The sequence below is a fragment of the Alosa pseudoharengus genome, unplaced genomic scaffold, assembly GCF_046254945.1.
Source record: "Alosa pseudoharengus isolate Yale_2024_CS ecotype anadromous, Long Island Sound unplaced genomic scaffold, YU_APseudo_1.1 YU_APseudo_1.1_scf_13, whole genome shotgun sequence".
Lineage (NCBI taxonomy): Eukaryota > Metazoa > Chordata > Actinopteri > Clupeiformes > Clupeidae > Alosa > Alosa pseudoharengus.
The window spans coordinates 11,967,982-12,110,865 of NW_027468598.1; the positions used below are offsets into that span (position 1 = coordinate 11,967,982).

Sequence of the window (142,884 nt, forward strand, 5' to 3'; positions counted from 1 at the left end):
CAATCCATGCGCTCTCTCGAACAGCCTTTTTAAAGGTAACGTACAGTGTCCCAGACGATTACCTTTAAAAACACGTCCCACTCTGTGCCCTTTCACTAGGAAAAAAGGCTGTAGCCAGACTGGCCTATGGCTCCCAAAAGCTGGTCTGACTGACTGTGCACGAAACAAAAGAGGTAGGAGGAAGAGCGCGTGTAGAATCTCCAGCTGCAGGGAAGCCACTGAGAGGGACGTCAGGAGGAGTGAACCAGAAACGGCGGCGCACGCTGCCTGCCTGTGCCAAGTGAATAAATAAATGAAAGCTTAAATTGACACAGTTGAGATTAATGTGCATCTGCCTGCCTTGTGATATTGCCAGGATAACGTGTCTTTCTACCTGAGATAACATTTGGCTCCAGATATTTTCATAAACATAAATGGCTGCACAGTACAAAACATACTACATGTTTTGAAGAAATCAGATGGATAGCCCAGATATCATTTTACTTAATTTTACAAATGTTACCTCAAAGTGGCATCTAATTGTGAAAAACCTACTTATGACATTTAACACACATTCTTGTTTTTGTTCCCTAGTCAGAAGAGTATTCCCTGGAAAAGAGTTGCCTCATATCACAACTGATGTCGGATTGGTATTGCAGTTCAGTGCAGGATGTCTATAAGAATCATTATCACTCAAAATAATAGACTAATGTTACGAACAGAGCCCTACAACTGGAGGACAACAGTGTCTCAATGTGTTCAAAAGTTAACTATTTTTCAGGCCTGCCTGTTTTGAAAAGGGCATTTACTGTCATCCAAGTACTTTTTATGGGTTTCATTGTTAACAGTCGGCGTGAATGTAAACGTGTGTACTAATGACTGTCAGACAGCTGCTCAGAGTTAGCTTGCTGTCTGCAGCCTCAAAGAGTGATGTCACAGGATGTGAGGTTGCCAAGTGAAAAATGATGTTGGGCTTAAGTGCAGAGGAGATGGTGAAAAAATGGTCAATAAGCCCCCAGGGAGAACAGGAGAACATTTTGTTTGTTTGGCTATAGTGGATCTTCTGCTTAGAAGGCTCTCTATCACTCTGAACATGCTGTGCAACATAAACACAGAGGATAGAACAACTATATGCTACCCTGACTGACAACAGGCTTAATTGAAGCAGGCTGAAGTGAAGCACTATGGCTACAGACTACTATCAGAGCTTACGGATTTGGTGGCAGGTTACCCTGAGGGCTCTGTATCTCCTCTGTGGGTTCTGTATCTCCAGTAATGATTAGGTAAGTTTTAAAACAGATCTCCCACCCGGTTTCCAGCCTTGGGGCGGATTACGCATTTATAATGTCATAAAAGTAGCCTAAATGTGGCGCGGGTCCAGGAGGGTGTGTTAGGCGGCCCACGAATGCTGGCAAACGCCGCCACTATTGTTCTGTGAGTATTATTAACACACAGAGAACAGATACTGGAATGCCTCACGTTTCTTCTCCCATCTCTGTTTGCAGCCCTTTTCAAACATAAATCATCATGTCTTCCGAGTGGGTGAGGTGGACAGACATTTACTCGCGTGTTATTGTTTGGGTTGGTGGTTTACGTCATCTGACGTTAGTATCAGGTTGGGACACAGGGTGGCATTCATTGGCAGACAATAAGGTCAGTTAACGCTTGCCCATTGTTTATAGTATGTATCCAAATGTAAACATGAGAGGATCAGGGCTGGGTCCTTGTTCTATTTATGGAATTTTCTGAGTATAATGCATTTTGGTGGCCAGGAGGAAGGAACAAAGTGTGTCACAGAGAAAGAGATGGAGAGAGAGAAATAGAAGAATGACAAGATAAGAAGGGGAGAGATGCAGCAGGAAGAGAGAGTCTGAGGGTTGCTGCTGCTGCTTTTGTTCACCTGCTGCTTGAGGGACAATGTGGCCTTCAAGGCTCTGTCACACAGGATATCCAGAAACACAAACAAAACCTCTGGAGCTCTGTTCTGCGCACGACTATTCTGTACTCAAAAGAGCTCTGTGTTGTATGCAAAACAGTGACAAATGCTAACCCCACCACACCACACACACACGCAAACACATACACACACACACACACACACACACACAAAGACACACACATACACACACACTCTCTCCCACAATCATTCCCTCTCCCTGAGATAGTTGCACACAGACACCGTAAGAAAATTCATCACCAAAAAAGTACATTTTGCATTTGTTATCTGATTGTGTCCTCAGTGTTGGCCATAGCCTCACATTTTGTTTCTTTTCCAAGCAGATAAAGTATAGGTTTTATTTTTTTCTTTAAATAGAAAGCTTCCCTGGAGCAGAGACACACTTACATACTCCCCAGGGTCCTTGACCCAACACGCAGGGCTTGATGTCAGAGAGTCAGTGACTTGGCTCAGTGCATAAACAAAAACAATGAGCCTAATGAGGGGAAAGGTTCCTGGTTACGTTATAACCTTGGGCTCCTGCGCTGGGCTGATCTGGGATGAGTGGCCAAACTGCCCAGTAGGGGTGGAGGGGAGGAGGGAAAAAACAGCTAAAAGGTGCCGCAGGCATTAGCCTCTCCCAATCAGCCTGTCTCATCACTCGCTGCCTCCTATGAGTGCCTCATGATGTGCAGGGCATCTGGCAAGCAGACCAGCAGCCATGCCTGGAATGACAGGGGAGAGGAGAGAGGGGTTGGGAGGGGGGTGGAGGACAGGGGAGAGGAGAGGAGGGGGGGGCGTGGAGGACAGGGAGCACTGAGCTTTCTGGCCCTTGGCCCCTTGTGCAGGTTCAAGCTTCACTTTTACATTATTCATCTGTGAGATGCAGAGCTTGGCTAAATATGGACCTCAGTCTTCCCTGGAGTGCTGACTCCGAGAGAGGAAAAAAAGGCTTAATAAAGACTTCATAGTTGCTGAATTATAGATCGCTCGCTACCTGTATGCATTATGGATAAAACGTCTTCAAGAAATATGGCCGGATGATGATGGTTGAGTAACATCATATAAATTTAATCTGGTACAGCTTTAAACTGATACAAATTGATACAAAGTGCTTCATGCATTTCCTCCAATGAGGGACTGCAGACTTTTCTCAGAGGGAGAAAATCAAATGCGCTATTGTGTGGAAGAGCATATTTAACACAGCGAGCAACGTTTGTAGGTCAATCCCGCTGCAGTTGTGTGTCAGATTCTGTTCACCCTCTGTCACAGAACAGCCCACATTTTGCCTCTCGGCACGCAACAAGAAAAAAAAGCCGCTGTGGCCAGCCGAGGCGTTGTCGCTGGCCTGTTGATGTGTGAAATCCGGCAGCTGGTCCAAGCCCACTGATCTGTGGCTGTGTCTCACCATGAAGCACTGGTCATCTGTATGGACCCTTTCAACAAGGTAAACACAAACAATGCTTGAACGTTCTATTTGGGCCCCAATCTACTTCCTCTGCATTAAGATAACATATGGAATGTTAAAAAGGAAGTCTTGTGGGGCCAACTATGATGCTGATAATGGAACTCTCTTGAAAGGGTCTATAGCCCACAGCCTACGTCACTGTGGCCACACCACCCTGACTTTACAGGCACTTAGTGGGCAACAGTGTTTTATGCAGTGCAGACACAAACACACAGCTAGCTAAATGTAAAACAGGGAACCTCCCCTATCTCTGTCACCCTCCCTTGGGGAAAGCCCAATTACCAAAGAGCAGAGCTTCATCACCACCTCTTAATCTATAAGGCAGATAAATCTATCACATCATGAATGTGCAGTAATTCACACAAGACTCCCTGGCTTGTGTTCCATGTAAAGTATGTGTCGCTAAATTATAAGGCCGTTTGCTCTGCGTTTCCTAGGCTGTCCCCTGTGTGAACCTTGCTGATGGCGCAGGCTTTGTGATGCAGGACGAGTGGAAGAGAATGTCCACTTTGGCAGAATGTTTTTCGAATAGGCCCATATCTCATCCTTGAAGGAGATGGTGTAGCCAACAGATGCTTCGGCGGGGGGGTGGGACAGCTGCTTTTGTCTGTCACTTTGTCAGTCTTTCATTTGTTGCAATTGAGCTGTCTCTGCATGTTTCTATTGAGACCTGCAATATCTCAGTGAATCCTTGGGGTATGTGACGCATGCACAACATACCAACCTCCAGCTATCACACTGCAGCATGTCTGCAGCATTGGTCTGAGGCTTTCTGCAGATGGTCTGTATAGTGCTGACTTGGTACTGTGACTGTGGTGCTGTGCTGACGTGCTACTACAGCTAATGGTGGTATATGAAGCAGTAACCTATGTGGCTACTTCCTTTGTGGTTAACAGCCTGACCTTCTTTCTCTTCCTGCTGTGAGGCAGCACCAGCACTGCTACAGTGCAACAGACTCTGCCAGAGGAAACAACTGCAACCAGAGACCTGGCTATACCTCTGCAGAGTATAGCCTTTTCGTCTGTGGCCTGCTGAGCTATTTCTGTAACTGAGGCAAACGTTGACTTTACACCTTGATATACTCAACGGCCCCAACTGTAGTTGTTAATAATAATAATGATAGTGTTATTTATTTTACCGTCAAATGGAGCTATTTATTAACAAGCATCCAGATAAAGTAACAGCTTTAATCTTTTCTTCACTTGCAGCTCTGAATGCCGATACAGATCCTGCTGAGACTTGCACATCTCTCAGGGTTCAAACAGGTCATGAGTGGAGAGCAATCTTTTTTTACTACACTGGCATTTACCTGAGTGCTTTTTTTTTGCAAATGGTTAGATGGAGAAATGCTTACTGACAGCAGAGAAAGCGAAGCCCCTCACTCAGGCTGTTTCCATTCATGCAGTCTTCTAACTCGGCCACTACTGGCTGCACTCATTAGCTCCACCTGATGCGGCAGCGCCACAAGTGTAAACAATGCAGCAGTTTCCTCACAGCTGCGCTGTAGGCTACGCCAGGCTACTGGCAGGTCTGCAGGGAATCAGCCAGCCAGGGCTATGGGTGGGAGTGACTCCACAGCCTGAGCGGCACCGAACACATGACGACATTAATGTTGGCACAAAGGAATATGAAACACACTAAGTGTGTCCTGCCTCTCCTGTAATCCGTAACATGCCATTTTTAAATTGTGATTTATGAGGTGGTGTGGCAGGTAGCCTAGGCTATCACACGAGAGGATTAGATAGAATTGGGAGATTCAGGATTCTTCTAAGGCAGTGGTCCCCAAACTACGGCCCGCCACCTCATTTTGGGTGGCCCCCCAAAACATGTCCGTGGTATATAGCATCTGGACAGCATGCCAGTACGACATCGTCAAACTATAACCTCCGTAATTTCCCCCATTCATTCTCTATGGCGAGTCTTAGCAGTACACATGTAATACTCTTTGTCCACTGGTGGTTGTTTTGGCGCTGTTTCTCGTTTCAATTTCAATTTCAATTTATTGTGCTTATAGAGCGCCAAAACATAACACATGTATCATGGCGCTTTACAGAATGTAGGCAATCAGAGAAAGAAGGGAAGAAAAGAAGAAAAGAAAAGCAAGAGAGAGGCCCATGGGTAACAGGGGCGAGGAAAAACTCCCTAGAATTGGAGATATATATAGGAAGAAACCTCGAGCAGATCCACGACTCAAGGGCCTGACCCATCTGCCTAGGGTCAGTACATGACAGTAAGGTCTGTATGACAAATGCATATGATAGTCGGGTGTAGAGAATAAGACATGGTGTTAAAAGCACTTGAGCTGAAAGTTACAAGAGGTGGGATGATTACGTATCCGTTATGGTAATTTATTATTCCTGATTTAGTGACAGAAAGTTCAATAGTCCAGCTTTGGAATTGTCCAGGGGAAGGGAGTTGTCGAGGGGCATGTGGTGGGTTGGCAGACGGGCCAGTAATCCGGGCAGAGTTGCCATAGGCTGGTGGTCGGTCGCTAGGCTGTACGGGCCAGGAGTCCAGATAGGGGGCAGTAATAGGGCAATCGAGGATGGGACTTCAGGTGAGATGGGTGAGAGGAGGGCCAACACACGGATGGTTGATGACTGGTGATGATATACCTCACAAGTGAGGTACAGTGAGGGGGGTTTGCCATCGAAAACGGAATGAAATGTAGGCCTACCTACTGTACCTGCAAACAATGTAAGAGGCCTATGCTGACTGCATCAGTGCTCAAAGTTTATCAATTAATTGTTAATAACTAACTAACTTCTATTCAAGTCATATTTCTGGGACTTTCTGAGATAATTATTTCTATTTTGTATTCACTCATTCAAATGTTCATACAAATTCACAAAGTTCTCATCAGGTGAGTGAAAGTGGTAATTTCAGATGTTTTTGCCAGCACTTCATAAAACTCTCATAGTTTGAGAACTTCAAATTATTTGTAGGATATTGCTTGTTCACAACTTGAGCTGTGTATGGAAAGACACAGAGTTCAGAGTTTACACATTTTGAATAAAATACACTTTTGGGACTCCCTGCTAATACGTTTGGTAATGCTATTTTTTTATTAGTATTATTTCATTTGAGCTACATTTTACACTGATATGGCATGATTGCAATATAAACACAGCTAACAATGGTATTAAATTGCAGTAGCCTATGATTAAATGTAATGGAATATTCAACTAAGATAGACTGCTGTTGTCCACAGCACTAAGCTATTTATGGTTACTAATATACTCCGAGTTTCTAGCCCTCTCTTAGAGCCAGGCATAGTGAGCTGGCCCTCGGAAGAAAAAGTTTGGGGACCAAGGTTTCTAAGGTTTCCATGGAAGGGGGCTCGGGTTGGGGTTGGGTTGGGGCACATGAGCCCTGGAGTGCGGGTGGGGTGGGGGGACGGGTCTCAAGGGTGCAGTCTCTCTGACTCCCCTCACTTCCAGCACTGCTGTCTTCTTCAGCAGTACCACAGCGCAAAAAAAAAGACATGGTGCTGTTACTGGTGCCCGTTTCCATGGAGACTGAAGGCATGCTGAAAGACGAACAAGCCAGCAAGAGAGAGAGAGAGAGAGAGAATAAGAATAACTGCACTCGTTCAGTAAGGAAAGGCGCCAGACATTCTTAATGGACTTGGACAGCTCTTTACACGTTTCTGACCCAAATTCAAACTTTACTGTAAAAGTGAGCTAATGAACTCATTATCAGATTTGCCAAATTCCCCTCTGGCCTCTCCGCACTTAATTATTGTTACAACTTTTACCCGTTAATGTGGGTCATTCTGCCATCAGGTCGCATTACTAAACCATCAGTGAGTGGTGTACAGCCATGCATGAAATGAGATGAGCAAAAAAATGGATTTTGAATGATTATGACTGATGTGTTTTTTTGGTTTAAAAATTGGGAAAGTGCACAGAAAGTGGGTCAAACTATCCTCCCTGGCTCTTTTCTAGAAAAAAAAAAGAAAAGGAAGTTTCAGAATATATGGGTAGTGGGTGAGCAGGGGGTAACCTAGACCAAGTGCATTTATGTAGCCTACCAGAATGTGTGTGTGTGTGTGTGTGTGTGTGTGTGTGTGTGTGTGTGTGTGTGTCTGTCTGTCTGTCTGTCTCTGTGTGTGTGCAAGTGCATGTTATTTTATGTACATGAGTGCGAGAGCTCAATTGCTGAAGATGTGTGTCATCTACATGAAAGTATGTTTTCTTATTCAACTATGACACCACATGCACAATGTCCACTCTTGCGTCTTTGTTACGTGTGCCATGGATGTGTGTTTTTATGGCATCTGTGTGTCTCTGTGGCCCTGGAAGGAAGGGGGACGCACCATGGAGGGTAAAGGATGTGTCTGAATGGCACTGGTGCGGACCTCCCCTCGCATCATCTCATTACCCACACCCTCCCTCAGCAGCGGATCGGCCTCACTGCCTAATGGCTGTCAGCTGTTTCCAGGGTCTGCTTTGTTTACAGAGCGATGAAAGAAAGTCTGGTTAGTTTGAAAGCCGAGGCCATAGTGCAGGGATGCGATGCGTTTGCCGGCGTAATTGTTTCTGCTCGGTCGGCTTGTTTCAGAGAGAGACTGAGGCTGAGCGTGACGGCATCAAGAGAGCACGCAGCAGGCTTGTTTATGTGTACATGTGTTCCAACGCAGGAGCTGGCCTGTGGTCATGCCTCGTCCATGGTAAACAAACACGTGACCTAATGACCCATAGCACAGTAGAGGAATTGTCCGAAAGGAATCAACCACTCATGAGTCAGAAGAGCTGGATTGATGGGGCCATCATGGGGGGGTCGGTGGGGGGGGTCTTTGTGTGGAGCAGTGGGTGTAGTTTAGTGGAGGGGGGGGGGTCTAATGTGATGCTTGTGCAGCAAGACTAGGATGCAGTGGTAACCAGGCTGGTGGGAGAGCGAAGGAGAGAATGATGAGGCAGGGCACCTCAGGTTCATGGGAAGAGTTTACCATGGAATGAACAGCTCCATGGCTGCCAATGCCCTGACCCCTACATTCCCAAGCTACGATGGCCTCTGGTTTTCCCAGAAAAGGCCAACAAGATGGAGTGTAACTGTCGCAACTGCCCCGCTGTCGAGTCTAACAAAAGCCCCTCATATGAGAGCAGTACTTTACTGTGGACTGATTGGAGTGCCTCTGCACCATAAGTATTTTAAACTGTCATGCAGTCCAGCTTTCTCCGAGTAATGCTGCGGTCCTTAGCCCACATGGCCATGCATGTCACAGTCAATAACAGGCTCTAATGTAGAAGACTGGGGAAAGAAGCTCTTTAGTGAGGGTTGTATAAGTATAAGTATATATACTCTTTTGATCCCGTGAGGGAAATTTGGTCTCTGCATTTATCCCAATCAGTGAATTAGTGAAACACACTGCACACAGTGTACACACAGTGAGGTGAAGCACACACTAATCCCAGCGCAATGAGCTGCCTGCATCAACAGCGGCGCTCAGTGCCTTGCTCAAGGGCACTTCAGCCATGCCTACTGGTCGGGGTTCAAACCGGCAACCCTCCGGTTACAGGTCCGAAGTGCTAACCAGTAGGCCACGGCTGCCCCGAGGTTGCTGCAAGGACAGAATTCATAAGCTAAGTACAAATTTCAGCTCCAGGCAATACTTTAGTGATGTGTATCCATTTGTACATAGATCAATGTCACAAAGAAATCAACTGTATGATTATTAAAATTCCTGGAAAATGAACACCAGGTATGTACAATGTTTACAATGTAACACACTTTCCCCAAATTCAGAGAGCAAAGTGCAAAGGCACTGCTTGATGTCTGCGCTCTCTGGGCCTAGCCTGCCCCTTCCTTTTGAGGCTGTATTCTAGAGGGCTGTGTTCTAGAGGGCTGTGTTCTAGAGGGCGTGTAGATGTACGTTCCTTTAAAGGCTGTGTTCTAGAGGGCTGTGTTCTAGAGGGCGTGTAGATGTACGCTCCTTCTGTTGGGCTCGTTCAGCATATTTGTGGCCCGTCAGAGTAGCCCAACCCAAGAGGACGTCCCCCCAAGGGTGAACCTTCAATTCGGCATCAAAATGTTAGTCTTGCTTTTGAGTAGTAATCACAGGGATTTTTATGCTTTCTCTCATGGAGCCTCTGAGTCAAATTTATAGTTGGCAGTAATTGAAACTGCTCCAGTTTGCACACTGCCAAATTGTTCGGACCACTTTGCTTTGGCATAAAGGCTGGCAGGTTCCAAGATGAATTTTTACACTACTCTTAAATCTGTCAAAGTAATACCCCTTTCCTGAATGAGCCACCCTGAAATGGACTTAAACTCTCTGGCTATTAAGAAATGATGCCTTGATATACTGGAACACACTGGCATTTAGTCAGATACTTTGTTGTCCTTCTTCTCCCTGCTCATAATAGATAAGGGAGAAAGAATGGCTGACCCACTAAGTTTTCCCAGCCTGGCTTCTCCCTGGGAGTGAATTAAAGCTTGCACTAAGTTTGAATGTGGTTGGGTAAGGATATGGATCCTGTTTACCCAAAACCCATGTGTGTACTTTGCATGTTGACGTCTAACGATTGTGTACTCAGGATGTTGCAAAGCTCCACAAATGTGTGCTCTGCTCTGTGTAGGCTATAGCCATGTAAATCCACTAATCTTTAGACCTGGTGATACAAACCGGAGTGCCTATAAGTAACAAGGGCAAAGTAACAAGGCTGTGTGTGGCTACTAGCCACGTTTGTCAAACAGAAGAGTGGAACATTTAGAACATTGTTAAACATTTACATGACCAGTAGCTGAGGGCATGTTAGTTGCTCCCCATCAATAACCAAAATGTATACTTTAGCCTGTCAATGTCATTTTGATATTTTGGGGATCAAAGGATGATGGTTGGCGGATTTGACCTTTATCTTTTCAGATAACCACAGAAGCTAATGAGGAAGGCATTCCACTGAGCCAGTGGGATATCATACAGAAAATGTAGACTTTTGTTCCAGTCTGAACAGTATCTTCAAAGGCCTTCTTATCTCTGCGTGTTCAAGGCGGCTGTTGACCTTTCACATTACATTATTCAAACAGTGGCTTCACCAAAACCATGTGTATGTTTACAACCAGTTTAATCATCACTGATTGGCCATGTTTGTGTTAAATTGGAAGCAATTCTTAAAATCCTCATGTATAACTAAATGTGTTCCCCATGTCTCATTTGCATAACTACACACAGAGATATAAAGTGCTTTCACCGAAGACTAAATTGAGTGTTGTATTTCAGATCATTTATTTCTGTGGTCCATTATTCAGTTCTCTATATCCATAAGAGATAAAAGCAAGGCTCAAAGACATCAGCAAACACGAGTAACTCTTAAGGTCCATGCAAGGACTCTTTATTCAGATTAGCGCTGGCATCCCGTAAATTTAATGTAGAACCCTATAAACTACAAGCTTCTTGTAACATACCCCGATGATCAATAAATAATAATGTTTGTCTCATATTTTTGTGTCCCCAGCGTAGCACAATGAGACTTGCTGAAATGTGACATTTTCTAAGCAGACTGTGACAGCTCATGAGTTCCATATTCACTATAGGGACAAAAGAATAAGAACGGAGAAAGGGAGTTTGGTGAGTTTGGTGAGGAAGAACTTGACTGGCCCGCATAGAGCACTGACCTCAACCCCATCGAACACCTATGGGATGAACTAACCGAGACTGTGAGCATTTAATTACAAAATTCTCCAAACATCAGTGCCTAACCTCACAAATGCTCTTCTAGATGAATGGGTGAAAAAATCCCACACTCCAAAATCTTGCAGAAAGCCTTCCCAGAAGAGTGGAAGCTGATATAGGGATCCTATGCCTACAGATTTAGAATGAGATGGCATAAAAGTTCCTGTAAGTGTAATGGCCAGGTGTCCAATTACTTTTGTCCATTTAGTGTATTTGTGTCAGAGTTGAAACAGTGTAAAAGCACAGGAGCTTCTGAAATCTATCATCATCCGGGTTGTTTATGTCATCTGTGAGCAAAGGAGTGAATAAAGGAGGATCTATATTGTATTCAGTCCATGTAAATTCTGACTTTTCAACCCTTTCCTCTCTGGTTTCTGACATCAAAGCTGAGATTGCATGCACAATGTTTTTTTTTTTCAGTTTTGACAGCCCTTTTAAAGCTAAATCAACCTTCACAATGAACAAAGGAAGTAACTCAGAGGGTTTGCATGGTTCTGTGTCTGTGTGCAGTGCAGAGCAGAGCCTGGGACCCACACATTGCCTGACAGCCCTTATTGGCTTCTATTCTCATCTGCTCCCTACTGATGCTTGGAGAGATACAACCAATGTTTTGGAAAGAGGATGAATATGTTAGAAGTGGGTGCACTCTATTCATACGAAGTGCAGTTATGGGAACACTAAAATGTATTCAAGATTGCAAAAGCAGTTCTAACAGCATGGATGGATTAAGTGCTGTTTCTCTCTATCTCTCTCTCTATCTGTGTGTGTGTGTGTGTGTGTGTGTGTGTGTGTGTGTGTGTGTGTGTGTGTGTGTGTGTGTGTGTGTGTGTGTGTGTGTGTGTGTGTGTGTGATTTCACTTCGTTTTGAAGAAGCTGGTCAAGAATTTACTATTTGATAGACATGTTTCTCTTTCAAAAATACAACATGTCTACCTGCACAATGGAAAATTGTTTATTAATTTATTTTCTCCAGTTTCCTGGTCCTTGCCATATTATGTAGTCAATATACTATGTGGACAATTTAATATTGAATAAAGTAACATTTAGTGTTACAGGTTACAGTTAATTGAGGTAATTTGCTCAAAGGTGCTTCAAGGTTTTCTTCAGTTACTATTACTGTCATGTTCCTTGTCTCCTTGTCTACATTATACATTACTCTCTTATTTGTCCATATTTATTTATGCTTGGTCTCTAGACCTTATTCTTGCACTGTTACACTGTTGGACTACTGTTGGACTACTTCACCATGACACTCACTCTCTTGAGCAACTTACCATGCACACAGTATTACAGACCCACTCCCGGCCCTGTCACTGCAGTGCCTCATGCTTGATCATCCTTAAGCACACTGTGGATTTTTTTTCATTTAATTTATATAGTATATTTAGTATACAGTTTTTTAGTTTTTCTTATCTTCTACTGTCTGTATTGTACAGTGGAGTTTTGTTATATGTATATACTTATATTTTCTGCTGTAAGTGCATGTTGTGTGTGATGTCTGTATGCTACTGAGACCTTGAATTTCCCCTTGGGGATCTATAAAGTATTTATCTATCTATGTATCTATGTATCTATGTATCTATCTATCTATTTATCTATCTATCTATCTATCTATGCAAGGAACACTAATTACATTCAGAATAGCGGCAGGTTCACACACACCTGCCTCCACAGGAAACAAACGAGCTTACCGAGAGCCTTTCGTGCAACTAGTCCATTCTAGATATTTCACCCGATATGAACTCAATTCAAAATGTTCCTTTCTGACCCAAGGGCCTTAGAAGCTCTCACTCTTGCCGCTTCATTCCCCTAAGTGGTCTTCCTTATGGCTGGCTTTCGGCACATCATGACCACAACTGTGCCAAAGAACTTCACTTTTATACAGAAAGGGCGACACCTCTTGCTCAATCAAATTTAAAAATGGGGAAATTAATTTGGACTGTGACACTGGCGACGCAAATGAAAATGAAAGTAGTTGCATTTCTTGGGAACCTCTGAATAGCGTCTGTATTACATTAATCTAAATATAGGCTACTGATTTAAATATGGTATTAGATTGTTGCACTTAAATGGATAGAATCATTTTGTATCAGGGAGTTATACTGTTCCAGACTCTTCAGACATATACAGTGTCCTGATGTTTTTTGTCTAGATTCTAGAATCAAAACAGCTTGTGACACACAGTTGGAGGTCTATACCCAGGAGAAAAGACCTGTTTAACACATTTTGATGGGATTTAAATAATTTACTGGATGATTTAGGCATCTGGTTGTATTAGCCCTCTGGAGCGGAGGGTTCGTTTCATACTTGGAAATGAATTGCGTTGGATACAGACACCAGATCGCACGCCATCTCCGTCCATCTCAGCTGGTGGCGATTAACAAGTTTTCAGCCTCCCAGAGTGACCAGTTAACTCCCCCGAGAGCCGCAGTGTTGTTGCACAGGGGCCACTGAACTTCGTCTAAAGGCCAGAGGGCCTTCTGCAGGTCATCCAATAGTTTTCCCCCCAACAACCCCCCCCCACACACACACACACACACTTCCTACCCACCCAACCTTGGCCTTTCAGTTGAAGAACCAACGTCATCGCAGAGATTCACTATCGTCTGACAGTGAGAGGAGGGTTCTAAAAATACTCCACAATTGGGATCCTGAAGGATCCAAGCAGCCGGTGGGTGAGCTATTGAATTATGGGTAAACCCAATTCCACAGGCTTGCCTTCCATTCCGGCTCATAGCTTGTTGAATACAAATGAGTAAGTGGGCAAAAAAATACAGTGATCAAATTCAGTTGTGCAATATGCATGACGAATCCAATAAAGATATCGCCTCTGTGCCCACTGCACTCACACCATCCTACCTGCAGCACCCAGCCCAGGGGAGACCATGCACCTGAACACTCAGAGGGCATCTCAGGGCATCTGTCGTGGGTGTGTGCCAGCTTCCATGCCCCTCTCCAGCCGCTGTTTTTTCCACCTGTAAATTTAAACCCCCCAAGCTTGGTCACTCTAAAGCTGGAAACACAAAAGCCGCCCCAACAGCATGGACATGGCGATTATCAGCACGAACAAGGGGGGGGGGGGGCAACAACCGAAACGGTGGCAGGCACATTTAAGGTTTAATTACAGCTTTATCAAGGAACATTGTGTATAATCAGTGCCATGTAATTTGTGCCAGCCATGTTGTTTGGGGAGAGATGAGGTTCCCTGGCTCTGCTCTGCCCACAGAACCAGACCCATCCATCCACCCATAAAAGCACTAGGTGACAGGGTGGAGGGAGAGGAGGAAAGGGGAAACAGAGTGCTCATTCTCAATGCCATAATTGTGGAAGTGCACCAATCTCACTTTCGCTAGGCCCCTCTAATGGATATGGAGGAACACCTTGTCCATTTCAGTGTCCATAAAGCTCTCTGATCCATGCCGAGAAGAATTAGCCTTATTTGGAGCCGTGGAGTGCAAATAATGTGCCAGGACACTAGACACTAGACTGGACTGTAGTGATTCTCCCTGCAGGCTGTTGTTTATATTCACAGGATGGACTCAGGCGTCATGGCGTCATTCATATGTTATGAATACTAACAGTATGATGGCACAGGGAGCAAAATCACATCAACTTATGTTTTACTGAAAATGTATGTTTACCCTCAAAGAACTGGCCAGGCTGTATATTTGTTGGATTTAATCAGGATCCAATTAATTTCAAATGAGCATGTCATCTGTAGACAACTCTGACCCGGTGTTAATTTAGACATGAACTGGATTTGGAGTCGGCTGATTTGGATGCTTAAGGCCTCTTCTGGACGACATTTGAGGCCCAGCTGTGGCAGTCAATACTTCTTGTTTCTGCTTCAGTAATTGTTGAAGAAGACACTTGGCCAAAAACGGACAGAACTTCAACCATCTTTGTTTATTAGAGTAGGCCCTCTACTACTACTTTAAATTCACTCCAAATCCATCTTGATTCAGCAATTGCTATATATGCTCTCCAAGTTCTCTTACAAAGAGGCAGCCACAGTACATCTCAATGCCAAAAATAGCAACTGAATTAATTCCTCATCCCTCCAAAGAGTTTAGAGAGATAAAGAGATGGCCTTTCTGGGGATGACACACTCATCCTTTTTTCGACAACTGAGAATAATTACCAGCTTAATGACACATGACATGAAACCATACTCTAAAAGACTTGAAATTCTGATTAAAGCTACATTGTGTAATTTTTGGGTCGATTCTTAGCAAAAAAAAAAAACATTTTTTCTTTTTAAAATATACCAACAAATCAAAGTATTCTCGTAAGCGTCGCCTGTATGGCGGCAGCCATGTTTTGGCCTCCATCTTTAGAATACATTAGCCAAGGAGGGACATACCTGAAATTCTAGCTCTGTCTTTCGCATTTGTCGGTCAGTTGCCGAACGACAGAGTTGTGCTTGTGGCTGCCAGGAAACCCCTAACGTTGAATCACCTGATGATCTCTGACTCTACGTACGGAGATAGAAGACCACATAGCGTTATCTTGAACTACACATCTTGTAAAGTATTGTCGAATAACATTAGCACTGATAATTTGCTCGCTGAATATAAGCCAAAATAACAAATACATAAGGACATTATTCATCTTGCATGTATATGATCTATAGTTTCACAGACTAAATTACTAAATGCAATTTACGAATATTTTTCTAAAATAACCTCATTACGAGAAGGAAGCAATAAGCCCTGAGAGGCTGTAGGTTACACTGATTCTACAACAGCTAAGGGCCATTGTTAGGCACTACACGCTAACCCCCCTTAGCTGTTGTAGAATCAGTGTAACTTATGGACTTGAGTGGCTTATTGCTTTTCTAAAACTGTTACTATAAATACCTGGCAAAGTTTCATAAAGTAAAGGCACAGCAACTAGAAGTGGAACCAAATTACTCATAGATAATTATGGAAGCCCGTTTGCGCCACATAAAAAAAAAATCTGATCTATGATATCTCATTATTGTGAGATACTATCTCGTTATTCTGACATAGTATCTCATTATTGTGAGATAGTATCTCGTTATTGTGAGATAGTATCTCATTATTCTGACATAGTATCTCGTTATTGTGAGATAGTATCTCGTTATTGTGAGATAGTATCTCATTATTCTGACATAGTATCTCGTTATTGTGAGATCAGATTCCAAAAATAATTCAGTGGAAATGCATGGATTCCAGTTGCTGCTACTGGAAGAAACTGGAATCCATGCCTTTCCACTGAATTATTTTTGGAATCTGATCCCTTATCATACCTGTTCATTCTTACTCGTCGCTCGACTTATCGTGACTAAATTCAAGATGGCTGCAAACGCTAAACTTCATGAAGATACTGTCTGTATAAATCGTCTTGTAAGTAAACTACCAGTGCTTTTTCAAAGTTCTCAATGTCTCGTTTTAAATGTCAGGGCCCTCGGAAGTCTACCAATGAAGTGTGGAGATACATTGAGCCTCGTAAATGGGTGTAAAACAGTGATTTATTTGCATGGCTAGCCCGATGCCGAAGCACCACTATTGAAAAAGCTGTTGGTAGCATCGGCTAACTAGCGCCAGATTTTGGAGTGCAGGGGACAAGCCGAGATGGGCTATGAGACATACGTTCACACTCGGTATCATGTTTCAATACACTTTAGGTCAATATCACACCGGAATTCTCCTTTAATGTAAGTTATTTACTCAGAACCACTGTATTGAGAGTGTTGTCCACCGATTTCTGACCTTTATTGTCCATGCCATGATACTGCTAACATCACCTCATAGGCTGAAGGCAACACAACGTCAACCTAGCCTACATTTGAATGATTTCGTGACATCGCAGGAACAGTACAGGGGTTTTTAACATCATTACCCCATTGTGACTATATGAAATGTATATACAGTTTCCGTCAAGTCTACACATTATGCGCGTTAGCAAACCTACACTAGCCTACCCCATGCAGCAGGAGCAGGCTAACATTAGCTCTGAAGTTTGTTCGAGGCGCCTGAACTACTGATTAAGGAAACCAACGAAAAATGCTGATAAACATCACTAAATGCCATTAGTTTCTGAACATTACGTGTTGGTAAACATCAGGGTTCTGACAACACTCTCAATACAGTGGTTCTGAGTAAATAACTTACATTAAGAATTCACAATAACGAGATAGAATCTCACAATAATGAGATACTATCTCACAATAACGAGATACTATCTCAGAATAATGAGATACTATCTCAGAATAACGAGATACTATCTCACAATAACGAGATACTATCTCACAATAACGAGATACTATGTCAGAATAATGAGATACTATCTCACAATAACGAGATACTATCTCACAATAATGAGATACTATGTCACAATAACGAGATAGTATCTCACAATAACGAGATACTATGTCAGAATAACGAGATATCTCACAATAATGAGATATCATAGATCAGATTTTTTTATGTGGCGCAAACGGGCTTCCATAGATAATCACTCTTCCGCCAAGAAATATATTTCCTCTATCTGAATGGTTGCCAAGCAATGCCTATATGCAGCTACTTTAACTTTTGTATCAAGTTATGGTAGCGCAGTAATATAGAACGAAATGCGGTCAAGGTGTATGTTTATGCTGCATTTTACAACGGCATCGAACACGATTCAGCTAATCACAATCAAGGACTGGAACTATCAGTTTTAGAATACTCAATAAAGTATTGTATGACATCTTGTAACGTCAGCTAGGACATTTATGGTGCGGCTTCCGTAGCTAGTAAATCGTGCTTGCAGTGAGGGGGGGGGGGGGGCTGGAGTCTGTTGTAATACCATCTCACTGCTAGATGGGAGAATTTCCCCCAAGAATTACCCCATGAAATTACACAATGTTGCTTTAAAGCAGCACTAAACAAGATTTTCTCTAGGGGTCCCCCTACAGTTGAGAAGCTCAATAATAAACAAACTAAATATGCGTCTTTTGCAACAGAGTATGAACATAACTCAGATATAATATAGAGGGAATGCACTGACAGTAGTCTGTAGAAAAAGATCTCTGAATTCCTGTAGCCTAGTAGATCTTTTCTTTTTCGATTTCGAAGTGGGTGGGGGGTCAGTGTTCCTACTCGAACACATAAAGTTCATAGGTCAGTAGCCGCCTATAGAAGGCCTCTGAGACAATGGTCAAAAAACTGTTACGGGTGCCTTTAAATATTATAAGTGTACTTAGTATCCATTGTGCTTATCCACACTATTATCTGCATACTTATCCACTATAGTTACTGTGTAGAATAGGAATTGTTCTGAATTGTAAAGTTAGAATAGAACAAAAGAGCAGCTGACAGAAAAGCATAGCTGTGTCAGTGGATAGCCTCCTGATGCTCTACTGTGCGTTTGATGGAACTGGTGGGCCTTTGTTCAGCTTCCTGACTGTCTGCATCCTCATTGACAACTCCCATTTAATTAAATACTTGTGATATCAATCAGCGCAGTAATGAGACTTTCTCCCCAGACTGCCGCCTCCAAATAATCCAGAATAGACACTCAGACACACACACACAAACACACACACACACGCACACACACACACACACACACAAACACCCACAGATGCCATCTGCTTTCCCTCCCCTCCTCCCCGCCACTGAATCCCTTGGCTGTCTTGATTTCCAGTTTAATTAAGACCGTTTTTTAACCTCTGATTAATTCAGTACCGATGTTCTCAAAGTGATTTCAGGCTTGCAACTCACACCCTCAGGACAGATGTCTAGCTCTCTGAAGTCACATCAAACCGTGTACAGTAGTACACACACAAGGTCACCATTTCCTCTCTTTGGCCATTTGTGGATACTCTGAGCCAGTGTAAATGTGAGCCAACGCACGGAGTGTGCTGTAAAATAGCCACCACCAGGACAGAGGGTCCAGGTAACTCTGTCCAGGTGCGGAGGGCCTGTCGGTGAGCTGATACTTGAAAGTAATTGTGGTGAATAATTACTTAATATTAATCTTAGACTGGCAAACTTCAGGAAAAACTCAGGAATCAAGTTTATTCTGTTACAAGCAGAGAGGGTACAAAAAAAATGGTCTATGGTCTATGTAGGCCTAGCCCAGGCCTGGAAGGCCTAGGTTGGCCTGTAGCTCTCCTCTCTGTAACTTCTCCTCTCTTCCGTTCTACATCCTCCTAGTCTTAGTCTAAGTCCAAGTCTAAATCTAAATCTGACAAAAATTGCAGTTTAGTTACTTTTAAATGCTTTAAACAAAGAAGAAAATGGTGCCAAAACAAGCCCACATAATTGGTTCTCCAGTTGGCATCAGACACACCTACTCACACCCACTTCACACCTATCTGAATAGCATGAGGAGAGATATCTTATATATCAGAAATATCACTTATAGAATGTTCCAAACATTCTCACAATCAAATCATTACAATCCTTGTACTGAGACTATCACAATGATAGCGAACATGAATACATTTACATTTCATGACACATGGATACATTCAGTGTTCGAATTACCCTGTCGTTTCCAGGGGGGCCCACTTGGGGGGTGGGGGGGGGGATGAAATCTATGACATTATGAAATTCAGCCTAATAACAAAGGCTACTGTCGATTCAACATCCAATAGATTATAATAAGCAGGGTAGCCAGTTTATTCAAATGAAATATATGACATGAAATTCAGCCTAATAACAAAGGCTATTGCCAAAAATGAGCAGAGCTAATTGTCAAATATTTTACGTGCACAACTGAACATCGCACAACTGAAAAAACTGAAAGTTAACACAAAACAGCTGTCTTTATCACATCTCGGCTAAGCCTACTGGAGATAGTCCCAAAGTGGCCTATTGGTCTCTTTCTGGTCATTTTTTCCCGTTTTCCACACAGTTGATGGACGATGCCCAGCCTTGAGCCATGATTTCACGAATGGCTAGGGTTGAACTGGACCAGGGGAGGCGCACTGATGCTCAGAAAAAGAAGCGCATTTAAGCTGCGCTCCCTTAAACGATTTCTGGCTTTGTCATCAATGTCATTAAGCGCAGAAAATCCTCTCTCGCATTCTGCCGAAGTAGGCTAGGTAAAAACGTGTTGCCTGCGATGACGAGTTTCTTCAGGCAGGACCCTTGCCTTGCCCCTTGCATTTTAAAGTCCCGATACTCCTCGACATACACTCCTTTTAACTTTTTCCACTGCTGCTAATTGCTCAATCGCTAACAACGCTCTAGCAAAATTAATAACAACTCGATTCAGAGGAGGGTGAGATCGGACAGGACAGGGGGCTATTATGCGGAGCAGTGCCCCTGCAGTCTGTGGGGGAAATACACATTGCAACCAACGGGGAAAATGTAGATTATCATAGTTAAGGGTTGGCAACTTGACAATGAATGAGTGGGCCCCCTCTGACAGTGATTTCGAGCAGAATTAGTAGTGCCCTGGCCAGAACTAAGGGGGCTGGCCACTACGGGCCCTATGGTAATTCGAACACTGGATACATTATATCAAGGTAACATCCTTTGTCCTGTGTATCTGATAGGCCTTGAACCACCACCTTAGCATTTCATTGGGGGAGGGGAGGGTGTCTTTGTTTTAAACCAAGAAGGGCCACATGGATAACGGAAACTAGTCTAGAAATTAAATTATTATTAATTTTAACCGTAAAATTATTGCTATCATACTGCAACACTTTGCAGGGCGTGTGTGGGATAATGAGATTATGATGAGGTTGTTATGTTTCCATGCTGGTGATAGCCGGGGTCAGAGGCGTTCGTCCATCCGTCCATTCTGATCTTGTCAAAAATGCTACAAGACAGGAGCTATACATTTGGTATAAATGTTGAATTGACACAAAGATAAACTGAATACATTTTGGAGGTCAAAGGTTGAAGTTCAAGGTCACTGTGACCATGAAAGTACTATTCTTGTGAATGTGATATCTCAAGAATTTCAATTAAATTTCAATTTAATTGTACTTATAGAGCGCCAAAACATTACACATGTCTCATGGCGCTTTACAGACTGTTAGACAATCAGAGAAAAGAAAAGAAAAGAAAAGAAAAGAAAAGAAAAGAAGTCTCATGGGTAACAGGGGCGAGGAAAAACTCCATAGAATTGAAGATACATATAGGAAGAAACCTCGGGCCTGACCCATCTGCCTAGGGTCAGATACAGGACAGTAAGGTCTGTATACATGACAAATGCATATGTTAGTCAGGTGTAGAGAATAGGACATGGTGTTTAAAGCCACCTGAGGTGAAAGTTACAAGAGGTGGGAAGAATGCCTTGAGGCACATGCTTCAAATTTAGCCCAAATGTTTACTTGGACTCTAAAAGTACCTTCAGACTAAGCATCTTTTTTGCAGCTGCCGGTGTCTGTTTTACATTATAATCCTATGGAGAAGACCATGTTTTCAAAAAAGTCCCCAGCTTCTTTTAAAACACAGCCATCTTTTTCTGCAGCTCAGATCTGTTTTTAAAGTTGAGAAATATTCAACTTCTAGCGGAGAAACGTCATCCGTCACGCTGTTGTTTTTTACAGCTGACCAATCACAAGCGGATTACCGAGGACTGGATGGATACCTGTGGTTTCCCATGACAACAAGTAAAAAATGGAGAAGATGACAGAACACCGGTTGAGAGACTCGTTGTTTTACAGTAGTGTCTGAGCATACTGTCAGTAGCGCATAGTTTGACATGACAATGCCAACTTTACCATAACATCCCAAAAGCAATAGCCAACGCCAATTTTCTCTTCCGTGACATTTTGTATCCACACGTAACGTTAGTTACTTAGACTCTAAGACGAACTGATTTGATTTGGGAGGTCAAAGGTCAAAGTTGCTGTGAGAACATGTATGTCCCATTCTTGTGAACGTGATATCTCCAGAATGCCTTGAGGCATATTCTTCAAATTTGGTATGAATGTTCACTTGAACTTAAAGATCAACTGGTTAGATGTTATAGGTCAGGTGTCACAAAGTTGAATCAAATCAATTTTATTTACATATCCCAAAAACATCAACATTTCATCACCTTATAAACTGTAATCTGAACAAATGGGGGGTGGTGGTAGCATAGTGGTAAAGGAGTTGGGGTTGCATGTAGTGGCCTGAGAAGTTGTGGGTTCAATTCCCAGCTTCCACCATTGTGCCTCTGAGCAAGGCACTTAACTCTGAGTTTTTCCGGGGACATAAGCCCTTGTAATGTAATTGACATATGTAAGTCGCTTTGGATAGCAGCGTCTGTTAAACGTATGTAAATGATCAATGTGTAAATGATCAGTGCCATTTGATTCCCCACTAGCATACCTTAAAACTATGCCCCATATACCATCACATTAACCATTCCCTATATTGCTCAGTTAAAAATACTCTTAATTGAATACAACATGTTCCTGACTGCAAACTATGGAAACACATGTGTTGACTCCTCACAATGCACCTACAACAAACGTCAAGTTTTTTACTCCATTCCTTTCAACTCTATAATGTAGATATTACATGCCTCACCACATAAATGTTTGTCAACCAAAAATTCTCGCCTGTGCGGAGGCATCCCACTGCAATGCAGTAATTTGAGTTTTTTTGCGCTGTTTTTGGATGTTTAGTGCTGGGCTTTGTCTGTAGGTTTAGAGTTGTCTGTGGGAGAGATAAAACATTTAAAGCTTTCAAAAGGAGAAAGAGCGAGAGACAAAGAGAGAGAAAATACTTATGTGACTGCTTGAGTGTGGAGAGGGAGACACAGAGGGGAAACAGAGAGGACAGGGGACTGAACTAGTACATAAACATGTTTGTGCTATATGACTGGTGATGCGAACAGACATACTGTGATTGTGGCTGAACTGGTGGCGCTGGTCGTGGGCCAGAGAATTTTTATTCAGCTGGTTTGGACTGCATTACTCTCGGGGGTTGAGTCACTCGCTCGCAGGCAGGCCTGTTTGAGTAACACTGCGGAGACCTCCAAGCCGAACAGGAAGGAACCCGGCCCTTCGCTGTCGGTCCCTGCTGTGGGACCAAATCAACGACTGTTTGTATCCACCTGGTCTCCACGGTAACGTCACATTATCATCCCCCCTAACTCGCAATCCGATCTGTTTTGAAGATGTTCCCAATTTCCCTGCAGTGGGTGGCATCAATAGGTTCCCTGCTGATCTCCTCAAAAGCAGTGGACACTACAGTACACTGACTGATTTCCTAAAAAACTGAGCATGGATAGAATTGCATCAAGTGTATTTCAGACAGAGGACACTGGTATTTATAAGTCTTGTAGTCATATGTCAGTCAGAGCCATGCCTGGGGAAAATAGAGATGTTTTACATCCTATTTCCATTATGGTGACTGGAGACAGATAGCCTGGGTGTTCCCATGCTGCCTTGCACGCGATTTGATTCACGCTGCTAAGGCAGCCTGGAGACCATGGAGCAAATTTTCGCCTGAGATAGGGGACCAATCACAGAACAAGGGGGGAAGCAAGACGATGATGAGCTATGCACAGACGCATTTGATAGACATCCGTAGCACCCAATAAACGGATCTGGGCATTTTTTTCAAATACGAGAAAATGAATGTTTGGTTTCCAGACCACGTCTCATTGAGAAGTGGTGGCGCTAGCCAGGCTAGGAGACAGACAGACTTGTAAAAGGAAACAAGAACAGTTGAGCTGCAGGGCAGGAAAATATTTCATTGTATTGTAAGTAGGCCTAAGGTACGTAGGAAAACCTCAGTTTCCGTACTTGTACTGTTATGTTTGTACGGTAGTTACCGGTATATCTCATTGGGGAACAGGAATGATGCCAACATTTCCTACAAGTTCCCCAAATCTCCCCAAGCTCTTTTAATACAGCGTGTACTTTTCTGATGTCAGATAGACACTCAAGTATACTATCTCATTGACTGCTTTCAGTTTTTTCCCAATTGAGCTGTGCCTTTTCTCCCTAAGAATGGTTTTCTCCATTTTCCTTTCCCTCACGCTGAGTAGGCCTATGGACTGGAAAATACATCAGTAATGACAATGAGGGCTGAATCAATGAATGTTTACATCTTGATGTTTACAGTTTCTAAGCATCTCTACTCTAGCCTCGTGAGACCATCCTGATCTCGTGAGCTTCAGGGTTTCACTCGCAGATCAGTCTGGATACTTTCCGTTAAAGAAAATTTGGAGCAGTTCACCAAACGAACGTCCAATCAGCGTTGGCTTTGAGGCGGGTTGAGGTGTGACGCAACGAACAACATGACGGCATCCACAGAGAGCATAGCTATCGCGCAAGTTTTATTCAAATTAGAAAGTATTCCTGGGTAAACTGTGAAGCTATGAGTCTCAGCCATGCAGCTGGGAGGAATGAACGACAGACATCCTCCACGGCTGATTCCAGTTCATAATGGAGGAATATACTATCTTCAGAAGTGTAGGGCCTACCGTGAAAACTTCATGGGAATTGTCGTTGATTAGGTTCATAAATGGTAAGTTAAAACATCTTAACGTTTGTCACGTTACCTAACTTAATTGTATGTTAAACGGCATTAGAAGAATACTTTGTTCATCTAATTGGTTGAGTTGGCCCGTCGATAACCAACAAAGGTGGTGATAGACAGATGGTTTATCCAATCAGCTAACCAGTATGTCCGCCCCTTCCCAAAAGTTCTTCAATGAAAAGTTCCCAGATGGATATGCGGAGCAAATCCATCTGGCGGAGTCAGGTTATCTCTACTCCCCTTTCCTCTTGATTAGGTCTAACATGAACCAGGCTCGGTGGCAACGCACTATCTGCGCAAACACTCCAGCGCGATGTGGCACATTAGTGGTGAGTGTCTGAGCCTATCCCCGACGAGCGGGTGTTTACCAAGGAGTGGGTGAGAGGGGTAGAGCACTTTATACGGATGGGAATGGTGGGGCGGTGAGTGGCGGCAGCGCCCTTAAGAGCTCTGAATGAGGGTCATTAGAGACAGAGCGACTTCATTAGCCTCGGCGTATACTGCAGCGGCCTCCCACGAGACCGGGTAAGCAGCAGGTGGGGATGAGAGAGAGAGGGACAGCTCCATTTGATATACAACAGAGCAAACATTGTGTAAAGGGGGTCTGGATCTTAGCCCATTTGCCCATAGATTGGAACTGACTCCATCACATAATAATCCAATGTCATGTCTGTCTTGTCGCTAGGTGATGTAGGCCCGTGGTGTATTCTGATGAAGGCGGAGTGCAGGGAGTAGGCTACTGCAGGAGATCAAATTAGCGAGGCAGAGCCTTCAGCTCTGGGGGTATTAAGATTTATCGGAAGCCTACTCAGGCTCCCCAGACGTCAAGAGAGTAGGCTTTATATTTTAAGATTATGCTAAAGAATATAGGGACATCCTTCACTGAGGGCACAGTAAGATTTGTTTAACCATATTTGTGAATAATTCTCTTTCTCCCTTTGTGTGTGTGTGTGTGTGTGTGTGTGTGTGTGTGTATGTAGTACCTTGCTACAAAAAACATGACATGTGACATACCAAGCATCACATTTTAGCCACTTTGTTTGCACTGGCCTTGGGATGTTTGCCTGACTTTTGTCCTGTGATAGCACCACATGAGACAGTCCTCTGGGTGTCTCTGTTTTGACTGTTTTAAATGCCAGACGCGTGATGCCTTAAGTCTCTGTGTCAGATTGATGAGGACACACTCCAGACACACACACACCATCAAATTAGACCTAACAGCTATTTCACTCCTCCGAATCCTTTCTAGAGACTAATGAAAAAAAGATGTTGTTAATGTCTCTCATTAACCTTTTCTTCATTACTGTGTTCCCTCTGTCGTAGCCTAGGTAAAGGGCATGCCATATCATGGAAAGGAGGGATCATCTTGAAGGTCAATTCAATCTACATGCTTTTTTTTCACAGATCAGTAGTTAGAAATGTAACAGTTTATAGACTCAGAACCACATAACCATATAACCTACATATAAAGTTGGTTCACTGAAAGTATAAAGGCACAGTTCGTAGCCTAATAGAATTTTAGAACTACTGCCCCATCTAGTGGGGCTTGGTGAGAACTGTCAGCTATTTCTGTCATAATGCACTTTTGTACTTGACAGAGACCAGGATGCATAAATGATGCAGAGAGAGAGACTGAATGTATCAGTATCATATTAATTAGAATAATTATTGTTAGAATGACAGTAGAATGTGTGTGGCTTCACTAGTCTGCATACTCTAACAGATTACAGTTTTTTGCTGTTTATTCCAGTTAGAAAAAAATGTGACAAGCCATAAAGGTTTCACATGACCTTAAATGTGTGGTATTTGTTTCTTGTCTTCTTATAAAAACAAGTTAAAGCAACTTACAGTGCCCTCTATGTGTGCTGGCACCTCAGATAAATAAACAGAGTGCAGTGGTACATAAATCACATAACTCACAACAACATCACCATGTTACTGTCACCATATTCCTTTCACATACTACACAGAAGTGTAACCACCCATTTGATTAGTAAATTACAAAGATTCAAACATACTAGTTAAATAAGTTAAAATAACTTAGTGATATTATCATACACAATCATTAATAACTTTTAGAATATCTTACACAACAACAATGGTTCAATACAGTAAAGCAATGACAAAACTGTGTATTTTGCTGTTTGTCTGTGTGCAGATGAATTGTGAATAGTGAACTCACTATACCCAAAGCCACTGGCCAGGTAGACTATTGATTCCACATGTTCCATTGCTTTACTAGCAGCTGGTCCAATAAATATTCTTTCCAGAGAATAAAAATATTATAAATGTTACATTGCAACATGATTAAACACACAAACCTAGTTTAGCGTAGTCATAATTGACTAATTAAAATAAATAAATAAAGTTTGTCTGATGACATTACATTAGAGCATAATGTTCAACATATGTGGACATCACTTCGGTTTCTTGCCAGGATCAACACTGACACTGGCTTCAGCTTCGTCCTTTCCCCAGTGGCAACTCTTCTCAAAGGGGCACAGCTTGCACTTCCAAGCCTCCTCTATGTCCACTCCCCTGGGTTCCCTTTGACCGGTCCAGTAGTCCAAATAATCCCGGAGCTCTCCCCTCAAAACAGCCTCGTCACACTCCACATCTTTCGTGTCTATGGTCATGCCGGACTCCTGGTGGATATACTCCAGCCTCAAACGTTGGATGTCACCGACTTTAGCTGAGGTTAGCGTTTTTAGTACCATGTCGACCAGGCCCCCAAAGATGCCTTCCTCCATGCCCATGGACCCAGCGTAGTTCAGGACCCCAGTTCCCAGAACTTGTTTTGGCTCAAGTTTGAGGTGTCTGATTATGTCACTTCTTTTCACTGTCCCATTGACCATGCCATGAAACAGAAGTTTATACAGTCCCACCTAAAATCAAATGGATCTGACTTATCACAGGATGAATAGCTTAGACATATGCTAAAGTTCAACTCACCTAAACTAGGTAACAGTTATCCTATTATCCTATCCTACCTACCCACGCATATAACTGGTAAAAGGTTGGGTAGAGGCTGTATTTAACCAATTTCACCAAAGCGGAAGTAAAAATGGGTACCTGGAGATGATGGCCTTTGGCTTGAGCCTCGCCAGGGAGAGACATGTCCTTACGGGTTTTGAGCTCGCTAAGAACAAGTTCTCCTTCCTTATTGTAGCTCAGTTCATCGATGACGCCCATGAGAAACACTCCCTCTAGAACCCCATACACTGGAAACTCCCGTACACACTGCCCTATGGTGTATGAATGGAATTCATAATTAAATAGGGTTAGTGACTTTATGCTTTCTACATCTTCAACTTGTATTTTTAACCTTTTCTAACATTATAGAAGGCCCAAACTAGCACACCCCTATGTAATCCTTTACTCTACAAACTTCACACTCATTATGGGACTTCATATTTTTCTCTTCCACAACTGGTTCCACTGGAAGTTGATGACTATCATTACATAAAAACCTTTCTTATGTTGATATCCAAACTTTAACAACTAACTACTTTAACAACAAGAGTGTTGGAAACCTCTCGAACTTCATAATTCCAAACAGATCATATCTGAAATAATTTTTTACATCCATTATAATTTTGTGTAGGCTATAGCACATTGTGTGCTGGCCAAATAGATTGTGAATGAAAATGTACTGATAAGACAAATACTTATTATTGGTAATATAACAATAATACATTGATATTATCTAACTAAATTGGATAACTCATTCCCTTGTCCTATATTTTTGCCCTCTTTATACCATACCTTCCTGTAATAATGACACCATGTGCATCACATTGAGAAGTTTGATGGCTTCAGAATCTTCTCTTGACTGGGCTTGGATTGGAACAATGTTGTGAACTTCCAGCTCTAGAGAAAAATGATAATTATTAGACTATTAGGAAATGAATTCTCCTAGATGAGCCTATGAATTCTGCTTAAAAAGCTGCAATATCTTCAAATAAACCTCTTTGAAAGCTACCAGATACATGATTAGTGAGTGAGGCTTCATATTGTAACTTTGATCTTACGTCTTCTCAGATGTATGGTGGTTCCAGCCTTAACCTCTGGTTTCTTCATTTCTTTTAGTTTCACCAGTGGTCTCAAAAGTCCAAAAGACACCTTCATCTCACACCAAGACTGCTCACACAATAGTGTAACACTTAGATGCCGCCGGCGGAACCTCTCCATCGGGCTGGGGTGCACTTCTGTCTGTTGCTTTCTCTTCAGACATCTGATGTCCACAACTGGATCACTACGGGTGTCCGACCCACAACCAGTGGCACTCTTCTCAAACCTATCACACCATCAGTCAGTCTGTTAATTTGACAAAAGTTCTGACAGACAACTGCCAATACAATTGCATACACTTTGCTTAGGCTTACCTATCATAGAGTAGACCTAGGCCTATGTTGTCCTCATGGTTCCCTTCTTTCTCATGATTTTTTATGGGAGTCTGTACGAGCTCTGCTTTCACAATAGAGCAGATCATTGAGAAATTAACTGGTCATTTTACAATAAGCAATTTATAATTAACAGTTAGAGAAGAATACACTTACCATTTTCAAAATGTATTCCTAAAAGTTCTACATGTTTCATGTAATTCCGTGTCTCTGATTTTTCTTCCATGATTGATGTGATGTTTAAAGTGCGAGGTTTCTTCTGTGACATAACAGCAACAGCGATCAACTTCCCGGTTGTATCGCCCTGTCATACGCAGCTCACATGCTTCTCTGTTTGTTTGGGTGCTTTGCCCGAACTTGTTCCTAGTCCACGCCCCTCCTTCCTACGCATTGAGTTGAGCATATTCAAGCTCGTACAGTGGTGCGCAGATCTGGCACGTTCAAGGTGGTAAAGCAGCCGGGCCCCGACTAAAGTCCAGCATGCGTCACGTTCGGTCAGATCTGCGCAGTCTCTCACAAAGTCGAACGAGCCTATTGCTCCGTGATATTACCAAACAGAAGAGAAAGGTAATTCAATTGAACAATTTATTCTATAGCCCCACCAAATGTGTTCTTTGCAGAATTAGAAATACAATGCATAACTGGAAGAGTCTGGAAAAAAACAGGAAAGTTGTGAGTTTCTAGGCCTACTCAGTGCATTTTTTTCTACCCAGCTCTAAGTCTTTTTATCCGCATAATTTCCCCTTCACAAAGGAATGTAGAACAGATTCTTGTACACAAGCCACAAACATCCATAATTATATCACATTTCTTCTCTTGGGGCGTGTATTTCTTCTGGAAAAAAGAGGCCCGAATCACAAACTTATATTTTCTTCATCTATATTACAAGCACACTTTAAAGAAAACAAGACATTTTAAGCACAGAAAATAGAAAATAGCCTATTGATAATACTGAATACTCTCTAACAAGGCTAAACTACTTTCTTTTTAGCAATCCGTAAGAACTGATTTTATCCTGCAGGGGGCATTATTGTCACACAGACCAGACCAGACATTTACAACGTCTTTTGTCAAAGTTGATAACCTTCATTTCCCCTTGAAATTAACATTACAAACTGTGAAACTGAGAATTCATTCTAGCACAAGATGGAATTAAACACATTTCCCTGTGTGTTAATGAAAATCATGTTAACCAAGAAAAACACTTGTTCTTTATTTTCAACAGACAATTGAAAGGAAATGTATTTACATTAAGGGCAAAACAATAGAACTGTGCCTCTTACAAACTGAACATCTGAATTCCTGTGGGAAAATTTAAACTCAGTGGGTTCCACCAACAGACATCAGTGTATAGGTATCTGAAAGACGAGTGGTGTTGACGAACAACAAAAATAAATACAAAAGCACAACACTAGGGAGGACACAGAATGAATGTAGGCCTACTGCAAACAGATTGATTTACAAATTAGTAAAACAGTTAAGTACAATGCAAATGTCTTAAAATCTAAAATCTTGCTTAAAACTTGTAACAACCTCTTTTGCAACGACTTCAGCATGATAACTTCACAATTGCACCACCACTGGCAGTCTGCTACACTACGCAGCCTATGAGTCCAAATGGAAAAGCAGTGGCCTCCAAATCAATAGTTACAGTAGTACAACTGCAGAGTGAGTCTGTTCTAGACTGTAGTGGGGTTTGCCTGTAGCACTTACTATCCATACACAGAAACAATATTCTCAATACCAGTGTGAGTGTGCAAAAATATCTAACAATACCCTGTAATCATTTTAACCTCAAATCTATCCATCTGTGACTGGAGATGCCTCAAATTAGCCACACAGGACAATAGAGACTCGACTACTGGTTTATATTATAAGGTGAAAACAGACCAGGTGAAATGATGAGCATTTCAGTCAGCTTCGGCAAATGACTGAACGTAGAGAGAGAGAGAGAGAGAGAGAGATGAAGCCGATGCTCTTGCAAAATCAACCTCTGATGAGTGCAGAAGCCATGGTTCGTCTTCAATTGCTGTACAACATGAAACCTTCGCAACATCACGTCTTTAAAATGCAGAAAAGTCTGCATCATCAATTTCATCCCCTTCCCCCATTCATCTTAACTCAAGACCTCTTCAGTCAGTCCTCAACTTCTAAGAGAAACTCTTTGCTAAAATTGTTGAAATGCCAAATGGCAAAGTTCAAAATGTTGGCAGCTCTGTGCTTCAGTCATCTTGGTACAGGACTTCTCATTTAAAGCTACTCAAGATCCCGAGGAGGAGACAAACAGGCAACTGACTACCTAGAGATCTGGGACACCCTTTCTTTGGAGACATGCCGAGCTCTCTCCGGTCTCAAATTCACTTATTGAGGAGCCCTACTGTCGGACGGCTCCAGCTCTACACTGGAGAGGAAGCGCTTGGCCAACCTCCTCCCGTCGTAGTTCAGCTGGGTGGTGTAGATGGTGCGGGCGTGTTTGGGGTACACTATGGTGGTGCTCTGGTAACGCTGCACCCTCTGCCTCGGCTGAAGCTCCACCTCGGTCTTGTAGCGCCGCCAGGTACAGTTGGGCAGTGCGAAGACAGTCTGGCTGCACTGGTCCAGCCCCAGGCCTGAGGGCTGCATGGAGATGTCGTGGATGAAGTGGCGCTCCGAGTCGTAGCGCACCGATGATGTGTATCTTTTGCACAGAGAAAGCAGTCAGATACACAAACTTTGAGTGAAATATGACCTCAAAAAAGGAACAACTTTGGAAATGAACAACCACAATAACATCAATAACACCATAAACAAACTGATGACAAACTTAAAGCCATGACTCATTCGTATAGCCTACACAGCTGGCAAGAGTACCTTATTTCTTTTGGTGGCAGTGGGTCAAGTTCAATTCCTTCTCCGTAGGATAATGGGCACCGTTGTGGAATAGGCCTACACTTGAAGTTTTTAATGCAAGTCTACAAAAAAAAAAAACACACTTATTTGATCCAAGTTCAATTGAAAGTAATTTGTGGGAAATAGTCACTTATTGATGAAGGGGGCAGATAGACACTTTCTGACCCAATTTTAAATGGACATGACCTAGTTTCTCACTGGTAGCCTACTTGGGACACATTTTCAGACAACCTCTTATGTAGTTGCTTTCTGCTTGCAGCCAATAAACTCGATTTACTGGTTTGATCAAATCTTACCGCTGATGACCCTTTGCCCTCGTCTTCTGAAGCCAAACTCCCGGACCCTCTCTCGCTGCCGACAGGCAACAACCAGGGACTTGGACTGGGACTTGGAGGCAGTCCGGAGTCCGGACTGTCAAGTGCCCGCTCAGCCTTGAAGTTCATATCCAAAGGATCATCGTCAGACACATTTTGTAGATTCAGTCTACCCACCATCGCTTTTAAGATACGCTTAAATTGAGTGGCTTATAGATCCGTTTACAAGGAGCGTTTACTGAAACGTAGGCGCGTTGAATATCCCCACCGCACCAACTTAGTTGTGTCCTTGCCCAGGTGTTTCCAAAGTGAACACCTTTTAGCCGGGTAACATAAGAAACGATTAGCATACGATGTGACACTAATTACCTTGCAACTACCTAAGCTGCTTAGAAATGTCGTATACCCCACAGCCGTCAGCAGTATAGTCCGTTTGAAAAATTACTACAGGGGTTTTTTGTTTGTCCTTTCCGTCGTTCAAAGAATAGCACCATGGGCAGACCCCGTCTCCTCCGAATTCAGCCTCAAATAAGTTCGAAGTCCTACGTGCTTTGAAGTTGCGTGTCTGTAGCTTGGTGTCACCGGAGAAGGCACCATTCGCCCGCCTGCCTTCAAACTTGCCTTTTCTCAAAGGCGTTCATTGTTTTACAAGCAAACGTACAGAAGGGAACGCCTTTTAAAGCTGCCTCCCACTGCTGATTGGAGCAAGCGATTTCGGAAAACACAAAAAAGAGCTGGGGAAATTTCTCAGTGCTCTTGCGCTAAAAATAAACACGAGCCGAATAAGAGAAAAACACTAGTAATTTATCACTTTTAAGCACTTTCATTATACGGGGCATACATATACAAACATACACTAGTCTTTTTTTGACTAGGACATTTTATTATGCCACTTCATCATTGTCCTTACACTTGCAATTTGACAGTATAAAGTTATATAGTAATATTGACACAAGGCAGGAATGTGTACAGCAACAGCACAAACACAAAATGTTAATATTATTAAACAAAAGCACAAACGAGGAGTGCAAGTGTAGTTGCACAAATCCCAGTTGCACAATACTTAAAATCTCACTGATAATCTCAACTATTCAAAGCAAATGTTTGCCTTCATTCCATTGCAGAAATATGTTAATGCCATTTGAAAAGAAGGTACTATAAGGGCTCCACAAATCTCTGACAACTGCTGAAAAAGAAATGCAGACAGGAAAAAAAAAATAGAGGCCTCAGCTGCTTGCACAGAGCCATCGCAGTGTTCAAGCTCTCTCCAGTTTCCATACAGGGCTCGCCCAGAGACTGAATCATGCAGTCACGTAAACTAAATGCTCGACATGACAATATGACATAACCGTCCACGTGAGGGATGAACAGAGCTACTGTAGTTGCTGTTTCACAGGGAGGTAAATGTCACCGTCAACTCTAATGCCGTTTTCTTGCTCAACCTCTTGCCGTCATTCTCTCTCTTTCCCTCATTCTCTGCCTGGCTCTCGTATGCTGTGCATGCTAGCTTGCTTCTTTTTAGATTCTTACATAAAAAGAGATGGGGTCTAGGAATTAGGAAGGGAAATGGGACTTAAACAAATGAGAGCGTTAAATCAGTCTTACGGCCCTGGCACAGGGTCAGAGCAGAGACGAGTAAAGCGGGAAAAACAGACACACTGGTTTCAATTTTGAAACCAACCAGGGGGTTTGGTTCTCCCCCCCGAGAAGCCAAACGTGTGTGGCTGGTTTGTCTCTAATTGGGAGTCAGGAAATCCCAAGTTCCTCTGCCACAGAGCGCCTGGAGATCCTCGTAGGCGAAAAAACACGGCAAACAGGGGGGAGTTCACTTTGGGCCACGACCCACTCGGCACAGAGGTGGGCGAGAGCCATCTCCCAGCATTGCTGATTACAAGTTCCACGGCTGTGAGAACCAGAGCAGGGGCATGTGGGTGGGGGGGTGGGGGGTGCCAGCCGAGGCAGAGGCCGAGGCTGGGGACGGGACGTGTTTAAAAGTGTTGCCTCTAAATCATTTTGATGAGAGGCTCCACAGCCGGAAGGACTGGAGCCAAGTAGCAGCAGGCTTCTTTTTCTGGCCGATTCCAGTAAATGGCTGTCGATTCTGTTTTTAAGTGCAAACATATTCTTCAGGAATCGGAGCGATGACTGGCATACAGTACACTGACTGCAAGGCAAGGGTATTAGTGTTAGAGAGAACAGAGAGAACAGAGAAGGACACAGAGGTCACTTATAGAGTTACACGTGTTGCAACTCAGGACGTTTCCTAACTCATTTCAAGGCAAGGAAGGAAATGTACACAATCATGACTTTGCCAGCAACTCCCTGCCCACTCCCGGCAGTAAAGCTCCTCCACCAAAAATCTCAACAAATGTGCAAGTGATTAGTTAAAGTACAACTACAGTGTAATTACATTTGCATCTAGTCCATGACACTAAGGCTTGATTGATGCTGTTGCTAGCTGCTGTTGATGCCACCACTACTGGGGGTGATATGGCAATGTTTTAAAGTCCGACTTGAAGCGATCCACAGCACTGAGCAGTCTGCATCTCTGCTTTCTCAAACACACTCCTTGACTGAACACGCCACATGATTCTGAAGCCCTTGACTAGTTCAAATCAAATGTACATGACTCAAGCAGGGCAGAAAAAAGAATGAGTGCTTCAAAGCTAGTGCTGTGGGCTCCCAGGAAAAGTCCAAAGTAACAGTAATATGAAAGGCTGTGCCAACGTGACACACAGAACCAGGCGTCAGGGGGGAAAGCAGGATGCAAAGGCCGGGAGGGTGGGCAGGTGAATAGGGATGGCAGGGGGGCATTTGGAGGGTTGCAGATCATCGGCCGTAGTGGTGGTGTGTCCACTTCATCGATTCACAGTCTCTTTTTGATGAGCTTCTCCAGCTTGCGGATGCGTGAGGACTCCTGCTCCGGCGTAGGGGCGCTGAAAGAGAGCGAAGGAGCACCGTCACTGCCCGAGGGGGGTGTCGGTAGCCTCTGCCTGAAGAGCTCGATCATGCTGCTCTGCTCACTGCGCTTCAGACCCTGCAGAGAGAGAGAGAGAGACAGAGAGACAGAGAGAGAGAGAGAGAGAGAGAGAGAGACAGAGACAGATATAAAGAGGAGGCCTATGTATTAACACTACATAAACATAACAAGAGGCAGGCATGTTAGGGTAGAGACCGTGAGACTTGACTATGAGAAGAGAGACTTTTAAAGCGGAATTCTCGCCAAAAAGCCTGTGAATGTACACAAGTCAAACTTGGTTAGAACAGGAAAAGAAAGATTCACTTCTAAAAGGAAAGGTTCACTTCTTGACTGGCAAGATGGCAGCGAGCTGAAAAACCAACTGCTAAAGTGAGATAATTCAAAACCTTTCTTTTTACGGTCAATCTTAAAAGTGGCACTTCCATCCTAATTATGCTTTTAAACAAAAGTTTGACTCGGGTAGGTACATTTACAAAAAGACCCCAGGTTGCATTTTGGCGAGAGTTACGTTTTAAGCAGTGACTGGAAGGGACTCCAGCAGAAAGATGACAGAGAACACAGGAAAAGTATGTGCAAGAGTGAGGAGAGAGAAACCATTAAAATGTTTCTAATCATGTTTGAGCTACTCATTCCCAGAGATGAGACACCCAAACCACCCACCAATGTGGAACGTGGCGAACTGTGTGAGTTGTGTTAAAAGGGGTCAGCTGATGAATAATGAGCCATAGGACTCCCAGAAACATGCATCACTACTAAACATGTACGTGTCATTGCAGCCTGCAATTAAGCGGGGCCAAACCCTAGCCGAGCTTGCCTTCATGTCGAGAATCTTCTGGAAAGTCTCCGGGTTTCCATCAGCGAGGAGCTTGATGTAGTTATCGACGAAGATCACGGCTGGCTCGTGAGGGGCCATGATAACCTGGGAAGAAGAACAGAGCAGCACGTCAGTGGAGGACGAGGGGGGGGGGGGGTGCCAAGGATGGAGATAGCCGCAAAACACACTCCCTTCTTGGTCTGCACATTGGGGCTCAATATGGTTTTTTAGGTCCCTCCTCCACCACGCAAAATCACAGGACGACTCAGTGGCTAAATGCTCCCACATGGGGCTTTGCAGAACAAGGATCTGTAGCAAGTATTAAGTCAGTTAGCGAATGGCTAGGCTTGCAAAACAAAGCCCAACACTTGAAGGCTATATTTAGGGCCCCACTCCTCTTTTATTTTTACAGAGCAATTACTCCATGCTTGAATGAGCCTGAATTAGCCTCACCGGTAATTATTTTTGGTGTAATGAGAGAGTCTGGGCAAATCAGCATCAGTAAAAAGGTTAAGTGGGGCGCAAGCCCATTCTTTGGAAATGCTGTTTATGTGTGGGACTGTGTGTGTGGTGTGTGAGAGAGAGTCAGTGTGTAAGTAAAGTATGTTGTGTGTGTGTGTGTTGTGTGTGTGTGTGTGTGGGGGTGGGGGGCAGGGGTTAGAGCAATGGTGACTATTCATATTTGTAACAGAACACATGGCTGACAGATACTACAGGGGTGAAAAAAAATATCTGGAGCAACACCCGCCACCCCCCAGCATTTCTATCCCAAGATCTCTTTACATACACACACATGCTCCCGCTTTCCCTTCTGTTGCTCTCACTCTCCCACACACACACACACACACACACACACACACACACAGTGTAACATCCCCTCCCCCCCTTTTCCTTTTCTCTGCTCTCGGAGGGGTGGAGGCCTGGGATCTTCACGACGGCTGTCGGCACAGACGGAAAAGCGACTTGTAACGCTGAGGATTGTCTGGAATTCTAAAGGTTCCTTTCTTTTTGACAACGGTGATTTACTTGGCAACCATCCTGGAGGCTGGCCAAAGGAAAGCCTTGGAGGGGCCTTGTTGTAGAAAGAAAGAAAGAAAGAAAGAAAGAAAGAAAGAAAGAGGAGAGAGCGTGAAGGAGAAAGAGAAAAGGAGAGGGAGAGAGAGAGGGAGAGAGAGAGAGAGAGAGGAAAAAGGCCAAAGCTGGGACTGCCTTTCCATTCATTCCCCTGCAAGAGCCACAATATGAGGTGAGGGGGCCAGGCCTGCGGCTGTGGAAAACAGCCACGTCTCACAGGCGCTCGCTCTTGCACACTTGGCCCGCACGGCCTCTTTTCGCTTCTCTGACAGTTTCACGTCTCTCTCCCCTTCTGTTTCTCTCTCACCCTCTCTCTCTTTCTTCTAGTTTCTCTCTCTCTCTCTGAGGTTTGGGTGGTTTTTTTGGAACAAGTTGGGCTGAAGGGAATAGAAAAGGGGGGGATTGTAAACAGATCATCTGCCCAAAAAACTTGTGCTTTGTAGCGAGCGCCCTTCTGCGTGTGTGTGAGAGAGAGAGAGAGAGAGAGAGAGAGAGAGAGAGAGAGAGAGAGAGAGAGAGAGAGAGAGAGAGAGAGAGAGAGAGAGAGAGAGAGAGAGAGAGAGAGAGAGAGCGTGCGTGCCTTGATGTGGAGCCTTCCTTTAGCGTCTGCGAGGTCATCAATCTTCCTCTAGGGAAACGTGCCTCGAGGACGGTGGCGGCAGAGTCCAATCTCCACACCAAAGCGCCCGGCGCTCGCCCAATCCACCCACACGCTGAAACAGACATTTATCTAGCGCGGCGCTCTCGCCCAGGCTCTCAGAGGAGGCCTGGCTGCAAACTCCCGAGTGAGGACAGGCAGCGGACCGGTGCGCTCCGTTCCAATACGAGGCCGTGGCGCACTCCTCCATGCCTGATAGCCCGCCGCTAGTATGCTAACTATCTGTAGTGAGGCTCCCAGGGATCCACAAAGGGAACCAAAAAAAAAAAGCAAGACTCAAGATGGAAGCAATTACCTGGGAGGCACCTGGGGCAACACAAAGTCAATCATTAAAATGTTAACCAGATTTTTGCAACAAAAAAAAAAAGAAAAGAAAAATCTGTAGGCCTGACTGTAAGCCTTTTCACAGTCCAAGGCCAGATTCAATCCGCACAATGCGCCACACACACACACACACACTTACACCCCCCCCCCCCCCCCCCCCCCCACACACACACACACACACACACACACACTTCAGGAGTCGGCGGTATACAGAGAGGAGCGCTGTATAGTGTAAACACATGCAGCACATTCTCCTCGGGACCTCAGTGGGCCTCTGCTTCACACGTGTTCATCTTTACTTGTCTGGACTGTCAACAACTCAGCACGATGACAAAGACGCCAAGGCTGAGAGGGACTAGCAGACCCAACACCCCCAGCACCATACCAGTTTAAAAATACGCAGAAAATGGCTTTTGCGTGTCTGGGAATGCCGAGAACAACAGACGACTCAACTAACAGTTCTCTTTGATGTGGTTAACAATGACCATTCATAACTATGGAGAGTGGCGAGGAGTGGATCAAATGGATATGTTCTTTATCAAATAATGACATGTTGTCCTGTAACTAACTAAAGGCTTATCAGCATCAAATCCCACTTTTATTTCTCCCACTCCTCTAAAGGCATGTGTAATGTAATGCTTGCATGATCTCGCGTGATTAAGGCCAGTCCCTGTTTGAACATTAGAGAGAGAGATCAAGGCTGAATTCCTGGCAGTTATAGAACGGCAACAGGAAAGCCCCGGGGAGCCTAACAAGTGGCCAGGGACCTGCAAGGCTAGCGTGCAGACAGGGGTCAGGGCGAGATGGGCAGGGCTGGGCCGGTGGGTCGACTAGGCGACAGTGAGGAGGCAGCGAGGGGGGTCTCGGGGGGTGGGGAGGTTAGGGGGATATGGGGGTGGGATTGTAAACGCGCCATTGCCTCTGTGCATTCCATCCGGCTTCCTTAGCGGAGACCGGCCAGCCAACCAGAGACTGCACTGGCGGCGGATTAGGGAGCAATGCTGAGTCTGTGCGAGTGGTCTGTGTGCGTGTGTGACTTGTGACTAAGTGTTTGTCTGTGTGAATGGGTGTGTGCGAGCACACATGCAGGTGTGTGTGACAGAGCATGTAAAATGGAGTGAGTGTAGTGTCTGTGTGTGTGACTGAATGTAGATTTATATCTGTGTGTGTGTGTGTGTGTGTGTGTGTCTGTGTGTGTGTGTGCATGCTCACAAAGCTTAGAGAACAAGACAGTAACTCGACAGGAATCCTGTGAGCAGCTGGTCAGCTAACAGGCCCCTAGCAGCATCCATGCTGTGAGAGGGCCACTTCCTGGCCCCCACGTAGACTCATTAACACAGAGAGGCAAATGCCTGCAAACCAGTGAGCCATTAGCCTCTTTATGGGCATATGATAAACAAAACACTCTCCTGTGATGGACTGATAACATATCCAATAGGAATACAGTAGAGCACTGTAAAATAGTCAGCAATGTGTTTGTTTGTGATGACGGTGGTCAGAGACTATGGTCGTTCTGGAAATGTAATTCATGTGGTCAACTTACCTTCAGAATCATCTCTGCTCGGGTCATCCCCTTCACTACAATCTTGGTGTAGCTCGCGGGAGCTTTCCGGACCACCTGTGACCCGATGGAAGGCAGGTCCAGCAGGACTGTTTTCAATGAGTGTGTGTCCAGCAGGAGCTACAAGACAGAACCGACCCACAGCTGTTAGTCCGGCCGTCTGTGGCTGGTGACGTCAGGTGGAGTCATGTCTGCTGTCTGGTCTCAGACTCACCTGTTCTGCTCCCACCATGCTGATAGGTTTACATCGGAAGAGGTGGTTGATGAACTTGGGGATGAATGAACTATGAAGTAGAACACATTCGGTTAGGTTGCAGGCAACAAACACAGGCATGGAACATTCTAGAAAAATCATGCTCAACGAACTTGGGGAATAAATGAACTGTGAATAAAGAACAACCATTAGGTTTGTACACAGAGCACAATACACAGGCATGAAACATTCTAGAGATATCAGCGTGTCTACTTTCAAGTTGCCCCAGTTAAAAGGATGTTTCTTGCGTCCTGCTTACTTTGTGAACTTGATGCAGAACTGCGTAAAGTATTTGCGTGTGGCGGCCAGGTTGTCCCTGATGATAGGAACGTTCTGTTTGATGTGCATGATGACGGACGTCACGTAGGGGCTCTGGTCTCCCACGTGTTCCACGCTCTGCCAAGGCATCTGATACACACACACACACACACACGCACACACACACGCACACACACACGCACACACACACACACACACACCAAAGCCATCACTCACTGCAGGAGGTAGTAAACACGTCTGAGAAACAAAGGCTATTGAATTTTGGATTTACGTCCTCAAAAGACCAAAACAAGGACAGAAACAAAGGCAAAAAACAAAACCTCCATCCCTTTCAGTCTCGCTGCACTTGGAGAAGTCTTACGGTTTAGCTCAGTTCAGGGAGACTCTGGGAGGCTGAGTCATACTCACTTTACTCATGGCTGTCAGCGCGGGGTCACAGGCAGCGTCCAGATCCTGAACCAAGAGCTGGATGCTGTTGGAGATCACCCTGCCAAGCCAAGCATCACACACACACACACACACACACACAAGTGGAAATGAGCCGTGGTTTTCATAAACCATCTTTGAAATCACACACACACACACACACACACACACACACACACACACACACACCACTAGTCTTGCGGACTGACAAAGAGAGCCGTAAGGTTTTTATTTGCCAAATCTCCTGTGTGTGTCTCTGTGGTCTGTGATCTAACATGGTGGGCTTTTGAAGCGTTTATGGTTGTGCTAAAGTGATAATTACGTGCTGAAGGTGTCCATCTCGCCGGACAGGTTGATCCGCTCCACCAGGGTGGTGTCCACCTTCTCCTTCAGCTTCTCCTCCAGCTGAGAGGGGGACAGAAACCAGACACCGCTCAAGCACACAACGCGGAGGGCCAGGGCAAATACTTGATCTTTACCAGTTGTCCTCCAACACACAGTTGCAGGGAACGCTCAGGGAATCTGAGTCAAGGATGTGCTTGAGTGAGTGTGTGTGTGTGTGTGTGTGTGTGTTGCATCTGAGTGCGTGGCTGTGTGCACATGTGCATGACTTGCATCTGTGTATGTGCATATATACTGTATATGTGTTTACTTATGTATGACTATGTATATGTACATAGTGTGTGTGTGTGTGTGTGTGTGTGTGTGTGTGTGTGTGTGTGTGTGTGTGTGTGTTTACCTGCTGGGTGGTGGCTAGGCAGTACTCGGCCGTGCTGAGGATGCTGCAGATGAGGCAGAGCTCCTCGACGGTGAACTTGGCCACCTCGGAGCCCTCCTTCTCCTTCAGCAGGCTGCTGATGGTCAGACCCCCGCTGTTGGTGCTCGTCCTGTTCCACCAGAGACAAGAGACCGACTGTTACCATGGTGACGTCTCTTTTACTAAAAGCAGCCCCCCCCCCCCCCTTACTAAAAGCAACCCTCCGCTCCTGCCAAAAACACCACGGCGATGGTAGGGAAACCACAAACACAGCTATTGGGGAGAAGAAAAGGGCAGCCTTTCAACTCCCAAAGACAACACAAAGTCAAGCCACACCAGAGCGTGTTTTTTTTCCTGCTGTCAGAGAGTGGTATTGAATGACCAATGAGGCCGCAGAGAGATGACACACACTCTCCGAGAATCACCACAGGATAAACAACCCCTCACAACATACAGTATGACTTGTAACAGTGCATTTCTTTTTGTCAAACCCTTTGGAGGAGGGATTCCCCCAGAGACTGTGAGTCTGTGACAGGCTGTGAGTGGGGGGTGGGGGTGGGGGACGACTCACTTGGGCAGGTTCCCCGAGAGGATCTTCCAGGCGTACTCGCGCAGGTACTTCTGGAAGATGGTGGTGAGGGCGATCATGGGCTCACCCGTGCTGAGATGCGAGCACTGCACCATGCACTTCTTGTAATAGACGAACAGGTCAGCGCAGCTGGGCAGCACCGCGCCACCTTCCTCCGTGCCGGACTTGGGCGGCCCCTGGGCCTTGAAGTCGGCCACGAAGCGGTCAATCAGCTCCCCGAGGTTCCTGATGTGGGGGAAGAGGCGAGACACAGAGGAAGAGAGAGAGCGTGTTTGGCAAAAAAATATACAAATCAATTCAACGACCTGCCACGACCTCCTTCCAGAGGTCACCTGCTCTGACTCAGCTCTGAAGCTCGGACAACAAAAAGGGATTTTACACTGAGTGAAGCGAGTGAGGGGGAGAGAGAGAGGGTAAAAAAAAAGATGAAAAGACAGAGAGATTGAAAGAAAGAGTGACACAGAGAAAGTGTGTTGCACATGGGGAGTTCTAGTTCTCACTGCAGGGGCATTGAGCTGCGGAGATCTCCACGAACCCCCAGAGTCATGAATGTGGCCAGCCTCTGCCAGTCAGGTCAGTCTAGACCACACTGAATAGAGGCCATTGTCTGGGGAAAGGTCACCTCTGCTTCACGGTCTGAAGAGAAGCGACTGTGCCAGGGCCCCCAGAGAATGAGAGACAGATACAGAGAGGGAGACAGAGAAAGAGGGGGGAGAGAGAGAGAGAGAGAAAGACAAAGAGAAAGAGAGCGCGAGGTGGGAGAGGGGAGAGATCTGCTGCTCTAGCACTTTTTTTCCAAACCGTTAGCAATGTCTGTGGTTGAACAGTTAATGGGAAACATTTTTGTCTGAGTGGAGAGGGAGAGAGAAATGGAGAAAGTGGGGGATCAGCATGGAATGAGAGAAAGAAAGACTGGAGAGAGGGGTGAGGACGGGGATGGGCAAGGATGGGGGCTTAAAATATAGAGGCTCAAAACAAAAACCTCATGTTGCTCTGCTTCTACACTAGAACATTCTCCATAGGTCTCCAGCTCTCCTTAGCTTCCCTACATGCCAGCCTCTCCTAAGTATAGTAGGCATTGTGAAAAGGGCATTGCAGTTTGTGTGTGTGTGTGTGTGTGTGTGTGTGTGTGTGTGTGTGTGCGCGCGTGTGTGTGTCTGTGTGCGTGTCTGACTGACTGTCTGTCTCTTACTTGTCTTGCGATTCGATGTAGACATAAAGATGAGGCTCGAAGCACTTGGAGACGATGCCGTGGAACGGGTTATCAGGGGCCTTGGGTTTCTTTGGCTGCAAACAGGAAAGGAGTTAGTCATAAAGCGCTCATTAGAAACTGCAGTCCTAATGTGAGATCTGCTGTGATAGAGAATGGGGGAAGGAAATTGTTTTGAGTAATTTGCTGAAACCTCTTGCAAAACTGAGAGGAATACCATAGCGTCTGGTATGTGAGAACAAATTACTAAAGGGTGGTTTGAGTAAGAATGCAACCGGTACATTCTGAACTATTACAATTTGTAGTATCTGTGACGGCACTTTTTGAGGATTATAATCCAGAGTTTGTAGGGGTCTGTTGGGGAGGTTATAATTTATATCTGCAGGATGATCAGTAGATTTGTCATCACCTTGTCCAAATCCTCATCCTTCTCCGAAGCCGTGTCCTCCCCAGCCTCGTCCTCCAGGAAAGGGTTTGTGGAATCCAAGGGGGTGTCAGGCTTCTTCTGCAAAATAAGGGAAGTGACACAGTGTAATTTCATGTGGCTAGCAGACATATGTTAAACATTATGAGGTTTATTCTGGTCCAGGAGTGTATTTCAAGAATATGGTTTAGTGACAAACCTGGGTCAGAATAAGTGGTAAATCTCCTAATAGACAAGGCCCAAGGCTTAATTCTCCAAGAGAAATAGAGCCAGAGTGCTCTTCTTTTAGACAGCTTACCATTTGTTAAAAGTTAACTTCCCCAGGTTTGTCAACAAAGCATGCTCTTGGAATACCCCCTGCCTCTGCCAAGGATTACAGGAGAATAGATTTAAGGTGACCCTCTATATGGCCTCGTACCCCAGGAACGTCGCTCAGGGTGCAGCCAGAGAACCTCTTTGCCAGCAGCCCCTCGAAGTTCGTGGTCCTCTGGATGGCGAAGAGCAGCAGCTTGACCTCGATCTCCCTGGCCCGAGCTCGCATCAGCTTGGCCAGCTCCGTCCTGACAGAGCAAAATCACAATCAGGAAACAAGCGGTCATCCAAACGCAACCAGGCCAGGTAGCCTGTGAGAGGAAGCGGGCGGGCAAGCCACAGAGATCGGGTCAGCGCCCATGTGGGTCATTAAGCCTGGCACGCACATCTGAGGGGACCTTCAGAGCACGGGGGCCGGTCGTCTTGTCCTCGACTTCTAAAGCAGGACCATTTTCCAATTTCACCCCATTTCCACCTGACAATTCACCGTCATTATGTCCAAACAAGGTAATGAATGGACGGTCTGTGTGTCCCTGGTATCTGCGGTAGCCTGAGAGCTCATTTGGCTCGTTCAGGGAGGGAAAAACGTAAGTGATGGAGGAGATTAGGCCGCTGGCGGGAGCTGATCCACACCTCGCCTTTCCTGCCTGCCGAAGCCTCATTAAGCGCTGAGTTCAGATGGAGTGCACCCAAAGACCTGACATGCTCAGACGAGAGAGGCCTCACACAAACAGGCTAAAAGTCCCTTCCTGTACTGAATCTGGGGGTTACTGAATCAATCAATCAATACTTTGATTTGCTACCAAAGGGAAACATAGTTAAGGGAATAAGGTTAAAATACTGCTTGTTTATTTAATTCTGATTTTTATCAGAGTATTTTTCTTTTATCCAGCTTTCATCCAATCCCAAAGTAAAATCTTTTTCCAGTGGATAAAATTAATGCATCCCTCGTGCTGGCAGAAGATATGCAGAGGCAACAGTGGCAATTCTATATTTATTCTGACTAAATGAACACTAAGGAGACACAAGGATTTTGAAAGATTAGTTTAACTGCATGGTTTGGTTGTACCACAAATGTGTTGCTGTAAGTGTTTCAGTACCTGGTGATGTGGCAGAACTCCACAGAGATGCGCTCCGTCATGCACCACTCCTCTGGAAACATTCGCCCGTACTTCTCCTCATAGTCCACCAGCTGCCGCTTGATCCAGGCATAACGCCTGTCAATTTTATCAAGCCAAGCCACCTATAAAGTGAACAGAAACAACACATTTAACCAAAAGTGATCAGATACCTTATATCGAGAGGAGATGAAGAGGTGCTTTGGTAGTTTGGTAGTAACTCACATCCTGGTTTTCCTGAAAGAGCACCAGGTACTCAGAGAGGTGCTGCCTGATGAACTTCTTGATGATCTCCTGCTTGATGCGTGGATCCAGCACGTTGGCCACCAAACAGGCGTCTCTGAGCACAATGCTGGGGCCTCCAGGTCTCTGTGAGGAGGAAAAAAAAAACATCTCATGAAAATGACCATCTCTGGAGCTTGCAAGGCAAGAATGCAACAGGTTGCGTTTGAGTGGCGTGTGCCGTACCTTCGAGCCCTGAGAGGGAAAGGCCTCCTCAAAGTCGGCCAGGATCTGCGTGCCGAGCTCGCTCTGCGCGGCCTTGACTCTGCCGAGGGAGAGAACAGAGCAGAACAGATGGGTTGGGATGGCTGCCACGGCGATGTGTTAACAAGAGACCTCCTGACCCCCTCGGCATGGAAACCCCCGTCACGCCCCTGTCCATCCAGTTTAGAGGAGCTCTGTAAGGGCTTTCCCAAGGCCGGGATCCCACTCCCACTGTTCCCTAACCTACGCAGGCCAGGATCGCAGCTTCTCACGTGCTGATGTGACCTTTGACCCTGGAGGCTTTAGGGGTTCCACGACTGTGGAGGGAGCATGACACCAAGGCCACGAGGACGATGGTGATGGTTTCCCCATCTGTGGTTCGCATCGCACACCCAACATGGCTGCCATATAAAATAGCCGTTACAGGAAGGCACATAATATTAGGAGTGGCCATGGAAACAGAGTTTGACCAAGTAGGCTTTGCGATGCGTTGAGGCTGTTTTCTCTTAGCCGCATTGTCTGAGGGGGGTGGGAGTGGCGACACTTAAGAACGCGTCGCTTCCCGTTACGACAGGCCGCCACGAGCTATGAAACCCAGTGGGCCATGATTCAGTGCAATAGAATAAGAATCCCCCAACTGCTGTCAGCCCCGGCTGACTAAGGCCGTCCGTGGAGAGGGGTGGCAGATGGGCCGCGGGCAAAGACCGAGGGTCCAGACGGGGGATTCTTCATGCTCCATATCAGGATAACTGCGGTTGCATTCATTGTTGTTGGCCGCCCCTCTTCGCCCGAGGGCCTCGTCAGCGCTTGGCACTCGCTGTGGCAGTGGCGGCGGCAGCCAGATTCCAGCCCTGGAACAACATGGCCCGTCCAGAATAAACACGCACGTGGGCAGCGATGCCCACATGCCGATGCCAGTCAAAGAGATACAGGGGGCAGGGCTTGGCACGGCCGCCCCCCTGACGAGGCCTGATCGTCTGACTGTTTAGAAGCAGCTCCACAGCTCCATTGAAGAGGGGCCCAGGATCTGTCAGAACCCAGGCCTTCTTTACCCGCCCCCCCCCCACTTCCACCCAAAAAAATTTTTTTTTTAAATCACCCAGCTGCCGTCCGTCATCTGCAGGCCAGCCACACCCTCCAGCAGCGCATATCTGGACAGGGAGGGCCGGTCGGCCGGCTGGAATGAAAACAGCCCACTTTTTTTCCATATGGGGAAGCCAAGCGGGAAAGTATCACTGGGACTATCTGATAAGGGGAAACAAGCCACTGATGTGCACAATGAGCTTTGTGCTTGTTCTGGGCCTGAAACAAAAGGAACTGTATTGCAGTCTAAAAGAAGACCAAAGGAGGAAGAGGGGGGTAAAGATGTTTGTGTTTTCAATCCTCCACCTTCCTGTCCACTGAAAGCACTCCCTGACCCTCTGCTTGCCTTCAACACAGGTCAGCACAGTAATGGCATGTTTAGATATTTTCTTAATAGTCAGTTATACAAGCCGCAAACATTTACTCTGATCTTCACAAACATGTTGCAACGCTGCCAAGTGCTGTTTGACTAACCAGTAGATGACCCACTGACCACTCCTGTGCCTGTTGCCCCAGAAAAACACGGGGACAGTCAGAGAACTAGTTCTTCTCAGTCTCCCGCTCCCCGAGGCGGACACCCAGCCAGCCAGGACAGCCGGCAAGGCCTGCAATCCAGCCGTCCAGGCCCCTGATGCCGAGTCCAACACAAACAGGCCACGGCTGAGCCCAGAGTCACAGGGACACATGGACGGATCCAGGCCCCCGGCCCCAGCCCTCCCACAGCTCACAAAAGGGCTCAGTGTCCGCGCCAGCAGGGACCCACACCAGCGCACAAATACACACACACACACGCACACACACACAAACACGTATACACACAGACACATAGACATACACACAGACAGACACACACACACAGACACACACACAGACACAGACACACACACACACACAAACAGAACCCCCTAAGCGTGTGCTCAGGCCGTACTCGGCAGGGAACAAAAGGTTTGCTCACTGCTGGAGCGAGACCCCAGAGCCTCTAAGTAGAAGCCATGCATGCATAAAGCAGCTCTGTCGAGCAGGCTTCCTTCCTTTCCTGCTCCTCATCCTCTGTAAACATAAACAGGAAATCACACACACACGCATACGCACACACACACATGCACACACACACATGCACACACACACACACACACACAGACACGCGCGCACATAGACACACGCGGACAAGGACACCCACACCCACACACACACACACACACACACACACACACACACACACACATCTATAGATCGGAGTGGGAGATAGACACAAGTGCATGGTGGGCTGTGTCAACACAGCGCCGTGGTGGGGTAAATTTATATTATGCAAACAGCTGGCAGACACAATACGCGCAAAAGTTTACAAAAATCTGAGGAGAGTCATCATTAAAAAGCAGCACATGCTTGCAACTCATGTCTGCATTTCCGCTTGGAACGAGAGGGTGTGTGAGTGTTTACAATGTGCGGGACCGAGACACATCCGGATTTTGTTTGGTGAGAGTGAGAGTGTGTGTATGTGTGTGTGTGTGTGTGTGTGTGTGTTGCCAGCTGCTGTGGATCTGGTTACCTCTCTGAGAGCTGGCGGATCTGGGGGATGCCCATGTACTTCTGGAAGTGCTCCAGCACATTCACAACACCCTGCAGTAGATTAGCCACCTCTCCGTACTGCCTCTTACGCGTCATGGCCCTGATGGAACAAAAGATGTAACCATTCAATGTCCTATTAATGTCCTAGTAATGACTTATTGACATCTTATTCATGAAAAGCTAGTTCGGGAATGGCTTTTGTACCAGGTTTGTGTTTACAAAGGTGTTTCACCTTGTGTGTAGAATCCAAAGACAGGTGAAAAAAGGGGAAAAGGAAACTAAGTAATGTTGGGTGAAATAAAGATGAAACTGACACAAAAACGGGCCCACCTTCAGCGTTCAGTTTGAGACACACACACACAAAATCTGTGAACACTGAAGATGGTTTTCACCTGAAAGGCTTGTGTCTCAGTTTCAGTCCATTTAAGGCCTTGTTCATTGATTCATCTTATTTTAATGCAACATCACTAAGGCTTCAGTGTGTGCGGTTAATGTGCGGTCAGGTACACCAGTAGGAGCAAGCAAAAAGCTAATTTACTTATTTGGCTTTTATAGGGCATACAAATAAGCTGCCCAATTATCTCAAATATTACAGTGGAGGGGAAGACCTGCCAAAGTAATCTTCAAAATGAGAGTGCAAACAGGCCACAGCTTAGTATTGTCAAATAGCAGAGACAAGGCCCTGCCAAATGATCTGCAGACTAAACAGTAAATGCCTAATGGTCACTGATATTAGCCTGAGGAAAAGCAGATATTCAAAGGGGGGGGGGGGGGGGGTGGCAATTAGCAAAGGTCCAATTATCTCCACTATTATAAGTGTATTAGGAGTGGAGACAGGCTTAACGACGTCTCCAGTGGGATGGGCAGGCTTGTGGCGGGGAGTGTGGAACCTACTCTAGTGAGTCCACCCCTCCGGCCAGCATGTGCAGGTGATTGAGGGTGGTGATGGAGGTGGTCAGGTGACGCTTGGCGTGGTCCAGCTGTTTGATATCGCGGGTGATCTCTTTGACCTGGGGAGATAAACAACAACAAAACACATTTTTAGACTCGACTCCGCTTCTGTGTCTCCCTGGGTGGTTCCCTATGGCCTCCTCCTGCCCCCCACCACACAATGGGGTCCCCGGTCAGCCAGCCTGCTTGCCCTGCGGCCATCCCCTGACCCGCAGTGCTGACGTACAGATGGCTAGTGCATTACTCTGGGCTTGCCGAGGCCCGCAGCGTGCAAGAAACCACGGGAGGTCAGTGTCCTCAGGGACCAAAGCAACAGCCTGCTTACATTAGAGAGGACATTTATAGAGGGGACTATTAATATTTTTGTCCTGTATTTAATTAATTCATTTATTTATTTATTTATTTATCGTTTTCTGCACAGTCAGCTGGTGTCAAGAGGGGCTTTTTTTTTTTACCCACCATTTGCTCCGACTTCTCCGCCTTGTCCTTGATGTCTTTGATTTTGCCAAAAAGCTGCTGGATGGCTTTCTGAGCCTCCTCCAGTGCCTGGAAAACAACAGAGAGTATGTGAGAGAAAAAGAAGGAGAGAGAGAGAGAGAGAGATAGACCGAGAGAGAAAGAGAGAGAAGGAAAGAGAGAGAGAGAGTGCTGATTTGCAGTGACTGATCTATGGAGCCTCTGTGGCATTTTGGGAGATTTTTTCCAGCCTGTCAGTTTGAACCGACAACAAAAATAAGACACATCTGTTGACCTGGTTCCTAGCCGCTAGCATATCCAGTGTCTTATCAAAATAGAAGTGAAAAAGAGTCCCGTTCCTCCTTCATCCTACTAAAACCTCAGCAAATCATTAACTTGCGCCTCGTGACTGGTGCCTGTCCCTCCTCGCTGGAGCTAATCTGGGACAACCAGAACAGCTGAAAACAGGCATTTCGGGCTCGGCTTTCTAGAACTCTCCAGCGATGACTGAAACCTGGAGGTGCAGCACACACACACACTGTAGCCCAGCACAGCAGGTAGATAAGAGCCCCCCAGAAAAAGGGTTCGGCATGGTGAGAAAGAAAAACATCCTTTTTCCATCTGCTCAGAACATTCCAGAAAGGGAATTTAAGCTCTGGCTGCACACTGTGGTAGTTCATCAAGGTCAGGCCTCAGTCCAGACCTATGCCCCCCCCCCCACCAAAACAAGACTCACTAGTGATCGAAATTCTGGAGTTATCATAATGAGGTACTTGGAGCAAGTCTGTATTATATAACTGCCTGCCTTTGAGACTGAAGGGGTTTAAGAGCTGGTAGCCTGTTGGAATTGGGGTGTCTGTCTGTCTCGAGTTTGTCTGTCTGGCAGACACAAGAAAGGGGCTTTGGAGGATTATGAAAATGTGTAATTGCTGCACAACATTTCTTTAAAGGGAAAACAGCTGTGTGGTTGCCAGTCCACTGGACGGGGTGTCTTGGTCCTGTGAGCCAGTGAAGGAGGGCAGGCTTTCCCTCTCTCCTCCTCTCTCTCTCTCTCTCTCTCTCTCTCTCTCTGTGCGCTCCCTTCACAGACGGATGGAATGCTAACAGCCGGCAACAGCTGCCCCTGGAATTTACCACTTTTACAAGCCTCCTAAAATCACAGGAGAACACACACACACACACACACACACACACACACACACACACACACAATTTCGTGCTGACAGGAGTTTCCCAAGGAGCATCTTAAGAGGAGCAAGGCAGAGGCAAGTTCAAGGACAAAAGCAGATGCCCTTGCTCTGCATACTATAGTTAATCCACAGTGATTAATCGCCTCTCTTTTCCCTGATTCTGTTCAGATAACAGCGCTTGACATGAACCGTTTGAGGGGGACAGACACACACGCACACACACACACACACAGCAGTCTGGTGTCATGTAGTGTGAGCTTGGCTGAACTCTGACCGCTGTGTGTTTTTAGCTCTGCATGAAGCGTCTAAGTGTGAAGTGTCAGTTCGACAGTAAGAGTGTGATGTGTGTGTGAGAGAGAGAGAGAAAGAGAGTGTGGGATGTGTGTATGTGAGTGTGTGTATAAGAGTGTGAGTTTGCATGTGTGTGTGTGTGTGCATGTGAGGAAGGAAAAGTGGTGTGTGTGTGTGGTGTGTGTGTGTAAATGTGTGAGGAGAGGTGGCCTTTACTTCATAAGAAGCTTGTGTGTGTGTGTGTGTGTGTGTGTGTGTGTGTGTGTATGTAAGTCTGTGTAAATGTGTGAGCAGAGGTGGCCTTCACTTCATAAGGAGCTTGAGCAGACGTGGCTGCCTGCCTGGCCCTTGTCCAGCACTCATTTCCGGCATTTCTCCCCTTAATGACCGGAGCAGGCTGGGGGAGCGGCACCCTGCCCTACCCTGCACGCCTGACCGCTGCCTCACCTTGTTATCTTTCCTGCCACGGCTGCCCCCCTGATGAAGGGATAGAGAAGGGAGGGGAGAGTCTGGTGGGAAGGAGAGGGGTGTGTGTGTGTGTGTGTGTGTGTGGGGGGGGGGGTTGTTTTGGTCTGGCAGAGGGTGAGTCCTGCCACACATGTGGACTCTATTTGCAGCAGTTCGAGGATGTTTCCTTCAGACGGTTACGGTGCGGCGGCGCGGGCCCAGCCGGCCAGTCCAGTCGGCTGGTCACTAAAGAGGAGCGTCTGGCCTGTCTGGGAAACAGGATGCCCGACTTGTTTGGCCGCAGCTCCTGGCTCACAGAGGAGCAGATGGGAGAAACAAACATCTCCGTGTGTTTGGGGAAAAACACCTGTATCTTTCTCCATGATTCACTGAAATGATAAAATACATGTGGTCTTGGCATGTGAAACTTCTTTATTAGGCTCTAAAATAAGAAACAGAAGCTGTCGGAGACGAGACGAGAGGAGATGAGACTATGGCCAGCGCTCGCGTGTGGAGCACCCGGAGCCCAACCTGAGGTTGCAAACGGGATTTGAGCAGGAATGCGTGGCCCATGCGCTGCTCTGTGGAAAAAACGCTGTGGTATGAACGCCACTGTGGAAGAAATTGGGGGGGATAGAGAGAGAACACAGAGTGAGATAGAGAGAGAGAGAGAGAGGGATAGAGAGAGAGGGGGGGATAAGTCCATAAACGACAGAAAAAACCTCCACACACGAGCAGTAAACTGCCTTTCCTGTGTTTAGCTTAAATATTTATGTTAAATTCTCGAGGAGGCTCTCTCCCTCTCTATTGGAGCATTTCTAATGGGCTGGTTCTGATGCCAAAACCTACACAAGACATCCCCATCCTAACTAGCTCCCACACAGCCATAAAACCCCCTCGTGTGAGCTGTCCATCTGGGGGGACGCAACACAGCTAACGGTTTTATATGGAACTTTTTGGGCTGCTTTTAGGGGGTGGGATATACATTTACTGTTAATAGCCAAACTACACAAAGGAAAAAATCTGCAAAGCAGCCCCTCTGAATGACTGGGCATAATTGACAACAAATGTTTAGGGCTGATGTTGGCTTCCATCCCCCATCAACCCTCCCCCCCCTCCAATCAGATACCATAAATGAGGTCTGATCATTTTCCTTTGCTGTAAATGACCCCAGCCCCCCTTTCACTGACTTCTTCAGTTTGCAATAAAAAAATGGCAGCGTGACTGACAAGCTTAGCCTTCTTTTCTGCGGTTCATTAATGATCCCAGGCGAAGTCTGTCATGAGTTAGGACAAAAGGAACCACGGGGGTTGGGGGTAATATGCCTTTACATCTCTGACTAAGAATAGAGGAATCATGCCACTCCAGCTGGGTGAAGGTGCACAGCTGCAGCGTCCCGTCAAGGAGTGAAGACTCTGAGCAGTCGGATGAAAACAAAAAGGGCTCTGGGGCTCAAGGAGGAAGAGGTGTGTGTGTGTGTGTGTGTGTGTGTGTACGTGTACGTGTGCGTGTGTGTGTGAGAGAGAGAGCGAGAGAGAGAGAGATGGCATTTAAACAGGGAGAACATCTGTGGTGTGAACACTGCACAAAAGACTGGCAGAGGCCTTGCTTATCAAGCTGCTCTTTAGCTCCAGCTTCACATCAAAGCAGGGAGGATGAGTTGCACAGCAACATCCAGCAAAACACATTACCCTCATAAGCACCCATGACTCAAAACACATTACCCTCATGAGCACCCATGACTCAAAACACATTAATTCATGTGCATCCATGACTTTTTCCAAAAGACAAGTTAAGACATCTAAATTTACTTTCATATTACAATCACACAATCACATAAACACACACAAGCATTGTTCCTCCACCCACACACACAGTTACAAATACCATCAGCAGGACCTCAGGGACCCTTTTTCAGGAGCAGATGTCTCCACCCTTTGCCTGCTGATAAAAACCACCCCGATATCCCGTCAAACAAACCCTAGTTCCTGTATCTGCATTCCCTTCAGCAGCCACCCACACGCCGTGAGGCCTTTCCATCTGTGGAGGGACTTTCCTCTCCTCCGCGTCTGATGGAAACGTCTCGGTAGGAAAGGAGGATGGGGGGGTACGACTCTTCGGCTCTTTCCATGTCTGAGTGGTCTGGTACCTATGCCAGACAAGACCGGGGATCATCTCCCCACAGCCTCCCTCATTTCTCCCAGTCAGGTGTTGCGTTTCCTCTAGCCATCCTGCCCGGATGGAGTCGGCCAAGATCTGTGTTAAATCAAGGCTTTACAATTTTTTTGCGGTTTATTCCTCCAAAAGGCAGTGAGACAGCGAATAACCACTGTTCGCCAATGGAATTATAGCGAAAAACAGGGAAATAATCGCTGCCCTGCTTTCCAGACGGAGGCTGAGAGGAATTCCAACCTCGGGATCGCCGCAGCCTCATCTCATCCTGGTCCTCCTGACTCATCCTGTCCTTTTCCATGGAGGAGGAGGAGAGGGACAGACAGCAGAGGGGGAACGTGTCGTGCCGTGACGGAGGGCCAGACCCGCTTCAGATGAGAAACCCAAAGCAGTAACCACCACCACCACCAACCCCTCAAACATTCACAGACACTTGCAGAGACACTTATACAGACACACAAATAGACAGAGAGACATAGACAGACATACTCCCAGACCCACATTCCCACACCAACACACAGACACACACACACACACAGACACACACACACACAGACACCTATATGTACATACAACCGCTATCACGCAGACAGACACACTCTCAGTCACAAACACACACTCACACACCGAACTCCTACTCCACCCCAGACAAGCACTGCCCCCAGAGGGTGAGGCAGCAGGAAGGCCAGAGAGCCATCCTTCATCCACCCAGAGCCCCGGTGCCACATCCATCAGCGGCGGGCCAAGCCCCCAGACGTCCCTCAGACTGCATCCTCTGCCTCCTCAGTCTCACGCGGCCCCTCTGCTCCCCCTCACAGCTGGGTGCCCCCGGCCAAAGGAATCTGCCAGGGCACCGTCCACTCGCAGTAATCTGCTACCCTCATCTATCTCCCGGCCCTCCCTGTCACAGTGTTTCATACACAACCACACACACACACACACACACACACACACACACACAATTGTGTACAAACACACACACACACACACATACTTGTGCAAGTGCACGCACACGCACACACACTCAATTGTGCACGCAAGCACACACACTCAATTGTGTGCACACACACACACACACATAGTCATAGTCTACATTCTACAGTAGGCACATGGAAGACTAGATACACTGGCAGACTTGCATGCCAAAGGTGCAGATATTCAAAAGTAGGATACAAGACCACCACACACTCAGTGACAAACAGCGGTCTCAGACTGGATTACAAACTACAACAGACTCACACAGAGACTGATTATTCATCAGCCCAACATATGGTGTTTTTGTTTTGTTTCTTTTTTTCATTTTCCATTAATCAATCTAGGCCAAGTTTCAAACAATCACAAAATATGCAGCAAATAAAAGAGCCAATATAATTTCAGCCAATGTCATGACTAAATTAATCAAACTAATTAGACCACACATAATTTCTCTGAAGCTGTAGCAGAGGACTGAATGTGCGGTTGTAATTGGCCACTAACCTGCCGTCCATCCTGGCCTACGTTTGTCTGTCCTCTCACAACGGTTCTGATGTTATCGTCCAGTCGCCTGAGGGCAAACACATTAAGAATAAAAACCCTGCATTAGTTACATGGTCTAATTAAATTGGGATCACTCATAGATATAGCACAGTATTGTATAGACAGTACAGTATATATATATCTATGGGGATCACTGATAAACATCTGAAAATGCTGCTCACCTTATTTTCAGTCGGATCTTGTTCACAACATCATCTATATTGGCCAGTGACTATCATTTTGTTTTAAAAGAAAGAAAATTGATTGTTACATTTATTTCATTGCATTACATTTACTTTATACAACAACAACATAAACAGATTAGACTAAAACACTTTGACTCAATCATGAGCAACAATACAATGGGTTTTCAAGGAGCACAGCACTTCCTAGTGGACACTCACCAGTATAACTTCTACAAATAGATTAAAAACTGACTGGAAATAAACATTTAGTATTGTGTGCACTCTAACCAATCACCAGTATCAAAATTAACACTGTAGTTTTCCTACAAGTACTGATGAACATTAATATAACTATAATATAGTTATGCTAAGTTAACATTGCTGTGCATACTAATAACTGCCTCATCTCTTGCAAAATGTTAATATAGTACTACATTGACCTATTAACTACATTTAATTACTAGAGTCCAAATCTATTGACTAAGTTTTTATTATTATTATTATTATTATTGTAATAGTCAAACTATGGCGGATGGCACAGGAACTTATGTTTATAGAGCAATTTGAACACTGGCACATTTTTTGTTAACTCGTGCATGTTCTGAGATGTCTAGTCAGTTTCTTTTTACATGTTTAGTTCAAAAGCCTGGTGATTTTGGCAGCCAAAGTTCTAATTTGAGCCATTTTAAATGTACTTCCTGTGTGGAAAATGAGCGCACTTGCACATAACCTTAAAAGCAGAAAAGATAATGCTTTTCACACCCATCCTCTTTCCACAGACAAAGAAAAATATCACTGCAACCCCTACACAACTATTACATTCTCTGAGCAGCATAGTCGTGTTGATATGAGGGAGTGAGTTCAAAGATCTGCAATGGGACAGCTCAAATTAATATTGTGCCATTATCTGAAATGCCATCTTCTTATTTATTGAGAAACTGCGGTAGCTTTTGTAAAATTAAACACAACCAACTTTTGATAGCCGTCAGTCAGACCTTTGGACCAACCGGTTCTGTTTACTTCAAATACTTCAAAAAAATGTTTACTCCATCATGTTGAGATCCACTATTCGGTCTTACCTGTTCTGTGGGAAATAACGTATTGATGTATTCTACAGCATTGAAGTCCGGTCTGTCCAGTGGATCTTGACTTGGGAAAACCTTTAAAAAAATTTAATTGTACATCACATTAGCCATATCACATTAGCCATACTGTTTCAAAGGGGCGGGCGGGCCACTGTCACCTGATCTGACAGTTCTCCAAAGGAATACATCTAACGTTAGGCCCGACACCAAGGGCAACATAACAGAAAACAAAAATCTTTGAAATTATCATAAATATCGAGTTTGCACATTTACACTGAGAAGTTAAGCATCGGCAAGCGATGAAAGGGTGGACACCTTGCTGGCTAGCTAAGCTAGCTAAAACGGCACACAAGGCCATCAGCATTTTCTACAGTGCAGGTATCAGTAGCACTAAACAACAAAGCGCTCGATTATGAGCATAGATAAACATAACGGGCAAATGAAAAGCGACTTCCATTGGTAAATGACGAACACTTTAGCGAAGTCATACCAGGAGCAACTTAGACCAGGCAATGTTACCAGATGGTCAGCAAAACCAAAGCTGACAGGAGAGCAATAATATCGGACGACGAAACGGGATTGTAAGATTAACGTTACCTGTTCAATGGCCAGTTGCACTTCTGGTGAGAGGTGCAGAATTGCCTCCAAATCTTCGGCAAATTCCACCTCGTCTTCTTCCATGACTGACATAATAACAGGACCCAAAGCTAAACTGCAGTAGCATTAAAGATACTGTAGTGTGTAACATCCGTAACATCCAGCGTCACTGACAACGTCGTAGCATTTCCTGAATGCAAGGGCTTATGGGATACTGGAAGACAGTCACGCAACTGCACAGGATTGACATACAGTAGGTACCAGTGTTGCGCGGGTTTGGTCACAAGCGGCCCGCGGTCGCCCGATATTTTAATCAACCCGACCGCAACTCGGACCGCGAATATTAATTAGGACAAAATTATACCCGACCTGCGATCCGACCCGCTTATTTACAAAATGTGTGCTTTTGGTTATAGGCTGCACGCAGTGTGACAGTAGGCCATTTCTGTAAAACAAACTAATTTATTTGCGAAACTTTATGCAGTAGAACTACACGCAGTAGGCATGCAGGACATAATGTTTGCGCAGGAGAGAGAATGAGATTAAGAGCGCAAGCACGCACGCAACCATTAGAACACTAGGATAAGATTTGAAGGCCATGGACATACATCTTTCTTTCGAAAACAGAAATGGTGAGGCAAGGTAGGCAAGACAGATACATTGATGGTCAAAACGTTAACGTAAGAACTGGTTTATAATGCTGAATGAAGCACAAAGCTTAGCACATCCACTGTTTAAAGTCACAAACACAACGAACTAAGGTAACTTTTATGCTTGCGCGAACCTATACATACCGGTAGATATGGCTGTGTAGTCTGTGCCATAACATTTATTCCTGCAGGCTGCCTGTTTTGGCTGTCATAGCCTACTTTAAAATGGAAATCGCAAGAAGTAGGCCTACATAGACCATAACTTGTACGGTCTACTGTCATCTTCTTTAAGAACTTTTCCCAATATTTCCCATAGCCTATATCGCTTTTCCTGAAGGGGTGTCTTTATTATTTTAACTCGTCTTCAGCTTCTTTACTGTTGACTTTACTGTATTGATACTAGCCTTCTCGTGATATTTTAAGTAGGCCTATTTGTAGAAAATATATATTTAATTAATGTTAACTGACCCGCCCGCAAATGACCCGAATATCATTAAAATATTTTGTTTATGACTCATAACCGCGGGTGACCGCGGTCATCCGCGGGCGACCGCTTAATTTCGGGCAGACCGCGCAACACTGGTAGGTACTATACACTACAGAGGGTTAAGGTGGAATAATAAAGGATATTTAGTATAAGTCCTCATACAGATTTGGTTGTGACAGATTTATAAGATGAGACAACTTATATAATGGAAAATGTTTAAATTGAAAAAATAACAAATCAGACAATGATAGGCTAATGGATGATGGAAATATTATTTATTTTAAATAAGATTAAATAAACCCATCAACAACGTACAAGAGTCATAAAACATAAAAGTGTCATAGGAAGTCTGGCAGCAGGGGGGAAAAGTGATATCTTGATCAAAATGTTAGAAATAGCAATTATTATTGTGTTAACAGCACACATAATCGGCTACTGTAGGCCTACACTGCTGGTGTTTATATAAAAAAAACAGAATCTATAGGCCTACAGGATGCAGGATGAACCACAATATAGGAGAACATTATTTAAGGCAACTTGTGAATCACATTGTTATTAAAGCATACTTTAAGCCACAGTCTAGTCATCCATCCCTTAGAGTCTAGACAATGGCCATTGGGTATTATAACAGCCACTAGAAAGCACTGCAATATGAAACTTAAACCGTTCAAAAAGGAATGTTTGAAGAACACTAGCATACACCATCAATCAAATTTAACTGCATGTCACATCAGAGCTACAACCCCCTCCTGGCAAAAGCATGTCATGCCTTCGGGAGTAATCTGAATGTTTGCCAATCTGTCATTTGTAAAACCTGAGCAAACCCCCTCCTTTATTCCAATGTTCTTTCCTGAGATGATTTCAAGTTTGTCTAGATACATGTTCTTAAACCAAAGCATGTAATTTAGAGAACTCCATATAGTGACTTGTATATAAAGACACAAAAAGGCATCAATACAATACAAGGCACAATTACTGACTTTAGCCAGAGATGAGGCTAAATGTGTATTTAGGGGATTTCTATCTCCCATAGAAATGTATGGGGTTAGTTTGTAAGGCAAACGAGGCAGTCGTCTATACATATTCCGCCCTTTCCGCCGCCAACAGTTGACATGTGAATACATTGTGCCAATCGTGTGTTGTGATCTCGCAGCTGGAGCGAGGTTGGTGTGTCGTGATTCGTGAAGCCTTACACACGCACAGTTTTGCCCGAAATAGATGCCGATAAGTGCCCAAAATGAGTTACAATATGGCCGCCGAGTGTAGAGACTTGCCTAAAAGGATTTTGCTTTAGCCACCTGTTGCATTGATGAAATTAAATTACTTAATTTCTTTCTGCTACAGTAAACCATAGTAAGTAAATGCAATGGTAATTCATTTAAACAGGCTTTGTGTGTTTCATATCCCATTCAAAGACATTAAATACACACTATAAAACACGGAACATTACCTGAGAATGTCAAGCCCATTAACCAAGTTTGTTACACTTGCAATAGCCTGAAGAAGGAAATACAAACTTTGGCCAAAAGTATGAAATACAGAAGTTACAGTATTTATTGTATGTGACACTTGAGTAAAAAGAAGAGAGATGATGTCCACACTGAGACGACTTCCATTCCAGCAGAGGAGTGGGCACAGAAGAGGCTATGGCAGCTGCAACCAACTCAGGTCATCAGATCTACGGCAAAAGAAAACATTGTTTAAGATCCATACAATATTTCACAAGGCGAAGTTGAATATTGTGTATTATTCCACTGCTTGGTTGAATTTCCCATTGTCCTACGTAATTTAGAACAACCATTAACCGTATGTTATTTGCACACCTATGAAGTAGATCCTTTTTTTTGGCTGTATCACACTTGTATATTAATTCGCCGAAGTTTAAATGAACCGTCACGTTGCATCCGAGCTTGCAGACGTTCAGAACATATAGTAACATTGTAGCATATGACGGAGGTGGCTTTTAGCTAGATGGATGACAGCAGGCTAGGTAAAATAGCGATGTTTCAAAGCTAAAGTTAATAAGAATAAGAAGCGGGATAATTGACGACATGGTGGTCTGTTCACAGAAGTTAATGCACTCCGCTTCGCGTCGGGGCCGTTTTACAACCTCGACCGTGCATTAACTTCTGTGAACAGACCACCGTGTCGTCCATTATCCCTTACATATTTACTTTGGAGTTTTATGATTTGTCAGTAGTGGATTTTTGTGTTCTGCCTCCAGGCTCAACTGTTGTTTACTATGGTCTTCTCTCTGGGTGATAATATAACTTAACCATATAGAAAGTTCTAGGCCTACCTCTAACTACATTGTGAAATGTATAAACTTTACAAACAAGGGCTAAATTGCAATGTAAATGTAGCAGCAACCTGCCAATGGCAAGTGACCTCATTCATTTTATTAATTTAATGTAGATTTTTAATCCCAATTGATGAATGGCAGAGCTATTTTTAGCCTTGCACATCTCCAAAAACATCGATATAGTTGAAATTCATATAATTGGGAAGAGTTATCACTATGTAATAGGATATGGCAGAGCCCTACAGTATGGATGTGGGCACTCACACACTCAATTCATTCAAAACTTACTCAATCTGAGCTCTGGTTATGACTTTGCCAGTTGCCATCATTTCGGACAAGAGACCGACTGCGGGGTCAAAGTTCAGACTGGCTGCTGCCACCATGATATTGTCCCTGTAGATTCGAAAACAATTGAGGCTCAGAGAGATACCTGCAGCAGTGAAATGTTAAGCCTTGATGGTTACCTTACTCATGATAGTGCACGTGTTGTGAAGTCTTACTTCATGTAGAAGGCTAGAAATTTCCTTTCCTCCACTTTGCCTTTGAACACAATGTCAGTATACCCATGTCCATAGCCTATAGAAATATAAACATACAGAAGGAATTGGTCTAACAATTATATAGTGATATTGTACTCTGCAGGGCTACTAGCTACTTTGAAGATCACCTGTGCATCGAATGCTCTTTCCCAAGAGCGCAGTCCAGAAAAAAGGGACTGAGTTGATTTCAGTTGGTTTGTTGACCATGGCTAGTGCTGCTATCCTGCCTGTCATTAATGCGTAATAAAAACACAGATCATCACCACCAAGCCCATTAGCTGACTATAAATCAACGCTGGCTGAGGTCGGTGGTTGTTCGTTACCATGAGCATGTGCCAGCTGCCAGTGTCCAATGTTGACCAACTCATCTCCACGAACACCTAGAGGGAACGACACCACATCTCCGGCAGAGAACACATCTGGGACATTGGTCCTCATGCACTGGGAGAGGATAATAATGTTCAAAACTCAAATCCACTTACACACAGGCAACACTTTAGACACTTCTCCGAATTAAATCAAGGCTCACCTTATCAACAATGATGTTATTTCTTTGGTCCGTTTTGATCTTGCTTCCTTTTAGAAAATCTGAATTGGGCAAGACACCTAAGAAAAATGCACAACAGCTTACAATGCATTACTACATTATTACAGACAGGTAAAAATAACAACCATATGATACACCATGCCAGTAAGGTGATGCTGAAGACCATTAAGACCATAGCCTATTTTTATGGCACTATACTCCAAATAGACACATACTCTAAATAATCAGGGACTGTACTATACCTATTCCAAAGACCACAGCATCTGCCTCTAGACGTCCTCCATTTTGCAACAGAACTTCTTTGACCTGTTAATATATTTCACAATATATTATTACTGCCTGACTGTCTGCCTAAAAATGTATGATGTTTGATTGTATTATGGCAAGCAATGTTTGCAACAACGTTCTGTTACCTTTCCATTCTCTCCCAATATCTCAGCAACATTGTCATTCATGTAGAACTTCACATTTTTCTCCTCCAACATCTTTCATGGGAAAAAAAAGGTAATTCATTGAACTGATAGTAACCATTATGCCAATTTTCAGTCAAATCTATTCTAAAAGCCAACACTACAAGAATACAACAGAATTTCTTACCTGCATGGTCATTTTGCCAATCTCTGGTCCCAGCGACAACTGGTACGGATATTCAGACCTTCCAATAACAGACACGCTGGCAGCTTTATCCGACAAATAGGCTGCCACCTCCATGCCTACACAACAAGCAAACACGTAAGCATGGCTACAAGTAGTACAATTAAATAAAATGCATTACAAAAAACTAATAAAAATGCACAAAACCCAATACAGAGTAATTGTCTAGACAAATAACATAGATAGATAGATAGATAGATGGATAGATAGATAGATAGTTATTGATCCCCAATGGGAAATGCAAGGTCTCAGTGGCATATAGACATCACACACAACATGCACTTACAGCAGAAAAAGTAATATAAGTACCGGTATATAAATATAAAAAAACTCCACTGCACAATAGAGACAGTAGAAGATTAAAAAAAATACTAAAATACTAAATACTACCAAATTTTCCGGACTATAAGTCGCACCAGTCAAAAAATGTTTCATGAAGAGGAAAAAAAACATATATATAAATATATATATGTTGCACCTGAGTCGCAGGACCGGCCAAACTATGAAAAAAAGTGCGACTTATAGTCCGGAAAATACGGTATACTAAATAAATTAAATCAAATATCCACATAGTGTGCTTAAGGATGATCAAGCATGAGGCGCTTGCAGTGACAGGGCAGGGACTGAGCCTGTAATTCTGTATGCATGGTAAGGTGCTCTATGAGAGTGAGTGTGATGGTGCAAATAAGTAAGTGCAACAGTACAAGAATAACGTCTAGACACCAGCATAAAATAAATATGGACATATAAGAGAATTATGTAGACAAAGTAATATAAAAAACAATATCAGTGCAAGAATAGGTTGAAGTAACAGGGTTACAGCCATTGGTCAAGTATTAAGTATAAAGTATTAAGTATTAAGTAACATCTGCTTTTACCTATGAATGAGGTCCCCACTACGACAGTCTTCTTGCCAGCACACAAGTTATGTATGTCTTGAGCATCATTAAAGCTCTCCAGTAGTCTCACATTCTCCAGGTCTGCCCCAGGACATGCCATTCGCCTTGCTCTGAGGAGCACACACAGGGGTAAGCTATCTTCGTAATGAATCTCCTTAATACAGTGCATATTGTCGAGTGAGATCCTGTTTAAACACTGACCTGCAGCCAGTGGCTATCAGCAGCTGGTTGTATTGCTGCACTGTGTTGTCATCCATAGTCACTGTCTTTGCCTCAGTGTTCACAGAAAGCACCTGTTACAAAAAAAAACAGGAAAAAAAACCTGATATGCACTCCACCTGATGCACTCCACATGTCCTACAGTGGTTTATTGACCAAGAACTTGAAGATCTAAGCCTAAATACTTGAATATAAGAGCTTTGGTGGCTTACCGCTTTTTCCATCCACATCTCGATGTCATGCTGCTGGAAGAACTCTTTTGGTCGCAGGAGGATTTTTTCTCTTTCGATATTCATAGCCTGAGAACAAATATACAGACATTGATACCTTCCAGGCAAACCAACCAGTTTCTTTCTCATTTACTCTTGGAAACGATATGTGGAAATCCATGTTTCATGTGGCCACAGGTCTTACCTTACTCAGCTTGGGCCTGTCAAAGGGCGGCAGGTTGTCTTTGGTGACAATGATGATTCTCCCACTGTAGTTATTCTGTCTGAGGGTCTCAGCACAAACCAGAGAGGCAGGACCTATGATGGAGACCAGTCTGTTATTGGCATAATATCACAATTTAAGATGCTTCTAAATATTTGTATGTAACTGTCCTGCAGTGCAAACAACCCTACACCCTCGTACTGACTCGTTCCCTGTTCTAATCCAACGAATAGGTGTCTCAGTGACCCCCCCCCCCCCACAGACACACACATACATACAGGATATCACCCACTCACCTCCTCCAATCAACATCACTGTGTGACAGACCTCAGGTGCTCTGTGGGACATCTCTTTCACGCGCTTGGTTGCCTAAGAACATGGAGTGGGGACACACACACAAACACATTAAGTTATACAGCAATGACTCCATGAAGTTCCATTTTGCAAAGTTTTACCCTTTTGCTCTACACCAGTGGTTCTTAACCTTATAACTTCTGATAAGACTAATACGTTTTAGTCATGAACTTACCTTTGTGTTTAAAGTGACATATATTTTGCCATCCTCAATTTTTACCTATTTGAAAAAAAGAAGAATATATAAACATAAACAAATTGATATGAACATCATTTATTGATTCATCAAGTAATTATTTTTCTCACTTTTTGTCATTCATTCTATGAGCTATGTAATCCATGCTTGTGCGCTGGTGATTTCGGGTAGTATACCTTGTAAGTGGGTAGACAATCAAGGCCAGGATATTCTTCAATATCTCCAGTCTTCACATTGAAGCAAGCTGCATGAATAGGACATCTCACTCTGTCCCCCAACAGAGTCCCTGCAAAGATTTTACAAATGAACACTGTAGCAACTGTGATTGCTCACTTACTCATATGATTGCTCCTTGGTATAGAAAAAGGCTTAAATAAGTAAATAATATCTGCAAACGTCAAAAAGAGTGTGCAATTATATCCTCCAATGGGTCCCTTACAGAGCCTGCCTCTCAATATAGACCTTCATAGACCTTCTTTTTTTCTCTTGAACCCACAGTGTGCAAAGTATTGCATTGTTATTGAACAAAAAGAGCATTCCTTTTAGGCTATACAATATTAATGTCCAAAAGCATTGATATCTTAAAGAGCATTATGTAAGGGATAATATATTGTCCGCCGGTAATTATCAGAAAATAAGTCCCGACAGAGAGAACACACCCCGACACGCAGTGGACATGGTTAACACATGTTTTCATTAATGTTAACTAATGTGCAGATAAATCAGAGGAGATGCACAAAATTATTTCTGTCAAGATTTACAACTGAGTGATGACATCATAAAAGGGAAGAATGTAATATAAAGAATGATTGTCAGGTCAAATTTGTTTACTATTACAAAATATTTTTTTGACCTTGTCTGCCTCAAAACCCTCCATATTTGCATATAATTATATATATTTACATTTAATATTTAAGTACTTTCTTGGCATGACTCCCACTTATGACATCATCCCTCATTTGTGTTTTGAACTGTTGGCTGTAAATGTTGTCGTAGTGCATTTAGAGTAGGTCTAATACTTTTGAAAATATGTATATCTTCATTTATTTCTGCACACATTAATTAATATTAATGATTTTTTTTAACCTGACATTTGCCCTGTAATTGTTTATCCAGACATAAGGTGAGATGAACAATAGTATAAACTAGTCTAAACTATATGGTTAGACTGCGAGATGAGCTTTATCAAATCATAAGCCTCCTATGTGGTCACACTGTTAGAGCAAACACTATAAAGCCCAATCTTTTGGTGCTGACCTGTAACCCATTCACCATAATTAATCACTGCCAAGCCCTGAGCATACTCCAAATATTTGTATTAGCCTATACAGTATGGTCAAAAACAAACACTGCAGGATTTGAATTATGGCTACCCATGATAAGTGGAGCTCCATAGTGAGAGCAACGGCTGCCAACTGCACTGAACTGGCCCTTGCTCTTGACCAACAGAATTTTATGCTTGTCCACTTCGACTTCTTTCATCCTGTGAGGAGAGAAAAGAGGAACAAATGTGTATTCTTCACTTTTCTTTCACTTTCACATGCATACCGGTACACTACACACAGACAACCATGAGGGATCATGACATACTGTCCATCCTGCAGGTCTGACTCCAGACACACCACTTCCGTGATCTCCGTCGAGTCATTTGAGTTGGCCATTTTTCCTTTATCTGCAAACCATCACAAGATACATTTAAGGAATGCAGAACAGCACACGGCATAAAAAAACATGTCTATCTACAAACCTGCATACCTGGCTGAAGAGTACTATAGGATCCCAATGTCCGGGTGAACCAGAGTTTACTTAACCGATATAAAGTAGGTCTACCAGCTGCAACGTTATAGCTTCGAAATGATGTAACGTAACTATTACACCTGGACGCTCGAACAGCCGCGAAGGCTTTGATGTTCGCAACTTGAAAGGCGCTCTTACAAATCAATCGGACAACTATTGCTCGAGGGTCCATCGTTTGGCAACGACTTAAGCACGAAGCATCCACTACTACCAACAGGATAAAGCTACGCAAGATTATTTGGGTTGCGTTCAAGCATCTAGTAGCCTAAGTAGCTGAAGTCAGAGGCACCATCATTTTAGTTAGACGTTATCAAGTAGCAATGCATCAGTGAACAATCATAGCCTATCATAAATGGTGGAAAAATAGCCTACAGATTCGGTAAAATCATTCGTAATAACAACGGCGGCATGGCGGGTCGACCAGAACATTTAGGCTACTGCACGGTGTTCTGATGAAGGCACATCTGCCTGCACACAAAGGCTATGCAATTGTATGACCTAGGTTAGCCCCCAACTCATTTTTAAACACAACAAAATAATAGTAATAGGCTACGGCTACCTTTCTTCTGGCTGACAGAAGCCGGTCCGATAGCAGACCAGCTATTCTCCGGTCCTTATAGGCTAGGCTACTTACTTAACTCGCTGGACTTGCTTGTGTCTTACGCTGATACAACATGATTCAGCATTCTGTTGGCCTATTGGGATAATGAATTAATAATGAATGGGAGAGTTTGCATAAACCGTGACAGGCCTACCCGCTGCAGGGTGGGGTTCCTGGTTACAAACAATGTTCAATGTCTCTAACTTAACCCTATTGCATGACTTTTTATTTTATTTTATTTTATTTTATTTTATTTTTATGACCCAAAAAATTGACGCCACAAGGGTAAAAACGTCACGGTTTTCTCTATGTAGTTGTGTAGTGAAATTGGGAAATTGGGACAAAGCAAGTTATGCAAAAAGTTAATTTCTATTTTTTTTATTTAGGCTACTGATAGTTTATAGAAAAAACATAGTTCATTTTCACACTCAACATTTAATCCGACAATCAACTGACTGTGTTTGTGTGTGAATGTGCATGCATGTTTTAATGTGTGTGTTTGACTTATATTGTAGGCTATGTCTGAATTTTGTTTTAGTCTTTGTAAGGTGTTCTCCAACTCACAGACTACTTGGGGTTATGTTGTAACCTGAATTGACTCTGAGATGTCTGGAATCTTGCCGGTGTGTTTCTGGAGTAGGGCTTGCATTGGGTATGTTGATGATCGGATCATAAATGTAGGACCCCCTCGAAAATGAGATGGTACATCTCAAGGGGCTATCCTTGAAAGAATAAAGAATAAATGGCCACAGCAACGAAGAGGAATTACTGAAGAATTTGTAGCAGAGAGGGTTAAAGCAGGGTAAGTATGGAACATCCTCCTCATATATGTCATCAGCCTCTTCACCTTCAACCACAGCAGGCTCAGTGTCAGGGCCATCTCCTTTAAACAACAATAGAAAGTATTCAATTACAATGTGCCAAATAGCTTACTATAACCACCACACACACACACACACACACACAAATGGCCACACATTTTGTGCAAGTTCATGTTAGTGCATTGTATTTCTCAACTATAGCCATCATCACTCAATGCCCTCAAAACTGGTTATCAAATGCTGCAGTTGTATGATAATAAGCTGATTATTTGTATCAGGTGTGTTGGAGCAGGGGGCATCTGAAACATGCAGGATAGGGGGTCCATGAGACCAGAATTGAGAACCACTGCTTCTGAATAATGGCTTTAAACAAAAGTGGTCTAACTGCATACTGTTGCCCTGAGGCAACAGACAAAAAAAACCTGTTTTTGTAAATAAATGAAAACTTCTTTACATATTTATGCGCATATATATATTTTGTTTATACATTTATTTCAGTTTAAACATGTTAAAACTTGATATTGTTCTTACCTATTGTTGGCGCTCTGATCCATGCAGTGTTGCTTCCTGAAAGGGTTGCTCCAGCCTTTGGTCAAAGGCCACACCCACTTCTACCAATCATTTTATTGGTCAGAGACATGTCTTTTATCATTGTATATAAAATTGAAATGCAATTTGAAAGGCCAGTGTAACCAAAAATGTGGTTTGTTACCTGAGGGTAAGAGGGTTAATTGTTTTGTTTGTTTGTTTTTTTCACCACGATAAACAGCCTGTAGGCTACTTTTAGCTATAGGCCTGGCATGTAGGCTAACAAGTAAAATATTCCAATTGTACTGTTTTAAATATAGGCCCTATAGGTCAGATTTGCCGTTATGGGCTATTACAGTTTTTTCTGAATGCTTAAACACAACTGTGATTCTTAGCACAATTTCTAAAACTATCAATACTTACTTATTAATATATAATACTTGCTTGAATTTCCCCTAGGGATCAATAAAGTATCTATGTATCTTAATACTTGCTTGAATTTCCCCTAGGGATCAATAAAGTATCTATCTATCTATCTATCTATCTTATAGCAAAACCACTCACTGAGTTCGCAAAACTAAAAGCACAAACACTGCTTTGCACTCAGTTTGCAATTTTGTAACACACACTTTGCACAACTATGGGCACAATTCCCTGCACAGCACTCACTGTTTTACACTCAATTTCCAAATGATCAACACACTCCTGGCAAATCATACACATGTATGGCTATTATTTACACTATTTTGCCAACTCTCTGGCACACTTTCTCATGTGAAAACTGTTTTAGATAATTAGTTCACTTTGCAATCAGCCTAAGCACTATAAATAAGCCACAGGTAATGTACAATGGGTACAATGGAGGGAACAGGAAGAGTGAGAAGAGAAAGAAATAGCCCTTTTACAGACAAAAAAAACAGTCTACATGTGGGGATAATTGTCACGTCAGGCCTGGATACGTCATTCCAGAATATATTTTTCCCGGTGCCTTGGACTAGGACATTGCATGTGATATAGACGGAATTTTGAGAGACGACCTGACCCGTAGACTGATTTGTTTTGTCTCAGTGAAATTTCTATTTTGTGTTTTGACTTGGAAAAACACACTTGTGTTTGTTTTGATGTGTGTAAATAAACACCAATACTTGAAGTTTGGATCCCTGTATGTTTACAGAACTATGACAAAAGTATGACCTCAAACTGACATAGTCTACCTTGTGCACAGAGAAAGCAAAAGCTAGATGTGTTTTTTTATTCAGACCATCAGTGTGTAGTTGGCACATTGTGTGCTTATTATTGTGATGGCTTGTGTTTACTGTTTGATACGAAAACATCATTTTTACGAAGGTGTGAAGAGGGTGAAAGGTTTTCCTATTTGTGTGTAGAGTTTTGCAAAAAAAGCCATAGTTACAAAAAATGTGTTTAAGCTATCAGAGAAAACTGTAAAGCTACATGGATTTTAATTAAATAAGAACTGGACTTTAAGACATAAAATAGAAATTATGTTATTCACCTGACAATAAATGTAGGCCTATGACCTATCAGACCTGTCTAGGCATAAATAAATGAGCCACTTTTTCTTTCCTCTCTTAAAATGTCATTTACAGTGGGTCTTGTTGTAATCTGGCCTCTATACAGGCGGACTTCAAATGGCACTGTAAGCTCTTGACGGAATCCTGCTCTCACACTCACCGGTCAAGTTCATGACTCTTATTAACCTTCTTTTTTTCTCATCTTTTCTCCTTCTTTCTTACTGTCTACTAACTTGGTTAATTTATGAGATGTCATTTATGTCTGACAAATGAAACAAATTGTATTCAGTGGTCTCAAAACTAGATGTACCGTGGCACATAGCACATGATATGACCTCTGCATGGTAACTCCTTGAAAACTGAAGTCACGCTTCCCATGGTCATCCTACTCTTGCAACTCTTTATAAACCTCAAACCCTACTTACTTATTCATAATATTCATAAGTTTTAAAACTTCAGAATTTCAGAGTTACATAGGCCAGTGTATATATGTTGAACATAGGAGTTAGAAATAGCACTAGTAAATTTGTGGCGAAAACCTGTCATGGATCATCTCCCCACTATGTTACTAGGTTAAACCCAAAGCCTGATTGGAATCTAGTGGAACGGTTTCAGGTCACAGTGAACAGATTGTGGATTTGGCGGGAGCCATGCAAGGCATGATGTCGTCTTCAAAGCCATGGCTTTAGACTATCTGTAGACTGGCCTACATTATGACTTAATTTAGCCAAAGACCACGTATGACTACTCTGAATGTTGTGGTCAGCTAACCAGAATACAAAACCATCAACCACCATTTGAGTGATTTAAATGCAATAAAAATTGCTACAGAATACTTGCTTTGTGACAGTAGTCTGTTGCACACAAAATCCACTTATTTCTGTTTTCTGAAAATATTACTTTATAAGGCTTTAAAGGCTTCCATTTGGACTTTTTTCGTGGACAGTGACTGTGCAAGTGCATTTCACTAGTGTCTCCAGACTTATAAGCAATGCGGATCAGATCATGACAGGGTCAGCAGTGCGAAACTGAGAATTCAGCAAAGATTGTAAAGCGGGTCTATTCAAACATAGAATGTCAATATACACCGATCACCCATAACATTTCATAACATAACACTTCACTGACAGGTGAAGTGAATAACACTGATTATCTCACTATTATGGCACCTGTCAGTGAATGGGATATATTAGGCCCAAAGTGAACATTTTGTCCTCAATGTTGATGTGTTAGAAGTAGGAACAAAAGCGTAAGGATTTGAGCGACTTTGACTAGGGACAAATTGTGATGGCTAGACAACTGGGTCAGAGCATCTCCAAAACTGCAGCTTTTGTAGGGTGTTCCCAGTCTGCAGTTGTCAGTACCTCAAAAGTGGTCCAAAGAAAGAAAATCAGTGGACTGGCAACACCTTCAGTGGTCCATGCCTCAACGTGTCAGGGCTGTTTTAATGGCAAAAAGGGGACCAACAGAATATTAGGCAGGTGGTCATAATGTTATGGCTGATCAGTGTAGAATGTCATAGGGTGGCTCTGCTCTGTTCAGTTTAAACTGAAAATACAGAGGATGGATTAATATCAACTTTACAATTAAAACATGCAAAACAGCAGTGGTCAATACTATTATTTGTCCAAAGGCTTGAGATGACCTGTAAAAGGCTACCTACCTACCTACCTACCTACCGGAGTCGGGCTCTGGCAAGATTATTTTCAGGCTACAATTTCATGACTAGCCACGAGATGGCGTAGACTACAACGTCACATAACATTTGGCCTTGATAAGGGAGCGTTGTTGGGTAACCAAGGTTACAAGATATCAAACACTCATTATGAAAAAACATTTAAAACATTTTAAAAATCATTAAGTTTCCATATATGTATATATATGCCCATTGTTAATTTACTGAACATTTGCTTTGTGTGTGTATATATATGCCCATTGTTAATTTACTGAACATTTGCTTTGTGTGTGATTTACAAATACGGCAGGCTATATATTATTTTGTCCATCAAACCCACTGATCTATAAAGAAAGAGTGTTCTTTATAGATCAGTGATCAAACCTCACATTTCCTGTGTCACCATCACTGTGATATAAAAGGGGCGGGGCAGATGAATGTGAGCGACAAAAGCAACATGACGCAAAGAGCGCGTATTTGTCTAGCCGCACCTCTCCATAGTAGGGCGGGGAATCAGTTGTTTGGTCATGGTAAAAGCGAAAAGTTACACAAGCGAACAACCCAGGATTTTGTAACATAAGCATTTGAGATTGACTCTGAATTACCAAAGGTGTCAGATCTTCTGAGTTGCACACCAGCTTTTCAGACATTCTGGATAATCCATCGAGTCAGGCTGGACAGTTTTTGTCTTTACATCTCATTACGCAAAAGCATCAAATACGGTTACTTTTCTGAAATAAGGAGATTCTGTCAAAGTATTTCACTGGATGAAATTATATCCAAAAGCTAACCAGACGGACAGATTCAGATTATATTCTCTGGTGAAAGGTATCTCATTTTCTTTTCTGATCTTAAGAAGCGCGCGTCTTTTTGAAGCTCGGATTCAGCCGCGTATTTGGCTACATTGACTTGGAGCTAAGAAGACATGGAGTTGACTTCGGTCATCTTGACGACGGGTGGCTCGGCCTGCTTCTTTAAATTAGTAAACTGTGGAATTAGCAAACTCTCTATGCCAGAGAGTGCATGTAGAAACGCGTGGAAATGGAGAAACATCTCCACCTCTTTCTTTCACAGCCTCATAACAGGGATATGGGCTGTACTTTGGTGAGTTGCTCATCTGTAGCTTATTCTCTTTCATGTACTTGCAGCGATTCAATGTAGCCTGAATTCCATTGGCATCTTTGTCACCCAAATTTGTCATTCCAATAATGGCCAATTGGTCAAAATGCAATAGATCAGACGCGTTATGTAAACGTATCAATAGGTCTAACTACCATTTAACCTTAACCTTGTGGTTTAATATGTCGTGTGCTCACAAATGACCACACATAGGCTACACTATACATCTGTATGAACATGAATGATTTAGTCTAATGTGATGCACAAAACGATTGACTACCCACATGTGACAGTCATGTTTTTTTTTTAATCAGCTTTTACTTGCACCCGCGAATGGCAGAAGACTTGATTGCAACCTATTCCGTTTTCTCCCATGCTCTGGTATCTGTATCAATTGGTAAGTGGGCGGAGATGGGCAGAGATTTTTTTGAAGGGGCGTGGGCTCTCTTGTTCATTGTTGTACACACTGGAAGCTCATGGTAATTGTAATTATTCATTCAAAGGCCACGTGACTCAAAGACAGAATATTTCAAGCAAATGAAGTCTCGGAAGCAGCATACAGCAGCATAGCCTACCATTAGGGTTTTGAGAACCAGTGTCATGACTGGAACCTCTGGAAATTCTAAAATGGCATTTTAGACATCTGACATGTCTTCAAAGTCAAACGATGAGTGGTTTCTGATGCCATCATTTTAAATTTACTGTAATTAAACATAAAGGGACTGTTTTATGAAATATATGCAGGGTGTCAGGGTGCAGGAGTTCCAGGAATAGTTCACGTTCTTGGAAGAATCCCACCCCTAGTCTTGGCAGTGTTGGTAGCACTGGATGTTGTATCAATGGGTGGCTTTATAGTCCGTCCCAGGCACTAAACCTACCATACGTCACGTGATATTCATAGAATAGACCACTACTCCAAGCAGACATATTTTCACTTTCCTAAAGTTAAATTATAATTCATCACTGCGCTGTACATAGACTGTGGATCTCCATCACTGTTATCCTTAATGTGATATTGTCAAACACTAGGATACTTCCAAGCAAAATATATGAGCTCTATGTAGGCTTTACATTTTGCTATATGTCAGTTGGTCGTGTGTTGATCAGGAGGACACACCTGTATTATTTCCATATGTGTTAAAAGCAATCCTGTTTATAGTAAATAACCTGGCCATGCCCGTCTTCTATAGGCACACACCTTTCTAAGTAAATAAAGGTAATATCGAAGGGTAGCCTATGCGTTGCTGTACAAACAAGTTGATAAGAATAAAAAGAACAACGGTGGTGTGACTTTAGAATATCCTCCTAAAGGGGACTTTCCAACTTTGCAGACAACTCAAATACCATCATGTTGTGTTTCCACCTGTGAATCTATAGGGTAAAAAAGTAACCTTGCTTACAGTTTTTCTCAGTCGCTTTGGTGCTTTTCTCACATCACTATTAACATTTGCACAGCAGTGCATTTCTCAAAACAACTAGTGCAAACTGCAAAACCTAGTGGATAACCTGCAAAAGCATGTTGCTTGCTCCAAATGGATAGTCCATTCCTCAAAAGCAAGTATTTATATTAATGAAACTGCCAGTGTCATCAAAATGAGAAGTCTTGACACCATCGTTTATGAAAAAAATGGCTTTGTCATGTTTTCATTACGACAGTTTATGCTCTCAGTGTTTTCCCATGCAAAAAAAGGTCAGAACTCTGTGACACTACCTGAAAATGCTCAAGACAACACTATACAGTACTTGTACAGCCATTTGAAAACTACAGTAAAGTTACAAATTGCTGTAGTTATATATAGTGTAGGGGAGTAAGTGAGTACAAGACACTGAATATGTACGTTTCACAGTTTTACTGTATGCTCTTTGCAATTCTACAGCATTGTGACAGAATTTGATAACTAGTTCACCAATTTTGTATGTAATGACTCAAGCAATGAAATGAAGACTATTAGTTTTATTGGGAACAACTATTCAGCATCCATAAGTATAGTTCATTTTGTAAGACGCTCATAAATGATATATATAGCCTCGGAAACATAGAGACATCGAGCTATATCCTCACTTGAAAGAGCTTGTGTGGACAAATAGGGTGAAGAGTTAAATGGCAATGATATTATTACATACTCGTTAATCTGACTCCATTTGATTAATAATTTGTATCACCAATCAATTACCAAGTAACTAGTTTATCAGCTATGGAGGAGAATGGCATGGCACACTATGAGAATTGAAGTTATCCGATTGGTAGGCAAATTAACAATTTAATAGGCATTAAGTCTTAAAGGTAAATGTAACCAATATCACTTCAGTTGAATGTACAAGTAAACTCACATGGTCTACTGTAACAAAGTAGCAAATGGTAACAAAGGAAACTTAACCAATTCACAGAGGTAAACTTGACAAGTTAAAGATAACAGATACACCAGATAAAACAATACAAACTCAGAGATAGAGAAAGGGGGAGAGAGAAAGAGAGAGAGAGAGAAAGACAAAGGGAGACAGAGAGAGAGAGGAAGAGGGGGAGAGAGAGGGAGAGGAAGAGGGAGAGAGAGGCAGAAGACCAAGCCACAAGGGCCTAGCTCAAGAGGAGAGTGGAGAGGGAAAAGAAGAGAGAAGAGAAGAAGCGAAGAAGAAGCCCCAAGATGGGAAAGAAGACAGAAGAGCCCCAAGAGGACAAGAGCCTCCACTTTTACCATTCACTTGGGCCACCCCTGACTCATCAGAGCCTTTGTTGTCTGAGGTGGATGGGTGTGGCCCAGGTGGATATCATAACTTTATGCTACAGTTTAATTCTTAATCTACAACTATGCACAGATACATTCAATTGTACCAAAACCATAATCAGACTGTTGCCCACATTACAAGTATTAATTCAAGACTAAACATGAATGTATTATTCACAACACATATTTACAGAGCAATACTGTATGATAATGAGGTTGGCCTATCTCACCACAAGACATCAAGTAGGCCCAGGACTGAGTTATCTCTCAGTAGAGGGGCCAGAACAAGGAGCAAATGGTCACTTTATGCATGAGCGGGTGTTGGGGATCTTTGGCCATGGCCAGCTAAGACAATACAGATCAAACACAGGCATCCACACATGTAAATTGAATGCAAAAGCCATTCTTTAGAAATGCATAAGTTTGGGCAAAAGACGGGCCTTACAATTTTGACTGACATGACAAAGCAACTGATACATGTTCAAAAGCATTTGCAATTTGTTCAGAGGAAGGAGAAATTGTTACTATGATGTGCACAAATGACTAAATGTTGTGGAGGTTGAACTAATGGTTATGAGAATTTTCATTCTGATCTGAGAAAAGCACCAAAGCGACTGAGAAAAACTGTAATTCAGTTTTGTGTGTAACCATGTAATACAACTGGATCCATCAGAGATTAATTGTCCAGAGGATGTGCGCTTATAGCACTGTCTGTCATTTAACCAGGTTGCACTGAGATATAGAAAAAGATCTGCAGTAGCAAAAGATTGGAGCCATGGCAATTTTACAGTGGAATGTTTTCAATTTGTAGAAAAACAGCAACCAAAAACCCAATTCAGTGTGCTTCCTTTGTTCAGTTCCTCCATCTTAAAATGCCGTCGCCATGGTTACGCTCGCAGCAGATGGATATAAATAGACTTCTGGAACTGACATCTCCATAACCATCAGTGGTGTCGTCATGGTATCTGATATGCCAAAGCTTCATTTTGTAGTGTTTTCTCTCACACATGTTTCTCTTGTGCAGGTTATTTCATCTATGACTTCTTTGACATGGTCCTAAACCAAAAACTCAGCCAGTCATGGGAGCTCCTTTTCCATCACTGTGTGGTGAGTAATGACTGTGGACACCCTATTGCTATTGCACTTTTCATAATAATGGGGTCAGATATCCATCGCTGATGAAAGAGAAGTAGAGCTTACTTGTAAACAGTAGCTTCTCATAAGTGTTTCCGTTAGTGATCCCGATATCCATTTAGCTATAATGAAATCACCACATGAAAATGTTTATGCCCTGTCCTGAAAGCAAAACAACAACTACAACAACAACAAACAAATAAAGATAACACTAGATTTCCTCTTTCGAGTCTCCCTAAGTGTGCAGCTCATGGCAGTCCAGTGTGTGATTAGCTGCTGTTGTCAGTGAGGTGTTTGCTGTTGCTTGCTATATTGAGCACGCAGGGTGTGGTAAGACTGTGTGGCATCTGAGTTGCTTTTGCTCACACCTTTCCGTCTTTGAGGTGGAGAAGTGACTCATTCATGGAGCCTTCATGTGAATTTTCGTGTTAAAGTGGAATAGTAAATCTTTCAAGATGTCCCAAACTAAGCCACAAGATCATCTGAGGTAGATCTACTGTATATAGACCCTCAAAATCAAGGCTCAAGAGTAAGCAAATTATCTGTGATGTAATGCTTTGCTGGTGAGTCTGCTATCTGCTCTGTGTTAAGTTATAAGACTGATATAAGACTCTGCCATGTAAACAAGCATTTTTTGATTGCCTTAACCCGAATAAGGTCATAGTCAGAATAAGCAATAATCAAATTAAGACTTGTGGAGTATTCCGATCTTAGTCACATCATTGAGGTGTGTTGTATGCATGTATACACCTTAATCGCATTATAACGTCCTATTAGATTTTTCGGCGCAGAAACCTTTACAGAATCAACCATCTACTAGTAATAATTGGACTATGTATGTTACCTATAAACAGGAATATTCAACAACTATAATCAACAACTCATGTAAACCCCATAATCACAATATTGTCTTATTCTAAATAAGGTAAATAGTCAGAATGTTAATGCAGAGGGCTGAAGCGGAGATGTCAGTAATCAAGGCTCTTTAATTAATGTCCATAGTAGATGAGATAAAATAAAGGAATAGTAAATCTCTTAAGATTTCCAAAACTAAGCCATAAGATCATCTGAGGTAGACATCTATATCGACCCTCAAAATCAAGCCTCAACATCAAGCAAATGAACACCTGTAGGGCATATGTAATGCTTCGCTGGTCAGTCTGCTATCTGCTCTGTGATTGGTCCACGGCCATCAGAATGTCTGCCCCCAGAATGATTATCCAAACATGTTTTGACCAAAACTCAGAAATAACGTGCTAACCATGAACAATGCTCTTGTTACTTAAGTGATACAGCTCGTTTATGTTCTTGTTACTTAAGTGACCGAGGTCAGTTTATGGTCTGTTATAGCAGTTATGTATGCAGTATCAAGGGCACAGTGCATACTAGTTATCAAACAAGTAGCTGGCACTGTTTGATAGGGCACTGTTATATACCAAACATAATCTGATCTTAAACGTGATCTACTGGCCTCTGTGAATACTCAGTCATCAGAATATTGGTGGCATCAGTGTGGTTTACATACGGATGTAGTTTTGTCATGTGAGAACGTGTTTATGTCCTAATTGTGATCTAATGAGTTAATAGTCAGAGGACACTTAGTGGTGCCCAGGCCCCAGTTGGACACGAGTGTTTTGAATGTGTCACATGGAGGGAGCTGTTGCGTCACCTCTGGGTTCAGCCTCAAAGGGAACACAGACAAACTCCCTCTGTGCTTTTGGTCTCCCCCTTCTCCTTCCTGGGACCCCCATTCACTGAAGTGGCTCTTAGGTTGAGCCAGAGAGCGTGTTGTGGTGTGAGAAACTTTCTCTTCATCTGTTATCCTCCTCTAGTGATGTTGTTGTTTTTTATCTTCTGCTTCCTCCAGTCATGCTGCAGTGATAATAAACTGTTTATCTTGTCCGTGAAATGTGCCAAAAGTAAACAAGGAAATTATTCTTTCGGCGAATGGAAACATCCTTTATATTGTTTGAAAATCAGATGGCACAATAACACTTGCAGGCATGGTCCCATCGGAGTGGTCCCTGTAGCTTCTTTCCACCTTGCTTTCCTTGTGATGGGTAATCTGGTACTGCTCATAAGACAGACGATAAAGGACTGGCAAACCGCTTGAGTTGAAGTGCAGTGAGCAAATCACAAGTCCCTTGGAAATGTTTTTTCCAGTTTCCCAGTCTCTCTGGCGATGCAGAGCTGGCCAAAACTTTCCTGCAGTGACTTATGGGGTATTGGCTCTCGGCCAACTGCTCAGAGACCCCCTTATCCCCCAAACTGTGGGGGGAGAGGAAGTTCCACTGCCTGGACCAAAAATAGGGGCTGATGGCTTCCACATCCTAAGGGGTTGCAGGAAGGAGCTGATCTTGTTGAAAAGAGAAGTTCAAATGCTTTGAACAGGTTATCTTTCCAAAACAAACTGCATTTTGGGCACCCTCACCGACACAGAAGCTTGAATGTGACAACCTATATTGCTAGGCTGTGGCCTCAGTGTTATTGTAGTTTACCCCCTTTTAGCTGAAGCCATGGAAAAAAGGACCCATTTACTTCTCGACAGGAAAAAAAGGTTATGCCTCAAAACATTGACTGAACCAGTTGGCAAGTGTGTTTGGAAATATCAAGGTTTTAGTGCGTGTGTTGGGATAGCCATAGCATAATATATTGCACTCTCAGAGAAATCTGAGCGGGAGAAAACAGACGCTGCTAGCAAACCACCAACACATATCTGAGGTAAAGAAATATGTGAGTTGACTTTTGCAGTATGTTTCGCAAGATGTTTGTCAGTGTTGCCCAGATAGAAATTACTATCATCTCTCTCTCATTAAGCAGAATTGAGTTTGCTCATTGAATCAGCCTTCACTGTGGCCGAAGGTCGTCATCACGCGCTTTGAGTGGAGAGATGTTCATGCTCTCTTTCCTCAGACCTGTGCTTCCCCGAGTCTTGGAATATGTGCAGTACCCCTGATGCTCGTAAAAGTTGAATCTGAGGATATTAATGGAGCATTCCATAAATGACAAGTGATGTAAACGGGCAGAGTGAGTGAGTCAGATGGTGTGGGGTGACTGCCATCATTCATTTGAATGGCATTCCTGAGGTAGAGGAGCCTCCTCTCCACCGTACCCCCAGAAAAAAAACCTGAAAACCTGATAGGCCTTCTCTACTATCACAGATCACCCAGTCCTTTTTCTGCCTCCCCCCCCATCCCCATGTGCCCTGTGGTTGTACAGGGGGAGTCCACTTGTGGCCAGTTATGGTAACAGAGCAGCAATCTAGGCCCAGCCATTTCCTTTCATAAACTTTCAGTGTTTTGATTTTTTTTTTCATAGCGTACCATAGCACAGAAAATAAATGCCGCAGACATGCAAAACAGCATACGTGTTTCTTGTGACTTTGACTGAGAAATGCAAATCGGAAACCTGACTGTCCACTTGAATGGCAGAATTTTGCTGTAAAAGGTCTGACCACACTGCTGTGCTGAGTCTGTCAGGTTCCATCTAGTTTTGTGCAGGAAGAGAGGGAAGCCCTGTGAGGAGGTGCCCCTATCCCCTCCTGCCCATATATATCCAGACTTTAGCAGGGACATCTGGTCTCCATATGTCCCTCCCTGTGTGCGTGGAGATGGTAGACCCCATGGAGACCCCTTGAACAACAAATCTATCTCAAACTCCTAGCTCTAACCCTCTCTCTCTCAAACACACATGGTCCTAGTTTATGCAACACATGCACACTCCTGACTTAAGTAAGCTTACTAAACAGTTTTTCACTGTCAGTGCTGATGCTCCTTTCAGAGTACTCATGACACCCCCAAAATCCTCTACACCATGCTCAGTAAACCCCTTTCCACACATACACACACACAGGCTCATTCTAAAACAGATAGTTCTGGTCATTAATTATGCCTGAATTACATTCAATGTCGTTATAAAACCCAGCACAATCATTTATGTTGACCGCATTTAATTCTATATTACTGCGCCGCCACAAATTAATACAAAAGTTAGAGTTGCTGCGTCTCAAAGTTGCTTGCCAACAATTTTGATAGAAGAAATACATTTCTTGGCAGAAGAATGATTATCTATCGTTACATCATTGCTATGCCTTTCTTTTATGAAATCTCTTGGTATACATAACTATTTTAGGAAAGCAATAAGCCACTCAAGTCTGTTGGTTCCAGTGATTTCAGAAGAGCTAAGGGGGGTTTTAGGCACTAACAATGCCCCATTGCTGTTCTAAAATCACTAGAACCTTTCGGGGCTTATTGCTTAATTATTCACTCACTTTCATGAAACTCAAGTATCAAATACCTGCTCTGTAACACACCCTGACGCCCAAACCCCTGCCAGAACACAACTTCATACACACCCATGCAGCCTCACCCTTTCAGCCTTCTGTCATGTTTGAGAACTGTATTCTAGGTGCTTCCGTTTAGGATTAGGACTGTGACAACGGCAACACAGAGTGGAAATTTTGAAGAAATAGAATGGAAGTCACACTGACACAATCAGTCACATTCCGAAAAGGAATTAGGACATAATGACATAAAATGCTTAGGTGCTTTTTAGGGTTTGATTGCTCAGGGACTTCCTAGGGTTTGACACCTACTTTTTGTCATCTTATTTGTTGTTCCGGTGATCTTTTTAAACACTGTAATCACATCTTATGAATGTGGTTGTGATTGGTCACACATGCCAACAGGATATGTGATAACTTAGTACTTAGATGCACTCAGTTTAAAGAGCCTTGCCCTTATGTGGAGACTTAAGTATCAGCTTGACTGTTACATCATCTGCGACATCATAAGGAAAGACTGGACGTCTGGCCTAAGCTAGGCTGAGCTATAGGCACTCTATTGTACCCATGAGTCACTCTGCTGTCTGACCAAGTGTCAGTTGAGTGTTAGCCGAGTTCCTAAAATTAGCACACTGAAGTAAAAACGGCCACTGCCAAAAAATGATTTTGTTCATTGCTTATTTTTTTGTCATTGTTTTCATATTTGAGTTCCTCTCTGGAAAATGTAAGTGGTCCTTCACACACAAATGTCAGTTGTTTTGATTTATTTGTGCCACATATTAATGCAGAGCTATGTGTGCTTAAACCATGTCATATGCTGTTCTATTTGAACCAGTTACCTTTCTCAGTTGCTACACAAAGAATCAGTTGTTCATACAATACATGAAATGTAGCCAATCAGGGAATCATTTAGCATTGGGTGATAGCTGTATCTTAAAAAGGGATTTCCTTTTGGGGATTGGGGGTGATGGGCGGGCAGGACACAGTTCCATTTTGTATAGAGGATTTCTAGTGACAGTATGTATGTGTTTATAGACTTTGCAGTACAATGCAACTTTGAGCTGAAGGTGATGTCAATTTCTCATTTGTTTTGTGTTCTCATATTCCTTGCCCCACCCAGTGCTTGAGAATCACAACCTTTTGAGTTGGCACTGAGCCAGCTGAATGCTTCACAGATTCCTACTCCCAAACATGTGTGGTTCTTACGGCAACCCTCTGGGAACTAGTGTTAAACATAATCTTGTGGATTGAAAAGCCTGATATATTGATGTACATAGCAATTGCACAACAATGATTTTGCTATTCTAGAAAATGTTAAAAAAATTAAGGGAGCCGGCATATTTGTTTTCATAGTTGGAGGGAAATTTTCAGAAATCACTCCATTAAACTTTTAGTGCTTATTAGGTGAGTCATAGAAATGGACTTCAATCACTGTTTCCACCTGGCAACCAGGGGTGATGATTAAAAAAAACACAATGGTAACCTCTGCTGTTGCCTGTTAAAATGATGCATGTCAACAGCGCCAATGTTTGTTTTATGGGGAGACCCAATACATGATTTTCCTATTCCTCAATAACCCTTCAGAATCAGGATTGGTGCTGGTATGTGTCTTTCTAACCTCCTCTGTAGCAGTGCTTCATAAAACACTGGCGTGTGTGTGTGTGTCCAGGGTTGGTTTCACCCCCCCCCCCCCCCAGCCCACCTCTTTAGCCATTAGTGTGTGTTATCAGCTCTCATTTGGACCACCAGCATGCACCTCTCTTCCATGGATGCACTTTGACCACGCCGTGTTTGTTTAAACGCTTCCACTGGGCTGTCCATTATAGGAAGCCTGGAAGTTTACTGCGCTTTAGGAAGGATCCATTTACATAAAGCTTGAGACCACTTCCCCTCCACTCCACTCCAGCCATTTGGAAGATGAAGCTGTTGAAGTTACATCCGTCGTCAGAGGTGTTGTCTTGTTGCATTCTTTATTAGACTGGTTCTGGGGGGGGGGGGGGGGGGTATGTACATGAGAGAAAGAGTGTGTGTATCTCTCTGCATTGCAAGTGCTTTTTCCACTTAATTTAATTGAGGTGAAGTATGTCATGACTCGAGAATGCAACACCCTCTCTCCCACACAGTAACACTCGCAGCCTACGACTACTGTATCTTGAACAAATTCCCACTCGTGTTACACCTCACTAGTTGCTATAGGGATCGTCGGCTCACCCCACTACAGCCCGCGTCCAACAAACACACACATTTCACACCATCTGGTGCCCACTAAAACCCTATGTGTGTTCTTGGCATTATGCTGTGTGTGTGTGTGTGTGTGTGAGTGAGTGAGAGAGAGAGAGAGAGAGAGAGAGAGACAGGGAGTGATGCCTTCTTTGTTATATTTAGTGTGTGGAATGTTAGGGATGCACAGAGCCTGTCCTGTGTTTATGTTAGCCTGGCAGCACAGGCCTCCGTTCAGCACCCTGCTGCTGACCCTGGGTGGGAGGTATGTGTGTGAGAGAGGGGGGGGGGGGGGGGGGCATTTGGAGAAGTATGTATTTGAGGCATTGGGAGGCATTTGGAGATGTGTGTGTGTGTGTGAGAGAGAGAGAGAGCGAGAGAGAAGCATTGGAAGAAGTGTCTGTGTGAGAGAGAGAGACATTGGGAGATGTGTCTGTGTGTGTATGTATGTATGTATGTGTGAGGCATTGTGTGTGTGTGTGTGTGTGTGTGTGAGGCATTGGGAGAAGTATGTGTGTGTATGTGTGAGGCGTTGTCTGAGTGTAGTGGCTCTTGATAGGGCAGAAGATGAAGGCTGCTTCGCTGCTTCGGCCTCACCACCTGCTTACTCACACCTGTCGCTGGTTGACAGATAAATGGCTCCTTGACTTCCCTCCCAGCACTACCTGTTGAACTGGGCCAACTGGAAGGCGACGTGATTTCTCTCCGCCGTTGGAGAGGTTATTCTCAGACACTCTGACCGTAACTTGGGGAACTGGTTTCATTGTCTTGAGCAACCCCCCCTCCCCTCCCTTCTCTCCCAATCTCCCTCTCCTCAGCCTCCTCTCTCTGTGTGATACACAGGGTTAGAGACCCTCAGTGGTACCATGAGTTGTGGTAATTGACCCTATAGGGAGACTTGATGGGAAACAAACACAGGCACCACTGAATGTGTTTTTTGTCCCTCTTTCAGTCTCAATTCTCTAATGTGCAAGGTGACACAAGGGGCACTTCTTCACACATCTAAGGAGTTATTACATCAACTTAACAATCAATGTATGCTTCATAATAGCATTAAAATCGTTCAAATCTTCAACAAAGAAAATTCCAAAGAGGCCAAGAACCAGGCTTTCTTTCTTTTAGGCTTCTGGTGGTATTTCTTGTGTTTTTCAGGCAGGACCTTGGGGAAATGTAAAGACAAGAAAATTCAGGTCTTATTTGGAACAAAATAAACAGACTTTTAGTCCCTTTTTGGTCACTTCAGAGGGAAATTGCTTTGTTGGAGCAGCCATATACAGTCAAATGTGAAACTCAAAAAAAAGAATCTATATAGGATTGTTCAGTTCACACCTGCAAGATAAATATATTATTGAATGAATCTATTGCTCACCCCATCAACCAATGTGTTGGATAGTTCAATACCATTGTAAAACCCTTCACATTGACCGCATTTCATTCTATATTACTGCGGAACTCAGTGTGATACAAAAGTTAGAGTTGCTGCGTCTTGCCGTTGCTCAGCAACCATTCTGATAGAAGGAATATGTAAATAAATCTTTACATTTCTCGTTGCTGTGCCTTTATTTTAAGAAATCTTGCCAGGTATATTTAGTAACCGTTTTGCATTGTGCCTAACAGCACCCCTTTAGCTGCTCTCAACTTACTGGAACCTATATATGGCCTCTTGGGGTTTACAATGTATATATTGTCCATAGTGGCTAACATCATGTGGCCTTAACAATAGTTGATCCATTCCAGTCTGTCAGGTGAGCATTTAGGCCTACTGCACAACAAGACCATGTGTAAGTCCCTGTTGTTCCACTGGCTGTGTGGGGAGTGAGTGAGAGCACACCCATGTTTTCACTTGTGTGAGAGTGAGCGTTTTCAGCAGGATTACGACTGCTAGCCTACGGCATCTGCAGCCAGTCTTATGATGGATTACTGAGGTAACACCACTAATGCTGATTCACTCAAGTGTCTGCTCCTGTCAGCGGGCAGTGAGGCTGTATGGATTACTACAGCAGGTGCTCAGGAGGAGGATGGCGGGGCATGGTGCTGGCCACAGGGGGCATTCATGACCACCCAGTATTGAGCGTGCCACAGTAACTTCATCTTCATGGTGTTGACTGTCCTGGATTGTGGTTTCGCAACACCAGCCATGTTTGGCTCCTATGTGTTGCATGTTGTGTTGTCCAGGTACATGCATTGGCAATTGCTCCCCTGTCACGTCCGTCACAAAGAGGGTGATAATGGCAGTGCCTTTGTGGCTCTCATTTCAAACGACATGTCTGAGGGAAGGAGTGTATTATGCTTTGATGTGATTGTCATCCATATAGGCTCAAAAGATGAAAGTCTTAATCAAGAATAAAAAAATCCTTTTGATATCTTTTTGCCAGTAATACATATGTAAGAACTCACATGCTGGACTTTGACACATGACCCCAGAGCTTATGTATCCTCACATGTGATGTTTGTGTAACTTTAATTGTAAGTCACTGATTGTCAATGATTACCCAACTCCCAAGGTCAGACAGGAAATGATAGTCCATGCATTCAACGGTCTCTGTCTCTGCCCACCACAAACGGCGTACGTGAGGGCAATAAACAGACCCAAAGAGAGGTTAGACATCAATAGTCTTGACAATACTGTGTGGTTGGGAGTGCAGGTCAATAAAATGTTCAATATATGTAACATGGCAGTTGAGCCCTTATCGGCGGATTTTATAATGGTGTGTAATTGTTCTCCTCACTTCCTCTCTCTCTCTCTCTCTCTCTCTCCCTCTCTCTCCCCCTTCTTCATAGAGATGGATGCCTTTGAGTATAGATAAGCCAGGTTGAAGATAACTGTTATGGAAGTGTATATCTTTATCTGGCTGTGTGTCTGTGGTTTAGCCTGGGGTGGGGCGAGCACCTGAGACTTGTGTAAGGAACCTCTCTGACCTCACCTGACCCTGTGGAGCGGGAGAACTGCCCTGTGCTCACCATTCTGCTCTCCAGGGGCGGGTTATCCCTGGTCACGCTGACTTTATTTGCAGACAACGGTTGCCATGTCCGGAGAGGGGGGGGGGGGGGGTCTCAGAGAGATCCGCTGGGACAAGACAAGGACTGCTGTTGAGATAGTGTAGAGCTTTGAGCTGGCCTTAATCAGATTTCCCAGGTTCTTTTTGCTTAAATGAATTCGAGCATGCCTATCATTTGCCATCACTTGCATGTTGCCTTGTCTTTATTTTTTCTTGTGGTTACACACTATCGTTTTTTATGAGTAACATAAACACCTCAGTATACTGTAGGTGTTCATCTTTGCGCGTTTCTTTGGGCATGTTTGCTCTTGTGTGTGTGTGTGCGCAGATGCATGTTGATCTACATGTGTCTGACATGTTGGGCGGTAAATTGCAGGCATTAAAGTTGCAAGCCATTGCTCACATTTCAGCTCAACCCAACCTTCCCCCTATTGTTTTCACACTTAGCTCTGGTGACGAGCAGATTGTTCGTATCCCAAACAAAACCTGGGCACCCAGTGCAACAGTCACATGCTCTCGTCCCCTATACCCCTCCTCAGGCGGGCCTCAGAGAGCAAGGCATGTGTCCCTTGGGTGAGGTATGTCAAAGGAGCTGCGCCGGTGTTGGCGTGCCACAGGGAAAAGCAGTGTCAGTGCGCGTGTCTCCACTACAGAGGTGGACATTCCTCTACGCCCTAAGGGGCACATTGTACAAGGTTACAAGGCACAGGGACACCCCTACTTATAGGACAGACGTTATATTACACAAGTGCATGGTTGACAGCCTTGACTGTTATTAGAGTGACGTTACCAAGGTATGAGCACTTGGACATCTGCCTTCAAAACAAGATAATTCTCAACGTTGTTGCTTCTCAAAATATTTAATTTTCTTGATAAGCATAGGTGTCAGCAGACTTATTGTACTCAGTCCTTTGGAATAATGTTTGTCTTACTAGGGGTTATTTTTCTATTGTGGTAAGATGCCAATGTGGTTTAAGAAGAATTTTGGAAGTAGCGTGTGTGACCATTTTGTGAATTCAGATGATTGACACTTGCCTTATTAGCCAGTAACGAACCAGTGTTCTGCTTTTAATAAGCAAATGCTGTCGGATCAGATTTGGATGAATTATGAACATGAAGTAACACACGTATGCCTTTATCACTTTTTAAATAGGCTCTAAATTAACTGTAAATGTGTCAGTGTCTTGATGAATGAAAGGCTTTAGGGCTAATGAAAACTAATGGGATTGACCTATTTTTTACTCTTTTTTTCTACTTTCAAATGAATTGTAGATAGTTGAAATGGAAGATTTTATTATTATTATTATTATTATTTTCAAAGGAATGTTGCAGTAATGTAGATCATTGAACTGATTAATTTCTTTATGAACGTTACTCACGTTATGAATGACACATCTTTTACACTTACCTCATGTGAAAAGGAGGAGCACATGGCTTAGTTTAAAAACAGGTTTCCAACCAGTTGTGACGTTCAGGAGTAAAAAAAGAGTAATGTAAGTATTACACTTGAACGCCTTTGGTTTTACCCTGTTGAGTGGGAGGAAGGAGCTTCAAACAATGTTACAGAGAAATAGTATGATTTAGTATTCAAATCCTGACCTCAACTATCTATTTCAATAGGGAATTTTAAAATAGCACTTTGTGTTGGGTGCCACCTAGTGGATTAATTGAGTCACTCACAACTGCAAGTGTCTGTGGGCTTGCACTGCAATAACCTTATCACATATACTTAGTTCTTCCCTCACAGACCTTTTTAACCCTCTTCCCCAAACACACACATGCGCATTGTATGTTTCAATCTCTCTCTCTGTCTGTGTGTGTGTCTGTCTGTCTGTCTGCAGGTGATCACCTGTTTTGGGATCTCTGTGTTCAGCTGCCGCTACGTGGGCTTTGCGGTGGTGGCCCTGCTGGTGGAGATCAACTCTGTCTTCCTGCACCTGCGCCAGGTGCTTCGCATGGCCAACCTGGCCAAGACCACCGCCTACCGCGTCAACAGCATGCTCAATCTGGCCACCTACATGGTCTTCCGCATCGCCACGCTGGCGTGGATGACCCGCTGGCTGGTGCTCAACCGCGACAACGTGCCCCTGGTCAGCTACACCGTGGGCAGCGTGGGCCTGGCAATCATGACCGCCATGAACATCGTCCTCTTCTACCGTCTCACACACAGTGACTTCCTCAAGGGCAGCCGCGAGGGAAAGAAGGAGAAGGAGACATAGGAGGATGTGGGTGGTGGTAGTAGTGGAGGTGATATGGCACCATCTAGTGGCCGTGTCTACCAGGTGCCTGCTTCTACCCCTCCAGCGCTGTACAAATTATCCATCCCTCTCTCCCAGGCGTCCCCTACCTACCTCCCATTCCTCCAAGGACCCTCAGCAGTTACATGACAGATGACAAGTCATCTAGCAGGCTTGGAGCCTCTCCCAAATCATGTTGCCTTTTGATGCTTCTGCCTGCCCTGTCATCTTGAAGGAATTAATGAACAGCTCGTTAAGGGGTCTATACCATGGTGTGGGATGGACTCTAATGAGCATTTAAACCAATCATGTCTTAAAAGAAATGAGGTAAAGTCAGCAGTAAAAAATATAAGATATTATTTAGTTCAGTGCCTACATATTGCTTATTCCCCCTGCCATTTCCCTTCACTGAAAACTTTACATGAATTATACTCAAATACACATTATTTTACTTTAATGATTCAATTCAATTTAAATTTAAATACTACCAATCCCCTTAAGTACTTACATCTGCTACCTCAAACACATGTAGCAACTGCTTTTCCATTTTCCCACACTTTCCTTTTTGTGTAAAATTCTTTCTTTCTTTCTGAAGACTGTAACCTGTGAGAATTTCTACAAAAGTATCTCTCTTTTGGTTTGGAAATTTGTCACAGCCAATTTTGAAGTGACCACTGGAAAATAGCTGCCTGATTATTGAAGTGATTTGTCTTTGTGCTCTTCCCTTTCTTTGGTCACGTTTGCTCGTCCGTGTGAGAACGGACAACAATCAGACCATTGAACCGACAGGCAGAGAAACGGAGAAATGCCTCCTGTTTCAGAGGTCCTATTGTGTCGAGAAGTTTTTCAAATCTAAATGCTGGAGCTGTACTGGTTACCCTAACTATAGTGGCTATTATGGCTACCACTGGAAACCGGAAGAGGTTGTGATTCTCCCTGCGATAATGACCACAAGCGATGCCAGGTCGTAAAGCTGGACAGCAAGCTAAGCAAAGAAAGATGAAAGCAGACGTGATGATCTTCTGTTAAACAGATACAGTCTGTAGGTGGCGCCCTCCGTACATACTAATACAAAGTGACCTCATAACAGTCTCAGCCAAGATATCTGTGGCCATGCAGTAGACCTAATGCCTAATGTGCTCTAAAAATGTTGTGCTTTTTTTAAAAAAATTTACATGCGTAATTTATTTGAACTTGAGTGAAAGTTTGTGGTAATATATTAGATAGAATAAATTGACATAAATTGTCCTTTTAAACACTTAAATGACAGTGAGAAATAATGTTATTTCTTGTGTTGTTAAGATGTAAAGTGTGAAGTAAAGAAGTAAAGTACACTTTGAGTGTATGTGAATACTTGCATTGTGTATTACAGCCAAAGCACTTCTGTCAATTAAGGGGAGAAAACAGTTCTCTTTTTACAAGACCAACTGTGTCATTTACCCTGAAGAAATTTGCCATTTCCCTACCACTGAGTGACTCCAACAAGCTTTTGTAATCAAGTGAAGTAGTAGTAATCTGTTCAATTAAAATATGTCCATTAGACAATGAAGTGTTTAATCTAGTGTTTGAGTCATTTTAGGATTTTCATCCTCTTGAGCAATTTATTTGGCAGCTTTATTTCAAAGTGTTTCTTATCCTCGTTCTAAAATGGTAGGATATTGTAATTTCCTTTATCACATTGATCTCTACCTTGATGTACATCACAGCTAAATTGATAGTTTCATATTGTGGAACCATAGTGAAACATAGCTGATACAGACAATATTGGTGTACTTGAATGCTTTGTTTACTTTGAGGAGTTTGACTCGTTCTTTACAGCCAAAGTCGCTCACTAGGGGCAGTCGGCCCACATTCAGTTCCTATGGCTGATGTCTAGTGATGTCCTGTCGCTTGTGGTTTATTGTGTTTGTTGTTTTGCTTTGTTTTGTTTTCTTTGCGGGTGACTGTGTGAAACAAATGCACAAAACAAAAGGTGAAGGCATTCTGAATGCGCAAAAGGTTTAGGTCTACAAAGCCATGAGAGTTAGAACACACTTATTCTGGTGCTGTTCACTTCCTGGACAGCAACCAGATATCAACTGTTATTTTCATAGTGGTGTGTGTGTAAAATGTAAATAGCATAATAATGTTATTTTCTTGATTTGAATTGTGGTTTTGTAATTAATGAAATCCTGGTTTAAATGACATTGTTTTATGTTAAATGTAAAAATAAAATGTTATTAACACTGCCAAATTTCGTGTGCAATATTTTAACCACAAAACATGACTCTTACACTACACAATTCTGAAGGATTACAGGACTATTATCCTATTTTTAAAAATAATTGAAAAACTACAATTAGCAAACCAGAAACACTTCAACTGCTGGACCATGAAGGAGCATGAATGTGATGCTAACTGTATCTTCCTTTCTACTTTTTGATATGCAGCCAAGGAATTCTTGATATGGACAGGTACCATTCAGTTGCCGGATGGTTTCAGTCACCTGTGCTGTGCTGAGCTGTCCACTGTTCATATCACACTGCTACAGTCTAATTTCATGTGACCACTGAATCACTGACCAGCTGACCACTGAAAGGTTGCAGCCTAGTATAGCCTATGGCTCTGCTGTAGGCCTATGATCACAGGTTCTAAAAGGGCCACATGATAAGGAGGTTGATCCCTATAACAAGGAAGCATGCATATCAGTGTCTGAATATTCATCAACCTTGAGTTACCTCACACATAATTTCAGTAGAGTTAGATTCCTGCCGAGAATTTCATTCCATATTGAGAAAACTCATACACAGAGTGCCCCCCCCCCCCCCCACACACACACACATACTCTTGTGGTGTTTCGTAATACCTCAATTAATATCCTCACCCTCTATAGTGCTCCTGTAGTACAGCCTTGTAGAAATTCTATAGAATGTCCCAAAATGCCAATAAGATTGGGAACATATTTTGTCCTAAAATATAAGATTCTTATACCATTTTTTCATAAGGGTTAGTAGAGCGCTATGTACCCTTCCAGTCGAGTCTCCAAGGGCTTAAATGGTGACACAGGCTGTATTTGGCTAACTCTTCATTTTAAATAAATGCTCAGTCTGCACCACGGTAATAGGGAGGTCCATCGATCATAGGAGTGTGGGAGGAGTTGCTGCGTGTCCAATCAGCCACTCCGCTGTGGAGAAATCGTCTCGTGCGTTCCGGTCACGATACGTTGTTGTCGTCCCATCTTTGTGCACTAGGCATCTGTAGCAAAGGAAACAGGACGTGTCCAAAATAAGTGCGGAGGGATGCGGATGGTTCATGGAGGATTTATGGAGGTTCTTTTTTGTGACAGTATAATGCTTAATATTTAGTCATGGCTGAAACATTCTGGTAAAGCAACGACACTATCATCAGATTTTTCAGGCAATTGAAGGTACACGGATGCTGGGAGGTTGATGTGCCATTGGAGGCGTATCGATTGATGCTGCGCCTCACTTCCTTGTACAGGCGTCTCCAAAAGGCTCGGCATCATGCGACCATCTTTTAGAAAATATTCTGGCTGTAGGATTTCGAATATACTAAATCCTTGAATACACTGAACCAGTGAATAATTGTGAAGGACGCTGTCAACAAAAAAAAAGTGATAGGCTACAACGGTATGTAAAAAGCCTAATTTACGCTCTTGTGTAGAATTTGGGATTTTAAGCGTTGTGTGCTTGATGTTGACACCAAATTATAGACAACGAATCTGTCTTATACTATATTAGATTCCCTGTAAAGTAACATTTGCTATTATTTTTTTCCACATTAGACTTGATACAGCTGCAAGGCCTAGAATTGAGAAAGTTAGCCTTGGCACCCTTCAGTTGTGATCTTGCTGTCATGCTAAATTTAGTTAATGGAACTGTATAGGCCTACTTTCCGTGAATTCCATTGGACTGTACTAACTTTCCAAAACGCTGGTGAAAGCTGTTCCCTGATAGTACTTCTCAGATATATTATACACACACATTTTATACTCAAACTTGTAAGGTGTTGACAGTACGGAACAGACGGCGATTCCAGCTGTTTTCCCATGGCTCCATAAAGGTTAAGACAGATGGGGCATTCTTGTACTGTGCATCACAAATGTATTCATACAGCATACTGGTATGCAGCCGAGTGAGATGCAACACATTTCATTTCAGTTTCCCCAAATTTGTCCTTGTGTAGTAGGCAGCACACAGGCCATCATGGAGAGCGATTCCTTGGCCCGACAGGTGGAGAGCGTGGAGAGGAGCATCACCTTTCTGCGGCAGGAGCAGCTCACACTGCTGCATGGCCTGCACCTGGAGATCCTCAGCCTGGAGAAGCGCTGCACAGGTCAGTCAGCCAAAGTGATGTGCCTTGCATGGAGACACACACACACACACACACACACACACACACACACACACACATAAACAGTGTCTTTCTCAGCACACGTAAACACACACACACACACACACACACACAAACACACAAGCACACACACATAAACAGTGTCTCTCACAGCACACGTAATACACTGATACACACTCATACACACAATTTGTTGCCACCATCACCCAATCAGGTACATTAATATTCTTCGTAGATGTATTCTAATATTTGTAATATTCTAATATTCTTTGTAGATGTATTCTGTCTCCTGCCTATAGCAACCCACACATCCACAGTGCTTATGTATGCAGTAGTAGAGTCAGTTGAAAGCACAGTGCCTGTAGTGTCTGAGGGAATTAAAACAGTGGAGCTAATGGAGACTGTCTCTGCTGCAGAGCCATTAATGCAGAGGGGATTGCTTTTATTTTTCATAAGGAGATAATGCGGCACAGTATCTCTGCAGTTATTATCCCACATAATAAAAAGGTTATCAACAACATATCAGCGGTCACACACACACACATGCACACACCCACACAATCACATATTGCTGCATACACAGTTGTGAGCAAACCCACACACCCACAAATACACACATGCACACAACACACACTTTCACACTCACTCAGTCACTCACTCACTTACAAAGACCCACCAGTTTCTCATACATATCCTCTCCCACCTTACAATTATTACACCATTGTTATCCACAGTCACAGTATCCACAGTCATCTGGCTGTATGTATTCCACCAGACTATCCTGCTCCTGTGCGTGTTATACTGCATGCTGTGGTTGTGGTTGAGGGTGAGAGGAGCTTATGCCTTTCAGGCCCGTGTGGGAGAGACACCTCACGCTGAGCACTTTCTCCCTCCTGGCGGCACAAACACATGGCAGAGGCTAAGAGGCTGCACAGCGCCGTGCTACATGAATGATACATGCGCTTGGCCTCCCGTGCAACCAGCGTCCATTACAGAGGCGCGCACCACGCCCAGCCCAGGCCTCCTGGCCACGTGTCTAGCACTCTGTGCTGGCCAGGTTACGTCCAGACTGCAGTGTAATCTCCCGTCTGAAGTCTGGATGTGATGGCAGGTGATGCGGTTCCCACACGCAACAAGGGACTACAGAGAGAGAGAGAGCCATGGGTCAATAGCTTCCTGGCAGTGAGAGGCTTTTGTTCCCTCTTTGCTTTGAGTCATATGGTATAAGGCCTCATCTGTTGCCCCTGCAGCTCTGGTGAGGATGCACTGAGCCAGCAGAGAGGGATGAAGGTTGCTGATCTCTTTTTCTCTCTCTCTCTCTCTCTCTCTCTCTCTCTATTTTTCCCCTGGTGAAAACCTTTTTATGTTTATTTTTTTCAGTGCTGTGCTGCAGGGAAGGCCAAGAGTGATAAAGATCTCTCCTGCTTTGGGACTGCTGAGCGATCAGAAATACTATCTAGTGTGATTCAACACACCACAAAGCCAGCATGCAATCCAATTTAACACAGCCATAAAAAGGCAACTGGACAGAACCTAGGTTGAAAAGGAACATAACTTGCTTAGTTCTGTATCCTGAAGTTAAATAGATTCATTAGATTATGCTTTGTGTCAGCTATCTTGAATGTAAAACCTCTGTCAACAAATGATGCAACACCACATTTCTATAAATTCACTGGCACAGTTAAATTGACAACCTAGATCTGCTGAAATGCTTTTGCACTAGTGCGGTATATTCATATTGTGTACTATAAGGCAAACACCCTATTCTCTTGTCTTACCGGTGTCTTTATAGAGCTGACCTGTGAGCTGAAATCGAAGCCACCAGGACGATCACAAGCAGGTGGGCACAAAATGTTTCTTTCTATACCTGTTTGTGTTGTGAATGTGTTGGCTCTGTCTCAGTGTGTGGAAAGACCGATGCAAACCTACATGCAACTATTGTTTTCATCTCCCTGTTCTTGCTCTTGTGGCTGGTGAATCAGGGACAGATGATGAGATGGCCACTAATGGCAGTCAAGCTATGACATCTGGTGTAATACTCTAACAATAACAGTGCAAATGATGCCAGGCTTCAAAAGAGACACAGCTTCAGATAATCTCTCACATACTGTTGATAGGGCTGCTTGTGTGGTGATTAACTTCAGATTTATGTGTAATGCCCAAATTTCATAGGATATCATCTGACACTAAATTCATTTCACAAACCTCCTAGTTTCCACAGCTAAAACTCTGTTGCTAAAAACTGGGGTAACTGGACCTACAGCAGCTCACAGACTCAGCATGTCCATGGCCCGACATTTCATTATCCCACCATCACCATCCCCTCCTCCTCCTCTTTCCATCCATCCCTCCCTCGCTCCCTCCCTCCCACCTCACAGCCCCGACTCCTGCCCCCACAGATCGATGCACAGTTTTCTCGTCCTGTCCTCTCGTTTTCCGAGCAGTCCCACTGGGGGTATCTAATTACCACTTGTTTTTTATGCTGAGACTGAAGAGGTGGGCAGAGCAAGGGGTGGGGGGGAAGAAGAAGAGAAAGGGAGATAGAGAGAGAGAGAGAGAAAGAGAGAGAGGATGATCAGAGAAGATAGAGACACAGATGACAAATGCAGATGGGTGGGTGAGAAGAGAAGGAGTTAGAAAAACTAAATTTGTGAAAGCCAGTCACTACAGGAAAAGAAGAGAAGCCGGAATCAGGAGAGGGTTGGGGGTGGGGGCGGAGGTGACGGGGAGTGAGTGAGCAAGAGAGATGATCAGATTGTGTTGCATTTTCCATACTGGGTGGATGACCTCATCTCTGCTGTGGTCATCCACTCTGGTGGGCAGGTGTAGTAGGGGGGGGTGTAAAGCAAGCGCCAGAGTGACCAGCCCCGGCCTGAGCCCAACCACAGAGAGGTGCTGGGATGAAAGAGCTGAGAGACATGAGGCACCGCAGAAAATACTTTTGGTTTTCTTCATTTTGGGGTCAAACAGATTATGAGATTAGCTGAAATTGGGATGCGGTCTCTAAAATGGTAATTGTCATGCTCCAAGACCTCATTATAAGGAGCCTAGATGTTGATTCCATCATGGTGCCTCTGGTGAGTCACGGAGAGATGGGAAACCTATTGAACGCTATTAAACTGAGCTATTAGTCATGTAATTGCATTGTGCAGATTGAGGATACCTAAATGACAGTAGCCACCTGTCTCTCATATTTCATTCACTGGCCCTTGATATTCCTTCCATTTTGTATCTCCTGAGGTTATATCATGCCTTTCTTGTGTAAACTGGGTCAGCCCTGATAAGCCCCTACATAATTCCTCTTGAGGATGGACAATAAAATATTTTGTCTTCAAATGAACACAATATTTAGGGTTGTTTTTTCCCAGATGGATTTGCTCTTATTGTGCTCTCTTGCAGTTATGTTGCTTAAGTAGTCTTAAAATAACATGCATCATTAGGGATATGGTTAGCTGTGTAGTTTTCCATTACTGTGAGTTGAAATGGAGTGTTTACAGACAAAAAGCCGATGAGGACATTGACTCTTCATCACATACTTTGTTGATCTGTGGCAACATGACCGGCTGAGTCTAATTCTGGGCATTTTGCAGATGACCCCTGCCAGATGGCAATTGCTACAGTGGCCATAGTTCACATAGTCTGGTTGGGATTTGCCTGTGAATTCTGTAATCCCACCCATATAAGCGCTCAGTCCATTGCCTCTGCCTTTTGTCTGTTTTTCCACACGTGCATCAGTCAGATTTGTGCTTTCAAGGCACAGTGAGCTGAAAACCTGTGCAGACTGGATCGTCTGCTGCACACAGCCCTGATTGATGGGATCATATGTGACATCTGTCCACTGCTGTCTGTGTCCCCAGGGGACGTGGTCTGTTTGCTTTCTGTAGTCTGTGGAGCACGATGCATACATGGCAATTATTGCCTATTAAGGTGTTGTGCACATCACTCATGTACGTTTCTGTACTCATGTGCTGTATGTATTTGTGCATGCACGTGTGTATACATTTGTTTTTGCAACTGTGTGCATTTGCTGATATGTGTTTGTGTGTATGCATGTTTGTGTACTTATGTGTGTAAATGCATGGTGTGTGTGTGTGTGTATGTGTGTGAGACAGATGTGCTGGAGGAGGAGGAGATGCTGGAGGGACGCTGCCGGGAGGTGGAGGGGCGTCTGGCCAAGCAGCACAGCACCCTGGAGGAGCTGCAGAAGGAGCTGAGCCACAAGGGGGTGCTGGTGGGCGCCCTGAGGGCCAGCCTGAAGGACAAGGAGCGTAGCTTCCTGGAGGACCTGAAGAAGCACAGCCACCGCACCACCGTGCTCACCACCGAACTGCAGAAGCAAACGGAGGCCGCCACTTACCTGTCTATGCAGCTGCACTCGGCTAGAAAGAAACTCAAACATCAGCATCAGCAGCAACAGCAGCAGCACCACCACCACCACAGGCAACGGGTCGCTCACCACGACCCTCAGGAACCCACGGGATCCCCTTCACCTGGCCCCAGTGGCGCGGTGGCGAAGCCCAAGCGACGCAGCGGTGGCAGCAAGCACTCCGTGACGCACGTCCGGGCTGAGCGGGCCAGAGAGTGTGTGCCACGCGAGAAGGTGACGGGCCCTGAGGAGCCCAAAGCCATGCCCGACCCGGCGCTCTTCTTCTACCCGCACAGACACAGGGCCCGGAGCCGCCATGCGCTCAGACTGCCTCTGGAGGCCATGGAGGATATGGTGGGTGCAGAGGTCCCAGACCGGGTGGCCCCAATCTTGGTAGCGCCACCCCCCACTGCCACCATTGCTGCTGAAAGCAAGGCGGAATAAACAACCTGCTTTAAATAACCACCTCTTTACATTATCTTAAGGACTGCTTCTGTTTATATTGTTTACCTCGGTCTTGCACCTTGATGTATTATTAGAGAATTGTTTGCAATATGAATCCTTTATGTTTGTATGGTAGGTTTTATGTAATTTTAAGAGATTTAAATTTATTCAAGGCAATACTTTGGCCTAGATTATTTATTGTTTAGACTGATATCCTGCTTATTTGGTCCACATGGTCAGCACATGTCCAGTTCAGAGTTGCAGCTTCTTTCTCCTGTTTGTTGGTGACATGACAGGGAGTGCTACAGGTCCTGAGTGACTCACAGCCTTAGATTTCAGCTATTGTGGTAATATTTACAAATAAGACAAAGTCAAACTGTTTCCGAAGTACATCAGCCCTCGGCCTGCCATTACTGAAGAAATAGAATGTGTCTGAGGGCAGTATCCGAAGAAGTAAGGTAGTAATGGGCCTACTTCACCAATTTTATTAATTTTATCGGACAGTGCTCTCCAGCAATTTAAAGTACAGTGTAGATCTTAAGGGTTAAAACAAGATTTCTGTGCCTGAAATGATCAGAAATTAAGCCATTATGTATAATTATCTGTTTTTAAATATAAAACAACCTAGCTCATTAGTGTGTGTACTCATGTGCACCCAAGTGACAAACCTATGACCTTGGAGATGTTAGTTAGCACCTCATGCTAACAGTGGACCTTCTGGAGCTCCTCTACAATAGTCACAATACCAACATGTAACAACAGCCCACAAAACAGGAAAAAGTTGCACACTGTAAAAGTGCTGATAGAAAATTTAACATGAAATCAATGGAAATGGTGACTTGGGCAAAGTATTCCATTAGATGAGCTGCGGCATTAGATGGGCTGTAATTGGTTGGCACTATTTAATTGTCTAGACTCCAGGTGTGTTTATGCCGGAGCATTTACACACGTTTTCATCTGGCGAATTTGTTTGACTACGGAAATCAGTGCAGCTGAACATTTTAAAGTCAGTGTTTCACTCTTGCTAGATTGCTTGTCTTAACTTGCTGTTTGTCAGGTAGTGGTTTGAACAGACAGTACATTTAGTGTGGCCTTTTATACAAAGCAGTGGTTACTAAAAGGCTAGCAGCATCCTGCAGATGTCCACTGAATTGGCAAAAAAATGTATATCACGGAAAGGCTCCTTGATGAGATACAACAGCAGTTCAAAACTGGGTGTGTGCAGTTTATCACGTCAGCTGTATGGGCTTGAGTAGAAGGCTGTTATCCACTACATTGGGTCAGTGTGTAGTGTGTATACACAAATACTGTTTATGTATGTGTGTCCCTGTGTGTTTGTGTGTTTATAGTGATAATGGGAGGACTGCCCTCAGGGATTAAGGACCATACAGAAAATTTGTTTATGGTACCATCAATGCCATTGAAAAAAAAAGCTTGCTACTACTCGCTCTGTTAAACTTATATCTTATTTGTTGTTACAGAGGTTAAAATCCGCACTGCTTGGCAACTGTGGGCCCAGTGCACAAATTGTCATCTCAGGTAGTGTTAAAATCTCCCTGTAAGCAAGTCCTGTAGGAATGAATATGAACAGTTTCTCATCTCACTGACAAATTATGCCCTCCAATGGTTAGACAGTGCAATAACAAGTCTCGACACAGAAAAAGATGATATGACCGCTCATTTTTATAGACAGCAGTGAAAACAAGTATTCAAAATTATGTATTTCAAAAGCTGGATGAACAAGTATGCAGGTCTGCAGTCATTAAATTATAATATACAATTAATGCAATTACAGAAACAATACGAACCATAACCATCAGGAGCTCAAGTTGCAGAATGGGTATACAAGCACCATTTAGGTTTGTTATGGTTTTCTTAGACCAGGATGTGATCTTGTGCTGTGTGAGTGTGCTGATCAATGTGCAGTTATATATGATAGAACACAGAGCCTTATATACTCACTAGGCCGTATATACTAATGTCAGTGATTGTCATATCAGTTATATCCGTATTACTAAAGAAAATCATTTTGATACTACTTACTACACTAATTATGATGTAGAAATTCATAAGGATGCAGGATTTTGTAAAAGTTTGTCATGATGTAATTTTGGTTTCTTCTCACAAATGAAAACTAGTTTTTATTTGATGAAATCTGAAATGACTGATTGCACTGACTGACTGGAGTGTAACAGAAAGAGCAGGTGTCTTTTAGGACAGAGGAGCTGTCTTTCGACAGATTGATATGTTCAAATTAGGTCATTCTAGGACAGGAATTTTGAGTTGTTTTTACATGTTGGCATATGAAGTTCATGTCTTAGGCTTTACGGTGTGTAAGAAGCATTACAGATATTTAAGTGGTCTGGCTATCCAGCTGAAACTATTCTTTTTTTGGTAAACAAGTAATCAGCCTGGTGAAAACATCTCTGCATGACTTGCACAAAGAAGGCACTAAAATGGTTGCACTGTTTCTGAAGCTTTATATGCTCTTTTGCAGATGTAGTTTTCTATCACTGCTTTTAGTGCAAGCTCTTTGCATTGATTATTAAGATTAAATGTTGTAACGTTTTCCTTTGTTACATTGTGTTTGAACGGTTTTTAGTTGTTTTTTTTCTTTAACAGGGAGATTTTTTTAATGACCTCAAGTACCGTTTTTTCCTGACTATAAGTCGCACCGGAGTATAAGTCGCACCAGTCAAAAAATGTGTCATGAAGAGGAAAAAATCATATATATAAATATATATATATATATGTTGCACCTGAGTCGCAGGACCAGCCAAACTATGAAAAAAAGTGTGACTTATAGTCTGGAAAATACGGTATATTGGAGGAAAATAGCATGTTGTCTGATAACAGAACTTCATGCTGAATAGGTTGAATTGTTGGTTTAATATTAATTCTTTCATTAAGAAATGTATGTTATGATTGTCACATCCTATGTCAGATGTGCAATTCAGTTGAAGATTAAGTCAGTTGCTCTTTGGAATGCAGTCTTCCTCTTAAGTGATGGACAATAAATACTCAGCCAGTTCTGATTGAACACGGGTATTGTGACATTCAAAATGTAATTTTGGATGGATATGGGTCCGAATCATAACCAAAAATAGTTCATACAATGCAAAGTCTGTGTATTGTTTTCTAGCAATAATTTGCATTGTAGTTGTTTTTGCACAGGCAAGATATGCAGTAAACAGCTTAACACTGACAAAACAGTATGCTGCGTGTTTCTTCACTAGCATATATTGGAACAATTGATTATTGTTGTTGTTATTGTTATTATTATTCATTATTATTGTTAATAATAACGATCAATACAGATGTCTTTCCCATACAGAAAAAAAATATATTGAAATATATTTTAAAGTGTCAAAAATATATGTGGCATATATTCCAAATACATTGAAATATATTTGCATTGTTGTTCACTTATATTTATCATTTTGAAATATATTCTGAAATATAACAAAAATATATGATGTTAAGTGTGAAATATATTTACATGTATAACATGTAATGTAAAATATATGACAAAATATATGGTCATAAAATGTTTAGCTTGCTAAATGGTCGAAAATGTATTTCGATTATAGTAATTCCCTTTTCCCCTATACACAACAGTATATCAGCTGTATTATGACACACAGCTATAATAAATACTGTAGGCCTACTTATATTTAACTGCAATGTAAAATGACAGATAGTTGCTAGGGCTATTAGGCCATATTAGGTGGCACTAACACTAAGTGCAATTAGATTTTTTTTTTTAACATCTTTCCTGAAGTCGTTTAATTATTGAAAATATGCACAATATTTATGATGCATAACAGTGACACTCCAACAGTGAAGTGCACTTAAAAAATAGATAGAACTCAGTGTCTAACACTGCATACACACACTATTAAATAACTGTATTAAATTATGTAATATACATATACATATACAATATATACATTTATTGTACATTTATATACAATATATACATTTACAATAGCCTCTATATTATTATATACACATATTATACAGGATGCCACTGCGATTTAGCACTCCCTGGCGCTTCATTTCTTGGAACAACTCATCCAACGCTTTTTTATTTACAATATAGCTCGGCGCAAGCTTAACTCCGTGCCAAATGAACCGGCGTAGTAATATTTGTGCGTGCTTCGTCCTTGTTGACTGTGGGCCAATCATGTGTCGATATGATCTCCAACTTCAAACTGAAGATTCTAGAGCTCTAGGATCTTTGCTTCCAACCATGCTTCCAACTGACAACTCACACATAGCAGTCGTTTGTTAGCTCTAGGTAGTTTATTTGCATGTAAGTTAAAGTTAGATATAATAATGTAATGCCTGGGTTGAGTGGACTGAAGACACAGATAAGGGGGTGCACAGCATCATCCCTGTAACCAACATCAGGGGATTCGATTTGGATAAATGGATGGATGGACTTATTTCTCAAGAAGAAATAACATTATTTGCTGTTGAGTGGCAGGAGGGCAAAACCGCTCCAAAAGGTGGCCAGTCTCAGGCAGTCGTGAAAAAAATTGCAGGTGAGTTTTTTTAGTTCATAAATCATAACATGTTCAGGTTAAATTGAAGATTAAATGTGTTTTCCCCAGCGTTAACGTTAGTGTTGTGAACGTTATTTCCTATTTTAAAAGGCTAGCAGCTAAGGTTAACGTTAGCTAACTGTTAGATTTTTGCTAACGTTACAGCAGAGAGGGTTCAATAGACTAGGCAGGATTTTGGAAAATGTGCTTATTTAAAGTCCCGAAGGCAAATCATGTTAATTTTTGGCATAGCTACAACATTTTTAGGGGTTTTGAAGGGTGCTTCTGTATGCCAGGCTCAGATAATGCCTCAAAATGGAGAAATCCAATATGGCCGCCGCCGCCAGGTCAAAATCTAATTAATCACTTATCTTTTAGACTGTACAAGGTAAAAACCTGAATGTAATGTGCTTTTATAGGTTTTCACATATAGGGAATTCAATGTCATGCTCAGATTTAAGATCAAGACTAGAGAAAATGCTTGAAATTAATGTACATGGTTAAAATTGTTGTCTCGGATAATGAATAATTCATGAAAAAAGAGGACCATGAAACAGGTTGATGGCTTTCTGAAGAATTTACTTGAAACATGTTTAGAAGCAAGGTTGATTACCATATTTCAATTATATATTTATATTATTTATCTATTTATCTGTATTTTAACTATTTATTTAATAATGCATATTTACCTATTTATTTAGTAATTAATCCATTCTGTTCTAATCAATTCTTTAAACTTCTTGGTATGAAGAGGTAGGATACACACTTAGGCTATCCTAATCATCCTCATCCTCCTCCTCTCCAGCAGTGTTCTGACAGGTGCTGCTGCAGCTGCATGACTCCATGCATAACATGCAACTTTTCCTGCAACTGTAGCGCTGGCTTAGACATCCCTTGACGCAACCACAGGAGGTTATCTCCTTACAAGCTTTTGGAATTGGTGGAAAAGATAGTAGCTGTGGCACTAACTGAACATGCACATTTGGATGGCCTGATAAGTGTGTGTTGTGTTTGGGCCACCAACATGCTTTCTTGGCAAGGGACGCCCCCCAGTCGTGCATGAATTATTTAATTATGCCTACGCACACAAGGGAAGCCCGTTGTCGTTTTTTCTCTGGTAAACGTGCGGGTTCTCCTGTTTCCGAGGGTCCGTCAAGGAAGATGGCAAGAGTAGCCAGGGCGCTTGGGGAGTCCTCAGCAACCTTACAAGCCTCACTTTTTTCTCTTAGCACAAGGCCTGCAGTTCCCCAACCTGCTCTTTCTACCAGTCCGCATGAGCTGGAGGAGGAAGATGAGGAGGCCATTGTGGACGTTGAGACTTGCGTCTGAGGGAGAGGAGCTACCTTGTGCACTGCCCTGTGTAGCCAGCCCCGTGGGAGGTGAGCTGGCCCGTCTGTTTGAGGAGGTCGTTGGCAGGGCATCCAGGGCTCTTGATATTCCCCTTCCAGAGAAGCCCCTTGCCTCTGCGTCTAGGTTCCACACAGACATGACTGAGTGCCCAGTGGCGGCGCTCATTCCCCTCCTACCAGACTTTAGTGACTTGGTCTGTCGCCAGTTTTCCTCCCCAACTACTTTTTTTAGGTGGTCTGGCCAGGCTAAGGTGCTTTCCAACATGCACGGTGAAGGGCTGATAGGTTGTGGCTCGCTCCCCCCAGTGGATCAAGCTTTGGAGCCCCTCTTCAACTCCCCCAACTCCCTCTTTGGTGGTCCCTCCTGCCTCAGTGCCAATGGCAGGACTATGGAGGCTCTGCTGGGTAAGCTGCATAGGCCCATAGTGATGCAAGCCCGCCTGGCTAACACAGCGGCCATTCTGTCCCTGTATGTTCGACACCTCTCTGGTCTCTTGCAAAGTAGTGCCGGTGATCCCACTCTTTTGATAGAGCTCCAGTCAGCCTCTGTGTACCTCACTGCAGTGTCTAAGGAGCAGGCAGTGGCATCGGGCCGCTCCTTGGCTCAGTTCTAAGTAGCTAGATGCCATCTCTGGCTGTCTTAATCTCAGCTCCAGCAGGCAGACAGAGAGCGTCTTTTGAGAGTGCCGGTGGAGCCTGGGTCCATGTTCGGCCCACAGCAGGCGTGTGACAGCTGGCCCTGTGCAGAAGAGGTGAGAGGGTCTCTTGGCAGGCGTACCAGGGGCGCTAGGCGCCCTAGAGCATTCACGCCTCAGCCAACACCTACCTTGGGGCATCCGTCTTGGGGGCCGACTGATATCATGCAGCGGCTTCAGACATCCCAGGGGCGGGGTACCTGCCCACAAGCTGGCTAGGGGGGCCAGCGTGCTAGTGGCCGTGGCCTCTCCAGGCGCCCTTGTCGTTCCTGACAATCTCCGAGCCAGCCAGCCTCACCTCTCAGCTCGATGCATTAAGGCTTGGCTGGAGCAGATCCATGGGTGCTCTCCACCATGACCCACGCTCAGACCTTATGTGCAGAGCTGTCCACCCTGCTGGACAAAAGGGCGATAAGGGAAGTGAGGAGTTCAGACCCCCAAGCGGGGTTCTTCTCCCGTTGTTTTCTTGTACCCAAGCACACAGAGGACCTTCGTCCTATTTTAGACCTCAGGGCTCTCAACGTACACCGGTCTCTGAGGTGCAGGTTCATCACAGTTCCGAGGGTGCGGCAGGCCATCAATGCAGGGGACTGGTTTGCTACCATCGACCTACAGGATGCTTATTTTCAGATACCCATGGCCAGGGCATTGGCAGTTCCTGAGGTTTGCGTTCGAGGGTCAGGTCTTCCCGTTCCAATCTGGAATCTCTCTGGCCCCCCGAACCTTCACCAGGTGCATGGAGGCAGAGGGGGCTCAGGATATTAAACTATCTAGACCACTGGCTCATCTGTGCAACCTCAGAAGTGCAATGCCGCCTACACGTGGCCTTGCTGTTAAAGCACATTCAGGACTTGGGCTTGCGCCCCAATCCCAAGTAAAGCAGGCTCCAGCCTTCCCAGGTCACCACCTTCCTGGGCATGGTCCTGGACTCCAGGAGGGCAACCGTCTCAATGTCTCAGTTGCTTCACGTTGCACGCCCAGGTGGAGTGGAAACTCTGCCTTCGCCTCTTGGGCCTTATGGCCCTTCACATGCGCCCAGTCCAGAGGTGCCTGTTGAGCCTTGGTCTGTGCCCCCAAGGGCCCTCCCAGGCCAAGGTGACTGTGTCCCACAGGCTTCCCAGTGCCCTATACTGGTGGAGAGATCCCGCCAACACCGAGAAGGAGAGTGCCATGGAACCAGAGATTCGTGACTGCGTCGTATTTACAGACGCATCCCCAGTAGGCTGGGGCGCCGTTCTCGATGGTCAGGTTATCAATGGTCTCTGGACGGACCCTTGGCTATCCCAGCACATCAATGTCCTGGAGCTGAGGGCTGCTCTCCTCGCCCTCCGGCACTTTCTACCGTGGCTAAGAGGCCAACATGTGATGGTGAGGACCGACAGCACGGTGACTGCGGCCTACATCAACAGACAGGGGGGCTTGGGGTCTCCAGGTCTTTGCAGCCTGTCGACAGACCTGTGGCTCTGGGCTCATCCCCTGTTCAGCTCTCTCAGAGCAGTTCATGTGCCGGGGGCCTTGTATGCTGCGGCCAACATCTTGTCAAGAGGGGGCCCACATCCCGGAGAGTCGAGGCTCTAGTTAGCTTCTTCCTATTCACAAAGGCTAACTAGCTAACGTTTTTTTAGTTTCTTACGATATATTAATTATTCAGTTAGCCTATACATAATCCTCACATAACAATATTCACATGCTATTATAGATGTATTACATGGTCCTAAACAAATTGTTGTGATATTATGTTATAGTTTACCTGTTACTGCTGAGCATCATGTGAGAGGAGCGACATAATTGCTAAAAAGTGCCTCCTCAGTGTATAGGTAGAGGGTGTGGCCTCATTCAGGGTTACATATGGGTATTTGTGTGTGTAGGGGTACGGGTAGGGGTGGGATGGGCAAATATGTCATCATAGCACACTGACATCAAAACAATAGGCTCAGGTACAATATTTCAATAGTAGGCAAATCTAGTAGTAATAGCTTAAGAGTTTCAAGCATTTTCTTCAAATACTAAATAAATAGTTAAAATACAGATAAATAATATAAATAGATAGTTAAAATATACAAATATAAAAATAAAAAACATTTTTCAAGTAAATTCTTCAGAAAGCCATCAACCTGTTTCATGGTCCTTTTTTCATGAATTATTCATTATCCGAGACAACAATTTTAACCATGTACATTAATTTCAAGCATTTTTCTAGTCTTGATCTTAAATCTGAGCATGGCATTGAATTCCCTATATGTGAAAACCTATAAAAGCACATTAGGCCATCCTTAAAAATATTTTCGTTTGCCGTAACCCGACCGACCCTGTCAATTTAGAACCGACCCAAATATGTATTTTTTTCCCCTTTTAGTCCGACCGACTTGCCGGTTGTAAACTTGCGTTAAAACCGACCGATTGTTTTTTTACTCTAAACAACCAATACAAATGCAATAAAATAATATTTATTTTAGTAGGCCCAAGTATTGTGAATATAAATTGCCTATGCAAATTGCAAACGTGGCTCACTTAAAAAAAAACCTGTGGCGTCATCTCTACACCATTGGTTTTACGCATGTCACACTATGGCCTACGCTTCGTTTCATTCACACAAACTGATAACGCTTGTATACTTGGCACGAAGTTCTGGAAGAACTGTGGCCAGATCTTTTCTCATCCCTTCTCCCCCTAGTCTAACGGTGACCGTGTCGGAGTATTGTAATTGGTTGTGGTCTATTCAGCATTTCTCAAAATATGGGTCCGCAACATGGAGACTGCTGGTCCGCGGAGTCGTGGAGTGAAATTAGGCCCGGTGCTTCATCTGATAATTTGCTGCGCAGTTGATCAAGAAACCGCGGATCGACGAAAAAAGAAAACAAACGTTTCTGCTATCGATGTCATTAAACATGGAGCCCTACAATTAAGTGGTGGTATGAGCATTCATTCAATGCGCGTCTGCGCGAGAGAAACTGAAACTAATCGATAACGTTGGTATCAAAGCTCCGCTTCAACCTGTTGGAAGGCTATTTATTTATTTAACGAAACTTAATAGAACGATGTTGTTTTTTGGAACTTCCTTAGAAACAGAGCAGAGACTGTATAATACACTGTATAGCATTGAGTATTGTATAGTCAATTTTCAATATAACGTGGCCAAGAGCTATTGTAGCCTTCTTTCTGGGTACATGTAGATGAGCCCTATGACCCCAAAGTCTGCCATGACCGGGCCTCATGTCAAAGAAGTTTGAGAAAGGCTGGTCTATATAACCTGCATCAGAATGAGGTTTGCAATGGTGCGCCTGAAGGCACGGGTTGAAGACCCAGTCAGTTACGTCACGATATGCACATTTGCAATGGTGCGCCTGAAGGCACGGGTTGAAGACCCAGTCAGTTACGTCACGATATGCACATTTATTCATTCCTATGTAATCACCATGACCAAAATTTGTTTTTTTACTTTGAATCTTGAAAAAAAAAATATTGACCTACCTACCGACCCATTTTTTATTTTTTTTGGCTGTTACTGCAAACAAAAATATTTTTAAGGATGGCCTTACATTCAGGTTTTTACCTTGTACAGTCCTAAAGATAAGTGATTAATTAGATTTTGACCTGGCGGCGGCGGCCATATTGGATTTCTCCTTTTTGAGGCATTATGGGACATTTTTGAGCCTGGCATACAGAAGATTTGAATTCAGCACCCTTCAAACCCCCTAAAAATGTTGTATGCCAAAAATTAACATGATTTGCCTTCAGGGTTAATTTATTTTCAAAATTGACCTAGACTATAAAGCCAGAGCCCGTCTACGGAGAGCCTGGCCACTCCGTATTCAGTCCCATTGTACCGAATTTTGGTTGCAGTTCCACCAGAGTTCCACTGGGGGCGATCGCCATGAGTGCAGAATGAATGGGAGTCAATGGAGCTAGACGGCTAAATTTGTCTCTTTCACCTGATTGTCGTTGACAAATCTCAGATTTGATTGTAGTTTGTATAACTTCAACATGGGTTACAGGTCAAAAGTTAAATGAACGAGTACTTATGTCCTTTTGATTTCTTACAGGTTGGGTCGCTGTTGCCCATAACACGCTAGCATTGTGCATTAAGTGACTTTAATAAAATATAATACTCAACCAAGTGTATTTTCTTTGCCTCCCCTTTCGAATACAATTTTCAAATTACTTGAAAAAAATTATAACCCGAGAAAAGTGGATTTTGAGGGGTACAGCTCCATAGACCTCCATGCATTCTGCACTCGTGGATGAGCGCCCTCATGTGGAACCACAGGAGGAACTGCAACCAGTTCAGAAACCGGAAGTTTTCCGAGAGTGGCAGTTCTCCCAAAGATTCTATAGTTAACTTTATCAACCATCTCTGGCAAAGATTCTATTCACCTTATTCAGCCCCGCCCATTTTTTAAAATTCCATGTTGTCTTTAAACTTCCGGTCGGCTAGCTACGTCTAGTTAGCTTCATTGGGATAACACGGCAGAAGAGGATAGAGAGGCTAACTTACAGAACAGCCGCTCCAAAGTCAGTTTTTTCCTAACTTCAGATAGGAAAGCTGTATAACAGAAATGTCTTAAGTCACCAAAATCCTAAATAAACGTTCCTAACTTTAGGATGACCCATAATATATGATGCCAGTCATCTCGATAGAGCTCTGCTACCTCAATGTATCGCAATGGATGTACCAAAGATTGTTAAGGCGGAGCAAGATATTTCATCAGGAGCCACTTCCGGGAACCCGGATCGCACGAGGGGGGGTCAAAATCCCCCTTTATGCAGAGCAGAGGCAGCGACTGCTCCATTGAAGTCTATGGGCATAGCTCAGAATTTCACCACATATGCTAAGGTCTTGGTTCTATAGAGTTAGGAATGTGAATTTCGGGCACATTTTCACAATCCTCAAACCCTTCTGAAAATTTCAGGTACATTTTTAGCATTTTTGAGCAATCCAGTCTGGAGAAAATCAACCTTATATCAGGTGTGCGCCGGTTATTTATGCCGCTGCTGTTGGCCGGTTGCAACTTACGCTCGTCAAATCGCATCGACACACCTCTTTATGCAGAATCCCCACGCCTCTTTATGCACGATCCCCATTTCGCGCCCATAGAAATGAACTACGACGAAGTATCTTGCTCCGCCTTAACAATCTTTGGATGTACTGCTCAATCGGAAGTTCGGAGACAATGTGGGCAAAGCTAGCGCCCCCGGAATAAGGTGAATAGTTAACTAAGATGAATCATAAGACGATTCACCAATGGATCGAAATGGCACTAGTTCCGGACTCCTAAATAGGCGTGTCAAATCATAAACTTTTCTCTGAATAAGCAATAATAACATATACATATAATTTTGTATACTATTTTACAGTCATTGTTTGTGTGTGATGCCAATGAAACACCCTTTCGGACACGGAATTAATAATTTCATTTTGCCCCGTTAACCGAGCTAGCTAGCTAGCTAGCTAACGTTAGCACAGTAAACGGAAAGTGAATGGGAATGTTCGCTAGCTAGCTAGCGGCTAAGAACTTTGGTTAAACTTATATATTGATGCAAACAAACCTGAAATAACATATGTTCAGCAACTTTGTGGTAGTCTACTAGTTCTAGCAAAAAATATGTTAGGTTAGTTTATCAACCATCTCTGAGTCTAGAGCCTCTGAGAACAGGTGGCTGTGCACCAGAGTTTTGAGGAGACAGTGACAGGTCACGAACAAAGCTATTTTTGTCTTTATTTGTTTCGTTGGAAAATACAATTTCAATGTCGGAATTTTAGGGAGACATGTGGCTTCTAGAAAATGGGTTCAAAACTTACATCGCTGAATGTAGGGCTAAGGGATTGGTCATATTCCGTGAAAATGTTCATTTCTCCCATGGGAATACATAGACACTGGACCTCCCGCTAGACTCCTGGGCGTGACAGCTTCGAACCCCACGTCACAACGTGCCAGAATTTACCTTCTTATGAATCGTGTCGCTTTATCAACCGTCTCTGGTTCTCCCCTTATAGAGCATCACAGTCCCGCCCCCCTCCGAGAGAGCTTAGTTTCCGGAAGTAAATTTCCCATTCATTTCTCCCATTGACGTTTTGGAAAAATCCGTATCTAAAGAGTTTTAGAGCATGTCTTAGGCTAATCAGCTAAGGCGTAACTCATAAGCATACAACATAGAATTTCGAGTGAAAAAACAAAGAGAAAGTCCAAAAAAAGTCAAAGGTACAAGACTGTGTACATATTTTCATTTCCGAGCGAAGGAACTACTCATCCCATAAACCACCGCGCCTCACTGAAAAATATATAAGCAGCACGAACCAGCGCGAAATCATTTCCAACCGGCGACAGCACGCGAACCCTTTCCTCCAAACAGTGATTTTTATATAGTTAATAGCAGTTATTTAAGGAGTAATTGTGTAAATAATAGTGTTTTGGTATTGAATGTTATATTTACCATCGTGTATTTTATATCCTGTGTGTGTGTGAAATCGGTTAACGTTAACGTTAGCAACATTGTGCAGTGCTTCGTATCTGACTGCCATCCTGATGCATGGACCGGTGCATGGTCTGCTCTTGGACCACCATATTCAGTTTATTAACTTGCTGTGAATTATTACACAAAATTGTTCATTAAATGTACGAAGAAGTATTTCTAGGTTAATTGATGATATGACTCGTACAGTATGAAGGTTACAGTAGCCTAGCTAATGTTAACTAGCATTACCAACCTCCCTGCAAAACTCACCACACAACTTCTAGGTTTGATAGGTCTTGTCCCTCATGCTGGCCCTTACAAAACCCACAAGCTGACCCTCGACACACAACAGTCAATAATGTGACCCGATTTAAAGTGGTTTTCACCCCTTTGGACACTTGATTTCGTCCTTGAAACAGTGAAATATTCACGGGGGCATGGACGGTTTGCTAACCATTTTACTGCAGTGTAGCATCCAGCTTGTGCTATCAGCTAGCTAGCTAGTTCAAAGGTTTAAGTACTTAATGGGGATACAGGGCTTTTTATGCCTCGACTAAGTTGATGTTTCCTATAAACAACAATTCATGTTCATAGAAACAACAAGGTCACTAAAACATAATATATTTCATACCTGTGTTGCAGCATGTAGGCTAATGTTAGCAGCATTATAATGACATTTTAATGTCTGAAAGGCTAATGATTAGCCTATCGGCTACCTGAAAAGTTAAGTGTTCAAACTAGCATTTATAGTGTTCTATTTGATGGTGTATTGACTAAGTTTGTGTGATATATAAACCACAATCCTTGTTGATACAAGTACCAATGTTAGTCTAGAAAGTTTTTATTCACATTAAGATTTTTGCCATAGGCAGTAAAAGACTCCGCCATCTTTGTCAATAATTTTCGCTGATAAAGTTTCAAACTATGATCTTAACGGCCTTTCCACCAATCAGAGGCATCACTGTGGGATTGTTCAGGATTGTGGGTAATGAAGTACTTATCCAAGACACCGTGAAAAAAAGACATTTATCTCAAAACGAGGTTAGTGCCCCGTGAACTTTTGGCGTCTATATGAGCATACACAATCGCTTAGTACAGCCGTAGCTGGTTTTGAGTCTACCATGTGCAGTTAAGTTTTTATGGCCTATACCCGAATTGTCAATGGAGAAATTGCATTGAATTCTTACTTCCGGAAACTCCTGTGGGCGGGACCGTGATGCTCTATTAGACATTCTCTGGTTAAAGCGGAGCTAGTAATCAAAGATCTTTGGTTACAGTACGTGTGACGCATGACGTTCCATCTACATGCACGAGGGCTTCACTGTAACGTAAAACAAACCTTCGAAGTGACATCGATAACATTGCATGTAGACATGTGGCATCATCTCTACCTAATAAATTGTTTTAAAATATTGTGTGTCTCAGTGAATATTTCACATCTAGGCTGGCAGGCTGCTGTTAAGAGTGAAGTTTTTTTTTTTTCCCTGTTCCTGAATTTAAGGATTTTAACAGCAGGCTGTGAAGTTAAATGCAAAGCAAGCAAGATGTTTATTTTACAGAGGGAACCCATAGTGTAAAAGTATTAAAAATAGATTAAGAAAGCCACTCCTATGGTCACCACTATAGTTAGATTGATTTGCTTAGATCCAGACCTATGCAATGCCATGTCATGACTTTGGTACTATTATGCTTATACTAGGTCTAGCTTAACATCTTTGTCATTACAATTGTTTAATGGTGGTCCATGATTACCTTTATACGGCAGAACACCATGCTACTTTGGAACGAATGGTCCGGGAAGTTGTTGAGCCACAAAAGTTGGCACCCAAGAGGGCAGCGAAACCGACCTCCCGATATGCCTCAGATAGGGCTGGGATAAACGATTATTTTTTAAACGATTAATCTAGCGATTATTTTTTCGATGCATCGATTAATCTAACGATTAATTTTTTCAGTCCGATTCGATTCGATTATCGATTATCTCCCCATTAATTCACTAATAGCATCTTATACATGTTTATTTACATATCTGAATGAAAAAACATGAATTCTTTAACATTGCAATATATGTTTATTGCTCTTAAGATTCCAAAATAAAAGACTGAAGTGCAAGTAACTACAAGTGCAAAGTAATGTATTCTTAGTCAGAGGTAGCATTCAATAAAGTTCAGTAGGCTAGTGTATGTCTAATTGAGTGCCAGTCATTTTAAGACGTTTTGGGAATCATGTGTGGATGCAATTCATAACGTAGTTCAAATAACAGTTCGTACTTCTCCTTTGGACAAGCACTTTTGAGTCTTGAAAACACTTTTCCATTTCCATCGGGATTTTGCAAACAGAGTCAATAAAATGAGCCCTGCATGAGTAATACAAGCAGCTGCAAGTAAGCATGCTAAACTTGACATCCAAACAGTATTAGGCTTTGATATAGGGCTACTGCTTGATTGCATAGGCCTACTGTAACTTAACTTCATTTAGTCTCCTCAATGTACTATGTTGTGATAAGACCTTAGCAGAGTTTACTTTAACTTTAATGCAGCGGTTTTGAACAAATTTGCGCAGCATGGTCACGATGCTAAGCGGATTTAATATCAATGTAGCCCACTGTGTTCTATGCAGCGCTTCTATGTGGCAACAACAATCCTTCAACAATCGTGAATATTTTGTTAAATGCACATGCAGAGGAGGAGCAGCGGGCTCGTTACGAGAGAGAGCGGGCGGGGCGAGGAAAGGCTGTGTGAGTAAAAGTGCAGCTCAATGAAATTATTTTATCTTATCTTTAATTTAAATAGCAGGCCTACAACATAGAACATCAATGTGTGGTGGCCGGTTTTGATTTCGTGGTGCCCAGCCACAGATTAGTCAACGTATGGAAAACACTGAAGGTGTAAAATTAAAAATATTTTGCAGCACACGTTATGCTTGACGAATCGACGCTCATATTTTGCGTCGACGTATTTTTTGCGTCGACGTCATCGATTACGTCGACGCGTTGTCCCAGCCCTAGCCTCAGAAGAAGATGAGGATGCGCCACAGAAGAAAAAGGTAATTACATGTAATCATCATTTTGCATGTAACACACTTTTTACACTTGAACACAAGGTTATAGTGGAGTTATTTTGAAGACATGGCTATACACTGTAGTTCTCTGATCTGGTTTGGGAAGGACCACCCCACAAATGTAAGAAAAAACTTTTTACAACATGACATCAGCTATATCAGTGGTTATCAAACTTTTTCTGTCATTCCCCACTTTGGAGGTGGTCAAACTTGATTTTGATAGAGTATTCTTTTGAAACTAATCTGGACTACTTTTCAATCCCAAAAGACCAACATTTATGCAGATTTTTGCAGGCACAGGACATACCTGAGTCAGATAAGGCAGCCAAGTCAGCAACGTGTTTTTAGATTAATGTTATTTAATGGTAATGGTTCTTTTACGATTCATTTTGGATTAATTGATGTCCATACATATCAAGTAAATTATTAAGCTATTGTTAACCACAACTCCTTGCTGCCTTAGTATTAATGTTGATACTGAAATTAAGGGTTAGTCCTGCATTTCTTTTATGTCCACAGAGAGGAAATTAATATATACCTAATTTATAATCACTTTTCAGATACCTGAACAGAGCCAGCCTTCTGAGCCAACACAAGTAAGTTGTAGTTTGTAGAATTCCACAACTTCACTCATTGGGCACTTTATGCACACCCAGCGAAAACTAATTGTAATACACCACTCCTGCATAAACCTTAGCTTCAGGAATGATAGAATATTCAGTATTTGTTAAAAACTAGTTTAAAAAGATGTTGATTCAACTGTGTGGTAATTTAGGATGCTTTAGCTGGTGGTGCTGTTGGATTGTACTGGGGCAATTCCGCGCAAAACTGTCACATCATACACATAATACCAACACAATGCCATGGTATTTATTTGCCGTTATGGATGTGACAGTTTTGTGTTTGGAATTGCCCACTGACACATTTATATTACTTTGACCACCCCATTTCAGTCAATGAAAGGGATATATTGCAGGACTGGTGTATTACACGGCATTTATTTTTGCTAGGTGTACCTTATAAAGTGGCTGGTAAGTGTACATACACAAAACAATATGCATATAATAATAATGCAGCAAAAAATCACTCAGATGGCGTACTTCTGTCAGTACACTTTCATGCCGTGCACTGTGTGCTTGCTTGTAAGGTGTGTGAATTTCAACATAATAGTGTCGTCTCATAACGAACACCAACTAAGTGCACTTAACGAAAATGAACATTTAACATTTAAATGTAACTTTATTACTGTCCTCAACAGCCTTGGTCAATTTATTAATTTTGACTGAGTTGATAGTGTTTATTTCCACGTAGGTTGAAATTGGAAAGCATGTAATATGCAACAAAAATGCCTGGAAGGCAGCAGTCCATGCGTCAACTGCAACAGCTATGGTCCGGACCCTTCTGCAAGGGGTGTTTCCAATGGATGTCCTCCTTCAAAGTAGGGCTGGGCGATATATCGGTATTACGACTACGACCGATATATTTTTGAAAACGATATGTAGTTGAGACAATATCGTAATACCGGTATTATGTCAAATAATGGGCCATTTTATCAAAGCCACTTGCTCTTCTGTGTTCAGACCATTCAGATAGCCGCAGCTCTGCTCAACTGCGCCCCTTACGTGTGCACGTTCTCTCTCGCAGCACTACAAACTTTCAAACATGACGGACACTGAGTCAGATTTTGTTTACCTTGATCAGAGGTTGGTGCTGATGCCTATTCCGTCGGCACATCAACGGCTAGACCGAGAATTCTCGTTGTGAAATCAAAATTCCACTGGAGCTCCAAGCGGTTTTGTACACGCAGATTTAAGTTACAACACTGTTTAGCAGCTACAGCTCTTTGACTCACGGTAAAATGTCATTTTTGGTACATAGCCTAGCTAATTTAAATACACTGATGAATGCTTGCGTTTAGCGACAGTAGCAGATCTAAAGTCCTCAGGGAGACAACCTAAACGCTGATTTTATTAAGAGGATATGCACGCGACTCGCGAGCAGTTAGGGCATCATTTTTTATGATTCCTGAAACCCCATTCAATCGTGCACAGGGATTTTTCTTACGAACCGTAACATGCAAAAATGAATGCATACAAAACGAAAGCGTCTATCACACTCTTGATGAGTGACTCAGTTACGTTGTTTAAGTAGCCTTATTGTTTAAAACTATTTTTGTTGTTGATAGCAACATGTCTAGGCCATCATAGTCTACATTTGCTTGTCATCTAGGCCCTATCAAACCCTTACAGGTAAACAAAACTGTGACAAAACTGCAGTTTTTTTCAATATTGTTGTGCCCAAAATAGCCTATTGCATTGTGCAGTACAATGTAGGCCTGCGTTGTCAGTCAGGGTCAACTTTTGGTCTTTTGTTATTTGCACAGCTTTATCAGAGCAACTGTAGCCTATGCCTATTATAGGCCTATGTTATTGTTTACACTTTTTTGCACAGCTCTGTTAGAGCAGTCTGAAATTAATATAATTAAAACTGTCTGTGTTGTCATAATTGTTGTGTTGAGTGAATATATGAAGCACTTAGCTCTTTCTGTTTGAAATATCAATATCGTATCGATATCGTATATCGCCAATCAGCCCAAAAATATTGGGATATCAGTTTTGGTCCATATCGCCCAGCCCTACTTCAAAGTAACCTCAAAGGTATTGTTTCCTTTGTTCATATAGGCTTCATATAGGCTGCATTAATAAAATAAAATGTATTTATCTCAAAAGAAGGGGGGGGGGGGGTTAGAGCTTCATCAAGGCCATATGCTGTTTAGTGCAGTATTAGTCAGAGTGAACAAACTACACCAAAAACAACCCTAATTAAATCCCAGAAATATTCTGTTATGTTAATACTTTGTCTTAGATGGAAAATCCAGAAGGGATTAGACTGACCAGCAGCGGGAAGCACTGAGATGCCAATTGATTTACTTAACATTCAGTCAGGTGGTGATAATGTTACAATGTCAAATGTAATGTAAACACATTTACACACTCAGTTTTAGTGTCTATCCTTCTACCCCCAGACGCAGTGTTGAAGAAGTTTCCACAGGCCACCAAGGGACAACTGGGGACAGCTGTCAACTCAAACATAGCTGAACTCAAATTTAACTCAAAATAAAAATGTAAAAAATAAATTGAAAAAATATATTAACTAAAATATATTTATTGGGCCAATTTCGAATATTTGCATATATTCCAAAAATATATTTCAAATATATTTCAAAATATATTTATTTTGTGTATGGAGCATGTCGACACCGTTATTTACACTGAACTGGCGCAATAGACTTTCCGTAGATTTCAGGGGGTGGGGCGAAACACAAAGGCAAAGAGGTCAAGAGGAGGAGAAACCACGTGTGACAGCCAAGTCTGGAACTGTCCTTCCTCTGTGGAGTTGTTATTGCAATATCGTACCACTGACCGTACCCTCTGCATGTAGCTTGCAAACCACTTTATCGAGGACAACCGTCAGATTTCCTTTTCGGCTCAAAGCAACGGACTTCTGTTGCTAAAGTATACGCCTAGAGAGGCTAGTGACTGCACAATCATGGTGAGCAAGACAGATGACATCCCGGCGTCAGTTCCAAACTGCAATTCCGTTGATCCCGCAGAAGGAGACACGCCGGACAGCAAAGAGACTACCAAGACATCCCTCAAGGATCCCTGTGGCTGTGGTTGGTTGATTCCTTGTTCATTTAATGTTTAGCTCTTTGGAAATCTCTCACCAACGTAAACGCTGTGGTTAACGGTACAAAAGACGTTAGCCAAAGTTACGTATCACTAGTAGGCATAGCAAGGTGGCTACAGCAGAGCGACAAGGGTAACGTGAAGTAACATCAAAGTCCCTGTTAGCATCTACTTCAGCTAATACCTCTAGATCGACCAGGTGTCCGATTTGGTCACTGGCCAGCGGTACGTTATGGGGATTTTTATTGACCACAGTTGAGACAAGTTAACTTAATGACTTCTGTAACCTTACTTGTCTTGGTGGCCAAGATCGCTAACTGACGTTAGAAGTAGCTTCTATTACGAGGACATCATCTACTTGCCTTCAGTCACCAACGTTGACGTTAATATTACATTGCTCAGTTAATGTTGATGTCAGTCAGACATGCGTAACATTACCAAGCAAGCCATGCATTTTAGTCTTTCCTGAAGGGTGATCTGTTACTACTGGTCTGGGTTTGAATGAAGGAATTGCACAGAGCAAAATTACTATGTGAGAGTAGGTAGTTAGATAACGATCTGTTAGTTATTGCAATAGAATTAATGGGAGTTGACGTACACCGATTTGTACGATCATTCAAACGTGAAACTTAACTTGCTAACACTAATGTTGCATCTTATCAGGAGTGTTATCCCTGTGGTTTTGGAGGTTCGCTAACATTACCTGCAGACTGGGCATGTAGGCTAACAACTCTTCAGCATGTTACTCAGTCACAGCCGGTAGCTAACGTTAGCCGGCAGAAACCTTGCACAGCTTAACCTTGCTGTCCATAGATGTAGCTACCGCTAGGTAGCTTGCTAGTTAGCTCTTCGAAGCCACTGCTTCGGCAAGCAATCGCGTCACTGTGGACCGCAAGATAGTGCATTTGAGAAGGAAAACGAATGTGTGCATGCACAACCATCAGAAGTTGCAGCGGTGAAGTGTGTCATGGGCCATGAAGATGTTGCCAAGTTCCGATGCACATGTTCTGTAACAGCATGTATGATGAACGAATGAACTGAAGGTCACCTTCAGCGGAGCTTAACAATTTAAAGCACAATGGGGGGATGGTGTTTATGTAAGTAGGGTGTCAGGAGAGTTTCTGTTCATACGAAGACGTTAAATTGACACGTTAGTATTTGTAAACCTGCACGAATCATCTCCTAGCATGCTAGTCCTATCGAAGTCATAAATATCCCCGTGTGCATGAGTATTCGTTTTTCAGACTCCCCTCCGGATTTGAACCAGGGTGGTTGTCTATCCCGCGACCGGGAAGCGGAAGTCTTCTATGTGGAAAGTCATGGTGCATGTACAGTGATAGAAGGTTACACTTGTTCTGTAGACGGAATTCTGTAGGGTAAGTGTGTCATTATCAAAAAGTTTATGTAGCCATACAACCAGGGCGATCTTGTAGTTTTGTAGGTTTTATATCAACGACGTAAAACGTTACTTTACATTCGTTGGACACCGCGCGCTGCATTTGCGAGCTAAGTTACATAGCTTGAGATCTCATCATTGTGCTGTAGTGCATTTTGTCTTAACATTTAGCACGCAGCACCCGCAGATCAACCATCACTGGCATTAAAATGATGTATTCTTACCCGAGCAGTTGTAGTTAGATATTGGTGCGCATAACACCGTGAAAATCATTTAATGAGTTAATATGCCTGTCACTAATCTTTCCGTCCTTCTTACCCAGAACTTGATCTGTCAGTTTCATTCCTCGTATTAACAATAATGCTGTAATCGCTGTGCATATTGTAAATTATGTGCATGTCGTGTATATCTCTTAAAGCACTGCCTTGTCTCTTTGTTGCTGAAAGGATAGTGATTGGATCTGGAATTCTGATAGCTGAGTGCTTACACACACAGCAATAGAAGTATGTGTTATCGGGGCTGGAAAAACGGACAGTTGTTTGACATGTTGACGGGTATTAAAACTATGGACGTCATGGTCTTACTTGCATTCGATGCCCAAATACCACCTGTGAAAGTTATGGTATTAATAAAATATTCACACATTGTAGTCTGAAGTGACATGCCAGTTGTACAGTTGAATGACTTTAAGTGGATGTCTTGATCATTGGTGCTGTCTACTTTTGGAATTCTCTTTTGGACAGAGTTTCGAATCAGGTGTTTTGACAGCCAGTGTCTCAATGAGTTCATGGTAGACAGAGCCTAGCAGGGGGTCTGGCTGTGGTCTGGGTCCAAGACTTAACTCCTGCAGTGTGCTGACCCTGTTTAATCCACACAGAAGGCGTGTTATGTGTTGCCAAGGTTGTTGGCAGACCACTGAAGCTTGGAGGAACCCTGTCACACCTGGATCAAAGTGTCCTTAGGCCCCTTTCACCAAGTTTCCCCAAGCTGGTTAACATTCTCTGTTTTGACATTGAAGGAAGCTGCTAAGCAGATGGTTTATGTGACCCTGATAATTGGATGCATGTAGTATTGAAACCGCATATTTATGCCACCCAGGATGTAAAACCAGATAGACCTCATTCTTGTGTCATAGAATGAAACGTATACATATCAGACAGTAAGGGTCAGATCCATTCCACTAGTATTGTATGATCACTTCTACCATTAGTACAATTATATGTGTAACTTTAGAATATTTTTTATTTGCTGTCTGAACTATTATTTTATTATTATTATTATTATTATTATTATTATTAAGTCAATGGCCCTCTGAAGGTAGCACTTTTGCTATCACTGCATGACTGCTAGCAGCTGAAGCAGAGGCTATGGGCAAACAGACACAAGACACCAGCATACATCTAGAGTCTTTAGGTTGCAGTTTTTTAAGATTAGATTATGATTCAGCCCTAGACCTCTTGGCCTTTGACTTGCTCAATAGGTCAGTAGGTTTTGTGTTTGGTTGAGGCTCTCGGATGCTTGCCTTTCTCTGACCTTAGACCTCCCCTTTCCCCCCTGGTCTTGTTTGAATGATTGACCAGAGACATCAGAAATATGTTTGCTGTATATTAACCAACAGAGTCAACAGTGAGTGATTGAATCCCAGATGTACGTTGATTGCAAATCAGGCTTTCTTATGGTTTGTTAATGTCATGGTATGATGTATGCAGATACAAAATGCAGTAGTGCCGTATTTTGTATGGTATTTTGATAAATGCAGTATTTTGTATGGTATTTTGATACTTTTCATATTTGGATCCAGTCCACACTGGGTAATTTGTAAGAATGCTTAATACTGCATTATCATAATCAAGATGTATTAGGGCAATTCCGCGCAAAACTGTCACATCCATAACGCCAACGCAATGCCATGGTATTTAGTTGGCGTTATGGATGTGACAGTTTTGCATGGAATTGCCCATTACTGTTTTTACCAGTCAAGTGCGCTATTTATACCTAGTATTAAAAATGTAGTCATTCCTCAATCTGCAGCGAATGTTAATCCTAAATGTCTGTTTAGATTCACATGGAATCATGCAAAGTGTTTCGGCACATGCCAAAAAAAAGTCTGCTGCACATTTGAGTTGGGGGAGGGGATTGAAGGACATTGTAATTGACGCTTAGTGTGTAGCGTGGTATAGAGCCTCAAACTTGCCTCACACATATTTTGTTCTGATGTTTTCACTGCACTGCTCTGCAGTTTCTACAGAATTGCTTCAGAATTCAGTTCAGTGCAAAACCTCGCCTCAATGAATCAAGTATTGTTCTAAGGATTTAAACTCCACCACCCTCTCCCCTCCCCCCTCCCTACCCTACCACCACCAGCTCACTGACCCTAATACTTGCTGAGTATAACCAAGCAAGAGTTTCAAGTGTCCAAAAGTGCAGTTGAACCGCTGGTCGAGAAGCAAGGATCCCCCTGCTGTGTGTTTATGCTCGAGAGAACCAAACAGACGTTGTGATGGGACACAGGAGAGCGTGACTTGGATCAAGGTTGGAAGTAGGGCACAGGGACTGAGAGCTAGGCTGATGTAACCCCTGCAAATCCTCTGGTTCACTTGAAGAGGCCAAGAGGAATCCAACAGGACACCCGGAAACCAGAGTCCATCCCTCTCAGTAAAAACAGTCTGCTCTGTGTGCCATTCCTGAAGTGCTTTTGTCTGAGGTGTAGGTGACATCCCATTGTGCATTCACTACAGTATGTGTTCACTACTAGGCAAGTCTATCCAGTAAAATATTTCCCATGGTCCTCGTTTTACTTGAGACACTTGGTGCTCTCTGTGGAACTGCTTTGGCCAGTCGTCCCTCTGCTACCCACGGTGTCAGAATGTCCTGGGCTGGGAATGCCAGCTGTTTGTTTCTCTGCAGCACTGGGCTAGCTGTGACACATGGTTACCCTTGACTTCATTCAAGGACAGAAAGCAGTCGCCTGAAAGAAAATAAGTTAGTGTGTGTGTGTCTGCTGCTGCTCAGTGTTAAACCGTAGCTCTCTCAGGGTCTTTGTTTGATGTTTCTTTTTGTAGTTGCGTTACGGGGTAGAACGCTTTGCTCTGAAACAGTGCATCAGTCATTTGAAGTGGAAAGATGGGTCCTGTTTATTTTGTGTGTGTGTGTGTGTGTGTGCTCTAGTACTGTGTGATTGTTGTAGACCTTCATCATTACTTTGCCCAAAAAGAGAGAGGATTTGAAAACTCATGATAACATTGGACCTTAAAAAATGCTTTTGAGTGGAAAGCCTTTGCTTCCCCTGTTGACTTGTATCTTTTCTCAAATGCTTACCATGCCTGTGAAAATAAAGCCAAGAATACAGACTGGTTGTATTGCCTTAAATTACGGTCTTGGCAGACAACCTTTGTGGTCACTCCTTTAAATCAGACGCCCACACTTTGGTTCCATTCCAGTATCCATACTTCTCAGACTTTTATACCATTATGTTATCTGGAATATAAAACACTGATGTGATTGTAATTACATAGGCTTCATCCTAGCTGTATTAACCAGAGCACATACAGCAGTTGTCTTTCTGTGTCAACAGCACTCTGAGCATCTCTCTCTCTCTCTCTCTCTCTCTCTCTCTCTCTCTCTCTCTCTCTCTCTCTCTCTGCCTTGTCCTTCTACAGCGCACAGTGCCGACACAGCAATGATGAACGGCAATGGGGACCATGACCACAGCGAAGAGACCGACTCCAAGCAAGAGGGCAGCGGTGCCGACGCAGACCCCGGCGAGGATGCCAACGAGCAGGAAGTGATCGTGATCCAGGACACAGGCTTCACTGTCAAGATCCAGGCCCCAGGCACTGAGCCGTTTGACCTACAGGTACCAAAGTACACCCCACCTATGCTATGCTATGCTATGCCTCAGAGTTCCTCTTTTCAAATTGGGATGAATTGGGGAGGTTGATGGGGGTTGATTTCCTGATTTCTGTCTTGTTTGTAGGTTTCGCCTCAGGAGATGGTGCAGGAGATCCACCAGGTCCTCATGGACCGGGAGGACACCTGCCATCGTACCTGCTTCTCCTTGCAGCTGGACGGGAATGTGCTGGACAACTTTGCTGAACTCAAGTCCATCGAGGGACTACAGGAAGGCTCTTTTCTCAAAGTGGTAGAAGGTGAGCCTCCTTCATTCTGTGTGCAAGATAGTGAACCACATATGATTGTTTAGCTGTAATCAAAGATTGTTTTATTGTGAATGTAGATTTCGGATCTCTTAGAATTTAAACATTTGCCATTTTTAGATTTTACAGTACGTGTGAAAATGGTACAATGATTATATTTATCTGCAGCTGACATTTCTGAGGTCATGTCGGTGTATTAAACCTTTTGCTTCTATGTCCGTCCCGTAGAGCCCTACACAGTACGTGAAGCTCGTATACATGTACGCCACATCAGAGACCTGCTGAAGAGCATGGACCCCTCAGATGCCTACAACGGGGTGGACTGTAACTCGCTCTCCTTTCTAAGTGTCTTCACAGATGGGGATCTGGGAGGTAGGTGTCTGTGTCTTTGGGCACTAATTAAAATGTGCAGCGTGCACTTTGGATGGCTACTGTGCCTGTGTGAGCAGGCACTTTGCTAATTTATTGACATGTCGTAGAGCACAATGGAACAGAAATGACAGTACATTCAGTTTGTGGCGTTTTATTTAGCATCTAGAGAAACATGATGTAGGTTGACTTTAATTGAGAGGTTAACTTAAATTGAGAGTTTAATTGCGTACTTGCGTGCAGTATGGTGTTGCGTGGTATTGGTGTTGTGTGGTATTAAATTAGCAGAATCTATTGCCCAGTTTGTGTAATTAGCATTCATTTGTGTGGGTCAATATTAATATCATTCCGTGTCATACAAATGTTGTTAACCGTAATAGGTGTCTTTTCCTTGGGTCTTCTCATCAGTGCTTATTGCTCAGATGGCTCAAAGAATGCAACATTTTTTAACCTCAAGTCACAAACCTCAAGTCACATTTCCTTGATGAAGATGCTGATGACACTTTCAGCGTTGTACATTAAATAATTTAATCAAATATGATCGAATAGTAGGAATCTATTCAGTATTGCTCCAAAGATAAAAATGCCTTTCTTGTGCATGTATCCGTATCATAGTGTTCGCTCTTCTGAACTGAATGAGAAGATGACGATGAGAAGATGACTTAAGGTGTGATGTTTTGCAGATAGTGGAAAGAGAAAGAAGAAAGGCAGTGAACTGGAACAGATCGACTGCACCCCTCCTGAGCACATTCTCCCCGGCAGCAAAGAGCGCCCCCTAGTCCCACTCCAGCCACAGAACAAAGACTGGAAGGTAGGCTTGGGCCCCACTGCAACACTGTGCTTCCATCTACTGCAGACAGACATCTGGCAGATATGTATTCGCATCTCTGACAATAGGGCAACTTGTTCTGCTTGTATTCACCCCTTGCATGTGACGTCACGTTTTGTTCGCGCCACAGCAAAATAGCCTAGTGGACGGCAAGAACACGAATCAAACCAATGGGTTGCAATGGGACATATCGCACAGCTAGGAGATTATAGTGAGATTTAACCATAGTAATGCCCTTCCACGACTGTTGGCTTATTGTTTGGAATACAACAACATCCCATGTTCTTGCATATATATATTTTGGTTTGTTTTCTTTGTGTTTCGGGAGTATTTCAACCACAATTGCATGCTTATCTCCTCAGTGTATGAAGCACAGCAGCGGTTGCTATAGCAACCATAGACTCTGAACAGGACGGCAGATAGCACTTAGGCAAAGTCTTGGGCAAGATCTGAATGTAAACAGATAATACCGTTCAAGTTTTTTTTAAATTTCCTATTTCTTTCAATTCTTTAACTTAAGACATGTAAGAAGTAAGTTTATTTGCTGGGCAATGTACAAACTGACGAGTTACATTAGCCCTAGCACTATGAGCTACGATAAACGTTAGCTAGAAAGTGTGGCAGCTAAGTTATTATTTCATGTTCTGATATGACATTCTTAACGTTTTGACTATGTTACAACTGATAAAAGCAAGACAAATAAAGTAACCAAATCGCTTTGCAATATTTTAGTCCAGAAATACTTATGGGTGTTCATTTACCATAATGTTAAATGAACACCCATAACGTTATCTCCCCTTGCTGTTACCACCAGTTTTAATAACTGTACATTTGCGATCATGACCCATTTCATCTAACACCACTGGCATCTTTCTTTGACTATCAGACCCCAAACAGCAATACATTGAACTACAAAGATGTTATAGTAATGGTGTTCAGTTCATCATAATCGTTATGACATAATGTAATTTGCCGTCCGTCTCCTATCTTTTTGCCGTCCAGCATGGAGCCGTCACGTGACTTAAGTCATGTGTCTGCAAGGGGTGAATATAGTGTGAACTAGATGCATATTGTCCTACGAGCCTTGTTATGCTGGCCTGAATGAAGACATGCAGCTTTGTTTTCAACAATGGCTTAAACAAACAATCATTATGAATGCAAAAGAATGTTTTTCAATAATTATACTTTGTAATAGCATAGGAACAAAGCTAGCTACTTACACACTGGAAGTTGCTTTCTTCAATATATTTGTAACCTTTTTTTTAATTTAATTTTTCTATAAATCATATCATCAAAATCATCCTAGGTGGATTGGCATAAGAAAAAAAACTCCTGCTCTGTACAGCTGTCTCAATGTTGTACCTCTTGGGTCAGCAGCTCGATATACAGTCTCTGTTTTTACGTCTTGTTTAGCCACTGCAGTGCCTGAAGGTTCTCACCATGAGTGGCTGGAATCCGCCACCAGGCAACAGAAAGATGCACGGAGACCTGATGTACCTGTATATAGTTACTGCTGAGGAGAGACACGTCAGCATCACAGCGTCCACCCGTGGATTCTACCTCAACCAGTGAGTACCCCATCATCCAGTGGCCTTGTTCATGTCAGGGGACACTTTGTCAAATACAACCCTTCTGTCTCTCTCTCTTCTTCTCCTCTCTCACTCACACACTGACTTGCACTGGTATTTTTCAATGCACCTTTTGGCAGTTCATTCTCTGTGCACAGTATACACGTGTTGACGTTGTTGTGGTTTGTGTCAGGTCCACCACCTACTCGTTCAACCCTAAGCCAGCCAACCCCAGCTTCCTGAGCCACTCCCTGGTGGAGCTGCTGAGCCAGATCAGCCCGGCCTTCAAGAAGAACTTCACCGCCCTCCAGAAAAAGAGGCGAGTGCCACAGCCACGATACCCTCCGAGAACAACATTAGATTGATCTGTATTACTGATTACTGATAAAGCAAATCATTGTTTTTATTTATATTTAAATAATAAACTGATTTTTTTTTAAATCAAATATCAGATTTTTTTTTTATCAAATAACTTTCTGTTTTAAGTGTGTCTTTGACATTTTGTTTTTATTTGTCTGAAGGGTCCAGAGACATCCGTTCGAGAGAATAGCCACGCCTTTCCAGGTGTACAGCTGGACCGCTCCTCAGATTGACCACGCTATGGACTGTGTGAGAGCAGAGGATGCGTACACATCTCGTTTGGGTTATGAAGAGCACATACCTGGTCAGGTAGGGTGGATCACTAAAACCCTGGCAGAACACGGCATCACCACAGCAAATGTCTGCCTCGCATTGGTCCTCTGTTGGTTTTAAATTGCTGCTGTTTTTGGCGTCTCAGACTCGGGACTGGAACGAGGAGCTTCAGACGACCAGAGAACTAACCCGCAAGAACCTTCCAGAACGGCTGCTGAGAGAGCGCGCCATATTTAAGGTGAGTTTTTAAGAAGTTCACACCAAGCCACCCTCTCCTCTGGCTTGTCCTGACCCTGTCGAAGTGTCCTTGACAAAGACACTGAACCCCCCACTGCTCCCATTGTGCAGGTTGGTGCCTTGCATGGCAGCCTCCACCATCAGCATATGAGTGTGTGTGAGTGTGTGTGTGTGTGTGAATGTGAGGCATGGATTTGCAAAGTGCTTTGGGTGCTTGCTTGTAGGAGTAGAAACGCGCTATATAAATACAAATACATAAATGCAGTCCATTTACTAATTACTATCTGCTCCGTCTCTTCTATTGCTCCATTACCGGTAGTTGCTTTTGCCGTGGTTCCTTGTATCCCTCCCTTTCCTCTTTCTAAAAACTATTTCCCCTATCTGTTCTGTTCTGTTGTGTTTTGTGTGTTTTGTGTCTGTCGGTGCTAAGTCGTATCCTTTCCCTCGCTCAGGTCCACAGTGACTTTGCGGCAGCGGCCACCCGCGGCGCCATGGCGGTGATCGACGGCAACGTGATGGCCATCAACCCCGGCGAGGAGACGCGCATGCAGATGTTCATCTGGAACAACATCTTCTTCAGCCTGGGCTTCGACGTGCGCGACCACTACCGCGAGCTGGGCGGTGACGCGGCGGCCCACGCCGCGCCCACCAACGACCTGAACGGCGTGCGCGCCTACGGCGCCGTGGACGTGGAGGGCCTGTACACGCTTGGCACGGTGGTGGTGGACTACCGCGGCTACCGCGTCACGGCGCAGTCCATCATCCCCGGCATCCTGGAGCGCGAGCAGGAGCAGAGCGTCATCTACGGCTCCATCGACTTCGGCAAGACGGTGGTGTCGCACCCCAAGTATCTGGAGCTGCTGGAGAAGACCAGCAGGCCGCTCAAGGTGCAGCGGCACCCTGTGCTCAACGAGAAAGAGGCGCCCGTCGAGCTGTGCTCGTCCGTCGAGTGCAAGGGCATCATCGGCAACGACGGACGCCACTACATCCTGGACCTGCTGCGCACCTTCCCGCCCGACCTCAACTTCCTGCCGGTGGACGGCGAGGAGCTGCCCCCTGAGTGTCAGCGCCTGGCCTACCCACGGCAGCACCGCCACCGCCTGGCCTGCCTCCGACAGGAGCTCATCGAGGCCTTCGTCGAGCACAGGTACACAGGACAGAGCCTGCATATGGTATCCAGTAATAATCAGACATGTACAGGTGATGAAGATGAGCATTAAAGCTGCATATATTCAGTAATAATTTGGTTATTATTATATTGGTTTGGTTGATGATGAAACAAAGAAAATATATAGGCATACGTACTCAGCACTTTTTCTACCAAATTTACTATATACCAAAATTATTCAATATCATGGACCCATTTCTTTTTGCAGTGGAACTTTTATGTCAAGATGCATAATAATAATAATGTGTGGTTATTTCAGCAGAGAAGAAAGCTCTTATGTTTATGTAATGGTTCATAGTTTAATATGCAGTGAACAATTTGCAGGTATGCCTCCCAATGCCTCCCAATTTGCAGGTATTATGTCCTCCCCAGCAGCAGGCTGTCATTTGTTAATGAGCCTTCATGACTGATTTTGTGTGTGTGTGCGTGTGCGCATTTCAGGTACCTCCTCTTCATGAAGATGGCAGCGCTGCAGCTCATGCAGCAGAAAGCCAACAAGGAGAACAAGGCCGCTGCCTTGACCGACGGCAGCAACGCAGAGCCCGAGGCCTCCCCCGCAGATGGCCCTCAGTCCGCTCCCGCCTCCGAAGACCCCGCGCCTGCCTCTGACGCACCCACCGAACCTGCAACGACCCCTTCCGAGGCCAGCCAGACCCCCGAGTCCCAGCCAGCAGAAGCAGAAACGACCGCAACAGTAACAACAACAACAGCAGCCGCCGAAGCCACAGAGCCGGCCGAGGCTCTGGCCGTGACCACCAACGGCACCCCTGAGCCCGAGGGCCCAGACGGCCAGGGCAGAGAGTGTGAGAGCCCTCTGGAGGGTAAGGAGGCTGAGGAAAGTATCCCGGGCTTAGCCCAGGCCAAAGAGCTGGCAGAGTCCTTAGCAGCGGAAGACGGATCCAGTATTGGTACGTCCAAGTGACCAAAGTCACACGCAAGAGCGAGAGGGCGCGAGGCGAAGCGGGAGCATGCAAGCGTGGCAGAGAAATGCACTTGGCACTAGTCTCCTTCCTGGTACTCTTTCCCTCTTTTTTTAAGCACTGTCACTTAACATCTCTCTTCTCCTCTTGCCTGGTTCTCCAGGTTAAACAACACTCCGTTTCTACTTAAGATAAAAAAAAAACACCGAACTCTGGTGTCTGCTGTGCATCTCTCGGCCATGTTGGCTGTCCCTGACTTGCTCGCCTCTTTGCTGTGGGGATAATGTGTTGTAAACCCCCCTTCTAATTGGCATGATAGTAACAACACCTCCAACTGGAATCCCATTCCTCTCTCTCTCTCTCTCTCTCTCTCTCTCTCGTTCTCTCTCTCTCTCTCTCTCTCTCTTTCTCTTGTGCGCTCTCTCGTGTGCTCTCTCTCTCCTTCCTCTAACTGCTGTAATCTAGTAACTTTTCCCTATAACCCCAAGGGTGTTGGAATGTTGATGGTTGACCCATTGAAATCTACTTCCTATTGGTGGAGGCATGGAGATGTGATCTGGGTGTTGGGATGTGACTGTCCTCTTCCCTCAATGCTGTCTGTGTTTGATTTTCTTTCTGGGAGTTGGTAAAGTTGAGTGGTGTGGTCTGGTTACAACTTGATTGGATTGAGTTTATTCCCTTACACTAATTGACATTCTGGGTGGTGTAAATTTCACTTTTCATCATTTGTCAAGTAAAGTTTTAGGTTTAGCTCAAGACCAATCCTTACAGAGTCCTTCCTGTGGCATTTCCCCCTGTCTGTCTACAGACCCCAAAAGCCGCGAGGTCGTTCTCAACGCCTGCAAAGCCGTGGGCTCCATCAGCGACACGTCATTCGACATCCGCTTCAACCCGGACATCTTCTCCCCAGGTATGTATGGGCTCCTGGGCCCAGCAACAACTCTGCTGTGATCCAGACCCTCCTGCTGTTCTCCTCAGGCTCACTCTTTCCCTTCTCTCTCTCTCTCTCTCTCTCTCTCTCTCTCTCTCTCTCTCTCTCTCTCTCGCTCTCCCTCCCTCCCTCCCTCCCACAGGCGTGCGCTTCCCTGAGAGCAGTGCCGATGCCATCCAGAAACAGAAGCAGCTGCTGAAGGATGCGGCAGCGTTCCTGGTGTCCTGCCAGATCCCCTCGCTGGTGAGCGTCCCTCTCCATTTCACGCAAATCTGACAGGCAGACACAAAGGGCTCATCGTCAGACACCAGCAACACAGAGATGACTCAGCCAACAGCGGAAAATAAGTGAATTAGATAACATTATAGAAGAATTTCCATTTGGCTACTACACTCTGCAGCTTTTCAGTACGCCAGGAAAGGGACACTGCAGATGTCTCCTCTGTAGATCGGCAAGCACAAAGAACACAACAGGGAGAGACTTGCATGAGCAGACAAATAGTATATCCAGGTTATCAGGCGTCTATGATTTGGTGTGTGATGGAGGATGCTTTGTTCCTGTGTGTAGGTTAAAGACTGTTTAGACCACAGTGCTCTGCCTATGGACGGAACCACACTGACCGAAGCTCTTCACCAGCGTGGCATTAATGTGCGCTACCTCGGCACCGTGCTGGACTTTGTGGACAAGACTCCTGCAAAAACACAACTCGAGTACTTCTATGTAAGTCTCTAATTGCCACGGCGCTCTATGGCACAGTTGTGCTCTGTGCATGCAAACCTAAAAAATGTACCTGCTCAAGGTTCGGTTGATGCTCTCATATACACACCTGTACATGGAGAATATATTTTTGATTGTACATTTTAAATACATTTTCACTTACATAGTACTGCATTGCTAAACAGCCTTTTTCTTCTTGCTTTCAGAGAATAGGAGTAAGTGAGTTGGTTACCAGGTGTGCAAAACATATCTTCAAAACATACCTCCAGGTGAGTAATGACACGGTCCTCATCTCCATGTTCTGAAAGCGCCATGTGGAGCTTTGCTTCAGTTTAAAACATGTCATGCTCTGAGGTACCCAGGTATCCTCTTAGTTTAGCATGCAGACCAGCTAATGTCTCTTGTTTTATCACTTTGCACCACGTGCAGCGCTGTATTAAACATGATGCAAATAAATGGAAGAGTACTGTGCAGGTGCGTTCAAGACCACCTCAAGCCGACAGAACTCCATAAAGCACATTTAGTATGCCATTAATATAGCTGAGAATGTGGAAGCTAGTGTATGAAGCTTGAGGAACATCATGTTTATTTGTGTGTGTGTGTTGTCAGGGTGTGGAGCTCTCGGCTCTGTCCGCGGCTGTGAGCCACTTCCTCAACTGCTTCCTGAGCTCCTTCCCTGACGCCGTGGCCCATCTGCCGGCTGACGAGCTGGTGTCCCGCCGGAAGAACCGCAAGCGTCGCAACCGAGTGCCCGGCGGAGGAGACAACACCGCCTGGGCCAGCCTCACGCCCGTGGAGCTGTGGAAGAACATCGTCTCCGAAGCACAAACCTACTACCACTTCACACTGCATTGGTGAGTCACTCACTCACTCGACTCTCACACATTCCATAAACACAGAACTGCTTTCTGTACATACTACTTTGTAGCCAATAGCGGCTATAAGCTTAACATCTGCTAAGGTTCAGTGAGCTTGTAGTCTTGTTTTGCCCTTGCATTAAATTAAGGTACTTGGAAAAAGAACAAAAAAAAATATTAAAATAATAAAAAATGCTACTTAAACCTTTGTTTCAATTTGGCAAGATGTTTTGGTCATCATTTTCTTTCAAGAGACTTGTCATTGTAAAAGAGCAATCATCTGCTCTTTGTGTATTAAATTATGTGCGTGTGTGTGTTGATGCAGTGAGAGTGTCGACCAGGCAGTGGAGAAGTACGGCCTCCAGAAGTCCACGCTGTTACGAGAGATCTCCGTCAAAACGGGCATCCAGGTAAGCTCTCCTCGCTGCTCTCACACCCACTCTGCTAAGAAGATAGCAGCTCACAGACAGATTAATGATGTGATACCTTCCTTCTGTCCTATGTCGACACCAGATCCTGATTAAGGAGTACAACTTCGACAGCCGCCACAAGCCAGCTTTCACCGAGGAGGACATCCTGAACATCTTCCCCGTAGTCAAGCACGTCAACCCTAAAGCCTCCGACGCCTTCCACTTCTTCCAGAGTGGACAGGCTAAGGTGCAACAAGGTAATGGCCGAAAAAGAGCTCCGTTTTAAAAATCTTTCTAAGGCTTTTTTTCCGAAGTGAAGCTCTATTTATAAATGCTTGTGGCATATATGCAGTAGTAATACATTGCACATTTGTAATACCACAAAATAAAGGCAGGTGGCGCGCTTCCTTGCACAGACAACAGTTACAGTTTTTTTCAATCGCTAACAAGCGCTTACCCATACTTCAGATACTTTTTCTAAACTCTTAACACACTCACACCTAGAAAACACAATTGACCAAATGGATAATTTTCTTCTCAAAAACACATTTTGTTAAATATATTACTAACACATATTTCTCTGCACACACTAACTTTACCAAAACACTGGAAATCTGACTCAAAATGAAATTATTCTGTCAAAGAATGACACTTGTTTTCACTTCACAAGGTACATGCATTCAATTAAAGTACACCAGGTTTCAAAATACTGGCTATTGTTGACATTACAAAAACTGCATAGACTTCTATGGTATTTGGTACAGGTATTTACATGCAATTTTTACACTAAATGTCTTGGTTGGGAACTGTATGTCCACATGTTATGTTCACATTCAAAAGCATTCCAGTAAAAAGCAAATCAGTTTATTTTTTCCTTTACTGTTTACTACAGGAGGTACAGTAGAAATACTGTTTACAGTATGATAGAACAGAAAAAAAGTTTTACAGTATTGCTTACAGTGAACAACAAAATATCCATGAAACACACGAGCATTCTAAACAAAAAAAACAACAGCAAAAACCCCAGATAAAAAGGGGGGGGGGGGCTAAAAAAAGCACAAAATTACTGTATCTAATCTCTGCGATCTTCAGAGTTAGGCCATATGTTTTCATCAACATCGCATTGATTACATGGTCAATGATAGTGGCACGAATTTCATCACTGACAACAATTCTTGCAACCTTTGGAATGCCACCACCACACATTCTTACACCTCTACCTTGCCCTCTCTTTTGGCCTGCTCTTTTCCCTGGCCCTGCTCCTCTCACTGCTCCTGCATCTCTCACTGAGCCTGCTCTTTTCCTTGGGCCCCTTGCTCTTACTCTTCCTCATCCAGACATTACAGGGCAGCCGTGGCCTACTGGTTAGCACTTTGGACCTGTAACCGGAGGGTTGCCGGTTCGAACCCCGACCAATAGGCAAGGCTGAAGTGCCCTTGAGCAAGGCACCTAACCCCTCACTAACCCCCCGAGCTCCGCTGTTGATGCAGGCAGCTCACTGCGCCGGGATTAGTGTGTGCTTCACTTCACTGTGTGTACACTGTGTGCTGTGTGTGTTTCACTAATTCACGGATTGGGATAAATGCAAAGACCAAATTTCCCTCACGGGATCAAAAGAGTATATATACTTATACTTATATTACAGTGTTTGTCTTTTTCTGTTTCTGTTTCTAAAAACATCACTCCTGAGATATATTGTTTTTGAACTGATATCATTGCAGAAGCAGAGGTTTTTATACTGTATCTAAGGTTTGGAATATTGTTTTTGCTATTGTGGGATGTTGTGTGTTAACATTCGTAAATACTGCAAAAACAATCCATCATTTTGTTGGGAGGTATAGCTTGTCTGTTAAGAAAATGTAAGCATTGTGGAAATGTGTTCACTGACTGCATATCGTGTGAAAATGACATGAAATGTGTGAATGGTATGGCCACAAAAGACCGATGCTGTGCTAATTGTGTTTGGAGTTTTGAAAATGTGACCACTGGTTGGACAAACGCTTGTTAGCGACTGAAAAAAACTGTAAACCATTACCATTTATACACTTATATACTTATAGCCATAGAATGATTTTATACACGATTATTTTATTCTATATATGACGGACAGGTTGAATGATGTGTTTTGTTCTTCTTCTCCTGCTCTAGGTTTCCTTAAAGAGGGCTGTGAGCTCATCAACGAGGCCTTAAACCTCTTCAACAACGTGTACGGAGCCATGCACGTGGAGATTTGTGCCTGTCTGCGCCTGCTGGCTCGGCTCAACTACATCATGGGGGATCACCCAGAGGTGCGCCACCCTGCTCAGAACGCCATGCGCTGTGCAGCTCAGAGGTTTTGTGATCCCTATCACTAGGAAAAAACGAATTGTGATTTTTCTTTTTTTTGCAGGCACTTAACAACCAACAGAAGGCTGTCTTGATGAGTGAGAGAGTGCTTGGCATTGAGCACCCTAACACAATTCAAGAATATGTAAGTATAACTTGGGTTTGTGTGGTTGTAGTATACCAGAGATGAGGGTCCCATTTTGTTGTGGGTACTAATTTGTTTGCATCAGCTCACTGTGATTCATGTGCTCTGCTCTCTCAGGAGATGGGATCACTGATTTGTGGACTAATGCGCATCTCTTGTTTTTGTTCAGATGCACTTGGCTCTTTACTGCTTTGCCAACGGCCAGCTGTCCACTGCCCTGAAGCTGCTGTATCGTGCCCGCTACCTCATGCTGGTGGTGTGTGGGGAGGACCATCCCGAGATGGCTCTGTTAGATGTGAGTAGAATATTTTGTGATCTAAAATATTGGGTAAAACTTCTTGAACATAAGGGAGAGATTACCACTTTTCTTTTTTTAAAACCATCAGACTAGATCAACATTCTAGACCATGAGGTCTGGAAAACTGTTGAAATTATGATTTCATCAAAATGTGAAGCTAACCACAACAAACATGACTTAAATTTTGGTTGTCATATGATCACAATTAGCTGGGCTAGCCAAGGTAGGCCTGATTTCAGTCACCATGGTTAGTAAGGGGAAGAACTTAACTAAAACCAGTATCACTTTTTCAGTATCATTTGTTCCCATGTAGGTTCATACCTCAATATATGGAAGATTGTGTTTTGTGAACAGGTGTGAAACAGACCTCTATTAACTAACTCTCCCCGTCTCTCAATCTTAGAGCAATATTGGCCTGGTGCTGCATGGTGTAATGGAGTATGACTTGTCGCTGCGTTTCCTGGAGAACGCCTTGGCAATAAACTCTAAATACCACGGTCTCCGCTCCCTCAAAGTGGCGCTCAGGTAAGAAGGCTAATCGCTGACCAAAACGCTCCATTAACTCTTGCAGCGCTGACCACAATTATTACTCTGTGGATAATTAGTATGATGTCTTATGACGCTTACCTGGCATTTGGCTCGACTCCACTTGTAATAACCAAGCCCTCTGGAAAGACCCGTGCACCTATACTTGTACTCACACTTTCAAACATACGCTTTTTGTCTCCCAACAGTCACCACCTTGTGGCGAGAGTATACGAGAGCAAGGCGGAATTCCGTTCTGCACTGCAGCATGAGAAAGAGGGCTACACCATATATAAGAACCAGGTATGTCCCATGGAACATGTTAAGTACTTCAAAAAAAAATGTCCAGGTTTCGTTTTCATGTCAAGGAACTTAAAAGGTCCTGTGTGTCGTTCCTCTTCAGGTGGGAGAAGCCCATGAAAAGACGAAGGAGAGCTCCGAGTATCTGAAGTACCTTACCCAACAAGCCGTGGCCCTCCAGAGAACCATGAACGAGATCTACAAGAATGGTTCCAATGCCAGTATCATGCCACTCAAAGTAAGTCAAAGCCTCACTCCCTCCAACATCATCCCATCACAGCTAGAGTAACTGGTACAAAATGTGGTACATTCGCTGCAGTGCAGAGTTGATGGGTATGATCACAACCGACTTGTCAGATCTCTAAAGAAAGGATCTTGGCGGAAATGAACAGTTTTAATCATACTTTGATTAGTCATTACATTACATTGGTACATAGAGCCACAAAATGCTTGAATCTCAAAAATGGCCATTAATCTGGAGACTGGTTGAAATGGATAGAAAGGAAATATGATTAAATAAACAATAGAGTGGTGTCTGTTTCGGAGTTGATTTCAGTCAGACTCCTTTCCAGTCCACCACAGAGGCAGGTAGAGGGCAGCAAACAGACTGACACCAGTGTTTGCAGCTATTCACTTGCCCTCTTCAAGATACATCAGGCATGGCCACATTTAGCATTTTCTCAGAGATGCTGTCTATTTCCCTTTGTTATCAATCATTTAGTTAATTTATGAAATGGCTTTCCATTATTAAGACTAACAATGATCATGATTGATGAGGCTTGCGTGATAGACTGAGTTTATGATGTTCCAACACTGAGACTGTGATTTGTTTCCCCCCCCTTCGGTCCAGTTCACAGCTCCAAGTATGGCCAGTGTGCTTGAGCAGCTGAACATTATCAATGGCATCATCTTTATTCCTCTGAGGTAAGAGACGACATGCATAGACAGCCTTCTGAGACTAGTATTCAGTTTTATATCCCCTTTTCAAGTTTCTCACACCCCTATACCGCCTGGTCCCCCCCCTCAGCCAAAAGGACCTGGAGAACCTAAAGGCCGAGGTCCAGAGGAGGCAGATGCTTCAGGAGGCTAGCAAGAGCGAGGAGCCGTCGGAGGAAACTCCCATGGAGCCAGAGGACCTGCCCGTGGACGATTAACACCTCTCACCCCCTCCCGAAACGCACCCCCTCCACTGCCAGGGGCAGCCACGATGCAACAGCCATCTGCTTGAACCTATGGACCTGAGAACTAAAGCTGTGTAATTTAAACCAAGAGAATGAGAGATGGGAAGGGAGAAGGGGGATTGGGGCCAGGGCAGGAAGTCAGGAAGCGTGTTGTCGTTTTTATTCTTTTTTTTTTTTTTTTGTGCAGTGGGTAGGAGAAAAGGAGTGTGAGAGAAACAAATTCATGGGAAAAAAACCAGCGTTAAAATGTGTGTGTGCAATCCAAAGGGGGCCTGATGACGGGCCCCTTGAAAGGGAGCGGAAAGTCAGTGTCACTCCGACTCTGCCAGCGTCTCAGTAGCGCCAACAAGGCCGGAGGTGACCAAGGACGACCATGACATTGTATACCAGAGCCTTATCCACTGATCACCCACCCCTGCCCTTCCCAATTCCTGTTTTGTCTGAGCCCAGGACCACTGTACACAACCCTACACCTCCACCCCCCTCCCCCCCTTAACACCAACCAAAATGTCACCCCCAGCACCACCTCCGAGAGCCACAGAGGGGCCAGGCCATCCCAGTCAGTCGCCACAGTCACCAGGTCCCTCTGCCCCCCTCCAACACAACTCAGCCTGGCCTAAAACTCAGGTGATTTTTACTGTGCACTAGGTGAGACTGGGGAAAAAGAAAAACACATACAAATTTCATAGAGATTTCAAAAATGATGCGGGCTCCAGAATGTAGACTTTTCTTGCCGAGGTCTTGCAGCAAGGCTGTACCAATCAAGCCCCTCCTTGTTTGTTTTTTTTGGCCAATCATGTCCAAAAGTTAGTTGTGATCCCAAGGCTGCTGTGTTTTTGGCTTAAACAGATACAGCTTCACAGATGCATGTTCTCATCCAATCTTTGTAGACCGACAACACATCTTTCTTGAAAATGAATTATCTTTTTGTATGAGTAACTAGGAAGGGAAAGAAGCCATTTTAGATCTGTCATTTATCAATTAATTTAAGACATGTCCATTTTATAGAGAAATATACTGTATGTGGAGAGATGTAAAAAGTCTATATCTATCAGTTTGGATAGGTACTTGATTCATGTTGATGGAAATGCAGATTTGAGACGTCCAGCTTGAATTAGAATTATAAACTTGATCTTAGTGTTGTTCAATAACACCCGCTTTTTTCCACTATGATGTGTGTGTGTGTGTGTGTGTGTGTGTGTGTGTGTGTGTGTGTGTGTGTGTGTGTGTGTGTGTGTGTGTGTGTGTGTGTGTGTGTGTGTGTGTGTGTGTGTGTGTGTGTGTGTGTGTGTGTGTGTGTGTGTGTGTGTGTGTGTGCGCGCGCGCATATGTGCGTGTGTGTGTGCGTGCGTTTGTAGGTGTGTTTGTGTGCGCATGTGTGGAGAGGGATTCACCAGTGACCAGGCAATGGGAATAATGCTACTGCTGATGCAACATTTCATTATTTCATTGGGGATGCCTCAACTTCCCAAAAGTTTATTTTTTTATACACATTAAACACCATTCGGTGGATGATATTAGCTCATAGCTCAGAACAAATTGTTTGATGTTTGGCCTTTGGCTTGATTATAACAACAAAACTGCTAACAATAGAGTGACTTCAAACTTCAAATTGATTTGATGGAATCAATTCTATCAATTCTACCATCCCAGTCCTTTGACTGTTTGGCTTTTTGAAGATTTTGTCATTTGACATCTAGTCAAGACACCTACTACATATTCCTTAGCAGTATTTAGTGCACTTTCTAATGCTGTGTTGAACACAATCAGCACCACCTGAAGTGGATTGTGAGATGGGCTGATTTGATGTTGTATACCAAAAAAAAAAAAAAAAATAGAATGGCAGAAGTGTGTGTTGGCTTGTATACATGCACTGTGTTTCTCTCTGGGTAATGTCTCAGTTGTGTTTTGTGTGTGGTATGTGATTGAAGCAATACAGATGCTGGACCTGGCCTACTCATGCAGGTTTCTGCTGCACCTTGGTGACACTGAAGGATTACCTGATCTATTATTTTCCCAGAAATATATGTGTATTGAAAACCATAGGCTATGTCAGAAAGAATGTCCAAGAGAACAGTTACAACAGTAATTGATCATGCCATGTCTTATGGTGGGAAAAAAACCATGTGGGACTAATTTAAGCAATGTGAGATTTGTGCCTATTTGCAGTCTGCTTCAAACCAGTGGTTCAGTTTTTTTCTTTGTTCTTGAAAAGGTAAAAGAGTTCCTCTTGGTTTGGATTTACTGTATTGATTTTGTTATTGCCTCATCATTCACCCTTTATATACAGTATCTATATGGAAATTAACCTTATAAAGGGGAACAGAATCGTACCTTCATCCAGCAGCGTTGTTCACGAATGTCTGTCTTCTCTTGCAGTACTATTAGTCACCACAAGGCTGTGCTCAAGAGGTTGTGCTTCCTTGCAAAATTCAAGGTTACAAATAAAAAACTTTAATTATGAAAAAGAATTTTAGGAGGTATTGTAAAACATATTGTACCAGTATGTCGACTGTTTGTGCTATTCCTGTCAACGACTGACGTGAACTGAGCTTTGAGGAAGACGTTGAGATGAAATGAGCAAAGGTTCTGTCAAGAATCTGTGAGGAAAAACGGCACATTCACAAACCGATCCGCTAGTCAGACATGTGGCGTCTTGGGATGCCCTTCAGTGATTTCTCTTGTCATTGATCTTAGAATTAAGGTGCTTTCGAAATTAAATGCAAATCCTTTGCCGTGTTTATCAATCCTATAATTTCTTCTGATTGTGTATCTGTATCTTTTATCTAATAGGCTGCATTATGGCCTATAACAACTTGATTGCATGAAAAACATGATCTCAATATGTCTCTTATGAGCCTGATGGGGGTTTCAAGTACCCCGTAGTGGAACATGTTTTACGTTTCGAGACATTTTAAACCAACGAAATAGTTGTTTCATTTGATAAAGTTAGGCCTAGTAATATTGAGCATTTACAGAAATGGTAAATTGCATTCACAGATGATAACATTGTATTTCAATTGTGTAAAAACTAGTGTTGCTGAATGTTTTATATTGTTACAAAATAAAACGCAAGCACAGGTAGCCTAAAGTTTAGGCCTAGCCTCTTGTGGGCATGAGTGAGTGTCAGTCAAGAAAGTGCACTGAACAACGCTGATCAATTGTGTTAAAATGTCATGCTGGGTTTACCGAAGTGGACCGCTGTCCTGTGCATACTTACTCTAATTTCTCCATAGATAGAGACTGCCCATTATCAACATAAGAGACTGATTTGACTGAATAGATGTGATACAACGCCTACTTATGAAAACAACTGGCTTATTAGCATAAGACAGCATACATGCCCCTACACACCTGAATGACAGCAGCATATCGTCATAAAACAGTGTCAGAAGTTTGTCTCCGTGTGCAATGAATGGGATGACGCTGTAGGGCCATATACGGAGCTTGTCCACTACAATATCTGCTGCTGTCGAGCGCACACTGGTCACACAATATTTCCTCTGTGATTAAAAAAAAAAGCTGAAAGAGTCTTTGTTTTGTACGCTACTCATTTGACATTTTTCTGCCCCTGTAGTGTGCGTCTGCTTTCGTTTCGTTTGCTGTGTGGTTATCTGTCTGTTGCTGTTTACAAATAACAACCTAATTATTTTTGGTCTGATTATGCTTTTGTATGAAAAGAAATAAAAAAAACGATTAGCAAATTGTATGTGTGTTCCGAGAATGTTTTTTTAACAAATGACTAAACGGTGTAGCCGGATGTAGGTACACAGGCTACTGCTGACATTCCGAAAGATGCTCTATTTAAACCAAAATAGTTTTTGAAATTATTCTTTTGAAAAAGTGAAATCATAGCCTAAGCAAAGGGCGTGCGCACCTCGTCGCTGTCAGTTTGTGAATGCGCATGCCCGATCTCGGAAGGCGAATGCGGTACAGAAAACAAGGATTGTAGCTGCCTGGGAGGGAGGCGAGAAGGTAGATCTAGCCCTTGAGACTGAAGTCTCGCTTTAGAACGAAATAAAATCTTGGTGCGTTCCATACCATCGTGTGCGGTGGCTCGGGATTCGAAGCTCGTAATTAGGGTAAGCACTGTCCGATGTACCGTTATCTACTTTCAAATGTCTTTGTGGGAGTAAAGCAAAAGTAGGTGGCGAGACGACGATGTGGCTGTAATTTTTGCGCCTCCTGCTGAATGTCGCAAAATGGCGGACCGGCCGTTAGAGCAGCAGGTTTAGGGGAGCCTCGTTTGTTGGCTAGCAATATAACATTAGTTATTCGACTCTTTTCTACGTTATATGTAAATTGCTATTGTCAATGAAAAGTATTTGTAGTCAGGTAAGTTTTAAGATTATTTCACTTTCCATTTTTTGCAGTGTCACGGCTCAAAGTACTGCGGAAAAAGTACTGAATCAACATGTTATTTTACCAATGTCATTGGAGTTACTAGCTAGATATCGGGGTTGTTGACTACCAGGTGAAGACCAGCTAACGTTAAGCTAACGTCATCCTTAGTATTCACTGGATGTAATATTTTGTGGGTGTTAGACAACCGGCTAGTCTGGAAGGGCACTGAGGCAAATTGTTAATGACATAAGATGAGCAAATGCATTATGGTCATATTTTGGATTAGGTATCTATAATATCTGTCTGATATAGCCCACTGGTGATGGTAAGGTGCAGTAGTAACGTTAGGCTACTTTAATGGCCTAAAATGTGTGTGGAACCTGTTGGCCCTTCAGCTAACTCAAACTAGCCAACAAGCTAGCGATCCGCAAGGATGGCTAACAACCATGTTTGGTTGAGCTTCATGATCATAATGTAGGTCACTGCATTGGCTATCAAAATTACAATACAAGAAAGGATAGATAGACAGGGGAAATACTCTACAACTCGGTCTCCAAGCTCAGCTGGTAATTTTAATCTCAAAATGATCTACTAACATGTTGATATATTTCGCCGTTCACTGACCCGTGCACTATCGCTAGCAAGGGTTCGCTAATGGCCCACACTGAGCTGAGCTTGGCTGTTTTAGCCAGCATTAACTTATCAATAATGCACGTAACTTCAGGATTTTGTCACTATATCAGACTGCTGACACAAACATCACAACGCCAACGGTTCTGTTGTAAGTTGGCTAACGTCAGTGTTTGGTGGTGACGCTAACTTCAACAGACGGGTTTGCTGTCCTTGATAAACTGCGTTAGCTAGCGTTGACGTTGATTAACCCAGCATTACTTGAACGATAGAGCTGTACTATCAATTAACTGGTTATCAAAGTGCATATAGTGAAACGTATTTTATAGTGTCTGACGACCCCATCGAGCAAATGTTAACCAACAGGTTCGTCTGTGTTTTCCCCACATGTAAGCTAGTGCTAGCTTCTGGCGCTAACGTTAACATAACTAGGCTACTGCTGTGTGTATGGGGTAGTCAAGGCCCCAAGTCTTTCATATATTCACTATAGGAATGTCTCCTGAAATGTTGTAAAGTTTTTTCATTATCGCGGTATTATACCTTCCATAATTCAGTGTGGGAAGTCTGGTTTGATTGCAATGTTGTCGGAAACATGATCGACGTTGGTTGAGTCAAAAGGACAGTCGGGAACGTTCATCAATTAATGTCTTTCGGTTAACGTTACCCGTCTATAATGTAACTGAACATAAATATTGTGTGAAACGTTAGCGTTGTTGAGTGGTCTCGTATCGTATTGCTCGGTGTCTGAACTGTAGTGGACATTAACGTTACTTTGGCAGACAGGCAGGTATATTAAGTTAATTAGGAGTTGACAGTTTGCTGATCGATAGCAAGAACTGCCGTGCACTTGTTATTTATTTGGTATATTTTCATGTTACTGAATAGAATAAAGATTGTCTCATGTCATGTTTCAAGTCCGTGTATGTTTAGCACAATCACGAAAAGCCAGTTTGTAATATCCATGAGCTTGCCACTGCATTGTAAAGGCTTGCCGTTAGCTAACTGTCGCTGACTAGCTTACTAGGCTGCTTTGAAAACCAAGTAGTTCGATTTTGAAAGGCGTATACATGAGTATGGATGTAGCTATATTATTATCCTTATTAAAGTAATATTTGATTAAAACCTATATTTCGCCGAGTCATGTCGGAGTACAGCAGACACTTGGTTGTTTGCCCATGACAACTCCCGCTCAACATAGGAAAAAGGGTGGAGCTGTATGGGAAAAACAGGCTGATTTCGAAGAGCCCAGTGAGCTGCACCATGTCACTCATTCTATGGTTGCAGCATGCCTATCGGCATCTTTTATGTATAGATATGCTCAACAAAACGTTATTATTTGTGTGATGTGAGCGTTTTATGGTCCTGTCAAAACAAACCAGATTGGTGTACATGTCCTGTCGCTACATCCGTTTTATCAATGTGAACGCCCCTGTAAACCTGGAAGTCGTGCATCCCTGACCGTCTTCAGTTTTTGGTTGGATTTAATAGCTGCTATGGACGTATTCGGTAATGATTGAAATCCCGCTGAAAGAGATGAACAGTATTGCTGTTTATCAACAAGCCGCCCATGTCCCAGTGTGAATAGACTCGTTTAAGTACTTCCATGTAAATTGAATCACGTGCTTCAAACGGCTAATTTAAAGCTTCATTGTACTATGTATGTAGTGCTCAGATCCCTAACATGCTTTTATGATTTAATATCTGGCATGTAGGCTACAATCTGCATTGCATTTATGACATTTGAATGTCTCGATGTTTATCAGTTTAATTACACTCCAAAGTCTGTTTACATTTATCTGAACTTTCATTCATCAGCAACTTTGTTGAGTGATGTTTGATTATAATTTAGATGGCAACTTAGTTTTAGTTGTATTTTTGTTTTTACTTTACGACCCTGCTTATATGTGCTGTTGCATCATGGATTTTTGAAAACTGCAGTACAGTGCAAAAGTCTTGAGCCACCCTACATGCTTTGCTTGAGCAATGCCATAAGGACCGTAAGGATTTATGTCTCACTCTCTTTATTAACATATAATTAGTAAACACAGGACTTGTGTACACAGTCTGTAAAAACACATAAAATGTTTTAATAGTGGTATAATGACCAATCACAGAAGGAGGAAGCT

The 142,884-nt window shown here is 43.4% G+C and overlaps 9 protein-coding genes and 1 long non-coding RNA gene across 15 annotated transcripts in view; 5 read left to right on the forward strand and 5 right to left on the reverse strand.

Annotated features, from left to right (window-relative positions):
- The window catches only part of abhd15a (abhydrolase domain containing 15a), an 8,382-nt gene extending 8,119 nt beyond the window's left edge, over positions 1-263 (reverse strand). The window contains exon 1 of the mRNA XM_076282162.1: positions 1-263. This exon is cut by the window's left edge and continues 970 nt beyond it. The gene's annotated coding sequence lies outside the window, so the exon portion shown is untranslated.
- Positions 264-24,378: 24,115 nt separating this feature from the next.
- On the forward strand, positions 24,379-28,682 carry LOC143121667 (uncharacterized). The gene is made up of 3 exons (XR_012986527.1): positions 24,379-24,494; positions 25,830-25,878; positions 28,596-28,682. It is a non-coding gene; the product is annotated as an uncharacterized LOC143121667 (long non-coding RNA).
- exo5 (exonuclease 5) lies at positions 26,231-29,993 on the reverse strand. Its single transcript, XM_076282163.1, has 6 exons — positions 29,066-29,993; positions 28,892-28,973; positions 28,538-28,803; positions 28,272-28,376; positions 27,579-27,751; positions 26,231-27,391 (listed from the first exon to the last, which is right to left on the reverse strand). Exons 1-6 carry the CDS (start codon positions 29,175-29,177, stop codon positions 26,924-26,926), a joined length of 1,206 nt encoding a protein of 401 aa, XP_076138278.1. The 5' UTR covers positions 29,178-29,993; the 3' UTR covers positions 26,231-26,923.
- A 104-nt stretch (positions 29,994-30,097) lies between these two features.
- Positions 30,098-32,738, reverse strand: rflnb (refilin B). Its single transcript, XM_076282164.1, has 3 exons — positions 32,095-32,738; positions 31,760-31,860; positions 30,098-31,586 (listed from the first exon to the last, which is right to left on the reverse strand). Exons 1-3 carry the CDS (start codon positions 32,290-32,292, stop codon positions 31,271-31,273), a joined length of 615 nt encoding a protein of 204 aa, XP_076138279.1. The 5' UTR covers positions 32,293-32,738; the 3' UTR covers positions 30,098-31,270.
- A 1,309-nt stretch (positions 32,739-34,047) lies between these two features.
- Positions 34,048-57,068, reverse strand: vps53 (VPS53 subunit of GARP complex). Its single transcript, XM_076282165.1, has 22 exons — positions 56,919-57,068; positions 56,316-56,396; positions 55,234-55,283; positions 55,013-55,079; positions 49,440-49,526; positions 48,924-49,039; positions 48,010-48,129; positions 45,360-45,438; positions 45,117-45,260; positions 44,874-45,016; positions 43,880-44,021; positions 43,447-43,542; positions 43,020-43,114; positions 41,810-42,052; positions 41,221-41,368; positions 40,804-40,886; positions 40,464-40,542; positions 40,036-40,184; positions 39,738-39,807; positions 39,506-39,643; positions 35,907-36,011; positions 34,048-35,149 (listed from the first exon to the last, which is right to left on the reverse strand). Exons 1-22 carry the CDS (start codon positions 57,009-57,011, stop codon positions 34,979-34,981), a joined length of 2,499 nt encoding a protein of 832 aa, XP_076138280.1. The 5' UTR covers positions 57,012-57,068; the 3' UTR covers positions 34,048-34,978.
- A 1,240-nt stretch (positions 57,069-58,308) lies between these two features.
- aifm4 (apoptosis inducing factor mitochondria associated 4) lies at positions 58,309-67,987 on the reverse strand. Of its 4 annotated transcripts, XM_076282169.1 has the most exons (20): positions 67,948-67,987; positions 67,160-67,478; positions 65,788-65,869; positions 65,571-65,680; positions 64,374-64,483; positions 64,177-64,221; positions 63,944-64,016; positions 63,630-63,742; positions 63,428-63,514; positions 63,198-63,289; positions 62,976-63,106; positions 62,041-62,156; positions 61,857-61,928; positions 61,686-61,749; positions 61,426-61,502; positions 61,220-61,337; positions 61,025-61,123; positions 60,858-60,933; positions 60,646-60,750; positions 58,309-59,733 (listed from the first exon to the last, which is right to left on the reverse strand). In XM_076282169.1, the coding sequence occupies exons 3-20, from the start codon at positions 65,856-65,858 to the stop codon at positions 59,700-59,702; spliced, it is 1,593 nt and encodes a 530-aa protein (XP_076138284.1). In that variant the 5' UTR covers positions 65,859-65,869; positions 67,160-67,478; positions 67,948-67,987; the 3' UTR covers positions 58,309-59,699. The 4 variants fall into 4 exon arrangements, with proteins under 4 accessions (XP_076138284.1, XP_076138283.1, XP_076138282.1 ...); XM_076282168.1 differs by lacking the exons at positions 67,160-67,478; positions 67,948-67,987 and adding an exon at positions 66,629-66,729; XM_076282167.1 differs by lacking the exons at positions 67,160-67,478; positions 67,948-67,987 and adding an exon at positions 66,554-66,641.
- Positions 67,988-71,709: 3,722 nt separating this feature from the next.
- On the forward strand, positions 71,710-90,098 carry tlcd2 (TLC domain containing 2). Its single transcript, XM_076282170.1, has 4 exons — positions 71,710-72,255; positions 72,585-72,667; positions 76,018-76,100; positions 87,470-90,098. The coding sequence occupies exons 1-4, from the start codon at positions 72,077-72,079 to the stop codon at positions 87,845-87,847; spliced, it is 723 nt and encodes a 240-aa protein (XP_076138285.1). The 5' UTR covers positions 71,710-72,076; the 3' UTR covers positions 87,848-90,098.
- A 1,238-nt stretch (positions 90,099-91,336) lies between these two features.
- On the forward strand, positions 91,337-97,350 carry ccdc92ba (coiled-coil domain containing 92Ba). The gene is made up of 4 exons (XM_076281508.1): positions 91,337-91,494; positions 92,051-92,200; positions 94,011-94,058; positions 96,331-97,350. The coding sequence occupies exons 2-4, from the start codon at positions 92,071-92,073 to the stop codon at positions 97,026-97,028; spliced, it is 876 nt and encodes a 291-aa protein (XP_076137623.1). The 5' UTR covers positions 91,337-91,494; positions 92,051-92,070; the 3' UTR covers positions 97,029-97,350.
- A 19,135-nt stretch (positions 97,351-116,485) lies between these two features.
- cluha (CLUH binding protein of NUMT mRNA a) lies at positions 116,486-139,491 on the forward strand. Of its 3 annotated transcripts, none has more exons than XM_076282171.1 (26): positions 116,486-116,808; positions 121,877-122,073; positions 122,194-122,365; positions 122,600-122,743; positions 123,424-123,551; positions 124,983-125,137; positions 125,331-125,456; positions 125,659-125,806; positions 125,916-126,008; positions 126,460-127,154; positions 127,617-128,083; positions 128,904-129,005; positions 129,169-129,269; positions 129,594-129,746; positions 129,950-130,012; positions 130,353-130,597; positions 130,926-131,010; positions 131,114-131,267; positions 133,159-133,298; positions 133,400-133,480; positions 133,650-133,775; positions 134,182-134,303; positions 134,513-134,606; positions 134,707-134,841; positions 135,454-135,527; positions 135,631-139,491. In XM_076282171.1, the coding sequence occupies exons 1-26, from the start codon at positions 116,682-116,684 to the stop codon at positions 135,755-135,757; spliced, it is 4,254 nt and encodes a 1,417-aa protein (XP_076138286.1). In that variant the 5' UTR covers positions 116,486-116,681; the 3' UTR covers positions 135,758-139,491. The 3 variants fall into 3 exon arrangements, with proteins under 3 accessions (XP_076138286.1, XP_076138288.1, XP_076138289.1); XM_076282173.1 differs by having other exon boundaries at positions 127,617-127,996; XM_076282174.1 differs by lacking the exon at positions 116,486-116,808 and adding an exon at positions 118,131-118,197.
- A 223-nt stretch (positions 139,492-139,714) lies between these two features.
- pafah1b1a (platelet-activating factor acetylhydrolase 1b, regulatory subunit 1a) overlaps positions 139,715-142,884 on the forward strand; it is a 33,954-nt gene continuing 30,784 nt past the window's right edge. Inside the window, exon 1 of the mRNA XM_076282175.1 lies at positions 139,715-139,866. The gene's annotated coding sequence lies outside the window, so the exon portion shown is untranslated. The remainder of the gene's footprint in view (positions 139,867-142,884) is intronic.

Excerpts from the sequence above, each read along its gene's own strand:
- exo5 (XM_076282163.1), bottom strand. The coding sequence starts at position 29,177 with ATGTCACAGAAGAAACCTCGCACTTTAAACATCACATCAATCATGGAA. Across the intron at positions 28,804-28,891 it reads CTAGGTCTACTCTATGATAG|GTTTGAGAAGAGTGCCACTG; the intron begins GTAAGCCTAAGC and ends ATGGTGTGATAG. Across the intron at positions 28,377-28,537 it reads CACCATACATCTGAGAAGAC|AGCTGGAAGTTCACAACATT; the intron begins GTAAGATCAAAG and ends ATTTTTCTCTAG.
- tlcd2 (XM_076282170.1), top strand. The coding sequence starts at position 72,077 with ATGGAGTTGACTTCGGTCATCTTGACGACGGGTGGCTCGGCCTGCTTC. Across the intron at positions 72,256-72,584 it reads GGGATATGGGCTGTACTTTG|CTTTTACTTGCACCCGCGAA; the intron begins GTGAGTTGCTCA and ends TTTTTTAATCAG. Across the intron at positions 76,101-87,469 it reads TCCTTTTCCATCACTGTGTG|GTGATCACCTGTTTTGGGAT; the intron begins GTGAGTAATGAC and ends GTCTGTCTGCAG.
- ccdc92ba (XM_076281508.1), top strand. The coding sequence starts at position 92,071 with ATGGAGAGCGATTCCTTGGCCCGACAGGTGGAGAGCGTGGAGAGGAGC. Across the intron at positions 92,201-94,010 it reads CCTGGAGAAGCGCTGCACAG|AGCTGACCTGTGAGCTGAAA; the intron begins GTCAGTCAGCCA and ends GTGTCTTTATAG. Across the intron at positions 94,059-96,330 it reads ACCAGGACGATCACAAGCAG|ATGTGCTGGAGGAGGAGGAG; the intron begins GTGGGCACAAAA and ends TGTGTGAGACAG.
- aifm4 (XM_076282166.1), bottom strand. The coding sequence starts at position 66,166 with ATGGACCCTCGAGCAATAGTTGTCCGATTGATTTGTAAGAGCGCCTTT. Across the intron at positions 61,750-61,856 it reads TATTGGGAGAGAATGGAAAG|GTCAAAGAAGTTCTGTTGCA; the intron begins GTAACAGAACGT and ends ATATATTAACAG. Across the intron at positions 61,338-61,425 it reads ATAACATCATTGTTGATAAG|TGCATGAGGACCAATGTCCC; the intron begins GTGAGCCTTGAT and ends ATCCTCTCCCAG.
- rflnb (XM_076282164.1), bottom strand. The coding sequence starts at position 32,292 with ATGGTGGGTAGACTGAATCTACAAAATGTGTCTGACGATGATCCTTTG. Across the intron at positions 31,861-32,094 it reads AGGGCAAAGGGTCATCAGCG|ACTTGCATTAAAAACTTCAA; the intron begins GTAAGATTTGAT and ends TTTTTTTTGTAG. Across the intron at positions 31,587-31,759 it reads CTGCCACCAAAAGAAATAAG|ATACACATCATCGGTGCGCT; the intron begins GTACTCTTGCCA and ends TCTGTGCAAAAG.
- vps53 (XM_076282165.1), bottom strand. The coding sequence starts at position 57,011 with ATGTCAGTCATGGAAGAAGACGAGGTGGAATTTGCCGAAGATTTGGAG. Across the intron at positions 55,284-56,315 it reads CGTTATTTCCCACAGAACAG|TCACTGGCCAATATAGATGA; the intron begins GTAAGACCGAAT and ends ACAAAATGATAG. Across the intron at positions 42,053-43,019 it reads TACATCGAATCGCAAGACAA|GAACCTCGGGGAGCTGATTG; the intron begins GTAAGAGACAGA and ends CCCCCACATCAG.
- cluha (XM_076282171.1), top strand. The coding sequence starts at position 116,682 with ATGGTGAGCAAGACAGATGACATCCCGGCGTCAGTTCCAAACTGCAAT. Across the intron at positions 122,366-122,599 it reads TTTTCTCAAAGTGGTAGAAG|AGCCCTACACAGTACGTGAA; the intron begins GTGAGCCTCCTT and ends TCCGTCCCGTAG. Across the intron at positions 129,006-129,168 it reads CCCGGACATCTTCTCCCCAG|GCGTGCGCTTCCCTGAGAGC; the intron begins GTATGTATGGGC and ends TCCCTCCCACAG.